Source organism: Onychomys torridus, chromosome 3, assembly GCF_903995425.1.
Source record: "Onychomys torridus chromosome 3, mOncTor1.1, whole genome shotgun sequence".
NCBI lineage: Eukaryota > Metazoa > Chordata > Mammalia > Rodentia > Cricetidae > Onychomys > Onychomys torridus.
In genome coordinates this window covers 116,073,543-116,211,953 of record NC_050445.1, presented here as the reverse complement: position 1 = coordinate 116,211,953, position 138,411 = coordinate 116,073,543, and the positions used below count along the sequence as shown (strand labels likewise).

The 138,411-nt window shown below is 49.3% G+C and overlaps 6 protein-coding genes across 6 annotated transcripts; 3 read left to right on the top strand and 3 right to left on the bottom strand.

Moving 5' to 3' along the window:
- Nucleotides 1-14,326: 14,326 nt before the first annotated feature.
- Cd207 (CD207 molecule) lies at nt 14,327-20,717 on the bottom strand. Its single transcript, XM_036181920.1, has 6 exons — nt 20,642-20,717; nt 20,433-20,549; nt 18,413-18,787; nt 16,849-17,000; nt 15,261-15,373; nt 14,327-14,477 (listed from the first exon to the last, which is right to left on the bottom strand). The coding sequence occupies exons 1-6, from the start codon at nt 20,709-20,711 to the stop codon at nt 14,327-14,329; spliced, it is 978 nt and encodes a 325-aa protein (XP_036037813.1). The 5' UTR covers nt 20,712-20,717.
- Nucleotides 20,718-56,876: 36,159 nt separating this feature from the next.
- Nucleotides 56,877-85,812, top strand: Vax2 (ventral anterior homeobox 2). The gene is made up of 3 exons (XM_036181829.1): nt 56,877-57,162; nt 81,656-81,843; nt 85,196-85,812. The coding sequence occupies exons 1-3, from the start codon at nt 56,928-56,930 to the stop codon at nt 85,625-85,627; spliced, it is 855 nt and encodes a 284-aa protein (XP_036037722.1). The 5' UTR covers nt 56,877-56,927; the 3' UTR covers nt 85,628-85,812.
- LOC118579466 (60S ribosomal protein L37-like) lies at nt 69,309-79,279 on the bottom strand. Its single transcript, XM_036180750.1, is given in 3 exon segments — nt 69,309-69,424; nt 69,427-69,598; nt 79,256-79,279. Coding segments are annotated over 3 exon segments (312 nt in total).
- Nucleotides 85,813-89,698: 3,886 nt separating the features above from the next.
- On the top strand, nt 89,699-106,513 carry Atp6v1b1 (ATPase H+ transporting V1 subunit B1). Its single transcript, XM_036182667.1, has 14 exons — nt 89,699-89,881; nt 96,455-96,510; nt 99,789-99,887; nt 100,070-100,163; nt 100,705-100,782; nt 101,571-101,710; nt 102,386-102,487; nt 103,037-103,134; nt 103,883-104,006; nt 104,245-104,395; nt 104,544-104,626; nt 105,510-105,614; nt 105,767-105,896; nt 105,982-106,513. The coding sequence occupies exons 1-14, from the start codon at nt 89,761-89,763 to the stop codon at nt 106,143-106,145; spliced, it is 1,545 nt and encodes a 514-aa protein (XP_036038560.1). The 5' UTR covers nt 89,699-89,760; the 3' UTR covers nt 106,146-106,513.
- Nucleotides 106,514-109,005: 2,492 nt separating this feature from the next.
- Ankrd53 (ankyrin repeat domain 53) lies at nt 109,006-114,910 on the top strand. The gene is made up of 7 exons (XM_036181919.1): nt 109,006-109,093; nt 109,198-109,477; nt 109,564-109,693; nt 109,979-110,178; nt 112,075-112,239; nt 112,592-112,712; nt 114,212-114,910. The coding sequence occupies exons 1-7, from the start codon at nt 109,006-109,008 to the stop codon at nt 114,908-114,910; spliced, it is 1,683 nt and encodes a 560-aa protein (XP_036037812.1).
- Nucleotides 114,911-115,714: 804 nt separating this feature from the next.
- Nucleotides 115,715-122,788, bottom strand: Tex261 (testis expressed 261). The gene is made up of 6 exons (XM_036182644.1): nt 122,632-122,788; nt 121,896-121,975; nt 120,575-120,728; nt 118,962-119,029; nt 118,326-118,428; nt 115,715-118,215 (listed from the first exon to the last, which is right to left on the bottom strand). The coding sequence occupies exons 1-6, from the start codon at nt 122,699-122,701 to the stop codon at nt 118,100-118,102; spliced, it is 591 nt and encodes a 196-aa protein (XP_036038537.1). The 5' UTR covers nt 122,702-122,788; the 3' UTR covers nt 115,715-118,099.
- Between the last annotated feature and the right edge of the window lie 15,623 nt (nt 122,789-138,411).

Sequence of the window (138,411 nt, the reverse complement as noted above, 5' to 3'; positions counted from 1 at the left end):
GCTGTGACCATCAGGTGTCTTGGGCTTGCTCACCTTCCCTGTTCTCTCCCCTCACTCCAGGGTCCCAGCTCTTGTGTTTCCCTCGGGAGAAACACCATCTGCAGACATGGAGTCCAGAATGCTGTTCTGTCCTTGCTTAGAGGTTTCTCTACTCTCAGACAAAGGAAAGTAAAGGGCCTTCTGCACGCTTGCTTGAGGAGCATCATTCACACGTTTGTTTTCTGCTCCCACTGCACAATCCCAGGGGCTTACTCTTAAAGGTCCTTGAGTGTTTATTCCGTTTATGCATTTGTTTGTTTGTCTGCCTTTCTGTTTGTTAGCAATGCTGGAGATTGAATCCAGGACTTGTGCGTAGTAAGCAAGTATTCTACCACTGAGACACACATCTGGTCTCAGCGATGGGTGAGTTCAGGAACTATAGGTGTGCAGTTCAGCAACTATAGGTGTGCAGCTTCGAACACTGACAATGTCAATAGGCAACACCTCAGAACTGATGAGCTAGCCTACTAGTTGCTTGATCAATGGTTGATGAAGGGGAAAGACCCCATCAAGGTGCTCACAGGTGCCTGTGGGAGCTGACATGGCTCCCAGCTTCAGCTGTCCATACTTAAGGTTTGCCTTGGCAACATCCTTTCCTCACCATGAGCCTAGCCAGCATGGCCAAGGCTGGACCAAGACCCAGCACCAGGAGTGAAAACTGGATTGACCCATTGCTGTGAAATAATCCTTCTGTACACTCTGAATATGTATTGCTCTCATTGGTTAATAAAAAGCTGACAGGCGGGTAGCCAGGCAGGAAGTATAGGCAGGACAGCCGGACACAGAAGACTTTGGGAGGAAAGGTGGAGTCAGAGAAATGCCAGCCAGCTGCCAAGGAAGCAGGATGTATAGAAAATGAGGCAGCAAGCCATGAGTCATGTGGTAAAGCATAGATAAGAAATATGGGTTAATTTAAGTGTAAGAGTTAGCTAGTAACAAGCCTGAGCTATTGGCTGAGCATTTGCAAGCCTCTGTGTCAGTTATTTGGGAGCAGGCAGTTGGGACAGGAAAACTCTGTGGGACAGGAAAACTCTACCTACAACCCATAGGACCCCTTGCCCTGACTTCCTCATGGCTTCAGAGACCAGCATATGACCCAGCCCTGAGTTTTTGTTAGAACTAGTGGAAAAGAGAAGCTATTCCCCCTGATGTTGTGAGGGCTTCAGAACTATGAGAACTCTGAGCTGAGAGGGAACATAAAGGCTCAGGGCTATGAGGGTTCAGGGTTGTGAGGTTCTGTTGCTGGGTCTCCATGGTACCCCTAATGTTCTAATTCAAGGCCCTCCAACATAGCTTCACCCATTGGTTGTCTCATTCATCCTCTTGGTATTTTCTGGTTCAGTTTCTTTACCCAGAAAAATAATCTGATCCCCCCAGCTCATCTCTTCTCACTAAGAACAACTATGGACTCCTGTTGGCCTCCTCTTCATCCCAATAGTCAATGTAGCTGTGTTCACTCAGCAAACCAGACCTGACACAGAACAGATAGACCAGCAGAGGCTTACCAGTCACATATACTCAGTGTCTAGGGGAGAAGGTACCTCTCTGCAGTCTGCAGAGGCCCATGGAGTGGAAGCTAGGAGCAGAGCCATCAGCAAGGCTTGAGGGTGGTGGAGGCAGGCATCACAGGAAGGAGAGAATAATCCCACCCAAGATGAGTTTGGCCTGCTGAAGGATTTCCCAGGCAGCAAGGAAGGGAAGCCCATGAAGTTGATGTTATGGAGTTAAAGACCACCAGATTCAGTTCAGATTATAATTAGCCAAATTTATTAAAACTGCAGCAGGGCTGCAATCTCTAACCCAACTCAGAGACAAGCTACCCAGAGGCAGGTGAAGGAAGGGCTTTTAAAGGTACAAGCCACAAGAAGTCCTTCTATAAACAAGTTACAAAAGACCTGTTCTGCTTGGCCAAGATGGTGGCCAAGATGACCTCAAAACAGTCCTAGAATTCCTGCGTAAGCAGGTTACAGAAGGCAAAATGCAGCAGTTAGTCATAGCGTAACAACAGATGGTCACATCACAGCTGCACTTTTCTGGGTTGGGATCAAGGAGTCAAGGTTGCATGGAACTTAGCTCCTAGGAATTTGAGTCAGAGACAAAATGGCTATTAGGTACCAAGATGGATGCCTGCCATAAAATGGGGTTTCTTTAGCCACCTCATTCCCCACTGGCTCTGGATCATATGGATCAAATCATTTATTCATGCTGAGATACATGTTGGTACTGAGCCTGTAAAGCTAATATTTTAACAGAACTGGTTCTTTTTCAGGTGTATGTTAGTACCCAATTTAAAATTCAATATGCCAAGTAGTAGTGAAAGAATAGGTCTAACTACGGCATTTAAAAAATGATGGTAAGCTATGGGGACCAAGAGAAAAGAGAAAAGGGGGAATTAGAGGCCTCAGCATGCTCCTGTGCTCTTGTGTCTAAGTTTTTCTAAAGCATGTCTAATGTCTCTCATATAACTCCTGAGCTGTTAGCATACAAATGGCATTTTTTTTTACCTAGGACAGCAAAGAGACTTCCTCCCTTTAGAAATAACAATTCTAATCCCCAACAGTTTTGTAAAACCATTTCTGAAAGGGAATCTACTTGTTTTTCAAGCTGTCCTATGGAATCCTTGAGGTATTGTGTATCTTGATCTACTTTATTACTTGGAGTTTTAAATTTTTGATCTTGAATAATTAATGCTGATGTTCCAAAGCAGCCACACCTGCAATCAGTGCTGTCACTAGGAGAACTATAACTATAGTTGAAATTGATTATTTTTTTCTCTAGCTAGGCTCTGGACTTCGTAGTGGAATGTCTACTTGGGGAAGGATATAGACTAAAATGCAGAGATTTCCTTCCTGATTCTAGATGTTCAGCTGTTGCACATCTACCAAGGCAAAATATACAGGCCCACCATGTCCCTAAGAAGCTAGAAAATAGCTGGGCGGTGGTGGCGCATGCCTTTAATCCCAGCACTCGGGAGGTAGAGGCAGGTGGATCTTTGTGAGTTCGAGGCCAGTCTGGTCTACCAAGCAAGATCCAGGGAAGGCGCAAAGCTACACAGAGAAACCCTGTCTTGGAAAATAAAAAACAAAAAACAAAAAACAAAAAAAACAAAAAAAAGAAGCTGGAAAATATAGTCTAATATGTGTAAATGTATTGGTGTAAAACATGAGTTCTACAGGATTGGCCACTAAGTTGAAGAGATTAGTCAAGTGCCTGTTCCTTGGAGGTCTCCCAGGGTGAGCTTAGTTTCTTCTGTTTCACAGTTTGAACTTTTTGATGGGGTTGTAGTTGAGTGATAGAGAGACTGGTATCCTAAGGTCTAGGCAAAGTCAGCAATCATTCCCAAGACTAAGGAAAGCATGGTTTATCCAACTTAAGACTTTAGGGTCTCAAGCTCAGGAACATCATCAAGCGATGAAACTGTTCTATGTCTTTCCAGATTAGGGCTGATGTTGAGTCTATTACCATAGCTTGGTTGAGACTAGGGCATGATTTATTACTGTGGGTAGAGTGGTCCAAGGAGACATACTAGCCTTTGGTTGCAACACCCAGCTTTTACCTGAGCCTGTAGGGCTAGCTTTGGAAGGGTGGCATCTTTCATATAGAAGACTCCATAGCATACTCAAATCTCTCTCTCTTAACAGCAAGCCAGAAAACCCAGGTCAGGCCTTTAAGCCTGGGTTGTATGCTTAACTCATTCCAGGTTATGACTCTTAAAATAAAGTGGTTACATTTCCCATAGCCATACCCCCGGAAGAGTGTCTCCATTCAAAATGGATGTGTGGGTTCAAATGCCCAATATGCCCATTACAGATGAACTTGATCTCATAGTCTGGGGCAGAGCAGTAATACTCGTCCCCCTACTGAGGGCAGTGAGTTGGCCCGTCAGCTGGACAGGCATGGAAAAAGGTTTCGTTTAGAACATTCTCATCATATCCTAGAAATTACCCCCACCTCCTTCATATTAACCTTGTGGGTCAGCCAGATCTGGTTGACTCTCAAAGAAGTCACAGAGATCAACTCTAAACATAGGCTGGGAGATGACACCCTGGAGAATATCTATTATTTTTCTTTTTGCTAACTCTGGATAAAAGGTGCATGGTTACAATCCCGAACTTTAACATTTTCAACCGGCCAAGAATAAGAGATACCTGTCAAGATTCCCAACATTAGTGTTGGTCTGAGTCTGAGGTTCAGATGAGCTGTACCTTTAGAGGACACTGGGGATCTCACATTACCCTCCATTTTCACCTTTTTTTCTGGTCATCATGTCTGCCTTTAGATGGGAGTGGTGGATCCAAGCTATGGCTCCTACTACCTTTCAGTTAGTGTTGTCAGCATCACAGGGTACAGTTCCTTCCAGGAAGGTTTCAGGGATCTGATGGGTGGATGGCAGGTCCACACCAAGTCCCCAAGCTGGGACTTGTGTACTGATTTGGTCAAAAGTCATGCAGGTGGTGGGGGTGATAGATGACTCCAGATGTCCTGGGTGGTCTACTGCCACACCTGTAAAGACTTGAGGAGGGATTAATTAGACATTTCAATAGACTGAGGTCTTGCCTTTGTCTACTCCAGGCCAGTCTCTGCTTAGAACTTAATGTTTCTTTAATGGGCCTGTTAACTCTTTCTACCTATCCTGAGCTCTGGGGCCAATAGGTACAGTATAATTTCCAATGTATTCCTAGAGTTTTAGCCACTTAGTAAGAAATTATGGTTGTGAAGGCAGGACCATTGTCTGACTCCAAAGAATAGGGAAGGCTGAATTGGGGAATGATCTCCATTAGGAGTTTCTTAGTAACTAGATTAGCTGATTCTGGCCTGGTGGGAAGGCTTCCTCCCATCCTGAAAATTATCTACAAAAATATAGTAAACACCATTAGCCAAACCTTGTCAGAGTAACTCCCGGCAAGCCCAGTTCCAGTGTTCGCCAGGACTGTGCCCCTTCCTTGAACACCTGTAGGTGATGGGTTTCCTTCTCTTGGGTCACCTGGGCACAGATGGCACAGTGGCCAGTGATTTATTCAAACCTCTCATCTAGGTGGTGTAGAAAGTACCTGTCTCTGATTAGTTCTTTCCATTTGGCTGACCCCTGGTGTGTACTCTGATAAAGCTTTGAGAGAAAGGATGGCCCCAGGACCTCTGGTATGATGGGGCAACCATCTGGAAGCATCTACCAGTCCTCTGTCTTAATGGACCTGTGCTGTCTGGCCCAGTTTTCTTCCTCACTAGGGAATGTAGAATGCTCTAGTACATCTGGCTCAGGCAGGAGGGTGAGAGTCAAGGGAGTACCTGATGTTTGCAGTGGCCGCACTGGCCTGCAGCTGCTCTTTTTGCCATGGCATCAGCAAATCTATGGCCTCAGGCTTCAGCTGAGTGCCTTAGCCAGTGTGCTACTGCTGTGAAGAGACACCATGACCAAGGCAATTCATATAAGAGAAAGCATTTAATTGTGGTTTGCTTGCATTTCAGAGGTTTAGTCCATTATCCTCATGGTTAGGAGCATGGTGCTAGAGAAGGAACTGAGTTCTTCATCTGGATCTATGGACAGCAAGAAGAGAGACACGCTGGGCCTGGCTTGAGCACTTGAAACCCCAAAGCCAACCTCCAACACTTCCACCAAAAGGCCACAGCTGCCCCAACAAGGCCACAGCTGCCCCAATAAGGCCACATCTACTCGAACAAGGCCACTCTTACTCCAGCAGGCCACAGCTGCCCCAACAAGGCCACATCTACTCCAGCAGGCCACACTTACTCCAGCAGGCCACACTTACTCCAAGGCCACACCTACTCCAAGGCCATACTTACTCCAACAAGGCCACACCTCCTAATGCTACTCCCTAAGCATTGAAATAGATGAGCTTATGGGGCCATCCTTATTCAAGCCACCACAGTCTCCTTCTTTGTGTCCTGAACAATAGATAACACAAGCTTCTCCTGCAGCCAAACAGATGTTAGGTGAGTAGAGATCTCTTTGCTTTTGATTTCCTTTCCAGTGGGTCAACAGACACTGTTCCTGGCACAAAGCACCATGGATGTGTGCAGTGGCCAAGGCATACTGGTTATCAGTATAGATGTTGACCGCATAGCTACTTCCCCACCTTAGTGCCTGGGTCAAGGCTATCAGCTCTGTCTTTTGAGCTGATGTCTCTTGGGGAAGAGATTGGGACCAGATTACTACCATGAGCATCACCACAGCTGTTCCTGCATACCTAACCCCAACTTGGACATAGTTACTTCCACATGTAAATAGAGTCATATCTGCCTTCCCCAGAGGCTGGTCTCAGAGGTCTGGGTGTCCGTATTGCAGGTGGTCAATGACCTGGTCACAGTCACAGGCTAGCTGTTCTTCAGGGTCAGGAAGGAAGGAGGCTGGGTTCAATACTGCAGAAGGTGAGAAACAGATCCTGGGTGCATCTAAAAGGAGAGCTTGATAAGGGTGAGGCATGTGTTCCACATCCAGTGCTCAGAAGCTCTCTGAAGGAGCACTGTAATGGAGTGAGGACTAGTGACAACCAGCTCCTGTCCCATGGTCAGTTTATCAGTTTCCTTTAGCAAGAGTGATGTGGTGGCAATGGTCCAGATGCAGGTGGCCATCCTGCTGCAGCAGGGTCTAGGCATTTAGATAAATAAGCCACAGGCCTTTTCCAGGGTCCCAAAGTTTGAGTTGGTACATCTTTGGCCACCCCATTTTGTTTACCTGCAAACAAGTGGAAAGTTTAGCAAAGTCAGGTAATGCTGAGTGCTGGGCTGACATCAAAGCCTCCTTGAGCTTTTGGATTTCCTGCTTTTCTTTGTTTCTCAGCTCAGGAGGCCATTTCCTCCTAGGATCTGGTATAATGGTTTTGCCATTTCTGCAAAGTTGGGTATCCACTTCTAAAGTATTCAACTGTGCCCAAAGAATTATCTCACCTGCCTTTTATCTTGTGGCTTGGGGATGTTTAAGATAGCTTGGAACCTGCTTGAGGACAGAGTCCTGCTGCCACTCTCTAAGCAATATCCCAGATAAATTATCTTATTGGAACACAACTGGGCCTTTGGAGAAGACATGCAGTATCCCAGCTGCTGGAGCATTTTAAGCAATTTCTCAGGTTTTTGGCACTGAGTTCTTAAACCCCTGTGGTAGTCAGGTCCATGTCAGTTGGTCACTAAACCCTGACTTGGGTCTGTCCATTCAAAAGCAAATATAGGTTGGCTCATAGGACCCTGGGGTACAGAGAAAATGGTATCTTTCAGTTGTATACAGTTTTCCTAGATCTAATAGGCTGACCAAAATGTATTTGTTTGGCACAGATGGGTAGATAATTCCCATTCTCTTATTTACCTCCCTTAAGTCATGAACAGAATGATAGTCTTCAGAGCCAGGCTTAACAACAGGGAGCAGTGGAGTGTTCCAAGGCAAGTACTGGGGACCAAGATTCCCGCATCCCTAGAGCAGCTGCTGTGCTTTCTTATACCCACCTTAGCTGCTCTTGAGATGGGGCACTGTTTAACCCTTAAAGGCAAGGCTGAGCTTGAGAGCTGGACAACAATTGGGTGCCAATATGAGGTCAGTCCAGAGGACTGATCTCTGCCCATACTGCAGGGAATATTAACATTAATTCTGTTTGGAGGGAGTTGGCCACTCCCAGTTTTTTCAGTATTCCTTTTTGTCATTTGATATTGTGATAGTTGGATTGTAATTGTCCCCCATAATTTCATAGGGAATGGCATTACTTGGGGGAGTGGTTGTCCTTGTTGGAGTAGGTGTGGTCTTGTTGGAGGGAGTCACTGTGAAGGCCTGCTTTGAGGTCTCATATATGCTCAAGATACCACCCAATGGCTCAGTACACTTCCTGTTGCCTTCGAGTTAACATATAACAACTCCTTCTCTAATACCATGCCTGCTTGCACATCATCATGTCCTACCATGATAATGGACTGAACCTCTGAACTTTAAGTGAGACATCCCAATTAAATGTTTTCCTTTATAAGTGTTACCACGGTCTGGGGGCTGGAGAGATAGCTCAGCAGTTAAGGGCATTGACTGCTCTTCCAGTGGTCCTAAGTTCAATTCCCAGCAGCCACATGAAGACTCACAGTCATCCATAATGAGATCTGGTGCCCTCTTCTGGCCTGCAGGCATACATGCAGGCAGAACACTGTACACATAATACATATATCTTTAGGGGGGGGAAATTATCATGTCATGGTGTCTCTTCACAGTAACAGAAACACTAAGACAGATAGACATTCTTCTGATAAAGGGAAAGTAACCAGGATGACTGAGTATGGACTCCCTAGGTCCAGAGTGGCTTTATTCTCAGTGAACCTGATGATGGCACCAAGTTTTCTCTACAAGTCTCTACAAATCAGGAGTTGTGGACCATCTGGCATAAGAAGAAAAGAATGAGTCAAGTACCTTGTCCAAGGTCCACTTCTTGGTTGGTGGTCCAAGCCTAGGTTCCAGTCCCTGTGACCCCTTGAATGGTGGTATTTTTCTTAATAAGAGTGCCCAGGGGTTGAGTTAGCACTAAATGGGCTGCATCCATGACCACCAGATACCAGAGAGTCTTGCCCCCTACTTTTCCTGTGATCATGCGCTCTTGAGGCTCATTGGTATGGAGCCCTGTCCCATCAACCTGATCCTGCAGATTGAGGACATGGCCTCTTTTCTCCTGTCTACATTGTGGGTACCCATTCTTCCAATGTCCTTTTTCTTTATATGCACATTGGTCTTTCTCCAAACTAGCTCAAGGCTGATTTGGTTGCCTGGGGGTACTTTTGGACTCTATCAGGCCCTTCTCTGAACATGGCTGCACTGGCTGGTTTTGTGTGTTACCTTGACACAAGCTAGAGTCATCAGAGAGGAGGAAGCCTCACTTGAAGAAATGCCTCTATGAGATCCAGCTGTTAGACATTTTCTCATTTAGTGATTGTTGAGGGAGGGCCAAGCCTATGGTGGATAGTGCCATCCCTGGGCAGGTAGTTCAAAGCTCTATAAGAAGGTGGACTGAGCAGGCCAGGGGAAAGCAAGCCTGTAAGCAGCACTGTAGATGAACAGTCTTATTAAATAAGAAACACAGAGCCAGGGTTGGGGATTTAGCTCAGTGGTAGAGCACTTCCTAGCAAGCACAAGGCCCTGGGTTCAATCCTCAGCTCAAAAAGAAAAGAAAAGAAAAGAAAAGAAAAGAAAAGAAAAGAAAAGAAAAGGAAAGGAAAGAAAAGGAAAGGAAAGGAAAGGAAAGGAAAGAAAAGAAACACAGAGCCAAGTGCGGAGTTAAAAGCCCAAGAGGTCAGAGAAGTAGCCCAGAGCTGAGACTTAAAACTGCCTTTCTTACCCTTCTCTGCCACTGTCGTCCTTCCCCTCAGAAAGAGAGCTACTTCCTGTATATCTGTCTTTTTATTGACTTTCTATTCTGCCTTCTCTTTGATTGTAAACGCAACCACATGACCTCCTCATCACTGCTTGTCTATACAGACCTCCAGGTCTTCTATGGTTGGTATTGAGATTAAAGGCATGTGTCTCCATGCTGGCTGTATCCTTAAACACACAGAGATCTGCCTGTCATGTGAGCTGGATTAAAGGTGTGCACCACCACCACCCGGCTTCTGCTATGGCTTGCTATTAGCTCCGACCCCCAGGCAACTTTATTTATTAACATACAAATAAAAATAAAATATCACCATACAGCACCCTACTTTCTGAAACTTCCTGGGAATATCTGGGGCCAACTGGATGACTAAAGGAGTATAAACAGCCAGCTGGTTTTCTGGGGCACCCGGATCAATGGGGGTAAATGCCCAGTAAGCCTCTCGGAGATGTTCCAGGAATGCAGAAGGAGATCCTGATTTCTCTGAGTTACTACCTCAGATACCTTTGAGAATTAGTTGGTTTCTAGATGCTGCTCGCATTCTGGCAGGAGGTTCCAGTGATAGGTGTCTAGTTCCCCCTTACCTTGATCAGTGTTGGGATTCCAGTTAGGCAATATTCCCTCGGCTCTTCATTTGGCATATTATCCAGGACCCTTTGCAACCTACCAGAATTCCATCATGATTCCATTCCTTTCCTATGCAGTAAAAAGGGTACCTAGAAACTTCTTACAATCAGCCCAGGTGGGTTGATGGGTAAAGGAAAGTTTCCAACAGGCTGATGAGAGCCTGAGGCTTCTCACTGAAGGGAGGGTTCCAGATCTTCAAGTTATACACATCAGTGGTCAAAAAAGGAGCATAAACTAGAAAAGGAACTCTGGGCCTCTGCTCTCCATCAGCCCCTTCCTCTGGCAGGGATAGGCACCCACTAAGGGGTGCTTCTCTAAGAGGGAGAACAGCAGGGGTCTGGCTCAGCTGAGGTGGAGCATAATTCAGCTCTCTCCTGGGGTGTGATAGAAGGACAGGTCAAGAGAGATTCCTGGACTGTAAGCACATCATCCCCTTCAGACAGTCAGATTTAGAACAGGCTGGATGTTTGGATTATAAGGTGAGGGAATCTCTACCACAACTGCCTCCTCCTCTTCTTCCTTCTCCACCTCCTCATCATCATCATCCACTTCCTCCTCCTCCTCCTCCTCTTTCATCTCTTTTTCCTGCTCTACCTCCTCCTCTTCCTCCTCCTCCTCCTTTTCTTCTTCCTCCAGGACTAGAACAGAAAGTCCAGGCATTTTGCTTAGGTTTTTGCTCAGCCTCTGACTCATTGCCTTGATGACTCAGAGGAGCTTTTTTAAGGGCATAACATCTCTGCCAAGGAGGAGATTCAAGAGGAAGAAGAGCCAACGGGGTGTAAGGAAACTGTCAGGGTAGACAAGGTTCCCTGTGACTACTTACTAGACTCTCTGGGCAATTTGAGGGTCAAATGGCCCTGAATCAGGCCATCATCCCACATCAAAAGTGAGACATTCTTGTTCACAGAGTGAGGAGCTATCTAGGTGACATCTTAGCTCTGTAGTCTACCTTGCAGAGCTCCTGGAAGTGTTGCAGCATGCAATTCAAGGGCAACTTGGCTGTGTTCAGTCTGGTTCTTATTTCTACAAGAAAACATATAAGTGCACCAGAAAAATGTCTGTGTGCTTGGAGACTGGGTCTAAGATCACTTCTGATCTCCCCTGTGTCTCTCCAAATGTCCAGCCCCTAGAACAACTCATGATGGGTCCTGTTTTAAGCATATTTCAGCTGGCAATTGTTTGGTTTTGTTTTCATTTTGCAAATTTGCAGTGATCACAGGCTGGGACTCCCCTGGGCCCTCTAGTCCACAAATATGCCTGTCCCTGACTAGGGCTGTTCACACCCGAGTCCTCTGAGTTGTGGGACTTGCCCCCATCTAGGACCCGACCCCAACTAGTGACTCTATACTTTGTGGCAGCTGTGGAATCAGGCTTCTCAGGGCCTCCAAGTCAGCCCCAGACTTGCCCTCACTAGGACCTATCATGGACCCCAGGTTCTGAATCTGTATTCTCCGGGGATCTGGATGGGGCTTCCAAATTTTATGGAGACTATTGGGGTGGGGGGGAAGAAACCAACATCCTCAATTCAGATTATAATTAGCCAAATGTATTAAAATTGCTAGCAGGGCTCTAGTCTCTAACCCAAATCCAAAACATGCCACCCAGAGGCAGGTGAAGGAAGGGCTTTTAAAAGCCAAAACCACAGAAGAGCTTCTTCTTGGCCAAAGTAGGGGGTCAAGGTGACCTTAAAACAATTCTTGAATATCTGCCAAGGCAAGTTACAGAAGCCAAAATTTAGCAGTTGGTCATAGCATAACAACAGATGGTCACATCACGGCTGTGCATTTCTGAGGGGAGGTCAAGGAGTCAAGGTTGCAGGGAACTTGTCTTCCAGGAGTTTGAGTCAGGAATAAAATGGCTATTAGGTACAAAGGTGGATGCCAAGCACAAAATGGAGTTTCTTTAGCCATCACATTGAAAACTAAATGGAAGGCAGCTGGTTCCATTGTGGGGTGCTAGACAGATGGGGAGCCTTTCAGCAGGTGACTGGTAAGAGCAAGGGGCCTCAGGCTGAGGTCTTTGGAGAGCTTGGAGGCTCAAAGATGTCCTGACCCTAAACACAAGCCTACAGCCTGGTGTGGTGGGGCACACTTTTAATGCCAGTGCTCGAGAGGTGAGAGCATAGAACTCTGTGAGTTCCAGGCCAAGCAGGACTACATAGAAAAACCTTGTCTCAAAAAATAAAAAAATAAAAAACAAAAGCTCTGCTCTCCTTCCTTCTCACTAGGCAGCAGCACTCTGCTGACTGCACTCTTAAGATGGGAATGTCTCACCAAGTGGTGGTGGCACACCTCTTCCCAGCACTCAGGAGGAAGAGGCAGGTGGATCTCTGTGAGTTAGAGGCCAGCCTGGTCTACAGAGTGAGTTCCAGGACAGCCAAGACTACACTTAGAAACCCTGTCTCGAAAAATAAAAATAAAGAAATAAAAAATAACAAAATTATTTAAGAAGAAAGGAAGAAGGAAGGAAGGAAGGAAGGAAGGAAGGAAGGAAGGAAGGAAGGAAGGAAGGAAGGAAGGAAGAGAAATGTCTTTCCTGAGCATCCTCAATGGAGTACTGCACATACCACCTGCATTCTCTCTGCTGTCGCCTGTTGGTGGCCCCTGTTTTCAGGTCTTGGTCTCAGGATTCAAGCTCATGTCTTGGAAACCCAGCCTCTGTGAGGAATGAGGACCTCACCAAGGTTCCCCAGGAACAGAGCTAGAGAACAGAAGGCTGACTACCCAGGAACTCCAAGGAGACACTTTTTTCAAACCTTACCATAATTAATTCACATAAAACCTGAAGATAAGCCCTGCCCATGGTTATTGGTATTTCCAGGGCCAGACACCACTTACTCTTTACTTTTTATCCTCTGTCTGAATGTACCCCAAGACTGCATGTTCTTTTAGGTTCACAGTGGCTACTGGGAATGAAAACATGCACTCCAAAGGCTTTGAGCCAAGAGGTGTTTAAAGCAGAGAGGACTTTGTCTGCACAGGGCAAGAGGGGGAACACAACAGAGAGGAAAGGGAGGAGACCCAGACTGCTGTAGTGGAGGGGTACTGAGCATGTCATGGCCTGGTGGCATGAGAAAGGGGAGCTCAACCAGGCAGCTCAAAAGAAGACAGAGGACCTGCCAGTCCCGACCTGCACTAGGTTAGCTCAGTCAAGAGAAACGGGGATTTGAACCTCAGAGAAACTGGATATAGAGGTGGCAGAATATGATGTGAATAGGGTGACTAAGAATAGCTATTTCCACAGAAAACAGCCAGAGGTTCCTGCCCAGTGCTCCTAAATAGACATGGGAATTGTGGTCTCAACTAGAGAGAACCTCATAGCAATATGGGAAGAATCGCTTAGTTACCCTGAAGCAAACTGTCCCCTCTCCCAAAACAGGATCTTGTATAGTAGGCTCACCTCAAACTCACTATGAACCTGATGATGACCTTGAGCTTCTGAGTCTCCTCCTCCACCTTCTCACTGCTAAGTATGCACCACTACACCTGTTGTGTGGTCCTGTAGCTCAGACTCGGGGTCACTGGTGCCAGAAGAGCACTTTACCCTCTGAGCCACACTCCAGCCTTCTGGTGTATTGTGTGTTTTGTCCTTTTATTTTATAATTTAAATTTATAGAACTGAAGAGATGGGTCATCAGTTAAGAACACTTATTACTCTATCAGAAGGCCATGGTTTGGATGTCAGCACCCATATCAAATGGTTCATAAACATCTGTAAATAACTGCTTTAGGGGATTGGACACCCTCTTCTGAACTCTGTGAGCACATACACACACACACACACACACACACACACACACACACACACACTCATATCAAAAAAGTAAGCCTTTAAATTTATTTGCAATGGACACATAAAAACAAAATTTTTACACATTTTGAGAGTAGCATGTGGTGTGCTAATTCATGTATAAAGTCTATAGTGTTTAAATTGGGCTAAACATGTCTGTCTTCTCAAACACTGCTCATGTTTGAATGTAGTTTTTATATATGGTCAGCCAAGGCTTCTAAGAAGGATCAGGAAAACACAAACAAAATGTTCTGCAGATGTCGGGGTACTGACCTGCCTCACCAGGGCAGCAGGTCTACATCTTCTCCATGCCCTAGCTCATTTAACCCAACCCAAGGCCCTCCAGGGACAGAGTTCCCATCCAAGACAAATGGACTCCACGATATGTTTGGAACATTTTCAAGCAAAAAAAAAAAAAAAAAAAAAACTTAAGGCACAGAGCAATCTTGGAGTATCAGGGAGAGAGCATCTCCTCAAGCAGGATCACTGTTGGAACATAAATGCTGAGCTCAGGGCCAGGCCTGTCATGGGACTTCCTGGTTGCCAGGTCGCTTACAGATGAAAAGGAACTTAAAGTCACAGGAAGCATCATTCCAGGCCCGGGGGGAGGACACCCTGATATTGGCACAATGTTCATTGTTCCCGGTATTGTTGGGTTCACCTGGAATCCAGAACCTATCAAGTGAGAAGACAAAGACACTTTATTCACCTGGCAGAAGGGGGCCTCGCACTGCATCTACTGCACCAAGTAGACTGGCATGGTGGCATATGCCTTTATCCCAGCACTCAAGAGGTAGAGGCAGGAGGACCAAAGTCAACCTAGGCGCCAGAGCAAGTTCCAAGCCAGCCTAGGACACATGGGATACTGTCTTTAAAAGTAATTATTTTAGAGGCCTGGAAGATGGCTCAGTGGGCTAGGGTACCTACAACAAAACCTGATGTCCTGCGTCTAATCTCTAGTACTCATAATGCAGGAAAGAACAGACTATGACAAGTTGTCCTCTGACCTCTACACATATGTGGCACAAGTCCTCACACAAACATCATGCACACACACACAATAAAATAAATAAATAATTTTGTTGGGCTGTTTCAATCCCAGTTTTCATCCTTGGAGACAATGCTGCAAGATGTTGCTCCCACACCTAAGAAGATGAGTAGACCTTCCACTCTAAGCCTCTTGCTGCGCCCCACCCCCTCTCTCAAGACTCTCACAATCCCATACCACATAGGCCTGGACTTGGGTCAGTCCCTCACCCCAGCTGGGCAGAACATCTTGCTGCCAAGACCATAGGACAAGCAGGGTCCTAACTGGCCCCCAGGTACCACCCAATGAGCAGCAGCAGTTAGCTGGGTGTCCACTCTGTGCTAGGAAAAGGACAGTGCACAACCCTGTGTTCATGGGAACTCTCCACCCAGCAAGCCCGGCTGAGGGGAGGCCGCAGCAGACTCACTCACCTCTCACTTTGTTTCATGTCGAATGATGTTTCATCCACCCAGTACCATTCATTCCCTGCCTTGGTGAGACCAATCCAGAGTGGAAGCCCATGTGCTGCCTTGTAGAGAAACTCCTGTGAGGAACACAGAGTAAGTGAGGGCATGCCACCACCACACCTTTGAGTACCTGCCTGTTGAGTACTCTTCACTTGTGCACAGCAGCAGCCCCTGAACTTGATGGTCCCCCAGGAGAGTCACAGACTCACTGGTACACCATCTTCTCTCAGCACCTCCTTGCCCATGCCTGGAGTCCAGAGCCCACTTCCAAGTCCTAGATGCTCTTTGCTTATCAGCTAACAACTTGCAACCTGTGCTGTCTAGTGAGGTAATGGAGAGCAAGGGAGACAGCCTGCCAGGCGTGGCAGCAGATGCCTGCAATCCCTGCACTTTGGAGTCTGACACCAGGAGATTGAGAGTTCCAGGCCATCTTGAGTTACATACTGAGATCCTGACTCAAAAGAAAACAACCATAAACAGAAATGGAGGGAAGGAAGGAAGGAAGGAAGGAAGGAAATTCAGCTAAACTGCAAACAAGGGACATCAAGGGAATGGCCTGAATGGAAATACCTAATTTACATGAGACCTTAATTTTGCCAGAGATGAGAAGACCCCTATGCCTCCCTCCCTCCTTTACCCTTGGGGCAGGCACTATTTCATCAATTCACTTCAGGTGAGGCCTGGACAAAGTAAGCCATCTCCCCAAGCTCCAGGACAAATTTGATGGCAGACTGTGACACTGGGCGTCACTTGGCATCACTCCTCCACCTCCCAGATCGATGAGCCCATCAACACTCTGTCACCAGGAAGGAGGCCTCCTGGGTCCTAGAGCATCATTAATGTTGTTCACAAATTATTTCTATTCTCGGGCCCATGGAAAGAGTGCCCCCCTGCTGCCCTCTTTGAAGCTAGCAGGGTTGTGTGACTGGCTCTTGCTAGGGACATGTGAGCAGAAATGACATGTTAGTTGCATGTAGGAGCTTTAACATCAATGAAGCTGGCAGTGTCTCCTTGCTGCTTCAGCAACTGTGATGTGTGATGTGTGAACCCTCCTACAGCTTAGGGCCTTGATACCTACAATTAAGAGAACAACCTCCTGTTCCTCAAAGATGTGCAGTACACATGAGAAATAAACCTTCAAGAGTGGTGAGCCTAGGGAGATGTCCCAATGGGTAGGAGCTCTTGCTACTTAGTCACGAGGCTCTGTGTTCAAATCCCTGTCACCCATATAAACCAAGCCCTGTGGAAGGCAGAGACATAGGATCACTGGGACTTACTTGCTGGCTACCAGTGAGTGCTCAGGAAATGAGACAGAGTGATATAACAGGACAATTGATGTCCTCCACATATGCATGGGTGCAGGAGCATGCACCCATGCACATACACACACACACACACACACACACACACACACACACACACACACACACACACACACGAAATGAGCCTTCATGCCCAGATCATGGACTGTTGAGGAATTTTTGTTACTGCAGCAAACCCTGCCCAGCCTCTCTGATATGCCCTCCACAAAGTCTGTGATGATTCCACTCACTTGCTCTGATTCTGAGGTCACTGAGGTCAGATGAGCTTCCTTAGAAATGCAGAACTGTTCTGCACTGTACCAGGACTTTGGGGTGTGTGAAAAGTAATAGAAGTTCCCCCCGAAGTACTTCCAGCCTCGAGACATCATCTTCAGAATGGCACCTGGAAAACAAAGGCTGAGGTAACAGCAGTGCTCCAGATTCTTCTGCATCCTGACGGGCATGGGGTGTTTGATGGAATCCTGGGGACAGCAGTGAATGGATCCAAGGGTCCTTAGGTTCCCAGTGTCAGGGGCTGGGGATACTCTATTGGAACCCTAAAGGTCTGAGACTTGTGATAGACCTTCTGAGGGTAGAAAAGGTACAGAGGCAGGGAGGGGAGAATATGAGAGGACCACAAGGGCCCTTACCCCTGGGCCCTGGTTCAGTAAGGGACTTCATGGGAAGAGGCAAGATACAGGCCATGTGCATATATTATATTAGTGAAATGTCATTATGCGAGCTCAGTGAGAAGCTGGCTCTGGAGGGGGGCTGCCCACCCCTCCCAATTTCAGACGCAAGCATGTTTGTCTCAAAGGCCCCTCAAAGGAGAGAAAGCTCAACTTGGAATTCCAGCTGTCTGCTTCTACTTCCCCAGGCAGTTTTTGCTGGATGTTTTGAGTTTCCCGCTTGATGATGTCACCTTCCAGCTGTTATTTGTTCTTGTACTTGAAAGCCTTACCCGAGAGGACACTCTGCTCCTCAGGGACTCTCTATTGGGAACTTCAACCAAGGGTCTCAGTCAGACTTCCAGGTTGATTTCTGCTGGATGTTTTGAGTGCCCAACTTGATGTTTTGCTAGATCAATCTATCTATCACCTATGTATCTGTCTGCCTGTCTATCAGTCATCTGTCCATCTGTCATTTGTTATTTATTCTTTTATTTATAGTTCGCTATATACTTAATAAATCACTCTCTCAAAACCTAAACTATGGCTATTTTCCAGGCCACACAAAACACCAGGACAGACTTCTTAATGCTTCTACACTCTGCACCTTAGTGTAGAGACCCAAGCTAGGCCTGGTGTTTTTCTCCTCACTGCCCCAAGTTCTCTTAGACCTTGAGGCCTTCTGTGGTGGTTTGAAAGAAAATGCTCCCCAAACAGAGTGCCACTATTAAGAGGCATGGCCTTGTTTGAGAAAATGTGTCACTGTGGAGGTGGGCTTTGAGGTCTTTTTTTCTCAAGCTTCCCTCAATGAGGAAGTCAATCAACTTTCTATTGCCTGCCTATCAAGGTGTAAGGACTCTCAGCTCCAGCATCATGTCTGCCTGCATGCTGCCATGCTTCTTTTCATGATGATAATGGACTGAACCTCTGAATCTGTAGTCAAGTCACCCTCAATTAAATATTGTCTTTATAATTGTTGTCTCTTCACAGCAATAGTAAACCCTAACTAAGACATTTTCCTTGTTAACTTTCCAGCCCACCCTCTTCCCTGTTCTCTGTCTACCCACAAGCTAGCTGGCCTCTGTCTGAGACAAGTAGGCTTTTATTGCCACTAGCCAGCCTGCAGGGTGATCTTCTCTTTACTTACTCTGTCTTTGAAGCACTTTGTTGACATTCTCCAAGCTGCTCTGTAGTCCCCGGACCTTTGCATTTAAGGTGCTGGCTTTATCCAGATCTCTTTGCAGCTCTGGGAGTTTGGAACTGAGATTATCAACCTCCTCCCATCTTCCTGTTAACTCACTAATCAGAACACTGGCTTGTGCCATGCTGGTCCTCAAAGACAGAATCTGAGAATGCACGCGGGTGAGGCTGGTGTTCAGTGTCTGCATCTGAACTTCAGCCTTCTCCACACGGCCTCTGTCCTTCTCAAGAGCAGAACCCAGGGTGCTGATATTGTCCACACGACCTCTCAACATCTCAGCATCACTCTTGACATCCAATATTTTGTCCATCAACCTGGGATCTGGATTTGAAAACGTCAAGAGGTCAGTTAAGGAGTCCCTAAGCCATGGATATGGGGTGCTGCCCAAAGGAAGGGGGAAATGCAGGATCAAGCTTCCCAAAGGACCAAGACAGTCCAAGGGGCTGCCACCTGCTCTCCACTCATTCACTAATATACACATGTGTGCACCATGTGTCACCATCTGTCAGGAATGCTGGTTGGCACAGGCAGGGAGGAGACCAAGAGGCCTCATGAACAAGCAGAGGGAGAGCCCAGCCCTGAAATTCCTTAGTATGGCCAGGGTGAATTTGGTAAAGGGGTACCCTTAGTCAGCCCCTCATCACTCCATCACTGAGTTCCCTCTGAGCCTATGAGTCAGTCCCCAGCCATCTCCTGTCAAAGACACAGCTCCCAGCTAGGGCAGCACACCCCTCCATTGTCTGCCCACAGGCTGCTCTATGGCCATGGGCAGGGCCATATCTCTGCAGACTGCAGGACACATGGGAGGGATATTAAGCTATTTCTGCCCTTCCCTAGCCCTATATTTCATGCTTTACTAAGATCATAAGCATGGGAACCAAAATTAACCAATAACTGTAAAACGAGTTCTGTGGGGCTGAAATGACTCAGGAGGAAGAATACTATTCTTGCCGAAAACCTGAGTTAATTTCCCAGCACAGTATGGCAGCTCATAACTGTCCATGTCCCCAGTTTTATATCTTTGGGTACTAGGGCATGTGGTGTTCAAACATGCAAGCAAAACATTCTAGAGCATGTAGTATACATATATGCAAGCAAAACATTTGCATACATAAAATAAAATACGAGATTTTCCAAAAAGAGTCCTATGAAAACGGCAGTGCTAGAAGCCAGAACAGTCAGGCATGTTATCACATACCTTTAATCCCAGCAGAGGCAGGTAGATCTCAGTGAGTCTCAGGCAGGCCTGACCTAGCCGAGTTCCAAACCAGCCAGGGAGACATAGTGAGACCTTTTTTTAAACAGGGAAGAGAGAGAGAGAGAGAGAGAGAGAGAGAGAGAGAGATGAGGGAGAAGAGACAAGACCAGGAAACTAGGATAAAATCAAGGTCAGCATTGTGGACTAGAAAGGATGTGACTGAGAATCTGAGACCACAAAGGTAGACCTTGAAAAGAGAAGACATTCCCTCCCTATACTTTCTAGAGACTTGACAGAAGGGAGAAAGGTATGACCACAACAGAGACCAAGAAGCTTCTAGAAGAGGAATAAGAAGGCTCCAAGGATGGACATACAAGAGAGTGAGGAGGCTGTCTGCCGGTTTGGCCAAGTTCTCTATCTGCTCAGTGGAGAATACCGTCCCTAGCAGGGTCAGGAGACATCCCACTCACTGCTGGGAGCTATCCACAAGGCTTTGAATCCAAGGGTCTCAGAGCTGTGAGTGACAGGACGCTAAGGGAGGCAAAGGCAGAGATGTAAAGCTTGATGACTGTTTCCTTAACACTGAAGAGTACCCCTGAGAGCAGATCTTTCCTAATGCCAGTCAGAAAATCCTCCAAGAAACCTGGGATAGAAAGAGCAGCAGGTCAGCTTCCAGAAACATCAACAAACTTCCTGAAACATCATACACTGAAGATACCAAGGACAGTAGCAAAAAGGGTCTGGGTATCTGGGGACCTGGTGACTTACAGAAAATAGCTTGAAGCACAATAGAGGCGACCAGCACCAGTGCCAGACAGACGAAGGCCACACGGAGGCTGAGAGGTTTCCTTAGGACTGGAGACAGATCAGGCTTGGGAGGAGGCTCTGGAAAGAGACACAGAAGTTTGTTAAGGGTCAGTGAAGAGTGGTGATGGGCATAAGCACCAAGTGGGCATGGAGCAATAGCTGGCACTTGCCTGGAGGCCAGAGGGAGACGTTCTGCTTATCCACTGTGAAGTGTGCATCGGGGACCTCCCTCTCCTTCATCTCCACCTCTGGCTCAGGAGCTTCTGGCTGCCTGTCTCCCCAAGGGCCTTTTATCCAGAAAGAAATGGGAAATGAATCTCAAAACAGGTAACTGTGTCATGCCCAAGTTCCCTGTTCTTGGCTTAGACATTTTGACAGGCTGAGGCCACAGCCCAAAAATCCGGACTTTGGTGTTGGGGGGATGGCATCTGGCTTTTTTCCTGGGACACAGACATTTTCATCATCTAATCTGAAGACTCTTCTATTTCTCTCGTAAAGAGTTCCTCATCTATCATCCATCCAGCATCTATCCACCAACCCTACAAACACACACTGACAGCCTTCTAGAAGCCCAACCCTGGACCCCAGAGATGAACTACTGGGTTTTCTAACTCAGGCAGCTTGCAACCTGACAGAAATAAATAACCTGAGCAAGTAAATTACAATACAAGGTGGAGAACATGGCAGTGGATAAATATGCACTGTGGCAAGCCACAAGAATGTATCATAGAGATTCAGCTGTGTATTGAAGCTATACTTTGACTGGCCAAGGGTCTGTCAAAGGGCAAGCCATTTATTATTAATATGTGGTGTTATCCAACCTTTAATATTTCAGCATCTTCTGCTATGAATTCTTGCGTGGCCAAATATTTCCAGACCTGCTGAACTTTTAGGTAACTAACTCCTCTCCCTCCCTTTCCCCAACCTAGGAGACAAGCTGGCTGGAGAAGCATAGCTTTGCTTCTTGTGCAAATGAAGACCATTCCCCCTCCACCTGTCTTGAGGCCTAGTTGCTCTCCTGAGCAATTGAGAACAAAAGAGATTCCTACATATCAAGGTAGAAGGTAGAACAACATTCCTGAGGAGGCAGAGAACCTCTTGGTGAGGAAAAGAAGAGGCAGGCATTTTTCTGTGGAGCAGACAGAATGGCTTGGCCAGAGAGAAGAGAGGAAAACAGAGGTTTTGTAGACAGTAAGACAGAACTCTTATAGGGCCCATCAGTGCCAGGAGTAGAGAGTAGTAGATGGAGAATGAGGAAACAGAGGACAAAGATGAGGCTGGAAGCATAAGAGCTTAGTTGTTAACAGGACTATGAGAGGAAACGGAACAGAACTGAAGCTATATAGAGGGATTTCAGAACAAAGAAATAAAGTAGACAGAAAAAGAGCTCAGTACCTCTAGAGTTATTCCTGCCCTGAATGCCTGATGAAACTATAGCTGTATTGATAGAATTTTGTCTTAGAGGAATAAAGTTAACAGACATAAAAGCATAGTATACATAGATTTTTTTCCCCTCAGATATCCATGCTGGACGTAGTGAGATCCCTGGACCCTCGGTATTCAATAATGCATACCAAGGGAGGTCCAGGGGGCAGTGATGACAGTACTGGTTGAGGGATGGGCACACTCAGTGTCTGGGAAATAAGGCTAATGGTATCTAGGGGAACTGTGGGTAGCTCTGGTCCTATGTACATGTGATGTATGTGGCAGGGGGTGGGCATGGGTGTTGGTTAAAGTGGCGGCACTGGTGGCTGCTGCTGGCGGAGAGTGCTGGACAGAAGAGTCAGTGCAACATAGTTACCTTTTAGAGCTTTATTGGGAGAAAAAGGGAGAGAGAGACAGAGACAGAGACAGAGAGAGACAGAGAGAGACCGCCCAGAAGAAAGAGGGCAGAAAGAGAAAAAGGAGACACACAGAAGGGCCGCTGGCTTTTTAGGCTGGCCCGAGGTCCCAGGCTGATGATGTAATTAAGGACAGAACCCTTACATCCTAGACTTTCACTTATTATAAAAAAAAAAAAAAAGCAGGTAGATGGGAATAGGGGTGTCGTTCCTCTCAAAAACTGCCTCCAGCTGATTTTTTTGGACATCAATTGGCTCTTGGGGGAATGGAGAAGGGAAGTCTTCCAAGGTAGACAGGCATTGTGGGATGCTGTCTGTCATCCGTTTGTTCTGGAGACATGTATCCCTCTTGGCTGTGGCTGGGAACCTTCTGTCTGACAAGATGCTGGTGACATAGAAAAAAGCTTAGAGAGAAAACAATCATTATTATTTTATGTTGGTAGATCTAGCCTGTCCAGATAGATTTTGAAACATGTTAAGCTTTATCAGAGACAGATTATTTTAAAAAGCACCTGTTTCCTTTACTAGTTCAGCATCCAGGAGACAGGTGATCAATTGTTAAAAGCATCTCATAGTAACAGATGTTTACACTAAAGTTTTTCTGTAGTGCCCAGACACTCAGAGAGATCCACCTGCCTCTGCCTCCTGAATGCTGGGATTGCAGGTGTGTGCCACCACCACCTGGTGGGTCCCTGTTTTAAGTGAGAAAAAGGCCATGGGCTAGCAAATGTCCTGCCAGGCCATCAACAGCCTGTCTACCTCAGAAGACTCCCCTTCTCCATTCCCCCAAGAGCCAACCAACATCCAAAAAAACAGCTGGAAGCAGTTTTTGAGAGGAACAATGCCCCTATTCCCATCTACCTGCTTTTTTTATAATAAGTGAAAGTCTGGGATGTAAGGGTTCTGTCCTTAATTACGTCATCAGCCTGGGACCGTGGGCCAGCCTAAAAAGCGGGTGGGCCCTCTGTGTGTCTCCTTTTTCTCTTTCCACTCTTTTCCCTCCGCACGGTCTCTCTCTCTCTCTCTCTCTCTCTCTCTCTCTCTCTCTCTCTCTCTCCCAATAAAGCTCTAAAAGGTAACCATGGCTCGTGATTCTTCTGCCAACCAGCACACTCCTCTGTCAGCATGGCATGTTGGATGCATAAAATGTAGAACGGTGGATGAATAGAAGAATAGAAGATCAGGAGGTGGATAGACATGGATAGGGTAGCAATGGAGGATGGGTGGATTGATGATAAATGAATGGATGACTTGATGGCTGGTCAGAACTCCCCACAGTCTATAGCCAGGAGTCTGTTTTCTAGAATCCCATTCTCATTTGCACAGGAAAGACATAGAGAGGCAGAGCTAATACCTTACACAGAAACTAATGTTTCTGGCCACAGGGCTAGAAAGCCACCTTGGCTTCCCAGAGTGCTGAGGCTCGATAACAGTGCAACATCAAGACCCAGGGTGGCAAACTAATCAGCAGTCAAGGAAATTGCTGCCTACCATTGCAGAGGATTCCCTGATTGGAAGCATCCTACCTCCGTGCTCAGCATAGACCCATCTAGCATCCCATAGCCCTTGCTACCTTTGCTGGCTGACTGAGCTCATATTAGAGCTGAGTCTCGGGGAGGGAAACCCAGATAGGATCCCACCATTCACCTTCCAGTCCTAGAAAGGAAGCTAGGAAGCAAAGATGGAGCTCCACTAGTCCTGTCTCAGGCCCTCCCATCTCCCCTCTGTCTGCAGCTGCCCAGCATCAGGTCTGCTCTAGTCTTCTCCCTAAGCCTTCAGTTGCTAAATTGAAGCCATGCTGCTCTGAACTTTCAAGAATGGACCTGCCTCTTCCCGCTGCTTATCTTGGTTCCAGTTAAGGATGAGAATGTCCCTTCTGGACCTTCTTGCCTGGTACCTGTGATGGTTAATTTTAATTGTTGACTTGGTTGGATTAATAAAAGCTTAAGGTGGTAGTGAGGCACTCCTTTGGGTGTGTCTGTGAGGGAGTTTCCAGAAAAGATTCACTGAGGAGGGGAGACCCTCCCTGAATGTGGATGGTAGCATCCCATGGACTGGGGAACAGGCTTGGAGTAAACAGGAAAAGGAGAAACCTGGAAGAACTGGCACTCCCTTTTCTCTACTTCCTGATCCACCAAGATGTGAGGAAGCAGTTGTTTTGGGGTTCCACCATTCGGTCCAATGGCCAATGAATGGTGCAGTTTTGACCAATGGGCGTGGTCTTTTCTGAAGATACCTGACCCATTAAGAACCAGCATGTGCTTGGGGGGGGATGGGGATCACGTTCTCTCTTGGGTGACTTGGAGCTGGAGCGAGTGGAGGAGAAGCATGGCTTGCAGTTCGGTCTCCATCTCTCCCTTGGGAATTGAGAGGCAGGAGAACAGTTTTGTTCTGTATTTGTGAGTGTATTGTATTGATATCACCTTTTAATAAACCTGACCTGATCCCAAACTTCTGTTGTAGAATGTTATTTGAAGGTGTGTTACTTTTGTTTATGTTGCATTTGTTTAACTCTGTGAAGCTGTGTTACTGTGCTTGTCTAAAACACCTGATGGTCTAATAAGGAACTGAATGGCCAATAGCAAGGCAAGAGAAAGGACAGGCGGTGCTGGCAAGTAGAGAGAATATATAGAAGGAGAAATCTTGGAGGAAAAAAGAGGTAGCCAAAGAATGAGGAGGACATTAGGGGCCAGCCACGAAGCTACACAGCAAGCTACAAAGTAAGAAACAAAGAAAGGTGTACAGGAACAGAGAAAGGTAAAAGCCCAGAGGCAAAAGATAGATGGGATAATTTAAGGAAAGCTGGCAAGAAACAAGTTAAGCTAAGGCCGGGCATTTATAATTAAGAATAAGCATCTGTGTGTGGTTTATTTGGGAGCTGGGTGGTGAGCCTCCAAAAGAGCAAAAACAACCAACAGCAGACTTCCATCTGTAAGCAGGTTTCTGCTGCCAGACAGGAGAAAGTGCCTCCTGATCTGTCGGGTGGGCTGGACCCTCTGAGCTATGAGCTATGATAAGCCCTTCCTCCCTTAAGTTGTTTCTTGTCAGATATTTCATCACAGCGGTGAAGAAAGTAACTAATAACCCAGTGTCCTGTCTAAGCCAAACCACTCCAGCCCTCTGCTCCGAGCCCTACATCAACAGCCAGGGCCCAAGGTCAGAAGGTAAAAGAGAGTATGAGACCCTGGCAGAAGGGCCCAGGTATCCTAGGGCATTTGAGGGAAAAAGCTGCCACCCAACATATGGGACATCTGGTCCCTTCCTCCTATAGCAACTGATTTTTCAACAGAGAACTGGATAAGGAAGGTGTGTGTATACACAATACATTTTTTTCAGCCATTATAAAGCATAAAATTAAGGCTAGAGAGGTGGTTGAGAGTACTTGTGTCTCTTCATGAAGACCAGACTTCAGTTCCAGCACCCATATTAGGTGGCTCCAACCACCTGTAACACAGGATCCAAGGGGTTCAGTACCTTCTTCTGGCCTTGGAGGGTACCTGTGCACACATAGAGAGACAAACACAGAGTGACATATGAATAAAAATAAAATAAATGTTTTTAAAGAATAAAATTATTTCACTTGCAGGAAAAATGGATACAACTAGAAAGCATCATATTAAATGAATTAGGTCAATTGCAGAAAATAAATCTATGTCTTCCTTCATTTGTGGAACCTAGATTTTATATAGCTATATAAAAATCACATACATACACGAATACACACTCACATATGGTTTGAAAGTACAAGCAAATCTGTCTAAAAAGACAAAGAGTGACCCCCACCTACAGAAATAGAGTCCTGAATGATGAGTGTCGAGAGAGGGCCAGGGATAAGGAATAAAGAAGACAAAAACAAGAGCTGGGACCAGGAGCTGGGACCATGAATAAGCTGATGACTTATGCCAAGACAGCTTATTTAAAAACACAGCATCTTACATACTACATGCAGGGGTAAATGCCAGAGTCAGCAGAGAGCTAAGTCAAACAACTGTGGCGAAGATAACACAGGATATCTCAAACACAGCTGCCCTAGGACTCATAACCACAGCCCAGGAGGAAGAGTTAAATCTCCAGAAACTGCAACCTTGACTCTTTTGAGGCTCACTGGACCTTGCCAAGTCCACTCTTGGTCAAGGACACAGAATTGACATTCCCTTTGTCCTTTCATCAAGGTCTCTGAGAAAGTCTTGGGTCAGTCAATCTGGCTCTCAACAAAGGGGACCAGTGGAAACCGGAAGAACAACATAACACACACACACACACACACACACACACACACACACACACACACACACACAAAGCTTAAGTAACTTAAATTTATTTATTTTCGTTTTATGTGCATTGATGTTTTGCCTACATGTATGTCTGTGTGAGAGTGTCAGATCCTTGGAGTCACAGACAGTTGTGAGCTGCCATGTGGGTGCTGGGAATTGAGCCCAGGTCCTCAGGAAGAGCAATCAGTGCTCTTAACTACTGAACCATCTCTCTAGTCATTTAGTTTAATTTCTTTAAGACGACTTTCTGTTGGTTATGGTGACACAGGCCTTTAATATCCAAAGTCAGGAGGCAGAGATAGGAGGATCTTTATGAGCTCTAGGTTAGCCTGGCCTACATATTGAGTACCAGGACAGCCAGGGCTAAACAGCGAAACCCTGTCCAAAAATATAAAAATTAAAAATAAATAGTTGACTTTTCCCAAATGGCGGCAGATATTTATGCTGAGTTAGAGATGGTCCCAGAGCTCCCAGGAGGCATCAGGGAACTCCTCTGGGCTAGGGCCCCCTTTATGGAAAGAGCAGGATAGAAATAGTCCAAATGGAGACACAAGTTCAAAGTGGTGTTCTGATCTCTGAGCCAAAGGCTGACCAGTGTGAAAGGGCAGGAAGCAGGGAGTCTTGGCTTGTGAGCCACCTGAGGATTCAGGAAGAAAAAGTTCCAGGCCACAGAAAGTTTCATTTCCTACTTTGCCCCCAGGAAGGAGTGAGTGCAAGCCTTCTTCCTATGGAATTCACAGAGCATCCCTATGTGCTTCTCCCTACCTGCTGGGCCCTACCTGCTGCTCCTTACCTACTGGCTCCTGGCCTCCTCCCTGAGAGGAGACAGACAAAACAAGGTGTCTGCTGTGGCCTTAGAGTCAAGGAACCAGTTCTCCAGCACTCTCAGGAGCAAACCAGCTCTTCCTAACCAAAGAGGAACTCTGCCTTAACCTCAAGAGACCAAAACTCACTCTGTGACGAGAAAAGAAATGACTGTACCCATATTTCTGTCCCCCGGCTGTGTTCCTGGGGTTCTCAGACTTCTTCTGGACAATGGCAGAGGAGGGGCCAGCTTGGCCGTTTCTTCCGTTCTCAAGATGAGCTAGCCTTGTGCTTGGAGATGGAGTATGGGCAAGATTGACAAAAACAGAAGCAAGACTCAGGGTGTGGAGACAAGACTCAGTTGGTAGAATGCTTGCCTAGCACACACAAAGACCTGGGTTCAAGCCCCAGCACTGCATAAACCTAGCATGTAATCTCAGCACTTGGGAGGTAGAGGCAGGAAGATCACAAGTTCAATGTCTTGGCTGTGCAGCAAGTTCAAGGCCAGCCTGGGCTACATGAGACCTTGTAGGGAGGAGCAAGAGAGGGGGAGAGAGGACAGAGAGGCAGACAGATAAAGACAGAGACACAGAGAGATACAAAGAGAGAAAGACACACAGAGAGACAAACAGAAGGGAGAACAGAGAGAGACTCCAATTATTTGAAGTGCTGGCCCCACAGTACTAAGAGTCGCGTCCAAGGAGTGGTGATCAAGCAAACATGGAGGACACTAGACTGGACAGTGAGGTGAGACTGAGTACAAGTGAGGAGAGAGAGGACAGAGAGGACAGAGAGGAAGAGCCTGTCAATACAATGAGAGGAGATGGTCAGTTAGGAGTCCGACCCGTCCCCAGGCCTGGAGAGACCCTAGATATAACATGACAGGGACTCACCCAGTAGACTCCAGACAGCTGAGGGATCCCAGGCCCCTCTGGGTGTGTCCAGTACAGGTGACAGGACAGAGAAATGAAAGAGAAGCTGATAGGTACAGGAAAGAGAGCAGGAAACAGAGAGCTCCAGACCCTGCCCTCAGAAAGAAGGGGAGACTGAAAGACAGGAGAAGATGGTCTCCACATGGACATCTCCAGGTCTCCGTTGGCCCTAGAAATGAGTCCCTCTTTTTATGGATTTACATAGAACAGTGGCAGTGTACCAGAGCACAGGTTGTTACTATCCTGTGACAAAGGACAGGGAAGAAATGTGAACTGGGTGAAAGTTTGTCACTGACCAGACTTGGCCACTTCCGGAAGGGAGCTATTCTTAGTTCATTTACTGGGCTGTGCGATAAGGACCACCTGGAAGAGTGGGTGGTTGGATCACCAGCCAGTAGGGTTTGGGGAAGGGGTTAGGAGGTGGCCAGAAGAGACATCACTTATGCACAAGAGAACTGTCCATGAGACACCCCCAACAATGCACGGACTCAGAAAAACCAAAACTGTGTCTAAGAAAATGAATAGTGTGTGTGTGTGTGTGTGTGTGTGTGTGTGTGTGTGTGTGTGTGTGTGAGCTGGCTGGCCTGAGCATTCAGGGGATCCTTCTGTGTCTGCCTCTCCTGTGCTGGGACTGCAGCTGTGCCTGATTTTCTATGAGTGCTGGGTATCCACCTCTGTGCTCATGCTTGGGCTGCAGACGTTTTCCTGGTGGACAAAGCCATCTCTCCAGACTCCTGAGTCAGTACTCTTTAAGTGTACGTACTTACAGAAAACCACATGATGTTTCAAAACTTCTAAAAGTCCTGTGGAGTGAAAATATCCCAAGTTCTTTCCCCTGGTTTCTTTCCATTCTTCTCCTTAGACAGGGCCTCACTGTGTAGTCCTGGAACTCACTCTGTAGACCAGGCTAGCCTCAAACTCACAGAGATTCACCTGCCCCTGCTGCTGGCATTAAAGGTGTGCACCTCTACACCCGGCTCCTCTAGCGTCTTGAAGCCTCATCATCATGCACAGTTGCCACACCATGCAGCCACAGACCAGCTCCTCTCCATCTTGGCTCCTGTATTAATGTCACTTTGGCGCCCACTAATCAACCAGAATGTCATTTAGAATTTCCTCTACCTAGAAGTTGCAAAGATCAGATTTCCACGTTTCCAAACGAAACCTCATCTGGCATCTGGAGCGAGGCAGGTGATGGGGCTGGAGGAGGGGAGCACAGTGGGGAAGACAAGGGGGCCTTCATCTCAGACCCCAAACTCAGCCTGCCACAGAAACCCAGAGAGGTGCTAATCTGATGGGAGCCTGAGCTTCTCTGATTTTTTTATCTGATCTTTATGGTTTATTAATATGGTCATGGAGGGTATATCCTGCCTGAGATTCTGTCCACAGACAAGGAGAAACAAGCAAGGAAGCAGCTTCCAAGGAGAAGTGGCAGGAGACGGTGAATTCGCTCTCTAACCAGGCCGGATCCCTCCATATCTGGGACCTAGTGAACTTAGGAGTCCAGAGCACCAGAGACCCCAGGTCCAGCCCTTCACACTGCAGCCCCAGCCTTGCCTTCAGGAGCACACAGAATGAGCTGCCAATTATTGCCAGCAAGAGAGAGGAGAGCAGACAGGGAAACAGAGTGCATCTTCAGCCAGCATGGGGAGATGTCATAGAACACCCAAGGAATCCATAGGAGGGAAACTGTCCACCTGACCACACTGGTCAGGAGTTAGCACGAGCTCTTCAGCAAGGAGGAACCAACGCTGACGACAGCAAGGGCCGTGGCAAGGGTCCGGCCACCCATTCATTCAGATGTCACACGGCTCCTTGGGGGATGGTGGAATGAGAGCTGGGGTCAGTGGATAGTTACATGGTGCATATGAATCACAAATGACGTGCTTTCTCAGGCCTCACGCACAGTTTGGTGAAGTTACTTGGCCCTTGACCACAAAGATCTGGCTTGCTGATCAGACTGAGTTTCCCGGAGCCCAGAATAGACAAAAGTGCCCAGCTCTGTGTCCCACATTCACCACAAATTAAACTAATCCCAAACCCAGAGAAAGAGTAGGGCCACCAGGCTAGAGAGATAGCTCAAAGGTTAAGAACACTAGCTATTCTTCTCGAGGCCCTGAGTTCAATACCTAGCAACCACATGGTGGCTCACAACCATCTGTAATGAGATCTGGTGCTCTTTTGGCATGCAGACACATATACAGAGCACTGTATGTATACATAATAAATAATAAATCTTTAAAAAAAAAAAAGAGTAGGGACACCAAGACCATGAAGTCCTACAATCTTACATCTGTGAGTTATCCACTTGATAGGATTTAGTCTCAGCTATGAGAGCCAGGGAGGTGACTCAGTGGGTGAATGTCCTTGCATAGCAAGCCTGCTGGCATGAGTTCATCTCCAGAACCCACACCAAAAAGCCAGATGTGGTGGCACACGTCTGTAATCCCAGCAAGATGGGAGGCAGAAACAGGAGAATCTCCCAGAAGCTCTTGGGCCAGCTAGCCTGGAATACACAGCACAGCAAAAACAAGCAAACTCTTGCCTCCTTAACAATCTCTCTGTCTCTGTCTGTCTGTCTCTCTGTCTCTCTTTCTCACACATACACACACACAACAACAACAACAACAACAATAATAATAATAATAATAATAATAATAAATATTTTAGTGTAAAGGAGACACACTTCTAGGAGTGTCTGTGAGCTCATTAATCCTCTAGGGATTAATTAGGGCAGTAATTCTCAACCTCCCTAAATGCTGCAACCTTTTAATACAGTTCCTTATGGTGTGGTGACCCCCCCAATCATAAAATTATTTCGTTGCTACTTCATAACCGTAACTTTGTTACTGTTGTGAATCATAATGTAAATATCTGATATGCAGGATATCTGTTATATGACCACCTGAGGGGTCATGACCCCACAGGTTGAGAACCACTGCTCTAGAGGACGAACTGAGAGGGTAAGGCCCACCCTCAGAGTGGAAATTACCTCCTAACAGATGTCCCAGCTATAAAGAAGGTTGAGGAGGGACTGAAGAGATGGCTCAGCGGTTAAGAGCATTGACTGCTCTTCCAGAGGTCATGAGTTCAGTTCCCAGTACCCACATGGCGGTTTCCAACTATCTGTTACTACAAGATCTGACACCCTCACACAGACATGCATACAGGCAGAACACCAATGCTCATAAAATGAAAATCAGTAAGTTATTTTTTTAAAAAAGAAGGTTGGGGAAAACCCCGTGTCACCAGTCTGCCTAGAGCAAGTGAGCCTATCACAATGCCACCATCCTGTGAGCATCGGACCCCTTCAGCCTGCCAATGTACACTTCAGAGTGGCAGCCCTCCAGGGAGCTCCAGGTCTTGTGCATTAGATGGGGACTGCTGAGCCTGGTGAATGGAGCAGCTGCAGGTACTTCAGCCTCTCTATCTTATAGATGGTCACTGTTGAACTACCCAGATCCTGGATGTAAGGCAACCCAATCCTTTCAAAATATGGACACCTTCTTTTGGTTCTGTTCCTCCATAGTTCCCTAATTCAACAGCCCATATCCCAGCAGGACATCTGTCCTCTGCAAACTACAATCCTTAGATCAATAAATTCTATAACCTCAACAAGTGTCGCAACTGGGTAGCAACTTAGGAGTATCTCTGTCACCTCAACAATCAAGGAAAGGGAAATAATATGACATGGAAGGGGCTGGAGAGTTGGCTCAGTGGTTAAGAGCACTAGCTGTTCTTCCAAAGGACCTGTGTTTGATTCCCAGTACCACATGGCAGCTCACAACCATCGGAACTCCAGTTCCAAGAGATCACCTCTCCTCTTCTGGCTACGATAGGCACTGAGCAAGTACATGGTACACAGACATGCATGCAAGCAAAAAATAAGAATTTAAAACTGAAAAATGTGCATTACATGGAAATGCCCAAGTCAGTAGCACTAAGGATGATGTGCCTCATGAGGTACCATGGAGATCACAGGTGTCTGAAAGTATCTTGCTGCTCTAGCTCAGAGTTAAGGTCCTTGAACCAGAAAGGGGGAAATAACACAAGCCATCTTATGGCCACAAAGTTAGATATCCTGGATCAATCCATACCTTAACTGCCCTAGAGCCTCAAGAGTGCATATCAAGTCTTGAAAGAAGCAGTCTACCAGCCACCATTCAGCCACAGACCACAAAATACATTCCCAGGGGATCAAAACACCTCTCAGATCTTCTCGTTTATCACATGACTCCTGTGTACCAGGACCTACATAGGTGTGCAACAAGAAACGGGAGGTAGAGGCAAGGAGTCCACTCTCAAGATCCTGCAAGGCCACTTCCTACCCACACGACAGGACAAGGAATGTGTGCTGTGGGATGTTCTGTATGTCAAATGTGTTGCTCCAATTGGTTAAAATAAATAAAGTGCTGATTGGCCAGTAGCCAGGCAGGAAGGATAGGGTAGGCGGGACAAGGAAGAGAAAGAAGGCTGGGAACAGGAAGGCTGGGAGGAGACACTGCCAGCCGCGGCCATGACAAGATGTAAGGTACTGGTAAGCCATGAGCCACGTGGCAAAGTATAGATTTATAGAAATGGGTTAATTTAAGATAGAGGAAGTAGATAACAAGAAGCCTGCCACGGCCATACAGTTTGTAAACAATATAAGTTTCTGTGTGTTTACTTGGTTGGGTCTGAGCGTCTATGGGCCTGGGGGGTAAGAGAGATTTGTCCTGACTGTGGGCCAGGCAGGAAACCTCTAACTACAAATGTGTTTCTCCTCAGGCCTCAGACTACCCAATAATAAGGCTTTTCTCCAGTGGTAGGCTCCAGGAAGCAGAGAAGAGGCACGGGCTACAGATTTGAGATCAAAAGACTGTGACACTCTTAAACGCTGTCGGGGAGACACGAAGCAAGGGAGTGATGCAGAGACCCCAGGATGAGGTGCAGCCTGAGCCCTGATCTGCTGGGAGTTCTCTAGCCCCAGAACATGTTCTTCCTTTTGCACCAGTACCACCAATAACAGGCCTTTGCTGGGTGGAGATTCTGTCTGTAATCTCCAGAATGAAGAGTTCCTCTATGCTGGCCACAGAGGCCTGGTTCCTCCTCACCACCACCACCACTACCACAATGCCCTGTGTGAGCATGATTCTCCATCCTCAATGTGGCTCATGATCACATTCTCAAAGCAGGTGACTTGCCAGGGAAAACCCTTGGGAACTGGGTACTTCCTTGAAGCAAGATCCATCCATGCCACAAAGCCCCCATGCTCGGCCACCAGTAACATGGTAGGAGAGTGACATGTGTGTCTACAGGAAACAAAGTCCCTTTCCAAAGGACAGACTAAACTCTAGGGATTGGATGACCTTTCTTGGGTGTGTAAAGGCACTGGGGTATGTAGCAAAGGAGCAGCAGGAACCAGTGGAGGTCGAATGGAGGGCAGAACTTGTGGAGGGATATTCTAACAAGGTTGTGGCGTCTGGGGAAGCTTGTAGTTTTGGAAGTGTCTCTGTGACTAGCACGCAATCTTGTGTAAGATTGTGTAAGAACCCTTTCTTCCTCCTGCCCATGCTTTTCTCATTTTATTGTTGTTAGGGTTGACACTAATGACTCCATTTTGATTCTGGCACCTTCATGCATCCTTCCAAGATACTTTCAGGTCTACCTGTCATGATCCATGACTCTGGGGCCATTCTTACTAAAACAACCACAGTCTCCTTCTTCGCATCCTGAACACTTGATAATAGCAAGCTTCTCCTGCAGCAAAATAGATGTTAAGAGAGTAGAGAAAGATCTCTTTGTTTTTTGTCTCCTTTCCAGTGGGTCAACAGACCCTGTTCTTGGCACAAAGCACCAGGGATGTGTGCAGTGGCCAAGGCATACTGGTTATCAGTATAGATGTTGACTGCATAGCTATTTCCCCACCTTAGTGCCTGGGTCAAGGCTATCATCTCTGCCTTTTGAGCTGATGTCTCTTGGGGAAGAGATTGGGACCAGATTACTACCATGAGCATCACCACAGCTATTCCTGCATACCTAACCCCATCTTGGACATAGTTGCTTCCACATGTAAATAGGGTCATATCTGCCTTCCCCAGAGGCTGGTCTCAGAGGTCTGGGCATCCATATTGCAGGTGGTCAATGACCTGGGCACAGCTGTGGGCTGGGTCATCAAGTTTAGAAGAAAGCATTCTTACCCACTGAGCCATCTCTCTGGCTCTGTATCCATATTTTCTAATGAGCTATTTGTGAAGAAAAAAAAAAGGCCTGTAACCCCATCAATTCCATTTTTATGCCACAAAAGGCTGAAAATCCATGACAGAGTTACAACTAGAAAAATGGTTATATCCCCTTTCAGGACTGACATGTCCTCTCCCTGCAGTCTATCTGTCCTCTTCTCCTAATTCTGCCCTGTTTTGTTCTTCCACACATTGTGCTGGACCTGCATGCACATTTGTTTCTAGGACTACATATGAGGGAGAACACACAGCTTTTGTTTCTGAAATCGGTGACCTCGCTTAGTATTCCAAGTCGACCCTCTTTCTTGAAAATTTTGTGATTTCGTTTTTCTCTAGAGCTGAATAGCATTCCCTTTTATATGTATACCAGACTTCCATTATCCAGGGATCTGTTGAAGGACATCTAGGTTGGTTCCATTTCCTTCCTGTAGTGAATAAAGCATCAGTAGGCATGGATAGGCAAGTGTCTCTGGAGTAGGGTGTGGCATTCTTTGGCTGTGTGCCCAGGAGTAAAGTAGCTGGCTCATATTTAAAAATAACTATGTATTTCACTGTATGCATATGGATATTTTGTCTGAATGTAGTATGTCCACCACATGCAGGCCTGGTGCCCGTGGAGGCCAAAAGAAAGTGGGTGTCAGATACCCCAGAAACGGAGTTACAGATCCTTGTGAGCTGCCATGTGGGTGCTGGAAAGTGAACCTGGGTCCGGGTCCTCTGCAAAAGCAGCCAGTGCTCTTAACTGCTGAGCCATTTCTCTGGGCTCTATTTCCATTTGTAAGTATAAACTTTAACTTTCAAAGTCCATAATTCCACACAGTTATTGCTCAATAATTTGATGCCTTGGAACAACATTTACATTGAAATGTGTATTCCACCCCCCCACCCCTACACCCCAGGGTTAAAACTTAAGTTGTTTAATTGTCCCAGAAGAGTATCTTTGGGTCTCCTCTGTGTAGCTGGGTTTCTTATGTAACTGATCAGAGGACCCGGCATTGGTGGGTCCACTGTGAATGACAAGGCCATGGTGACCATGTAGGCTCAGAGGGGACTGGCTCTTCCTTGTCTTTGGTGACCTTCACCTCCATTCTTTTGTTTGTTTGTTTGTGTGCATGGTTGGTTGCATGGTTTTGTTTTTTGAGTCAGGGTTTCTCTGTGGGATTAATGGTGTGCATGATCACCGGGTGGCTTCTCCTCTATCCATAAGTCTTCACTTTTCTTACTGGTCCCTCTCTGAAACCTTGGCAGGTAATCTTTCCTCATACTTTATCAAAACTACCAGGAAGGAGTGAAGGGAAATATCTGCATATAATCCTCCAGGTTTCCAGGAGTGATGTGGGCCAGGAATTGCAGAATCCACTTCCACCCAGTGAAAGGAGAGACAAGAAAGTAGAAGACCATGAGGCTGGGAATATGAACAGGCTGGGACTGGGCTGGGCGAGGCTGGACTGGGGCTGGGCAAGGCTGGGTGGGGCTGGGCAAGGCTGGGTGGGGCTGGGGCTGGGGTTGAGTTGAACTGAGACTGGGACTGGGCCTGCAGCTGAGTTGGTGAAGTGCTTGCCTACCATTCATGAAGCCCTAGATTCATTCCCCACCAGTACAGTGATGGTACATTCCTACAATCCCAGAATTTAGGAAGCAGAGGCAGAAGGATCAGGAGTTCAAGGTCATCCTCAGCCACACAGTGAGGCTAAGAACCAATGTGGGCTACAAGACAACCTCTTAGGGGAATCCAAAGTGGGGGAGACAAGGAAGAGAGAAGGAAAGAATGAGTGATACCAATGATTGTGTGACATCCTTTGTTCCCTAGACTAGGATCCAAGATATTTTAGCAAATACCAAAGCTGATGTGAAATGTAGCCCCAGGATCTGAATGTGAAGAGAAAACCAACCCATACAGGTTGTTCTCTGACATGCCTTACTCCCACCCCACCCCACACACACACACACACACACACACACAAATAAGTAAATAAATATAAGTTAATTTTTAAAAGAAAACCCACCTTGTTGGTGGTCTAGAGGAACCTGTTCTTTAGCAGTCAGTAAAGATGTAAGGCTGGAAGAAACCAACTAGCTGGAGCCCGGATGCCAGAGTCATTCACCCCTAAACTCCCTCCAGCTCTGTCCCTTCCACCCAGCTTGGCTCAGGGGCTGTCTCTGTAACCCTCCTGAGTGTGGCTCGTGCACTGTGCTTAGCTAGCCATGTATCATTCTGTCACCTTGCCCTATCTGTCTCCTCTGCAGACACTTTTAATGGCCTCTGTGAGAATGGGGAAGTCAAGCCAGGTGGCCTGGGACAAGGGTGTGTTTTATCACCCTAGCACCCCTCGCACTACTCAGAAACCATTTCTGAAATGAACCAGAAGTTCTTAGGAGGGTTTGGTCCCACTCTGCACCAACCAACCCCTTGAGATGATCTGGAATTGGAGAGAGGGTACCTGGAACACACAGCAGATGAGGCCACCGATTTCTCAGCACCACCAAGAGGGCCTGTGATGTGCACAAGTGATCAGCAGTGTACTTTCCAGGAGGCCCCCAGGCACGGGAGCTCACAGGCACCAGTCGGGGTGTCAAGGAGAGAGAAACCAACACTGGGGGGGGGGGGGTATGGAGATCCTTGTGCTCACAGATAAACACACAAGGTTGTTGCTTCCAAGGGAGGGATGTATATCCTGCCCTCTGCCCAGAAGACCTGGAGCAGACATGGTTAACAGCCTGGTGATCTTTGCACTATCTGTGTGGCTGAGACCACACTGGATGCTCCTCCAACTCTTACTATGAGCTTGTCAACCTATCTTTATGGGAGGCATCACATGTACTTAATCTATAGAACCCATCTTTATGGAAGACGTCACAGGTACTTCACAAAGAGTTTTGATGTAGTCATGTCTTGAGCTTTTTTGTGCATGCAGGATTGAGTTAATTATCACCTGGAAATTTTCCACCAAATTCCTCTGTGCTCAAATATGCCTAAAATAAACTACTTGGAATAAGACTCCTGGGGTTTGAACCAGCACTGGCTACTTAGCCCATGTTGAACCAAACTGCCTTCTTGTCTCCAGAATTGTTCCTCTGCTGGCCATGGTGGCCACAAAGAGCACCCCTGCAGCTAGTGCCAGGGGAAATTACTCCCAGTGGCCTGAGCCTGGAACACTTGGCGTTTTTTCATTTTTCTTTATTGAGTATGGGTGTTTGGCCTGCATGTATGTCTGTGCCCCACATGCATGCCTGATGCCTCTGGAGGCTAGAAGAGGCATCGGATCCCCTGAAACTGGGGTTGCAAACGGTTGTAAGGTAACTTTGTGGGAGCTGGGACTTGAACCAACTCTATTTCTCCAGCCCCTTAGCACTTCTTTTGACACTCCACACTTGCCTGAATGAACATCTGTTTTATGGCTTTTTCTGGGGAGACATGAAGGGCCATTCACTCCTGAGTGAGCAGCAAGCCCAATCAAGGTGACCAATCCGCCCAAACCTACCTGGGTGAACCAAGGAGTTTATTTGGATTACTTATGGGAGTGCAGGTGCCTTAAAAGCAGTGGGTGACAACTCAGAAAAGCTGTAAGCTTGGCTCTCCCTGCCCAGCTAACCGCCAGTTCCACTGAGGAGTCTCCTCTCCGGATTGATCAATCGATCAATCGTACTATTTTTACAATCCTGGGGAGGAAGCAGCCTTGTGTATTCCAGGAACCTCCTGAGTCCGCTGCACCTCCCTCCCTGCAGGAGAGAATGTTTCCACTAGGGGGAGGTAGAGTCTCTCCTTTCACAGTTGGCTTGGGTGTTTGGGAAAACTTCCTCGGGATCTCTCTGTTCAAGAGAAGATGCTCCTTGGGTAGATGACTCTTGTCAGTCATCTTGGCCCTGCCAGGACCCAGCACTGTCCCAGATGGTGGTGGCTTCTCAGGGAGCTGATATACAACCAAAAAGCTAAGCAAGGCTGTGGTGATTTGAATGAGAAACGGCCCCTACAGTCTCTGGCATTTGAGTACTTGATGTCAGTTGGTGGCATCATGTGGGGAGGTTTAGGTGGTGCAGCCTTGCTGGAGGAAGTATGTCACTGGGGATAGGCTTTAAAAGTAAAAAGGCCTTACCTACTTCCAGTTGACTCTTTCTGCTCTGTGCTTATGATAAAGGATATGCATTTCTCAGTTTCCATGCCCCACTGTTTCATCTGGTACTTCTGCCCCGTGGTGGACTCTTATCCCTCGGGAACAGTAAACCGAAACCAAAACTCATTTGTATGATGTCTGGGTCAGGATGTTTTGTCTCAGCACTAGGAAAGTAGCCAAGACAAGGACACAACTGTCAGGCCCTCGCTGGCCCTCGGCCCCTGGCTCAGACCTCAAGCAGAATTAGCCCCTGAGCTCTGTCCCATCGCCCCTGGTTCCAGCTCCATGGAGCATCCTTGAGTCTGACTGTTGCTCAGAGAAAGGAAGAGCTGCTCTCAAAACCCACAAGTGTCTACTTGGCAGCCCACCTCCTCAGAGTCTCTAGTACCCAAGGGACATCTGCCTGGATCTCCATCCATTTCTGTCACGGCATCTGGGGTTTCGGTCTAGGACAGGGGACTCCATTACAGAAATTCATCATAATGCAAATATTTTCTACACTCTAAAGTACTGGAACTTTTGCTGGACCTGACAGCTCAGTTAACAATACACCTTGAGGTCACTTAAGACTTAAGACTGCTCTCCCACTGTGTGCTCAGCCTGCTTGCTTCACCTGCCTTTCAGAGAGCAGTGTAACACCCAGCCTTACCTGCCTTGGATTTCTCATGTAATCAGCCTTTACAACCTAAGTTAATGCACAGCTGCAATCTTAAGTTATATGCTCTCCCGTGCCACTGACCCATGAGGAATGCACGTGTATATGCATGTTAAGGTAATAAATGCTGGAAGCAGCACACCAGTTGAAAGCAGCCTCATAGAACAAATATCTGCCATACATGTTGGAAACAGCATACAGATATTATTTGATACATGAATATTTGCCTTTCTTGGTGCTTCTGGGTCAGTTAGAGTCAGAAAAGTTCAATTTCCTGTAAAACTCTGTTAGAGATTTCTGTACAGTGTCCCTCATTCCTTCTGCCCTGACCAATAAAAAGAGAGCAAAGTCCTTTGTTAGGGACGGATGAGACAGTTGACATTCTGCAGACTCAGGGACACAGATTCAGACGAATGTAACAGACAGATGAAACACTGATGCCTGTTGGTGACTCGGAGTTTATCACTAACTTAAATGACACGTTATCATCTCTTTCTTTTAGCCCTATCTACTCTACTCTCCCTCCAAGAATGCACCCAGTTACCCCAACTTAAAGCCTGGGAGGATTCAACGTATTGAGGGCTGCTTCACTGGGGACTGCTAGGAAGGGGTATTTCCCCTTCAGGAGATAGTTCAGGGGAGGGAGGTCTTGACAAAATCTTCTGGGTGGCTTCACATGGCTGTTCTGGGGTCAGGGAGCCTTGGGCATTGTCTTCTTACGGTGGCTCAGAGGCAGGGCCACACCTACCCACACAGCATCTCTGGAGAAGCAGTTCAGCCTTTGCTCAGTGTTTGAATGTGGTCATCTTGCCTGGACACAACTTGTAAACTATACATGGTGGAGCCTGCCAATCTCATGGGCCAAGAATCTCCTTCTCATCAGGTGAATGTCCACTAGCACCCTCCACATGCTGGACCACAAGGGCTGACCATGTTCCTGTCAGCAGAGACTCCCTTCGGTGGATCTGAGGGAGCAGTTCCCAGAAGCTGAGGCCTCCTGCGCCCTGCCTTGACTGCACATCGTGGCCAGCACCTCTGGCCAACCCCTGCGCTAAAGTTTCTTCTGGAGATTTCCTCACCACCTACCTGCAGCTTCAAGGACTCCTCCCATCTCTGAAGCAGAGAGTTCTTCTCTGTGTGGCAGCCTTCCTCCCCAGCCTTCCATCCCTGGTGAGATACCTGCCATCCACTACAGATGTGAGTGCAGACACACAACCATGGCCAAATACAGTGGCTTCAATGTGTGTCTCATACTACAGACACCATTTGCGGGGGTCTACTCAAAGGAATTCTGGTGTGGGTACAAATATATAAAGCTAAGGATGGTTATGGGAGCATCACGTGTTTGTATGTGTGTGGCGTATATGCATGGGTGCTAGTGGAAAGCCTTCAAAATGACCATTTACAGAAAACTAGTTTAAGAGTCACACAAGCTATGGATTTCTATACATCTGATAAAAAGCTTTGCAAGCCATCTTAGTGAGGAGAACAAAAGGGGCAATCTGGCCCTACGTAGGCTTTAAGCAACTCTAGGCCTTGCAGCGAGGCCTACTAAGACATGTTGGGAGAACACCCAAGATGACCAGAAATCAGAAGCAGGGAAATCAAAGCAACAGCAAAAGCTCCTTCAATTTTAGTTTGTCCAAGAGGCAAGAACAGTAGGTACAAATAAGACATTTACATCACTCACCACCACCGCCCCCTGCCCCCCGGCCCCCGCCCTCCCCCCTCCGCCTCTGCCCCCCACCCCCACCCCGGCAAGGTTCAGGGACATTTTGGAAAAAGAGGCAGAAAGACAGTACACATCTGGGAAGGACCAGAGTGAAACAGGGTCTTCTGGACATATCAGGACCTCGAACTCACAACAGCTCTGGCTGCCTGGACAAGACCAATTCAATCCACACCCCAGCGCTGAGGGGGAGGGCCACACGAGCCCCCACCTCTAGCTGAGGAGGTGCTCATAGTTGAGGTCTGTCGGGGAGTCGGGTTTCTTTAATAAGAACGTTGCCCCTGGTAAGTCGAGCATCATCCACTAGGTGGCTCCACACTCAGGGGTACGTGGAACGCCGTAATTGTGCCCAGTAGGCTAGGAGCAGAAAGAAGAGTATGAGGGAGGAGGCGGTAGCACCGAGTTGGAAGGGAGACTTGGGGGGGGGGGGGGGGGAGGACGCGGATTCAGGGGTGAACAGAACCAAAATACGTGGTATATCTGTTTGAAATTCTCCAAGAAAAGTATGTATTTGAAAAACTTAAGAGTAGGAAAACATAGGGCTGGTCATGGCAGCACATGCCTTTAATCCCAGCACCTAGGAGGAGGCATCAGCAAGTGGATCTCCGTGAGTTCCGGGCCAGCCTGGTCTACATAGGGATTTCCACAACATCCAGGGCTTCCTCCCCCCTTGAAGGTGAGAAGGACGCAAGTGAGTGTGACAGAGCAGCCCTCACAGAGTGCTGAATCAGACACCGCCTTGGCTTCGAGCCCTGCTCCCGCTCCGATATCTCAGAGCTTCTTTGCTGCGGGTGATTAGGACAGCCTGCACAAGGGGGCTTGTAGTGATGGTTTTTGGGGTGTCGAGGGTGGATGAGTGGGGTCACCTGAGTCTTATTTTCTGGAGAGAACAAGAAGAGGGAGTGGTCACACGCCAGGAGAATTACACCTCAGTCTGAGGGAGAGAGTGTGATCTTTAAAACACACCGCTTCTTCTTCTTCCAGAAAAGTCCCCTCAAAAGCCAGTAGGTGGAGTCAAACCCGGCCAGGTTCCCTGCCAGGCAGGGTGTGTGTGCCCAAGAAACCTATAGCAGAGAGAGCTACCAGCACAGTGTCTGGAGTGGGTGGCTAAGCCCCACCGAGGGTCTAGACTCCTCAAACTGGGCAGTACTGTGAATGTGATAACACAGCAGGGGGCTGATCGAGTCAAGGCCAGAGGAGCCAGCTTTCTCTGGCGCCAGATGAAAGAGTGACGTGAACAGAAAAAGGGAAACAGTAAGAGGGGATGGGCTCAGGGGGTAGAGTGCTTGCCTAGGCTGTAGAGAGTCCTGACTTCAACCCCCAGCACTGTATGAACTGGGTGTGGGGGCTCACGTCTGTAATCCCAGCACTTGGGAGGTGGAAGCAGAAGGGTCAGAATTTCAAGGCCATCCTTGGCTATATAACATGGGGCCAGCCAGGGCTACATAAAAACCTGTTTCAAAAAATAAAGAAAAGAGTGTCAAATGCCTTTAATCTCAGCACTCAGGCAGAGGCAGGTGGATCTACACAGTAAGTTTCAGGGCAGCTACGGCTATGTAGTGAGGTCCTGTCTAAAGGAGGGAGGGTGGGGGAGGGGAGAGTCAGGCAAAGGGGGAGGGAGGGGGAAGAAGAGGAGAGGAGAAGGAAGAGCAGGATACGCTGACGCATCCTTTGGTTAGTCCTAGGTGCGAACTTATGAATCTCAATAAATGAAACTGTGAATGTGTAAGTAGACTCTGCTCTTGGGGAGGCTTGTACCTGAACTCCCCAACAATATAGCCAAAACCAGAACCCAGACCCTGCCTTCTAAATCATGCTGCATTAGAGAACCAAGATTCCTCAGGAGCAAGAATTGGCTGAGTCAAAACTGTAGCACAGAAGGCCACATGAGAATCGTGAATCTTGTGCTAGGAAGTAAGGGTGCTCAGGGAATGCTAAGACTGGACGGAAGGAAACAGGATTTTTCTTTATTTTTCTTTTGGTGCTGGGAGGAAACCTGGAGCCCCACACACTCCAGGCAGCATTTTCCAGTGCCCCACAGCCTGGCCCCAGGGTTCCTTTTCTTGGTGATGATACCAGTCTAAAACTGACCGGAGGATGGTGGCTATGTGATTCTGAGAGTTTGCTTAAATCCACTGAATGGTGTACCTTCCCCAAGCCAGTTCTATGACCAGGAACTCAGACCTCAATAAAGCTGTCACCAAAAGAAGGACAAAGAAACAACCTTAGGATTCCAGCATTGGAAAGAATTAAATAAATAGTGATAAGTAGCAATCAATATAGCACAGCAGGAATCCATCCGCTATGTAGTCTCAAAACTCTTCCCTGTAAAGTGCTAATTAATTACAAAGCAAAACAGTGACTTTCAGGGAGAAAGCCTGTATCCCATTTCTTTCTGATGCTGTGATAAAACACCCTGAAAAAGAAAACAGCTTGAGGGGAAGGGTTTATTCAGCTCACAGTTCCAGGTCACAGTTCATCTGGAGACGTCATGGCAGGCACTGGGAGGAGCCAGCCACATCATAGCCACTGTCAAGAGCAGAGAGAAATACAAGCAGCTTGTGACTGCTCAGCTCCACTTTCTCCTCTCTTATACACCTATATCTAAGCACAGGGAATGGTGCCACTCACATAAGGCTGGGTCCCCCCACATCAGCTGTCATAATCAAGACACCAGCAAGCTGATGGCCAACCTGATCTAGATCTCCCATTGAGTCTAAATTGTGACAATCAAAACTAACCATTTCCCTCAGCAAATGCCATCTCTCTCCAGCCATCAGGTGCCTTCTTCAGTAAGGGATAAATCCCGTGCTACCTGAGAGGATGCAATGAGACCTCAGAGTAACTGCACAGATGTTCTCACCACAGGGGCACAATCTGAGTTTGGTCACAAGGACACATGAGGCAAATCCATACTGAGGGACATTCTACGGGACAACTGGCCATGAAGGTCAGGCAAAGACTGTCTTTAAGTGTCCCCAAACATAAAAAGGACCAGAGAGAAACAACAACCAAATACAAAACCTAAGAACCTGGGTCCATAAATGAGGAACGTTTCCAGGACACTGGTGAGGCTTCACAGGGCTGAGGACTCGGGGACAGTGCAGGTTTCCTGATTTTAGTGACTACGTTGTAATCCCAAGAGAATGTCTTTGTTTGTTAGGATGTAAAATAAAGCATTGTGACAGCAACTTACGTGCAAATAGGTCCAGACAAGGGTGCTCTGCACAGCCCTCTTCTGTGGCAGGTTATTTAAACTGAAAGAGCAGGCAGCTGGGGCAGGAAAATCATGAATTTTCAGGCTAATTTGAGCTATGTAGTGAGACCCTGTCTCAAAAAAAATCAATCAATTAATTAATTGGAAAACTAAAAATTGTGCAAAATCCGGGTGTGCTCTTCCAAAATATGTTGCAACAACAAACAAACAAAAAAATAAACAAACTGTTTCTAGCTAAGAGAAACTAAAAGGATTTTTAAGACAGAATGCAATGGATAATACTGGATTAAAATCTGGGCCAAAAAAAAAAAAGAATAGAAAGGATATTATTGAGATAGTTGACAAAATGTGACTAGGATGTGGAGGCTGTATCAGTGTCAAATTGTCCTGATTTTGTCCCCAGCACTGAGATGGGTGAAGTCATCCTCGTCTAGGGAGACACACTGTAATAGTGAAGAGCAAGAACATGGTGGGTGTCTGTGATTTACTCTCAAACACCCACAACACTAACTATAGAAGAGGTAGAAATGGGTCAAACACCCACAACACTAACTATAGAAGAGGTAGAAATGGGTCAAATACCCACAACACCGACTACAGAAGAGGTAGGAATGGGTAGACCAGCTGCGGTGGTCCTCTGTGCTGTGGCCTGTCACTCTTCTAGTACCTTCCATAAATTTGAAATTCTTATTTTCTTAAAACAAAAACTAAAATTAAATGAGAAAACTCATTGCCACAATCTCAAATTTAGACACAGACACACAAAACAGCATATTTTGTGGGAACAGAGCTAGATACACTAAACATGGTGTTTGGGGAGGAGAGGCAGAGAGGAAGAATACTCCAGATGAGAGACTATCCATTATTATCAGTAGTAGTAGTAGTAGTAGTAGTAGTAGTAGTAGTAGTAGTAGTAGAAGTAGTATTTTTAAGGACTAGAAAGGGCATCTGGGAGAACAACCCTCAAGTCTCTCTGTCTCTCTGTCTCTCTCTCTCTCTCTCTCTCTCTCTCTCTCTCTCTCTCTCTCTCTTTCTCTCTCTGTCATATAACCCAAGGTGGCTTTAAATTCAATCTGTGACTAATGGTGGCTTTGAACTTCTGACCCCCTACCTCAACACACACACCTCTGGTGCCAGATGGCAGATGAGTGCCACCAAGCCACAAAGTAGCTGGGGTAGTAGGAAACCTTGTTGCAAAAACAGAATAGCTTAGCCACACACAGTGTCCCTGCAGCCAGGCTTAGCTTACACACACACACACACACAGTGTCCCTGCAGCCAGGCTTAGCTTACACACACACACACACACACAGTGTCCCTGCAGCCAGGCTTAGCTTACACACACACACACACACACACACACACACACACACACACACAGTGTCCCTGCAGCCAGGCTTAGCTTACACACACACACACACACACACACACACACACACACACACACACACACAGTGTCCCTGCAGCCAGGCTTTGCTTATACAAACACAGTGTTCCTGCAGCCAGGCGGATCCTGGAGGAAGACAAAGAGACTTCTACACACTTCTCATTAGTATGAGTCTATGCTGAGTCCTAAATTTAAAATTAATCTTACAACACATACATATTCTCATTATGACAAAATTCAAATACTGAATTCAAGGCTTAAATTGTTACACTGTGGCTAGGAGATGAGTGGAGGCAAGAGGATCAAGAGTTCCAGGCCAGCCTGAACTCCAGACTGCCTCTCAAGAAAGAAACTAAAATATGTGTCAGGGTGGCTCAGGGAAGAAACTGTTTCTTAGAAGACAATTCTCAAGAAAGAAATGTCTCTTTCAACAAAACCCAAACCACAGTAATTACGTAATCTAATGATACCCTAGCCTTCCCAAATCCTACTAATGTCCAGGGATGCGGAGATCTATTTCCCAGCCCCCTGACCAGGATGGTCATAGGTGGTCTTCCCTGGATTTTCCCACCTGTTCTCTGAGATGTATCCACAGCTATATAGTGTCACTCTGCAAATCTCAGAGCCAAGAGATCTGTGCCCACCAAATCCCCAGGTTTCTCCCCTTCATCCGCTTGTCTGGACTTTCCAGGAGCAGCAGCGTTCCTGTACCTCCCAGAAGGTACTTGCTCCGTGCCTGCCTCTTCTTCCTCTCTAGAAGTAAGTCTCTCCACCTGTGTTCTGTCCAGGGACACCCCTGCATAGGTTCCGAGGACGGACAACGGGGTGTTTTGGCGTGGGGACACTGTGTTGGCATCCAGGATCCCTACTCTTGCCAAACAAATTCCAAAGTAAATGCCTCTGCTGGCCCCTTTAGAAAGCAGAGCAGTCAGTCAGTGGTGGGTCCCCGACGGTTGAGATTTCTCAGTGCTGTTGAGCCTGTAAAATAAGGATCCAAAGGTTCTGGGTGCAGAAGGCTGCAGACAGAATGGCTTTGGTTGTGGGCTATTTCAGCGCTGGCTAAATGCATATCCCAGACGTCTGCCGCTGAACAGTTAAGCAAAGTAAGATATTAACTGGCGTTGAAAGTAAGACTTTTGAGCCCACTTACTGACTTATAAGCTAACCTAGGAAAACCCAAAAACCTGACGAGGTACAGCGGTCTGTTAGCGTAGTAAGGATCTGAAGTTCAAGGTCATAATGAACTTGGAGCCAGCCTAGGCCAACAGATCTTGTCTCAAAAACACTTTTTTTAAAAAATTTCTTTTTTTAAAAAAAGGATGAAGAAATGGCTCAGCGACTAAAGGCTCCAGCCGCCAGCCAAGCTGGATATACCGAGGAACTCATGCCGGAAAGTGGTCCCCGGACTCCAGGCTTATAATAAATAGGTGGAATTTTAAAAATGGTAGTTAAGGGGGTATAGTGATGGCTAAGAGGTTAAGAGCCCTCCCTACTCTTTGGCTCCAGCCAGAAGAGGGATCCGATGCCCTCTTCTGTCATCCACCAGCATCTGCAAGCGAGTGTGCCTGTGTGAAAACACACACACACACACACACACACACACACACACACACACACTCACACACACTCACACAACTAATAAAATGAATCCTTTAAAAATATCTAGTTTGTTTTTAAAAAGAAAGAGCTACATACAAAAAGGCACTTTCACGGTAAATTTATTCACAAACAAGGATGAACAGGGATGGGGCGGGGGGGGGGGGGGGGGGGACGGGGGACACCCGAAGAGCGGAGTAGGGTGAAGCAGTAGTAGACTTTCCTACCTTCAGCCCGCGGAACGCTGTGGGCGAATAGCAAGCAGTGCTGAGACGAAGCCCGGCTCCTTTAAACCGCCCAAGAATGAAGAGACCGTGTCTTCGGCCCCGAGCGCTTTTTCAGTGGAGAGCTGCGGGGCTCCGCGGAACTGGGAACCGTGAAGGGCATTTGCATTGTTTTTCAGAGCCAAGCCACATCCGCTGACTCCACTCGGACCCAAGCCCCGCACCAGCTGCGGGTCCATCAGGATCCGTCTCTCCGCACAGATTTGGAGTCTGCAGCCTGCTCGTCCGCGCCGGCCCCCAGGGCCTGCAGTGAGGAAGTATTTTGGAGAAATCCCGGGAGTCTCCTGGCAAGAGGGCTGCGGGGCTGGGGTCCCGCGCTCCACGTTCAGAACCCCAGATCCCCTCGGCGCCACAGCCCAGGCCTCTCCCAAGCCACCTCGGCTCTCCACCGCTCCTCGCCACCTCGGTCTGGGTCCCCAGGGTGCAGGAAATGTGAAATTTCTTCCCTGCAGGAGTCCACTTGGTCTTTCTCCGAAAAGCTAGCCAGAACCGGATCCAGACCCGCGGGATTTCAACAAGACCAAGACCACCCTTTGTACCCCATTCTCCAGTCGGCCCAGCGCGAGAGGAAAAGCAGGAAAAAAAGGCAGAGGCTAGGTCCCAAGTGCAGGCTGTGGCAACACGGAGACACTGGAGGTGACGACCCAGGCGGGGCCACCTCCACCCCGAGACACTGACGATTCATCCCCTACCCCGGTTGCTTTGTGAATTTTTCTTAGGTGATCAGCAAGGCCAGGATTTCGAATTCCACGGTATCGCGACGAACTTAGGGGGCCTTTAGAGAGAAAAGCGAGGAATGCACATGGCCCTACAAACCTTCGGGGCTCGGAGTCAAGCAAACACTCCTCTCCGTTTCGGAAAGAGAGGACGCCTGAGTCTCAGCGCCTCCCAAGCTCTCGCTCTCTACCGCAAGATGTACGCGAAAGAGGGATGCGATTATTTTACAGTGTGTCTCAGAAGTCCCCACCCCTCCCCATTTGCTCCACAAGGAGGAGGAAGAGATTCTTGAGAAGAAAAGTTTACCTGAAGGCGGGTCGATATATTTATCTGGCCAGAAAGAAAAGGGATACTACTAAAAAGAAGCGGAACGTGGTAAGTCACGCCTGTGATGTCAGCACTCAGCAGGCTGGGGCAAGAGGATGGCCGCGAGCGGGAGGCCAACCTGGGCCACAGAGTGTCTCAGATAGGAAAAAAAGAGAAAAAGTTAAATTGTAAAAGAATAAGGAAATCCGGTCCTTCAGATGAGCACACACTCAACCAGGGAGCTTGAATGGGGTCCTGTAATTGTCGCTGCGCTGGCGAGCTTGGGGTCCCTGGCTAGGCAACGGCCAGGCCTGTGAGGCTCCCTGCAGATCCCCCGAGCCTGCCTCTGCCAAGGACCTTGACCTAGCAGGGACTTGGTCGCCACGCTTAGCTCCCCCTGACCTGCTTTTGAACCCGCTAATCCCACCCCAACTCTTTGCCGGGTGTTCGCTCCACGCGCTAATTCCCGCTGGCCCGCAACCCCCACTCCCTCTCGGCCCGAGACTCTGAAGGGCACCACCAGGGCTCCACACGGTGTCCCGATTCACGCCCGAGGTGTCCCGATTCACGCCCGAGCTCCACACCAAAGCAAGCGGCCTCAGCTACAAACACCTCTCCTCTTGGCTCTCTTTAATTTAATTCGTTTAAAAAATAATAATAACCATACAAATATCACAGTCTTCTGTAACGGCAACGAATCTGGCAAATGGGCGGTGCAGTGGGGCAGTAGTCACTATGGCTGGCCAGCGACAGAGCCTGGGGAGGGAAAGGGTGCCCGCCAAAGCCAGAAGGCTGGAAGAAACGCCGACCCAGTGCAGATCTAGCGACTTCACTCCAGGTTTTGAGGGAGTTTTATGTCTGAGATGGGGCAAGAACGTGAGTCCTAGAGATGGGGCCCGATTCTGCAGGGACTCTTAATTTGTCCTCTTATAATTCTTCCCATCTAGAGTCTTTTCGTAGATGCATGTTTTCCATCTGTAAAAATTAAAACTGGTTATTATTTTAAACGTTGGTGAAATTAGTCCACACTTGCACACCTGCCCAAGCTGTGAGTCTGCAGGTTTGCTGGGAGCTGTTAGTTTTGTTTTGTAGCTGAACGGTGCCGTGCCGAGGCAAGGAGCTTCCTTCCTGGTCCTCCTGGAGAGAGGCTGTGTAATTGTATCTTCCAATGCTGTTAGGCTGAAAACCCACCCGAGCTGAGGCTTGGTTGGTGCATCTGTGAACCACCTGGTGGGGTGACCAAATCAGGACCTCTGACATCCCCAGCCTCGGCTCTGCATCACACACCACATTTGACTGTCCAGGGCAAAGCTGGCGATCTCCAGAGATCCGTGTCGGTATAGGGATTTGGGTCCGTTTGGCTCCCAAAGGTGCACAGCAGATGACGGTTATTCTGGAGCAAGCAGCTGTTCCCAGAGAAATGAGAAAGTCATTAGGGGTGTCTTAGAAAGTCCTTAAGCTGCGATCTGAAGTGGGGGGCTCAGCCAATAGCTGGCATCTTCAAGCGTCCCCAGGAAGGGGTTGTGGATTTAGCTCAGTGGTAGAGCAAGGCCCTGGGTTCGATCCTCAGCTTCAAAAAAAGCGGCCGGGCGGTGGTGGCACCTTTAATCCCAGCACTCGGGAAGCACATGGGCGGATCTCTGTGAATTCGAGGCCAGTCTGGGCTACCAAGTGAATTCCAGGAAAGGAGCAAAGCTACACAGAGAAACCTTATCTCGGGGAAGAAAGAAAGAAAGAGAGAGAGAGAGAGAGAGAGAGAGAGAGAGAGAGAGAGAGAGAAGGAAGGAAGGAAGGAAGGAAGGAAGGAAGGAAGGAAGGAAGGAAAGAAGGAAGGGAGGAAGGAAGGAAGGAAGGGAGGAAGGAAAGAAAGAAGGAAAGAAAGAAAAAGAAAACAAAGCGTCCCCAGGAAGCTCAGCAAGCACAGTGCTGTCGTACAGTTGTTCAACTCCACATCTTGGAAGTCATTACCCAGAGTCAAGACTAGAACTGAGCGTGTAGCAGCTCATGCAAAAGATCCTGTGTTCAATCCCCAATGGTGCCGGCACAGTGGGGTCCCTGTCACCCCAGGCTAGGATTCTCTAGAAATTCCTCAGCCATAGGCCCGGGAGCAGAGAGTCCTCGGGTTCTCCCTGAAGCAACAGGGCTTCTGGATCCTCAGTGATGGAGGCTTGGAAGAGGATGGTTGGTGGACTTACATGGGCAGTGTTCCTGCCAGTGCAGAAGGCACAGCATCCAGAGAGGAAATTCGATCTGTTACTCTAGAAGCAGAATGTCTCTGCAAGCCCACTAGAATCAAGCACTTGGAACATGCTGTTTTACTGGATTCATTCAACCAGTGACAGACCACAAATTTTTTTTGCAAGATTTTTTTGTTGTCGTTTGGTTTTGGGGGTTTTGGGGGGGTTGTTTGTTTGTTTGTTTGTTTTTCCGAGACAGGGTTCACCTGCCTCTGCCTCCTGAGTGCTGGAATTAAAGGCGAACGCCACAAATTTTCCCCATCCTTCTTGGGTACCATAACCTCCTCTGGTGGAGGAGGAGGAGACCATCAGGAGATATGGTGTGTGCTTGGCTCAGACACCTGAAATACACAAACATGTTTTTCTCTGGCACCAATGACTACAGGCCTGGGAACAAGTGGTCTCCTAATTAATTTACTTGTGATAACAATCCCATAGGTGGGACAGATGTTCCCATTAGATAAGTGGGGACATATGGCACTTCTAGAGCTAGGCATCAGTTGGTGACGGCAAGGAGTCAAGACCCACAGCTCTGAGTTATCTCTCCAGACACCATCACCTCTGCAAGCCCAGCAGCCCCACAATCCCTCCTCATTGGACAGAATTGGAAAGGATGCTTCCAGAAGGTGACTGAAGATATAGATACAGTCAGGTGACCAGCTATGCTGCCCTGAATCTCTCCTCTGTCTACTCCCCAGAAATTCCCCTCCTAGCTCAGCTGTGAGCTGGACACCAGAATCAGTAAAGCTCACCTAGGATGAGAAAGAAATTCGAATACAATGTAAACACACAAAAGTGCCACTGTCATGCAGTCGGTGCTAGCTGGTATAGGAAGGATTGGAGTGCTGGTACATGCTACACACGAATGAACCTTGAAACACACTGAGAGAAAGAAGCGAGCCACAGGGGTGCACATTCATATGAAACACCCTAAACAAGTTAATCCACAGTCACAGCTCAGGGCTGAGAGGGAATAGGAGCTTGGGGGTGAGTTTCCCCACAAGGTCTCTTGTTATGAAGCCAAGGTCGACTTGAGTTCCTGATCTTCTCATCTCCATCTCCCAAGAGTTGAGATTACAGACATGGCCACTACACCTGGTTTCAGGTGTCTGGGAGTCGAACCCAAGGCTTTCTGTTTGCTACACTAGCACTCTGTCTGGGCTACCTCTGTAGCCCATGAAAATGCTGTATTTGTGGTGGTATGGCTGCACTTATCTGTGATACCCTCAAATCTACCAAACCATACACTATAAGAGGGTGAGCTATGTGATAGTTGAGTTATATCTCAATCAAAATGCCACCATCGCACACAGCTCTACCACTCTTGTCCCAGCTCTACGGCCCTCAGGTGGGAATCACCCGGAAGTTGTCTATGTATGTCTGTGAGGAACTTCTAGGTAACCATGTAGCTGCAGCTGAGCACCAGAGATTTTATTCTAGGTGCTCTCTGTGGGTTCCTATTGAAGAGCCCCCCTTCCCCTCTTCCTTAAAGTTCTCTGACTCTAATGTCAAAGCTAGGGCCAAAATGAATGCTGTCTGCTCCACACCTGCCTAACACATGGAGGCAATGATCAGACCTCACCTGTCACCATGTGCCCTTACCATATCTTTCTTGCAGACTTGCAGTCTCCCCAAGGTAGTCTCCTGGAAAGGCCCTGAGGACTCAGCAGCTCTGGAAAGTTGCAAGCTCCTTGCTAGAGCCCGGTACATAGACAATGGGTGTTGGCTCACTTTAGAACTCTGGCAGCCTGGCTAGGTTTCCACAAGAGCTGAATGGACAGAGTGAAGTAGGGGAGAACAGTCTGGAAACCCCACAATAGACAGCTTAGACAGGTCAGAGCCAAATCTGCAGGGGGAGACTTCAGCAACAGTGGACTGATAATAACCTGCCCTGTGGCCTAGAGCGCTTCAGCCAACTGGGGACTTCTGTAGACAAAGGCCAGCCAAAGCAGAGCACTCGGGAGCTGAGTAGTGAGTACAAAGGTGACAAGATTGCTGTAATAGTTGGTATCCGCAGCTAGAATCAGTAGCCCTGGTCTACTTCGGTTTCTACCCCAGCCTCAGCAGTGACCTCTTCTGTTCTGTGCCCTTTCCCATTGTCCTGCAGCACAAGGGTCCAGCTCCCTGCAGAACCCAGGCCACAGACACACTTTCATCATCTTGTGTTGCTTAAAAAGTATCAGTAGGGGTTGGAGGGGATGGTTCAGTGGTTAAGAGCACTTTCTGCTGGTGTAGAGGACCTTGGTTCCATCCCCATCACCCACATGGTTGTTTACAACCATCCATAACTCTAGTAACTCCAGCTCTAGGGAATCCAACCCCTTCTTCTGACCTCTGCGGGCACCAGACACACACATGGTGCACAGACATACAAAGCACTCAGACATAAAACTAAATATTTTTTTTAAAGGTGTGTGTCAGTACAAATGACAAACAGTGGCATGTTTAACTTTTTTTAATGTGTCTGTGAGGGTTCAGATTAGGAGGCTAGGCATCAGAATGTGAGGCACCATGTTTGCTGCGCCTCTCTGCCACCACAGGGATCTGCCAAAGGGCTTATTGCCACACCTGCTCCCTTCTCTTTCAACATGGCCACTCTGCTCAGATGTCATCATCTTCCTAGGGGGGAAGGGGATGGGCAGGAGAGTGGGTCCTCCTGTAACATGTCAGTCCAGAGGTCTGGCTCCCAGATGGGAGGCTGGAAAAGGAAGTGAGTGGGGTAGAGCCTTTCTGTGAGCTCTGCTTGCTCTCTGAGCCAGGATTGGTCTATAAGCAGTTTTCCCTGCTTACCCCAAACTTCAAGCTCTCGTGGTGACAAATCTAAGCACTGGGTTCTCTGGGGATAATGCAAAAATGCTACTCAGGACCTCCCCAGGAATCTTTGAGAGGACTCCCAACTCAAGAAGAGGCTGGCAGCAGTGAGTGAGCAGGCGAGCTCAGCACACACTGCTGGAGGATGGCCCACTCCACCCTCAGCGAGAGGGAAGCAGCAAGTGAAAACTGGGCTGAGCTGGGCCCGGGTCTGTCCTGCTGTCAACATGTCCTCCCGGCCTCCTCCAGCATCTTTGTGTTGTAATTTCAGCCCCCTCGCTCACTGCTCACTCAGGCTCTTCAATAGTTCCAGAGGGGAGGCTGATGTAACTCAGTTGGTAGAGTGTTTGCCTAGTATGTAAGAAGCTCTGAGTTTGATCCCCAGCCCTGTGTGATGACACGCACCTATAATTCCAGCGTGTCAGTGGGACAGAAGGATCAGAAGTTGATCACAGCTACATAGCTGTGAGTTTGAGGCCAGATTGTGCTGCTTGAGACCCTGAAGAGGAAGGAAGGAGAAGCAGGGAAGGAGGAGCTGGGGGAGGGGGGCAGTGGGGAGGAGAGGAAGGAAGAGAGATTCTCATTCTCAGGGTTGTGGCCACATTGGGATGTGAGTAAGACAGCAGGCAGGCACTGCTGCTGCCCAGGAGAGAACAGTGGGAATAAAACCCAGGCCTCCTGACTCCCTAACTTGTATGAGAAAAACCTTGAATTCTCATCAGGCAGAACTCAGATACACCGTGCTGCTAGCCCTAGGAGGAGAAGGGATCCTCTGAGCCACGCCTCTCTACAGGTCCTCCCTTTCCAGGACACATCCAAACACTCAGAAGAAGCCAACACCATCCCATCACCCAGCTGGCCAAGTGACTGTGTGCTAGCACACTAGCCCGAGTGCACCCAAACTTCCTTAGCTAGGACAGCACTAAAGAAGGCAGTCTCCCTGAAAGGAAGAACACACTGGCAAGAAACCAGTGGCACCCGAAGGACCAATCACCTGAGTGCAGATCACTAGGGGACCCAGAACAGCCCAAACCTCCAGATCCTGGTTCCAAAGCACTCTGCAAAACTCTCAGCCTCTCCAAGAAGAATGGCCCAGCTCACTTGGGGACTGACCCCAGAAGACGCTCACGGAATAAGACCAACTTCCCGCCCATAGTGAAATGAAGATTTAAAATCATGAAAAGAAGCAGCTCCTCGGAAGGATCCAGAAGGTGCCCCTCCACTTCTATTGGCACAGAAACAGCTTCATAGGAGGCAGGAGGGGACGCGGGGGCTTAGAGTGTGAGGTCTAGCTGCCCTAGCTTGTTCTTTTGCTTCTGTTTTTCTACACTAGCGGTAATACATAACTTTAAAAATCGAGAGAGCCAGAGATGAGATCAATGCAGATAGTGCAGGGAAGGTGGCCAGTGGGGGGGGGGCACACCCCCCATGAGGGCTGCTGGGAAGTCCTACTGCACTCCAGAGGCCAAGCTGGGGAGAACCAGCGCAGGGCTGGCCACACTGCCGTGGCATCAGCTGGGGCACGGAGCCAGCCTTAAGGAAAGCGCTGGTGCTCCTTCTCTTCGCTCTCTTTTCCTCTCCCCCTCCCACAAACACCTGAGAACTCCAGGCACCTGCAGTTAGTCCACACTGCTCCCCCTCTGCAGGCTCTATCGCGCACATACCATGGGGGCCATTCCTAGTCGGTAGTCACTGGCTCAAAGCCTTCCGGCAGTGTCTTCTCCCTTCTCCCCTTCCTTTCTTTCTGAGTATGGGCCAGCAGGCATTCTCTCTTTACCCCCTTCCTTTCCTTTCCTTTCCTTTCCTTTCCTTTCCTTTCCTTTCCTTTCCTTTCCTTTCCTTTCCTTTCCTTTCCCCTTCCCTCCTCTTCCCTTGACTTCCCTCCCCTCCTCTCCCCTCCCTTTCTCTTCCCTTCCCTTCCCTTTCCACACATACAAGGAGAGTCACTCAGTCACTGGTGCATCTCTTGGAATCTCCCCTTTGGCTAAGGACACCCAGGATTGGACAATACACACAGCTATTTTCACACAGGCCAAGGCACTGACTGACTCCCCACACTTACATACCAGGTTCACCCTCAGAGGGGCCCTGCTAGAGAGACAGAAGCCCAACAATCTTACCCCTGGTGGTCACAGACACCCTCAATCCGATCTTGAGGCTTCCTGAAGTACCTTGGCTTGAACTCACACCCAGCATTTGGCTCACTCCTAGTACCTGGTTTATCCCAGCTCTGCAGGTGGAAGAAGGGAAGGGTCTGGGAGGACTCCCTGGCCTTTAGAAAAAGAGCCATGGACCCTTGGGCACACATATACCTTCTCTCTCAATCTTTCCCCTAAATAAACCTGAGCCAAATAAAATGAAACTGGTCCCCACACCTCCTGACGCTGTCTATAGAGAAGCTGGACTCTGCAGAAAGTGTAACCAAGGGGACACCTGAAAGTGCCAGGCTCGCGCCCAGGGCTCTGCTCCCATTTTGGTTCTCATAGCCCGAGGCAGCAGCGAGCAAGGGACTACTCCAAGACAGAAAAAATCCAAATCCGAGATCTGTCTCATTATCTAGGTGTCAGTCCCAGGAGTAACAACCTCAGAACTGTCTGCCTGTCCAGCTCAGCACCTCACCTCCTGAACGTGTCTAGCCAAACTTATGGGAGTTCCGCACGAAGTAGCGTTCTGTGCGCCTGAGTGTGCGTGGGCTTAGGAAGGGGACAGGAGCTCTGAGCCCCAAGCCTGCATCCTAGTCTCCACGCCCCTCCCCAACCCACCAAGTGCTGGAGCCCAGCAAACCTCCTGTTTTCTTCAGGGTTGTGCCGGGTCGCCTCCTCGCGCACTGGATTATCCATCTAGAGGAGCCAACCTGAGCGTTGGGCACATTTCCCTGGAGATACAAGGGACCCAGAGAAGAGGCTGTTAGAAGGACCAGTGGGGAGTAATAAAGTTTAGGAGAAGATGTAGGGCGGTCTTCTTTACGTCTGGGTAGTCTAGTCTCCCACTGCCAGGCTCTAAACAATGCCCCACTCGAAGAGATGAGAGGACACCGCCTCCTCCCCTTTTCTCCTTTCTCTTCCTCCTATCCTTCCTCTTTCTCTTCTTTCCCTCCCCTTTCCCCTCTTCGCCTCCTTCCTCCTCTTCCCCCTCCCCAATCTCCGGCTGCGCTGCGCCTGGGAAATCCACCCAAAGTCCCAGAACCCCCGCACGCGTCCAATCGCCGATGGGGGCGGGGCCTATGGAAGGGGCTGGGCTGAAGAAGGAAGGGGCGGGGAGGGGTGGGGAAGGATTTGCTACCCCGAGCTTGAGCTAGCGAACGCCGAGACCCAGGCAGCAGTGGTGGCGGGCATGGGCGATGGGGGCGCGGAGCGGGACCGCGGCCCCAAGCGCGGTGGCCGGAGCGGGCGCCACGGCGACCACAACGGAGCGGAAGACTTGCGTGCTGACACGGGTAGCAGGAGTCCAAGGGAGGTTGCGGCGACCTCGGTCTCCAGCCCAGCAGGCTCCAGGGAGAGCGGCGCAGACAGCGACGGACAGCCGGCGCTCGGTGAGACGGACCACTGCCGCCGCATCCTGGTACGAGGTAAGGGGACAGCCGCGGCTCTGGTTCCCTGGGCCACCATGCTACCCTTCCTGGGACCTCCGACCTCTCTACAGCGTCCATCTCGCAGTTCATATACTGGTTCATTCATTCCGTAGTACATCCAGCAATTATTCCGACTGCCTATTGTGTGCGGGACACTGAGCTGAACGCAGGGGACAAAAGCAAAGCCTGGAAGGAGTCCTTGTTTCTCCGTCCTGTATTTCATCCTTCTGGGCTGGTTCTCTCTCCCTAGGCCCATTCCGGCTGATTGCTGTAGAAGGATGAGAATCATTTGGGGAAGCAAGACACCGAGAGCCAGGGCCCTCGCGCAACGGCTCTCAGAGCAAGGGAGGAGAAAGTGTCACGCGCGCTCCGCAGGGACAGGATAGGGAGGGACCCGAGTGGGCAGCTGCTGAAGAAGGCCGGCCCCGCAGGCCTGCGGAGTGCTTCCCCGCCTCAGCCCAGCCATCTTTCCTAGAATCAGGCCTTGCAAGGGTTGGTGGTCAAGGGAGGGCTCGTGGGCAGAGGGAGGCTGGTGCGCCATGGCTCCGCTGCCCCAGTTCCCACTAGCTTGGATGCCGACTCCCGGCGCCCCTCAGCCTAGCCTGGCTGATGCTTTCTTCCTCTGCTCCGTTCGCCTTCACGCTGTTTCCCAGTCCTGTCCCTGCTGAGGCGGCGAACTCGACTTCACAGCACTCTCCGGCCATCGCCCACCCAGACCCAGGCCCCCAGGCCTCCGGGGTCTGGGCCTCTCCAAGGTAGAAAGTCTGGATCCTGGGCCTGAGGCCTGTTGTCCTCCGCCATCCTGGGGTTTCAGATTGGCTCACTTTGCTTCCCCTAGCTGCCCTTCTCGAACTTCTTCATCCCATGTACCCATCCTGGAACCTGCAGGCCTCAGGAAGCCACCAATCATACCCAATTTCTTCTCTTCTGCCTAGGAGAACCTAGGTTTCTCTTGCCTTGGAGCGGGTGGAGTACAGCTTCCCTGAATCCCATTCCCCGAATGTGAGTGGCCCTGGGGATCTGAGATTCAGCTAGGGCAGGGCATGGGGACAGCCTACCTGAAGGCATAGGAAGCTGACTTGAATCCAGAAGCGAACTTGCATAAAGAAATACTCCTGGGAATAGGTGTGGTCACTAGAAAATTGGGTGGCCACTGCCTCTCTAGGGACCCGCATGGATTATGGCAGTTACACCACCAAGATATGAGGACTTGTTGGTCACTTGGGGTTAAATTAGAATGCCATTCTGCCATCTGAGGGATTCTGAGTCCAAGAAGTGAAGCACCAGTTGAGTTTCACTAAGAAATCTGCAAGGCTTCCAGAGATGAAGACAGTCTGATGTTTCCAGCTCCTGGGGTCATGTCTTGAGTCCTTGCCAATATTATGCACCACACCAAGCTAAAAGCAGGTCTTCCTCTTGTCAAGATGACTGAGTTCTGAGCCCAAACATGATCGGCCTCCACTCTACCAACCTTTATGTAGATAAACCTCACTCATGGGCATCAATGGGATCCTCTCTGGTGCAGACTCTTAAAGGTGGGAGTAAAAAGTGACCCCCTCTCCTCTGGGATGGAGCCACTTAAGTCATGCACACATATGTGCGGTTGCTCCAGAACATCTTCTGGATACACGTTTGTAATGTATTCACACAGGTAATTCTCTTACATTTGTAAAGCATACTGGAGATATTAAATATGAAGTACAGTTATCCACCTGACTGAAATGGAAAGCAAATGCAGCCCTCACAAATCCCTCTGCCCCTCCCCCATTTAATGACAAGGATGTTATTACAGGCCTGAAATGCCCAGGATGTCTTTTACTGCTAATCCCTCCTAGGCAGGGTCATTGGTGTCAGTCACTGCTCAATTACTTGAAGCCCCACCACAGCTAAGGATGGAGGCTTCCATAAGTGAAGCCAGCCCAACACTCAGGAAGGGAAGCCTTCGTTGTCCAAAATAAACAGCCTCCCATAAGCCCTAAGCACATTTTACCCTTGTCCTCTGGTACTCTGAAGACATACCCCCCCCCCCATGTCTTCCAGGGAAGCCATTAAAAGGTACAAGGGAGGCTGGGCAGTAATGGTGCACACCTTTAATCCCAGCACTCGGGAGGCAAAGCCAGGCGGATCTCTGTGAGTTCGAGGCCAGCCTGGTCTACAGAGCGAGATTCAGGACAGGCACCAAAACTACATAGAGAAACCCTGTCTTGAAAAACCAAAAAGAAAAAAAGGTGCAAGGGAGAACATTATGAGGATCATCTGCCCTGGCTGCTGTGAGGCTAGGGCACTCCAAAATGACCCAACTCTCTCCACATCTTTACACCCTTTCTCCCTGGTTGTGGGGTTGGTTGAGAGAGATCTTTAGCACTGGGAAGTCCAAGGCCAGCTGGGGCCAGAGGTGAGCAGAACTGGTGTCCCATCTCTGGCCTTCTTGCCCCTGCCTGGGTGATTTCACCTCCAGGAAGCTTGGTAAGGGTCCAGGAACACAGAGAGCACTCTGCAGGCTCTCCATAAATATTTGTTGAGAGAAGGAATGAGTAGCTCTGAGTGACCTACAAAAACTGGCTAATGGATGGGGTGGTGTGAGTTGGTAGTCAGAAGCCCCTGTTAACTGCCACCTACACACACACACACACACACACACACACACACACACACACACACAACATGGACCCAAGGGCTGCGTTGCTGTGAAAAGTCAGCAGTTTAGAGGTCAAGACAACTGATAAAGAAAAATCAAACCATCTTGCAAACAAGCAGTGAGGTTCTCCTCTGCCCTCTAGGTAACCCTGCTTGACCGATGTCTCAGATTTCCTCTGAGAAAACAAAGCTGGGAGCCCTGGAGGCCCCCCTGTTCTGCTCACCCTGCCTTCAAAATGGAGGCATTCTCTCCAGAGGCTGGCATACTGTGCCACCAAGATGACAGACATGGGCACACCACAGGCTTCCACACAGTGAGGCTTCTTCCGGAACTCCAGTCTCTAAGGCCCACTAGGCATCCCTTGTGCGGTTGTACCGGGCCCTTGGCCAAGGAGGGGTAGTGTGGAAGGAACCTTTTGTTTTATCTTGAAAGGGGCTGACCAATGGGGGGAGGCAAGAGGCCACCAGAATGAGTGGGGCCTCCAAGCTCTAACCTCACCCTGCAGTTGGCCAACCCTGTGCTGACTCTTTCAGTGGAGAGGGTTTGGGACAGGCAGAAGAGAGAGCGCCTAATTCACAGATCCCTGCAATTGGTAGTCCAAGCCTGCCGCCCAGACCAGTGGTGCTTTCCGTTATCAATCCAGATGAAAATCTAACTGATCTTTTTGGATCTGAGAATGCTCCATAGTTCCATGGTCAATGCCAGGAGGCACCCATAATCTGCTCTGTCAGAGGTGCCCCTTGGAGCCTGCTGCCTGCCCTGCAGGTCTCCAAACACGAGCCAAGACTTGTCGTCTGCACCCCAGCCTTTGCAAGAACAGTTTCTGGACATGGCAAATCCTTCGGAGGAGTGATGCCCTAGTCATCTTCCCGGCTAAAACGCCTTGGAGAGGAAGCTGGACAGATGTACCAGGTGTTTGGAGGACCAGGGGGTCCCTGAGAACACTGGGTCTTTGCCTTTAAATGGCTTGAAACGACGTGAGCACGATCTGGCTCTTCAAAACATGCAGCCAAGTCGGGAGGTAGCACCCAGCACAAAGGTTGCACGGGGCTGGTCTGCCTCCTATAGTTGCACCCGAAAAGCCACCCAACAGACAGTGGCTTCAAACAACTAACTGCAGGGACGGACATCTCCAGCATTGAAGGCTCGGCGGCTGGGTTTACACTAGTCCTTGAGCTTGGGGAGACCTCCAGGCAGCAGGCCGGGCCTTGCTGAGCAGGCGCGGTTCAGCAAAGCCACAGCCGCGTTGAACCGCGGAGAGCTGGGCAAAGCCCCAATCCTGGGCCTCTTTCGGGGGCGGGGATCTCCATATCTCAGTCTGTGGATACGTTCGGAAACCCGGCCCAACACATGCCCGAAGCAGATGTTGAGAGCTCTAGAGGACTCGTTCAGAAAACTTTCGTAACTTTTGGAATTTAATTTTTTTTTAATATTAGTGTTTGCGGAGAGTACTTTAAATTTTTTTCCAGTAGATGTTTCGTTCTGTTTGTGTGTGTGTGTGTGTGTGTGTGTGTGTGTGTGTTTGATTTTTGTTGTTGTTGTTGTTGTTGTTTTTTGGGTTTTGTTGTTGTTGTTGTTGTTTTTCCCGTCGCTTTGTTGTCAGCAGAACCGCATTCTCACCGCTGGTCTGTGCGGCAGTCATTTGGTTCTGTATTTTCCCTTCTATGTTTTAATCATCCTCCCACCCCACAGGAAACGGAAGCGGGCGGCAGAACGAGGCCTTCTTGCTGCTCTTCCGACCAACCTCATTTTCAGAGACCGATGGGGACCATTTACATGGCTCTGTTCTCTCGAGCTTTCTTCCCCTGCATAGTCACGGTGGATTTCCACATCCACAGGACCCAATGAGGGGGCGCTGAGGACAAATCTTTGGAAAGCTGGAGCTGGGGGTGTGGATCGCTGGGGCTGGGGAAAATCGGAAAATCGAGGAGAGGTGACATCCGAGCGAGCGTGTCGCAGGGCGGTCTCCGTTCCAAAGTCACCTTCAGGCTTCCAGCACCGTCCGTCCGTTAGAAATGGCATCTGTGTACCATCATGTAGGCCTCGACGCCATTGCTCAACTGCCTCTGCCTCCTGTTTCTTTTCATTCCATTTTAATCGGGGGCGACAGGGGGAGCCTATGAAGATTTTTGTTTTTGTTCTTATTTTTGTTTTTTTTTGCCTTCTCTTTCTTGTTTGTTTAGTATGAGAGAAATTGACCTAGTTCTCCCGGGATCTGTGTAAGCCTGGAGCTGTACCGCCGCAGGTGGAGCTGATCTTAGGAAAGGCGCGGAGAGCAGCGCGCCCTCCCCCGGAGACCCAGGGTAGCCTAGGAGCTTGTCCAGAAAGGCTGAAGGACTGCAGACACCTAGACACTGCGGAGAAGGGGCAGCGACAGGCAGGGATCTGGCCTCGAAGGCCAAGGGTGGGTGCAATGAAATCCAGGCTTCGTTGTTGTGACCTGAAGCCTGGTGTCTGCCTGCAGAGGCGGTGCCCTCCTTTCTTCTTGACTTAGTCCACAGACACCAATGAGCACTCCTGTGTACCTGAATGATTGAAGCCACCCCCCCCGGGGGGGGGGTGCCTCAACCTGGAGGTTTGCTGTGGAGACTCTAGAACCCACTGGGCTCCTAGATAGCGCAGTGGCGGGAAGGGGAGGTGTCAGGAGAGCAGGGAGCGGGATTCTCCAGTCCCACTGCGACCCTGGAAAGGTGGACACCATGTCTGCCAAGCCCACGCCATTTTTTCTTTCTCGGCAAACAGTAGGCACTCAAATATTTGCCAAATAAATGAAAGAAGACCATTATCACTATTACCTATTTTTCCTAGGCATGAAGTGACTAGTGACCACTCCCCAACGGATATTCGGAAATTCCTATTTTGGCGGTGGACAGGAGGAGCATACAATGTAACTGTTAAAGTACGAGGTCCACAGAACCTTTTCAAATCCCCAATTTTGGGAATCGCTAAAAACTAAAACCAAACAACCTTAATTTCTTTTGTTGCGCATGTGGGCGGCGCGCGCGTGCGTGCGTGCGTGTGTGTGTGTGCGCGCGTGGTTTGTGTGTGTGTGTGTGTGTGTGTGTGTGTGTTTTCTGAACATAGGGCTGGAAAGGCATCGGGGAGTCTCTTGCAAGGTAATAGGAAGTGCAGAGCTGAAGTGGATGCGCTGGTAAGTTTCCACCAGCAAAATTAGCCTAAATTGGTTGTCCAGAGTGGTGGCAAGAGCTGGTAATGCCTGCACACTCCAGAAGGCAGAGACAGGAAGATTGCCTCAGGTTGAAGGTCAGCCCCAGAGTCTATCAAAAATCAAAAGTGAAAAAACAAAAAACAAAACAAAAAAAACCCGAAAACAAACCAAAACAACAACAACAAAAATTCTAACAACGAACTAGCTTAAACCACTAAATAAATCTGCATCCTGCCAATCCACAAGACGACGCGGCGGCTTAGAAAAAATGGAGCTGTTCTCTTCTTCGCCTCGCAGGTTTGACCTCACTAACGCTGACGATTGCGCGACGCCTTCCAGGACTTGCCGATTGGATCCCACACTCTCAGGGTCCAGCTTAGGCTGGTCACACTCAACATCATCGACTAGCCCGTGGAGAGCTTTAATTCCAGAATACAAGCTTCACAGGAAACAGAACCAAAGGCCGCAAAGGCTGCCAGAAGCAGCTTCAGGCGGCGCGCCCTTCCAGGCGATTTCCCTGTGCAACTTTGAAAAATCTTCAAGTGCAGATCCACCAGCCCCGTGTCCTTTGACGGTGCAGTCAGCTAACTGTGTAGACCGGGAAGGACCTGCACTTGGTCTAATTTATTATAAATACAGAGAATTGAACTCCCAGGTCTCCAGGCTTTGTGCATATTGTTTAACGTTTCAGTTAAATAAAATCCTAGCAGCAAAACTGCTGATTTGAAAGGCTTACACGATTTTAAAGACATTTCACTTAATTGTCAAGTAGAGAAATCATCAAAAATTTCCTTCATAAATACCCCCTTTCGATTTTTTTTTAATTATGTGTGTGTGTTCACTCATGTATAGAGGTCAGAGGACAATTTGCAGGAGTTGGTTCTTGCCTACCATCTGGGTCCTGGGGAAGGAACTTAGGCTGTCTCTCCCCAGATCTCTGCCTAGGACCTGCTGAGCCTTTTCAGCAGCCCCAAATCTTCCCTTCGCCTTTTTAAAGTCTAAGCCAACCCCCAACTTCTTAGCTCATGATCAGAACACACACACACACACACACACACACACACACACACACACGCCCACATGCGCAACAAAAGAAATTAAGGTTGTTTGGTCTTAGTTTTTAGCGATTCCCAAAGTTGCAGAGGTTCTGTGGACCTCGTACTTTAACAGTTACATTGTATGCTCCTCCTGTCCACCGCCAAAATAGGAATTTCCGAATATCCTATGGCTCAGCCCTCAAGTGGCTGGAAAGTAGCCATTTTTTATTTAGGCCATCTAATGTTTTTACACATCTATACAGCTATGTATTTATTTTCCTCTCACTGAATTTTAGATACAAAGAATCCTTGCTTGTATTTAACAAATATATGGTGTTTCTTTGTATGGATCTTTGTCTCATAGCTGGTGGACACTGAACTGTTTTCTGTTGCTATTCCATACATGCTGCAGTAAATAAACTTGGGTTTTTGTTTGTTGGTTGGTTGGTTGGTTGGTTGGTTGATTGGTTGCTTGGTTATTTTCATTTGGTGGGTATATCTGTGAGGGAGTTCCTCAAAGTGGGTTACTGGGTCAAAGAGTGTCTTTGTTTAACTGCCTTTGGTGGTGGCAATTTATATTGCTACCAAGAATGCTGGACAGTAACTCTTTCCAAACCCCTTCTGCACCTCAGGTGCTGGGCAAGCCCCCTACCTTTGAACCGTTTCCCCATCGCCTTCTCTAGACCAATTTTGTTTGTTTGGTAGGTTGGTTGGTTGATTTAGGATTGGTTTGTTGTTGTTAAATATTTTTTATTTTCTTTTTTTTGGGGGGGGAGGGGGAGGGCTTTTCGAGACAGGGTTTCTCTGTGTAGTTTTGGTGCCTGTCCTGGATCTCACTCTGTAGACCAGGCTGGCCTTGGAACTCACAGAGATCTGCCTGGCTCTGCCTCCTGAGTGCTGGGATTAAAGGCATGCACCACCACTGCCTGGCTGTTGTTAAATACTTTATAGTTTTGTTCTTAAGTGTGTGTGTGTGTGTGTTGTGCATACATGAGGCCAAAAGAGGTTGTTGGATCCGCTGGAGTAGGAGCTACAGACAGTTGTGAACTGGATCACGCTCTGGTCCTTTGCTCACTAATAACTGTCTCCAGCCATCTCTCCAGCCTCTGGTTTAGTTTTTTTTCTTTTTTTACATATTTATTTATTTATTGTAAGTATGAGTGTGAGTATTTGGAGGTCAGAGGCACTTATAGGAGTCACCTCTCTCTACCATGTGGAACCAGGCGATGGAGCTCAGGTCCTTAAGCTTGGCAGCATAGCACTTTGACCAGCTAAGCCCCTAATTTTGGTGTTTTGAGATATTGTGTACATGTAGCCCAGGCTGGCCTAGAACTTACTATGTAGCCAAACTTGATCTTGAATTCTGGAATCTTTGTCTCCACTTCCTCGTTGTATATGAGAGCCACCACACCTGGCCTGCTTACATAGTGATAGATATTGTCAAATTATTCTGCAAAGAAGTCTAGCAATTCACACTCCTGCCTTTGCCTCATCCCTAAACATTATGGATCATTTAGACACTGTCAGGTGACTGGAGTAGCTGGCATTTAACTTGACTTCTTTCTTAGTGAAGATGGGTGTCTTCCCACACCCGTAAGCCCAGGAGCATCTCCTCTGCTGACAATTGCTGACTCTTGCTTTTGACCATATTTTCAAATGCTCCTTTCCTTAATAGTCCATGGAAATTGTGTATTATACTCACCCGAATACTCTCAATTTTATTGTGATTGTTCGAGTTTTTGTAGCTTACTTTTCAATTTTATGATGGCCTTTGTTTTCTTTGGTATAAGATATCTTTTCAATCATGTAGTCCATCAAGCTGGTTTGCCTTGATAGATATATATATATATATATATATATATATATATATATATATATATATATATATATATGAGAGAGAGAGAGAGAGAGAGAGAGAGAGAGAGAGAGAGAGAGGCTTCTTTGTTTCCCTGCATGATCATGTCTACTCCAAGATGCCCCTAGTAACTGAAAAACAGAAGTGTGCTAAAAGTTATGCATTGCAAAATCAGGCAATGTTTTCACAAACTCCTTTTCTCATTTAGCAAATATTGTGTGGAAATATATCTAGAATTCCTTCACTGTTTTTGAAAAATAAACTACACGGTGTGCATTTGTGTAGCTAGCATGTTATTTATTTAACTAATTTTCTGTATATGGGTATTCAGGTTGGTTCTTTTTCACAATTCCAAACCAAACCCTCTCTCTCTCTCTCTCTCTCTCTCTCTCTCTCTCTCTCTCTCTCTCTCTCTGTGTGTGTGTGTGTGTGTGTGTGTGTGTGTGTTTGTGTGTGTGTGTTATTCCTGGGAATGTGGGTGCACATACTCTAAGCACCTAGTACAAGTGCAGGTGGAGGTCAGAGCAGGACAAGGCACGAGGTCCCCTATCTCTTACTGTCTGTCTCATTGCCTTGAGACAGTCTCTCACTGAACTAGAAGCTCTACATTTTGCCGTTTCTGTCAGGCTGACTGGCTGATGAGTTCAGATCCACTTGTCTCTGCCCTCAAGTGCTGGGGCTTCAGGCACACAGCCTGGCTTTCTTTGTGGATGCTGAGAATTCAAACTTAGGTCCCTGAGCTTACAGAGCAAGATCTCTTACCCAGCGATCCATCTCCCTAGCCCCAAGGCTGCATCTTGATTAAACAAGCAGTTTTTTAAAATCTCCTTCATGGAATATATAACCACAGTGGGATCATGCATTGTATTAATCGTCGCTTTGGTTTTTGTGGTTGTCGGTCTGTTTTGCGTTGTGTTAAAGTGATGTCTGGCCCCAAACCTGCCATCATTCTCCTTCCTCAGCCTCCTGAGTGCTAGAGGTGCAGCTGGCCCCACCATGCCCGGCATGGAATTGTTGTTCATTTTTATTGCATCAATAGTAAGTACTCTGGTTAAGTGTCTTAGAGGGGTCTTTTTTGTGGGTGAAGTAATGGGATGTTTTGACAAGTATGGCCATACCAAAGAAATAGAACTATTTCCAAGATAATAATAGTGAACACTGGGAGACAGTGAACACCTGTTATACTACTCTCTTTAATTTGCATGTGTTTGAAATTTATCATAACAAAATATTCACATATACATGGTATGGTTACAATTACAAGATACATTTTAGAAGCAAATATTTTAAAACATGCCAGGCAGTTGGTGGTGCACACCTTTAATCCCAGCACTCCGAAGCAGAAGCAGGCAGATCTCTGTGAGTTCAAGGCTAGTCTGGTCTACAGAGTAAGTTTCAGGATAGCCAGGGCTACATAGAGAAAATTTTTTAAAAAATTTTTAAATACAACAAAGCCATTATAGGTATTTATATATTTCACGCCAAAATGTGCAAGCCCACATGTCCAGCGAGCAAAAATACGTGTGTCATCTCACTGCTGCCTCCCAAAAGAGTCATGCTTTTAGAGTAAAAAAAACAAAAACAAAAACAAAAACAAACCCTCACGGTTTACAGCTGCTAGTGAGGCAAACCTGTTACTATTTATTCTGCATTTTTATTTCCTCTGCTGTGCACTTAATTACTTCTGTGTTGAATTGGCTTCTGTTACTTCGTTTGAAAGAGCTCTTTTTAAAAATTTAAAAATTTAAATTTACTTATCTTGTGCGTATGAGTGTTTTGCCAGCTTGTATGCATGTGTGCCTTGTGTGTGCCAACAGATGCTTGTGAGCCACCATGGGGGTGCTGGTTGTGGAACCTGGGGCCTTTGCTAGATTAGAATTGCTCCCGATGGCTGATGCTCTCTGAGAGGGCTTTTTATACACCGAGGAGACAAACCCCTCTTTGTGGCTTGTGTTGCAGACATCCCTCGGGTCTTTTTCTTTTCTTTTTTTAAATCGTTCTGAGATTTATTTTGTTTGCAACTCAAAATTGAAACTGTCATCACATCTAATGGCTGTCTCCTTTGGGGATTCTAGATTTTAGTTCCTAATTAGAAATGGAGAAGGGAGGAGGGAATCAGAATGTGGAAATCCCGAATTTGTGGAGGGGTCAATCCGTCCCACACAACCCCATGCAGACGCTGAAGTCACCTATAGAAATGGTGCTGCGTCCTTTCAGCGGCACGTAGTACTGCAGCTGGAAGGACACGGAGAAGTTTAGCAGGGCCCCGTGCGAGGATGACTGTGTGAAGCATTCCCTACTGAAGGAAGGAAGGAAGGAGGGAGGGAGGGACGGGGGAGGGAGGGAGGAAGGAGGGAGGGGGGGAGGAAGGAAAAGAAAAGGCTGCTGGGCACACTTGTCCATGCGCACCCCCCTGGCGCCGTTTTTTCCTCACCAGCAACACTCAATGCCATGCAAATGCTATGTTAATAGTTGTTAAACTGCATTGTTTAAGAAATCCCTAACTAAACATTGATCTGCATTTGCTTGAGTCCTTGAATATGCACAAACACACATCTTCCGGTCGGATAGGTCAGGAGGAAGGCTGGAGGATGATGGGAGAGCACTTGTTCTTTTGCTCAAGGCTCTTGGTGCCAGCCTTAGTACTGGGGGAAAGTTATTTTGCCTTCAAAGCAAACTAAATACTTCAAAAAAATTATACAAAGGATGGTGGGAGAAATTTTCCTTCTCTGATCAACGTCTAGCCCCCAGAGGGAGCAGAAGGGAGGCGGGTGTTTTGCAAGCCAGACTTGCTACTGTGTGGGGATACAGGAACACACGGGAGTTTACTCTGCAAATATATAAATAAATACATACACACATACATACACACACATACATACATACACACACATATACACACGTACACACACATACACACAGATGCATACATACACATAGATACATACATACACACACATACACATAGATACATATACATACACATACACACACACGTACATATATACACTTCACATAGACTTGCTGTTGCAGTTGACAGTGTCTGGTGAATGTCCATCCAGGTTAGTAGGGAAAGACATTCCTTATTCTTACAAACGGCTCCAGAGTAGCCAAAAGTCACTAGGCTCGTTGACCAGTCTCCTATTATCAAGCTTTGACTTTTTGTTTGTTTTGTTTTTTAATGAAACTACATCACGGTGGATTTGACTTCATCAAATTCCAGTATTTCTTTAGGACAGAAAGGGCTTGTATTTACTGTTGTTTGCTTGTTTACTGAGTGTACTGATTTTATGTTCCTGGTTTCACACAGATGACGGCTCTCCAGTACACCCTCAGTTCCCTCTCCTCCTCCCCTGCCATCCATCCTCTTTCCTCTTGTTTCTCTTCTGCCTTTTCTTTTCATTTTTGAAACCAGAAAATTTATTTTATGACCGATTGAAATCCTCAAGATGAACTGGATGCTGGCACAGTTGCCCTCTGGGGTTTAGGTGATGTCCCTAAACGGAATCCATGTCTAAATCTTCCACAGACAACTTTTAGGTGCCTCATCCACCCAGTGCTGAAGTGCTTCATCTCTTAGCCTTGGCACTCTGGTTATACTTTCTCCTGCTCTTGGCAGGATAGCCACATTTGCCACAGGTCGACTTCTGAAGGTGGTAGGCCACAGAGCCACAGCAGCCGCACAACATGAGCATCTTATTGCGACGCTTTCCAAGGAATGATGATCTTTGCTTCTGCCACCATGGCCAAAGAGGCTGGAAGAGCCCTCTTCTGCTTTCACATTGTGGTGTGTGTGTGTGTGTGTGTGTGTGTGTGTGTGTGTGTGTCTGTGTGTGTGTCTGTGTGTGTGTACATATATGGTTTCCAGTGTATCTAAAGGATTCTAGGATCCCAAAGCATGAGAGAACAAGTGTTTCTTGTTGTTCTGATTCCGCCTTATTTTGCTTAACTTCAGTTAGTACACTAACCTCCAGCTGCACCTATTTTCCAGCAAATGACTTCTTTAATTTTAATCATGCTTCTTTAATTAAGAGAACCCATTTTTTTAGAAATCTCTGTGTGCGTGTGTGGCAAGCCACAGTGCTTGTATGGCGGTCTGAGGACAACTTTCTGTGAGTCTGCTCTGTCCTTCCACTGTGTGGATCTGGGAGATGGAAACCAGGTCACCAGACCCAGTGGCAAATGCCTTGACCCACCGAGCTCTCACCAGCCCCCAATTTAATTCTTCTTCATGGCTGAATAAAACTCCATTGTGTTACCTCGTTCTATTTATCTGTTCATCTGTTGACAGACACCTCGGCAGATCCCGTATCTTAGCTATTGTGAATGGGGCTGCAGTCCACCGCCCCCATCCCAAATACTTTTCATGTTGTATCCATTTGTGTTTCTATTAGCAGCTTCAGAGAACCTAATTACTCTGACTCTGGCCGGCAGTTTTCCTCGTCTGAGAAATACAATGTTTCAAAAATCCCAAGGACCCTCAAGCTGCTCCCCTGGTCCCTTCTGTGACTTAGCTGTGAGCCTGAGCACTTTCTCATTTTACTTTATTTTTAAAAATTTGTTTATTTTTACTTTATGTATATGAGTGTTTTGCCTGCATGTGTGTCTGTGCACCGTATGTGTGTGCAGCATCTATGGAGGTCAGAAGAGGGTGCCAGATAACCTGGAACCAGAGTCCTGGACAGCTGTGAGCTGCCATGTAGTGCTGGGACTTGAACCCCTATCCTCTGAAAGAGCAGCCAGTGCTCAACCACTGAGCCATGTCTCCAGCCGACACTTCTCATTTTAGTTAACCACTTAGTTTCTTCTCTGGATAATTTGTTCAGTTTTCCACCGTACTGGCCAGCTTTTGGCAGCCTGGTGTGTCCGGACTCGGAGACTCTTCTCTGGGTCTGTGTTTAACTCTCTCACCCCCTGCAGAAGCACTTGCTCAGAAGTACTCTATGGGTCATTGCTTTCCTCTGAATGCTTTTTGTGTTTTTCCTTGATTTTTGAGGATCCGTTTTTCATGTTTAAGTGTTAATTTGGTACTGTATGCAATGTTAGATGGATCGCCTTATTGCCAACAATGAGCTAACTGTCCAAGGCCTGTGTCTTTAACAGTCCTGTCTTTCCTCCAACTAATTTGAAATGCCATCTTTGTAGAATATTCAGGATCCCTGAGGGCATGTGGATCTGCTTTGAGGGTCTCCTCGGAGTCACACCACTTTAGTGAGTCTGGAGTCAGAACAGATTTTGCTGTGTGGCTGTGTACGCATCATCTCTTCTTTCTGTTTTTGGGGTGTGTGTGTGTGTGTGTGTGTGTGTGTGTGTGTGTGTTTGTGTGTGTGTGCAACATTGTAAATACAAAGCATATATCTGTTTATTTGTTTCACACAGGGCCTCTCTATGTATAGCCTTGGCTGTCCTGGAATTCGTTATGTAGACCAGGCTGGCCTTGAATTCACAGAGGTCTTCCTGAGTCTGACTCTCAAGTGTGCCACCACACCCAGCTCTGTCATATAGTCACTGTGCATGGTGATGGGTTTGAGGCTGGAGAGATGATTCTCAGTAAAGCACCCATGGTGGGGGCGAAGGGGGACTGTGATCCCTGTGCCAGGAAGTGGAGACAGGAGGATTCTTGGAGTTTGCCAACATTCTAACCAATCCATGGGCTCCGGGTTCATTGTGAGATTCTATCTGAAAAACTAAGGTGGAAATAATAGCAGAAGATACCTGTCATGGACCTCTGGCCGTCCGGCACACACTTGGATACCCACACATACGTATACACAAAGGACATTTTCATACACATGTATCATGGACTTTGACCAGTTTCTCCCTCCTTTCCATTACTCTCCCTTCAGTTATTCCCATTTGCCCCAACCCATGCTTCTGCTTCCAATCCTGTTTACACTTGTATGTACATACATACTTTCATATATCTACATAATATATCCAGAGATGAGGGAAACATAGCATTTGTGTTCTGAATTTGGCTTATTTCAGTTAATACTATGGTTTCTGTTTGCATCCATGTTCGTGCAAATTTCCTAAGTTGATTTTTATTTCTGGCCGCACAAAACTCCATTGTGGATATCCACTACATTTTCTCTGTCCATCCATCTGTTGATTGCAATAAAATTGGATGGGCAGGGGTCTCCAACATGTTAAATTTTGCCTCTTTTTTCCCCTGAGACAGGGTTTCTCTGTGTAGCCCAGGCTGGCCTGGAACTCTGAGATCCACCTTTCTGTCTCCCCAGTGTGGGGATCAAAGGTGTGTGGCTCCGCTGCCGCCATCACCACCACCCGGCTGCCTCTTTTTGAAAGGCTTTTCCTTAACTATTTAAATTTCCACAGTAGACACGAGAGTGAATTTTTCACAAGGAATTTTTATAGTGGCAACATTCTATTTCTGGATCAAGGCAGGAAGAATCTTGTCTCAGTTAGAAGTCAACACATTAAAGCAAGGCATGGTGGTATGGGCCTGTAAACCCAGCACTCCAGAGGCTGGAGCAGGAAGATTGCTGAGTTCAAGGCCAGTCTGGGCTACAGAGCACGACCTTGTCTCATAAAAACAAAATGAAAATGAATAACAACAAAGCCTCACACAAACAAGCAGCTTCTTACAGAAAAGGGCCTTCCTGGAGCGAGGTAGGAAGTGAAGCAAGGGAGGTCACTGGTCCCGTGGGAGGGGCCAGAGGGGCCCATTTGGCCAGAGATTGGGTCTGTAACTTCCAGGTTTGTTTTATTATCTTCTCTGCTCCCACTGTTACCTTGTTGTTTTGTTTAAAATTTCTTTTTTATTGAATTAAAATTAATTTAAATTTATTACTTCTCCCCCCCTTGCCCACACAGGACCTCTGGAAACAGAACCTTGTCTACTTTGCTGGTCCCTATGACCTCAGATTCTAGAACAGTGCTTGGCACACTGATAAATATCTATTGATCCATTAAATAGATATGACTTTTCTTATTTGCATAGATGGGATAATACTGTACATGTTATTTATTTTTAACGTGTTTTCCGACAATACTTTATCTTATGTGTATAACAGTTTTGCATGTGTGTATGCATCTGCACCATGCATGTATGTATGTGTACCACATGCATGGAGTACCTGGGGAGGTCAGAAGAGGCTTCGGATTCCCAGGAACTGGAGTTGCAGATGGTTGTGAGCTGCCATGTGAGTGCTGGGAACTGAATCAGGGTCCTCTGCAAGAGCAGCAAGTGCTCTTAACTGCTGACCCATCTCTGCAGCCCCCTAAATGTGTTATTTTATAAGTTACTTTCTCGCACTTAGTGTCAGGACACATGATCATTACCTCACTCTTTTTCACTTCTACCAGATGTTTTATAGTGTGGGTCACAGTGTGTTCAGTCATCTCCCTGTGGGTAACACTGAGGATGCTTTGAAAAAGAATTTTTCATTGTTATTGTTTCTTTGAGACTGGGTCTCACTGTGTAGCTCAGGCTTGCTACTCATAGAAGCATGGAACTCACAGAGATCCACCTGCCTCTGCCTTTTGAGTGCTGAGATTAAAGGTGTGCACTGCCATGCAAGCCTATGTTTTGAGGTTTTAGTTTGTGTATGTGTGGCTATGAGGTATCATACATGCATAGGTAGAGACCAGAAGTCAACATTAGGTATCTTCCACAATCGTTCTCCATGTGTTGTTATTATTTATTTTTTGTTTTGTGTGAGTATCTACCTGCATACATATACATACACCACACAGGTAGAGAACTCACAGAAGCCTGAGAGGACTTTGGATCCCCTAGAACTTGACATTACACATGGTTATGAGCCACCATGTGGGTGCTGGGACCAAAGCTGGATCCTCTGCAAGAGCAGGAAGTGCTCTTAACTGATGAGCCTTCTCTCCAGCCGCTTTACCTTGTTTTAAACCTGGAACTCATCCATTTATTTATCTGGCTGGCCAGTGAGCTCCAGGGACCCACCTGTCTAGGCCCCCACTCCTACCGAGATTGGTGCTTGGAATTCGAACTCAGTTCCCCATGCTCATGCAGCAATCCTCTTGCCCACAGAGCTGTTTCTTCTCAACAGTATTTCCACCCAAGTGTTTTTTGAATATTTTGGTCTTTGGTGTTTTGCTCAGACAAGCTTTCCAGTTTAATGGAGTCAGACACATCCTTTGTTTTTCTTCCAGTCTCCTGTGTTCTGTCTGCTTAGAAAGCTCCTAATAGAATGGGGCATGGTGTCACATGCCTTTAGTCCTGGCACTCTGGAGGTAGAGGCAGGCGGGTCTCTGTGAGTTTGAGACCAGTTTGCTCTGGTCTATAGAGCAAGTTCCAGGACAGCCAGAGATAAGATACCCTGTGTTGAAAAACAGGCAAGCTCCTAACAAGCAAGGTCATAGGAAAGTGTCCTGGATATGGAGAGACAGCTCAGCAGTTAAGAACAGAAACCTGAGTTCAATTCCCAGGACCCACATGGCAGCTCACAACTCTCTATAACTCAAGTTCCAGAAGATCTAATACTCTTCTGTGCTCCTAGGTCACCAGGTCCACACATGGTACACAGACATACATGTAGCCAAACACTTATACACATAGAAATAAAATAAAATAAATCTGAAAGAAAAAAGGAAGTATCTACTATATTTTTGTAATGTCTTTACCATATTAATCTTTTTACCATTTTTTATTCACCATTTTATAATAGATCACTTCCTCTGCAGTTTACTTGAAACTTGATATTTTTGGTGTGAGAAAAAGTTTTCACTTAGTTTTATTCCAAATAGATGATTTGTGGCCACCAGTCTATTTAAGCTCTATTATAAGCTCTATTATAAGTCCTCATTGGACTGTGCCTTACTGGCTGGAGGAATGGCCCAGCAGTTAAAAGCACTCGCCACTCTTGTAGAGGACCAAAAGTCAGTCCCTAGCACTCATTTTGAGTGGCTCCCAACCAACCATGTCTAACTCCAGCTCTAGGGGATCCAACAACCTCTTCTGGCTTCTGTGGGTACTGCACACACATGCGGGGCAGGCTGGCGGTGGATAGTTTTAGAATGGCCCTAACCACTGCTCCACTGCTGTCCACACATGTCTGACAGTGAGTGTACCCTCCATCTGATTGCCTATTCTGGGATTGCCATCTGAACACCAGTCCATTCCTGTCACATTCACACTCCACTTTATTTTTATTAAATTTTTTTTTTCATTTTACATACTAACCCCAGTTCCCCCTCCCTCCCACTCTACCCCCATCCACTCCTCAGAGTGGGTAAGGCCTCCCATGGTAGTCAACAAAGTCTGGCATACCAAGTTGAAGGAGAGCCTAGCCCCTCCCCATTGTATCAAGGCTGAGCAAGGTATCCCACCACAGGGAATGGGCTCCAAAAGGCCAGTTCATGCACCTGGGATAAGTCCTGGTCCTGCTGCCAGGGAACCCACAAACAGATAGCTGTTACCCACATTCAGCAGGCCTAGTTAGGTCCCATGCAGGTTCCCGGGCTGTCAGTCCAGAGTCAGTGAGCTCCAACTAGCATCAGTCAGCTGTCTCTGTGGGTTTCCCCATCATGATCTTGACCACCTCTTCTTCTTCTTCTTCTTCTTCTTCTTCTTCTTCTTCTTCTTCTTCTTCTTCTTCTTCTTCTTCTTCTTCTTCTTCTTCTTCCTCTTCTTCTTCTTCTTCTTGTTGAATGCCAAATGCTGTTTATTGAAGGAGGGAGGAGGTCTTAAATACAGGCTTACAGCACAATGGGAGAACCCTGGTGGACAGAAGTTTGCTTCTGATGTTTTTGTTTGTTTGTTTGTTTTGGGTTTTTTTTTTTTTTTTTTTTTTTGAGCTGAGGAAGGAACCCCGGGCTTTGCGCTCCACTTCTTTACCCAATATTTTAGTGCAGTGCATTCTTGACATTTATTAATTGGGGGAGGCATATGTGAAGGTCGGAGGGTGAATTTCAGGAGCTGATTCTCTTCCACTGTGTGTGTGTGTGTGTGTGTGTGTGTGTGTGTGTGTGTGTGTGTGTGTGTGTGTGCTCCTTCTAGAAATTGAACCCTGGTAATCGGGCTTGGCAGCAAGCAACTTTATGTGCTGAGCCATGGTCTCTACACCTCGAAAATTAAATGTTCACTTTAGCCTCACCCTAGCCATGTAAAATCATGGTCCATTAGTGACTTTTCTGTTGCTGTGATAAGAAACCATGACCAAGGCAGCTTACAAAAGGAAGGGTTTATTTGGGCTTGTGGTTCCAGAGCAATTAGAGTTTGTCACCATCCTGGCAAGGAAGCATAGCCACAGGCAGGCATGACAGCTGGATTAGCAAACTGAGACCTCACATCTTGAGCTGCAATCACTTGGTAGAAAGTGTGTTCGTTCTAGGAATTCTCAGATTCTTTTGAAACCTCAAAGCCCGCCCCCAGTGACATACTTCCTCCAGCAAAGCCACACCTCCTAAACCTACCCAAACAGCACCTCCACCTGGGGGCTAAGTATGCAAACATCCAAGCCCCTGGGAGATAGTCTCATTCAAATTTAACCTCACATGGGTTAAGTTTTTTCTAGTAAACATTAAAATAAGTTTTGAAATGGTGGGCATTTCTCGTGTGCTGTTTTAAATCATCTTACAGCCCACGGGTGCACAGAGACACGGGGAACCATTCCTATGTTCCCTCTCTGTTGGTGACTCTGTGTGTTGGCTGACAACAGCTCACCCTGGCTTTTGTGGTTTGTTTTTGTGGTGGTGAACTTCATATTTTGAAATCAACAACAGGCCCACAATAAGTTGTAAGATTAGTGCAGAAAGATCTCAAGTAGCCACCAGCCAGCCTGGCATCCCTTGTCGGGAGCATCTCACAAATATCCACAGCACATTATCAAATCCAGGAGACAATCAGGAATGGCGCTCCACACACGCAATCCCAGCACGTAGGAGGCAGAATCAAGGAGGGTCAAAAGTTCAAGACCAGCTCGGGCTACATAGAGAGTTCCAGGCTAACCTGGACTTCAGGAGAATTTTGTCTCAAAAACACAAAACAAAATTAAAAAACAAACAAGAAAATCACATAGAAAACTGCCAGGGGGTTAGTCTGAGAAACTGAGCCATAGACCTTCCCTGAGCTCCATCTCTGTGTGTGGTGTCTCATCTCTGTCTCCCATAGTTCTGAGATGCCTTGTCACATGCATGGATCCAGAAGATGGCTGAAACACAGAACCATCACCCCACCACAAATAGCTTCTCTTTTCTTTCCTTTCTTAAAAAAATTCAAGGCATATTTTATTTTTGATTCTGTGTATATCTGTGTGTGTGTATGGGCACAGAAATGTGGATGTCCTCAGAGACTATGGGTGCCAGTTCTCTTACAGCTGGAGTTACAGGCAGCTGTGAGATGTGAACTGGCTGCTGGCAGCTGAACCCAAGTCCTCTGTGAGATCAGCAAGTGTTCTTAACTGCTGAGCCATCTCTTCAGTCTTTCTGTATTTTTTTTTTTTTTTTTTTTTTTTTTGTAAAGCCTGGGCTGTCCTGGAATTGTACTGTGTAATCTAGGCTGTCCTTGACCTCACAGAGATCCACTACTTCTGCCTCCCAAATGCTAGAATTAAAGTCACACACCACTACACCTGGCCCACAAAGGGCTTTGCAGTGCTCCCCTTGTGTGGTCAAATCATTCATCTGTCCCAGTCCCTGGCAGTCACTGCTCTGCCCTCCCCCTCCATCAGTTCATCATTCTGATGTTATATAAACAGAAGCTTGTGTACATGACATCTGGGAACTGGCTTCTATTTTTTTATGTAAATGGGTGTTTTGCCTGCAAGTATGTCTGTGTATCACATGCACATAGTGCCTGGAAGGCCAGAAGAAGACATCAGATCCCCCTGGAACTGGAGTTAGTTACCAAGGATTGTGATCTGCTCTGGGTGTGCTGAGACTTGAACCCCCGGTCTTCTGGAAAAGCAGCCAGTGCTCTTAAGCTCTGAGCCTTCTCTCCAGCCCTGGCTTCTTCACTGTGCTCCCTGAACACAACAACTTTGTCAGCAGTGACCCTTCTTCAGTTCTGAGTAGTTTCTCCAACCAGCCCACTGCTGAAAAAACACTTGCGTATTTCCCTTTGGAGGCCATTAAAAGGAAATTTGGGGCCAGGATGTAACCCAGTTGGTCTATTGCTTGCCTCTCATGCATGAAGCCTTGGGCTCAATTCAGAGAACCAAGCGAACCAGACATGGTGGGTTATGTCTATAATTCCAGCAAAAAGATCAGGAGTTCAAGGTCATCTTCAGCTACATAGTTTGTAGACAGCCTAGAATCATGAGACCCCCATCTCAAAAACAAACAGGGCCTGGAAAGAGGGCTCAGCAGTGAAGAGCACTGGCTACTCTTCTAGAAGACCTGGGTTCGATTCCCAGCACCCATATGGCAGTTTACAACACGAGGTCCAAGAAATCAAATACTTCTTCTGGCCTCTGAGGCACACATGTATGAATACAAGCAAAACACTCACATATATGAAATAAAAATAAATAAATCTTAATTTTAAAAAAGGCAAAAAGAAAAGCTGCTGCGTACAGGTCTTTGTGTGGACGTAAGATTTCACTTCTCCAGGGCAAACACTCAGGAAAACAGTGTTGTCGGTGAGTTGTTTATTCAGTTACTCTCTCAGTTACCACGTTTTACCAGAGATCCAGTGTCTGCATCCTCCGTGGCCTTTGGCATGCTCTGTGGCCTTTTCCTTTCTCTTCCTCTTTGTTCTCCCTGACCCCCAGCATTAGTGATTTCTTCTGTTCTAGCAGGCGTACCTCACTGTGGCTCAAAACCGCTTCCTCAAACACTGGTGATATGGAACACGTTTCTCTGGGTTCTCCTGTGTGACTTGACACCAGGTGGTGGTCAGTGGTTGCTTTTCTTGTGTAGTGGCCCTGAGGGAGAAAGCTGACCTTACTCACCCACAGAGATGGCAGTACGCCTCCTAGCTCCTAGGAAGAGAAGAGGATGTGCCCAGGTGTGGCTTCACCTCCTGGTGTTCAGGCTCAGAAACTTCAAGGTGACTCAGGGAACTGCCCAGAAAAGGTGTGAAGCCTACACTACCAGGTCTAAGCACCCTTACTCCTGTCTGTCCCTGCAGATACCCTGGTCTGACCTGCATCTTTGAAGATGGGCTCTCTGGGAGTTGGAAGGAAGCCTTTGGTCTCATCTCACCACTGTTAATAGTGGAAGCTGAGCAGACAGAACCAGCCCCTTCCTAAGGGTTCCATATTCTATTGGACCTAGGGTGATAAGCAGTCCCAAGAGGCCTATGGTCCCCACAACACACCGATAGCAAGACCTTCATCCATCAGGGATACTGGGTTCCAAGCCTCGTTGGGACCTGGCCTGGCAGGGTTTGGTCCCCTCTGAGCAATGATGCCCTTCTTCCCCGACACCATCCTATCCCCACCCACACTCACCTGCTTCCAAGGCTGATTGCACATGACGGTGTGACCAGAGCCAGAGCACACCCTGAAGGTTGAACTGAGGCAAACAGGAGCCGTAAAGGTCAGGTCATGCCATGGGTGTGGGAAGAAGGAGCTGAGGCTACCTATCTGGAGCAGAAATTCTAAAAGGAGCACTACAGTCCTTTAGGGCTGCAAGGCAGGCAGCAACCCCAAATAGATACCCTGTCTCATGTTCTCCAAGGGAACAATGGGCTTTTCCAGAAGATTCCTTTTTGCCCATTGCTAAAGTCTTGGCTGAAACTGTATTAAGGATGTCCCACAGCATGTTCATGAAGTGAGACAGGAGTGGCTGGGAGCTGTTGTTCGCACATTGGGGATTGAACCCAGGGCCCTGTGCCTGCTAGGCAAGTGCTCTGCTGAACTACATCTCCAGACCCTGCTTGTTGCTATTGCTGTTATTGTTTGTTGAGAAAGGTTCTCACTGTGTAGACTAGGCTAGCCTTGAACTTGCAGTCTTCCTACTAACACTGCCCTAGTGGTGGGATTACAGGAGTGTGCTACCACTCTTGGCATAATCAGGGTGTTTCTAGGGTTTATTCAATACTGACAGTGGGACCTTCAAGAAGTTACTTAAAACTTGCTCCTCGTTATAAAGTAGGGAAATGACAGTTCCATCTCTGTGGAGACACTGGGAAGGTTCAAACTCAAGACCAACCCCTGGCCCGGGGCAGGGGCTGGAGAACCTGACCCCTTTGTTGCTACTGTTACCTGTTTACGTGTTTATAATGTGTTAGGGCTAAACCCACTACCCTGTTAGCCCCACCCTCACACCTCCCTCTTCCCCACAAGTCTCCTGCTTTCATATCTTTAAAATATATTCTAATTATGTGTATGTGTCTGTGGGGGCATAAGTGCACATGTGTATCATACCATGAGGCCAAAAGAGGGTGTAAGATTCCCAAAGGTGAAGTTCCAGGTGTTGTGAGTCTCCCGATGTGGATGCTGGGAACAGAACCCAGGTTCTTCGCAAAAGCAACAATCAATTTTCACTGCTGAGTGGTATCTCCAGCCCCATTTCACCCTTCTTAGAACTACTATGTAAGAAACCAGTTTAGTAACCACTAGCTTCCCAGCACATAGCAAAAGCTGTTTCTGCACCCCCTGGTGGAAATGGGGATCCTTGCAGCTGCAGGAGATGGCATGTTACAGGGGCTTCCTGAGCAGGAGTTGCTCAATTGTCATTGTTGCTGTTGGTTTTGTTTGGAGACAGGGTTTTGTATCCCTGGCTGGCCTTGAACTCTGGTCCTTCTGTTTCCACTTCCCAAGTGCTGGGTTTGCAGGCGTGCAGCACCATGCCCTGCTGAGCTGGTGGTAAGCTTTCCAGGCTGCTGCTCCTCCATTGTACGGGACTGCAGCTGGTCTCCTTGTGAACCTGGTGGATCCCACGGGGCACAGTACTGCCTTATCCCACTGTCTGATTATTACCTGTGCCAACAGATTTCACATCGGTGGTGGGAGCTTAGATTACAGCATTTCCCCCTTCTGGGGTGCTCTGTGGTGATTGTGGGCTGTAAGCTTTTGGCCTTTCTTAAACGGACCCCAAAGCACTAAAGAGGGTTCTGTGTGAAAGTTATTGGCTAAAGCCTGAGATGGCTTGGCTGTACAGGGACACAGTGAGTGGGTTAGTTCCCTGGCTGGAAGATAAGCCAGCAGCCTAGCAGGGTGGTACCAGCCTTTGGGTTCCTCCTAGGGTTTCCTGCTTCTCTTCTGCCCTCTGTATCACATTAGCTAACATCCTTCTGGACCCCAGGAGGGTCTAGGGCTCTGTGTCTCCAGAAAGCCTTCTGTGACGGACCACACTCAGGTCTAATCCATCTTCTCTGGACTTGAGGACTTGGTCTCTTTTGTTCCAGCTAGTTACTCTGCAAAGGGAATAGAATCCTGAGTGAGCCGCAGCGAATCCTTTCTGCCCAGGCCATGACAGCCAACCTCACTCTCCCACCTCTCTCTCCCCCTCCCTCCCTCCCTCCCCCTGGACTTCCCTCTATCTCTACCTACCCACCTATCTACCTACCTATCCATCTGTCCATCTATCTTTATCTCCATACCTATATGTCATACCCATGACATATGACTCCTTGCATGAGGTTGCTGAGAAAGTTCAGCTCAGACAGGCTTAGCAAGTTCTCTGAGATCAAATATTTGGGCAGAGACCTGAGGATTCTTGATAGGATCTTACCAGGCCATGAGTTCAAGGTCAGCCTGGCCTATACAGTGAAATTCTGTAAGAAGATGGAGGAAGAGGAAGAGGAAATAAAAAAAAAACACAGATCTCAAAAAACCAAAAACACAAAAAACACACAGATGATCTAACGCAGTGAATTAACCTGGCTCCCTTCATGGCCCTTGCAGATGCCAAGGGGACCATTAGAGAAATTGTCCTGCCCAAGGGCCTGGACCTTGACCGACCCAAGAGGACCCGCACCTCCTTCACGGCAGAGCAGCTGTATCGCCTGGAGATGGAGTTCCAGCGCTGCCAGTATGTGGTGGGCCGAGAGCGCACGGAGCTGGCCCGCCAGCTGGACCTCTCTGAGACCCAGGTGAGAGTCAGGCCAGGTTTCCACCATTTGGTGCTGGTATCTGGTGACTGCCTTGGTGTATGAGGCCAAGAGCTGACATGGGAGGCATGACTGAGGAGGAACATACACATATGAGGGGAAAACTTAGAGCCACGGGTAAGGCAGGGCCAATAGTGTCAACAAGAGGCTGGGCTGTGAGTGGTGACACATGCCTGCAGTCCTTGCACTCAGGGGGTGGAGGCTGGAGCAGAGGATTGGAAGCCAGCCCAGACTGCACAGCGAGACCCTATCTCAGAGCAAACACAATTCAAAAGATGAAGAAGAAAGGAAGAAGGAAGAGAGGAAGGAAAGAGACAGAGAGGAAGAAAAGAGGAAGAAAGAAAGGAAAGAGAGGAAGGAAGGAAAGAGGAAGAAGAAGGAAAGAGGAAGAGGAAGGAAAGGAAGAGACGAGGGGAAGAGGAAGGAAAGGGGAAGAGAGGAAGGAAGGAGGAAGAGAGGAAGGCAAGAAGCAAGGAGAAAAATGGGAGAAGGTTCAGTGGGTAAAAGCACTTGCTGGGCAAACATAACAACCTGAATTCAAATCCCCAGAAAACACATTGAAAACCCGAATGTGAGCATTTGCAATCCCCATACCCCTATGTGGAATTGGGAGACAGAGGAGAGTTTCTTCACCCTTCTTGAGGTGGAGGCCAAAGGGTCAGAAGTTCAAGGTCATCCTTGGCTACAAAGTGAGCTTGAGGCCAGTCTGGGCTACATGAGACCCTGTCTCAAACCACATAAACAAACCGGAAATGGGAAGAGATGAGATTTAGATGGAAGGAAAGGTGAGAGAGCCTGACTCGGTAGTCCTCTCCCTCAACTGGCCAAGGGACGGCGGGCTAAGGACAAGTGCCAAACCCCAGGACTGACAGAGTCACCAGGTCAAATAAGTGCCACGCTGGCTCTTCAGCAATTGTCTGCAGTCCCAGGACATTGCCCCTGCCCTGGAAGTCCAAAGCAGCGGACTAGAGGGACCTAGCCCAGGAAAAACCAAGCCGCCTTCACACTCAGACATCCAGATTCTGTATGAGCCCATGGTTCCAGGAAGTGGCCTTTGAAGGACGAAGGTCTAGTGCATGCCTGTCATCCCTGCATCCAAGAGGCTGAGGCAGGGGGATGCAGAGTTCAAAGCCAGCCTGGGCTTCACAGGGAGACCTTGTCTGATTCCTAAATTATTAATGGCACTTTCATTTTCAAATGAACAAGCCTTAGAATCGAGCACTAACCTCAGGCCCAAAGAGATATTCTCCCAGAAAAAAAGATAGTCCTGGAAACCATGCTCCTGCTGTGGGCCTTTATGGCCCAGCAAAATATCAGGACATGAAGCCACCAAGCATTCCTTGAGATCCAGGGATCCAAGATGGCAGCCTGCAGAGACCCTCTGCAGAGCACTAAGGAGCCCAGTGAGGCAGTCAGTTCCTGGGAAACACCCCACAGGACAATGCCTGGCCCTTCCAGGAGTCAGCCAGCAATGGCTTCCCAAAGAGAGACAGAGCAGAGTCTGAAAGAATCAGTACAAGCAGCATGAGGAACAAAAGACTTCTTGGTGAGAAGTCACTGAGCCCCATGAACCAGCCTCCAGAAGCCCTGGGATCAATGATGAGAAACACAGAGGCTCGGGTTTTGAAGGTGCTGCAGCACATTGGAATCGCCCACAGGGTTTTCTGGAATTCCCAACGCCAGGGCAGAAGAGACTGGAGAGATGGCTTAGCAACACTGGCTATTCTTTCAGAGGACCTGGGTTCAATTTCCAGCACCCACATGGTAGCTCACAACTGTCTGTAACTCCACTTCTAGGGTGTCTGACACCTTCACTGAACCAATGCACAGAAAATAAATTTAAAAAGAAAAGAAATCCTGATGTCTCCATCCTGACCCAACTCAGACAGAAAAGATTTACAATGTTCACAGGAAATTTGTGCGCAGTCAGGCTTAAGAGTCCATGATGTCAAGTAGAATGCCAGGTCCTAGCCCCAGCCTCCCCTTAGCCTTCTCTCCACGTCTAGGGTCTGCCTGCTGGGAGACCCTTCCCATGTCTCCCTCTCCTTCTGCTCATAGAACTCTGCCACGGCAGGGTGTAGTGGGGAGCACGGTCCCCCAATTTTGTCATTCTGCATTTGCCATACCCCTGGTCATTGTCACCCCCAAATGGGTTGTACCTTTCCCTGTGAGACATTCAGCTTCCCCAGCACAGGAGTCGTATTGGTGAAATTATTAAGGCCACTCCACGTAGTTAAAAGGGAGGTTTATTTTGTGGGGTACTTACAAATGAAGGGGTAGGTTACAGGGTCTGGCAAGGGTATAGCGCAGTCCGGCGGTGTTCTCTGGAGAACTCTGCTCGGTCTACCTCTCGCGTCCGGAGTCCGGGAACCAAAAAAGCGACCTCTTCCCGATCCTTGGTCTTCCGCTTCCTCCTCTGCCCCGCCTTGTGGGCGTGACCATTATCAAAGCCTCAGTGGGGGTTGGAACTTCCAGGCCAATGCTGGGATGCCTATCCACTACAGAGTCGTGACTTCGGGGCCTCTCTCACTTCCTTCTATTGGAGCCACTCAAGTGCCCGAACCTCCGAGGTCCTATGAGAGCCGGAAAGGATGAGAAGATCTCCCCAGCCTTCCCCTTCAGGGCCTCAGGGCCACCGAGCCTCCTCCACATTCTGTCCCTGCTCATGTGTGACAGACACTCTGTTGGCAGAGTATTTGTCCAGCGTGCCCAGAGCCTTGGGTTGCGTCCCTGGCAATGTATATTACTGGATGTGGTGGTGTAGGCCTATAATTTAGCACTGTAATCCCAGCAGAAGGTTCAGAAGTTCAAGGTCACCCTCAACTACATAACAAATTCAAGGCCAGTCTGGGATCATGAGACCCTGTCTAAATAAATACAAATAAATAAGTGACAGTTGGTTGATTGGCTTGGATCTCAGTTTAGAGGTCTGGCGTAAGGCAGTGTTGGGAATTACCTACACATAAGTGATGTCTAAGACCAGATACCTGGCTAAGAGCAAAGTGTGTTGGCCATGAAGTGGCAATCCGATCCTTCAAAGGACCCCCAGACTCTACCTCCCATCTGCCAACATGCACCCATAGGCCAGAGTCAGAGCAGCAGCGAAGGGGTGTCTATACTTTGAGACTTGAGGTCTCCAGTCAGTTCCTCGGTCCGGGTTGTTGTGAGGTGACACTAACAGTCTGCTCTTCTTTCTCCCTCTGCTCTCCCCTACCCCTTGTGCCCTTTCACCCCACTCCACCCCTCCTCTGATCTCCATCTCCTTTTCTCTTGGCTCCTCCTCCTGGCCCTTCCCTTCCTCCTTCCGGAATCCCTGTGTGCCCTCTGCCCCAAGGTGAAAGTCTGGTTCCAGAATCGCCGCACCAAGCAGAAGAAGGACCAGAGCAGAGACCTGGAGAAGCGGGCATCCTCTTCTGCCTCCGAGGCCTTTGCCACCTCCAGCGTTCTGCGACTTCTGGAACAGGGCCGGCTGCTCTCCGTGCCCAGGGCCCCCAGCCTCCTGGCACTGACCCCGGGCCTGCCAGGCCTTCCTGCCTGCCACAGGGGCACCTCCTTGGGTGACCCCAGGAACTCCTCCCCAAGCCTCAATCCAGTGCCCTCGGCCTCAGCATCGTCCCCTCTGCCAGCCATCTGCTTTTCCACAGCTCCGCTCCTGGACTTGCCTGCCAACTACAAACTGGGGTCCTCAGCGTTTGAGCCCTACATCAGGCTAGAACAACAGAAAGTAGGCAGCCCTGGCCAAAGTGGCAAGAAAGCTGACACTTAAGAGTCCCGTCCCCATGTGACACTGAGTCCCCAGCACAGCACTACCCCAACCTCCTGGCCCCTGTGGACTGTACTGAGCAGGCCTGGAAGAGAAGGAGTGGGCACAGCATGCTCCTCTCCACCTGCCCTCAGCTCAGAGACTGTACCAAATGACTTTGGTCCCAACATACTCTCTGACGTGTGTGTCATGTGTGTGTGAGTGTGTGTGTGCATATGTGTGTGCGTGTGTGTCTCACTGAAATAAAGAAGGGAACTGGTCCCAGCAGCACCAACTCACCCCATTCTGTCCTTGTCCTCAATGTGCAGCAAAATGGGAACCTCAAAAGGGAAGGGGTAGGCACTGGGGCTGGTGTCCACAGGCATGGGTCCACCATTAACACAGCTTTCCTCTGGGCTCCACAGCCTACAACATCTGTGCTTTCTCTGGTTAAGCTCTCTCCTATGAGAGCTTTTCTTTCAAATTCAAAATACTTGTTCGGGTGGGCAGTAAGTCCTTCAGGGGGTGGATGGTGCAAGGTAGAAGTAGGTCTGAGAGGGCATCAAAGGTACGCCGGAGCAAGGAGAGGCCTCCGCAGCATGAACCACTCAGAAAAGTCCCATTCTGCTCATAGAGCTTCCATTGAGCCTTTATTTGTAATAATTATAGACTCTCAGAAAGCCGTTTGCCCACTGTGCCACTGACTTTTCCAGGACAAAGCGTGTAGCAGAAGCAAGGTGAGGAGGGAAAGATTTCTTTGAGCTGATTGCAGGAAGGTGCAGGCCAGCTTGGTGGGAAGTCCGTCTGTGGAAGCCCCAGAAGTGAGGTGGCTGGTCACACTGCATCCTCAGTCGGGAAGCTGGGGGAGCACGGAATTTAGTTCTCATTCTCATTTTTCTTCAGTCTGGGCCCCCAGCCCACGGATTGCTGTCACCCTCCCTCCTTATGTAAAACTCGGGAAATGCCCCGAGAGCTCTGCACAGAGTATAAATATAGTAGGGGTGATTCTAAATCAAGGTGACAGTCGGGGTTATCCAGCATCCCCCCCATCAAGGGGACTGTTGATGCTATCCAGCATCCCCCCCATCAAGGGGACTGTTGAGGTTATCCAGCATCCCCCCCTTCAAGGTGACAATCAAGGCTACTCAGCATCACCACTCCCGCTAACTTGACACATAAACATGTCACTTTCAATCAACAGTATTCCACCCCTGGTCTCTAAGTGCTTATGTTCATCTCATAGTGTGCACTGGGTTTAGTCTATCTCCACGAGTTCCTAAAGTCTTCACTTTTCGGCAGTTGGCCAAAGTGTGGAGATCGGACAAACTCTTGACTGAAAGAGCCAACTTTTTTAAATGACACCCTTTCAATACACGATGGCACAGAACAAGTGTTTCTATTCCAAAAGGGATGCAAGGGACACAAGAAGGGAAGAACAAGCCAAGGCAGGACCAGAATCTGCAGGGGAAACACATCCTGGAGCTCTGGCATCTGGGACCAGGTAGCCAGGCAGGGATGCAGAGGTGCCAACGGGCTTGGGTGGCTCTGTCTCTTTGTTCCGCCACTTGCAGCACATGTAAGCACCTGTCTTGAGCTAACTCCACACTGTGCATACAGCTTTCCTCAACAGATATTCATGGTCCTAGCACCTCCATCACAACTTAAGCTTTACCCTCAGAGTTCCATGCAACAGCTTCTCAGGGCCTCCTTGAAGGGGATTCAAACCTGCCACACATGACCTGGCCTCAACAGCTTTCTAGGACCTTGGTGCAAATACCCATGGCCCTGTAGCTCTTGCACTTTGCATGCCCTTAAAACTAGCAACATGTGGATGCTGCTGCCAAGTTCTGCTGTCAGCTTGAGATGTGGTCTGGCTCCTTCTGCTGCAGGCTCTCTTCTTTCAAATGAATTTGCATTTTTACAAGTTGGAGAGTTGGGGGCTGGAGAGATGGCTCAGAGGTTAAGAGCACCAACTGCTCTTCCAGAGGTCCTGAGTTCAACTCCCAGCAACCACATGGTGGCTCACAACCACTTGTAATGAGATCTGGCGCCCTCTTCTGGCCTGCAGGGACACATGCAGGCCGAACACTGTATGTATAATAAATAAATAAATCTTTTAAAAAAAAAAAAAAAAACACCACAAGTTGGAGAGTTGGATGGGTGGGTGGTCTTGCCTTCAGACCCATTTCCTATAGTCCCAGTGCAGAGTGCCATATTTCTTTATGATCACCCTAACCTCTCTAACATCCCCAGCTCTTTCCAACCCTGCTTTGACTGTAACGTTAAACTCCCTCTCTCTGACAAACTATAGATTTTTCGTATCTTTGCTCTGCATGCATGCTGCTCTCTCTCACTGCATAAGATCAGTGAGCAGTAACTATGCTACAGCCTGAATGCTGTTCTGCTGCTTTAATTACTTTTCTATTGCAGTGATAAGACATCACAACTAGAGACAATTTATAGAGGAGTCTATTTGGGGCTCACAGTTGCAAAGTTAGAGCCATGGCAGGTGCATGGCAGCAGGCAGGCAGGCATGGTGCTGGAGTAGCAGCTGAAAGCTCATATACAGATCCACAAACAGGAAGAAGGAGAGAGAGAGAGAGAGAGAGAGAGAGAGAGAGAGAGAGAACTGGGAATGGTGCAAGTCCTTTGAAACCTCAGAGCCCAGCCCCAGTGACACACCTCCGCTAACTAGGCCACACCTCCTAATCCTTCCCAAACAGTTCCACCAGCTAAGCTCCTAGCATCCAAACATATGAGGCTACAGGAGCCATTCTCGCTCAAACCACCACACCTGCCATGAGATTGCCTCTGCCAAACAGATCAGTCCATCACTTCTAAATTCATTCTCACTCAAATGCTCAGGACACAGGCAGAATAAATTCAGATTCTTTTCCAGAATATAATATGAATCACGTCTAGCCCATTTCATCATAAAGTCCTTGTTTCCCTCTGACACGTCATGTGCTGGGGATTCAACTGTCCAGGTATCTCTTCAGCATTCTCGTCTTCCACCAGAAGGGCCAATGCCACTCTCCTTACCCCAATCTAGGGCTCCTCCAGACTGCAGCTGAAAAACTCTTCCTCATTCCTCTCACAAACCAGTTGCAGATGCCTAAGAACCACATGGCCAGGTTTGTAGTCACAACTCCACTCCTGGTGCCCATTTCTGTATTAGTTACTTTTTCGTTGCTATGATGAAGTGCTTGGCAAAGGGAAAGTTTATTTTGGATCGTGATTTGAGATTGCGGTGTGGTAGCAAAGGCATGGGGGTGACAGGAGTTGAGAGGGCTGAGTATATTTCCTAGCTGCTTCTAAGTCCTGTCAAGCTGGCAGTCGAAGTTAACCATCACACCTAATTGCCCACAATGGTAGCATTTTTAATACCTAGTGTTTATCACACAGAAAAGTAACAGTGGGGTCCGGGGCGGAAGCTCGCATCATTTCACCTGCTATGTAGCCTCATGGAAGCATGCAGTCAGAACTCTGATCCCTCAGAGCCACACCCAGCCCTCAACAGAAGAGTTCTTTGACATAATGGGATGCTTGAGAGAGAGAGAACAGAGACCTGAAATGGACCAGTCCTCAAGGGAGTGAGCAGGAAGACAGCTCAGACTGATCCAGGGAACATGGTAGCTTACTGCAGGAGGTGGCCTGTGACTGGCCAGGAGATGAGGCTTTACAGATGACAAGGTGATGGAACTGGAGAGGAAGGAGCACCCAGTATGGCTCAGGACAAAGGGTGAAGGTTGTGAGGACAGTGAGAAGACAATCTCCCAGAAATAGGGCATGAGGAGACCAAAAAGTGAGGGACAAGGACTTGCTGAAAGTAGGTAAAGCAGAAGCCACACTCACTGTGGGAACTGTGGGGGGTGGGGTGGGGGAGCAATAGAAGTTAGAAAAATGCTGTGCACCTCCCTTTGGCACCCGGCGGCCAGCCACTACAGGATCTGCTCAGCCTGTGCTTGAGAAACCTTCGGAGTTGTTGCGTGCCAGCTTCCCTGTTTACAGTCAACCTGGCAGAGGAGGGGGAGCTGGGACAGAAGGAAGGGAGGGGCGGCTGCTGGCACAGGCTGAGCAGCCTGCTCCAGCTGGAACTGAAGTCTTAGAGTTGCCACCAGTGTTCTGGCGCACTGACTCCCAGCTCTCCACACACCATGGCCACCACGAAAGCAGACAACAGGCCTGGGGGGTTCACTGGCAATGGCTGTGATCCAGTCACAGCTCGAGAGCATGTGCAGGTTGTGACCCGAAACTACATCACCCACCCCCGTGTCAGTGAGTATTCATGTCCAGCTGGCGAGGGGAGAGGGCTGCTGGGATCATGCTTTTGCCTCTGAAAAGGAGGATCAAGACCTAAGGAGATCAGGGGGCTCTGGGTCCTGTGGAGCCATGCGGTGGCACAGCCTGTGCAGGGTCACCTCTACAGGTGGAGGGATGGGGCTCCCCATTCAGGCGGAGGAGGGGGCTGAGTAGCAACTGTTGTCATCAGGATCCTGTCTAAGACCCAAGGTCCAGAGAGAGCTTGAGGGAGACAGAGACAGAGAGAGGAGAGAGAGAGGGAGAGACAGAGAGACAGACAGAGGGGAGAGAGGAAGAGGGAGGGAGGGAGGGAGGGAGGGAGGGAGGGAGGGAGGGAGGGAGGGAACAAGAACACATGTGGGCATGTGTGAGTGGGCAAATGAGTCTGCAGGGACACATGTAGCAGTATAGTCAGTGGGCACTTGGCTTGAGGAATTCAGTAACCAGTGTGCTGTACCTGCGTCACTTCCTAGGGGAGAGAATCTGTATACAGAAGTATGTACTAGGGTTGGGATTTAGCTCAGTGGTAGAGCACTTGCCTAGCCAGGCCCGGGGTTCGATCTTCAGCTCCACAAAAAACAACAACAACAACAAAAAAAAAACAAACAAACAAACAGAAGCATGTACTAGAGGGGCATTCTCCACCAGGGGTGTGGGGGTGGGGGCGGGATGTGCAACAGCGTGTGTGTGCATGCTTATACACACAGGGTGGACATGAGGTGTGTGTATATGTGTGTGCACTTGGATATGATGTGCATGTGTGTTCACAGGGAGAGAACACTCGGCTTCATGCTTACAGTTATGTATGAGAACACACATAACTGTGGTAATCTGTGTATATGGCTGGGGTAAGAGCATGGACCTGTTCACACATGGTGTCTCTTTCTCATGTTGTCTGTGTCTGATCTGTAAGGGTGAGCCAAGTCAAGGTCAGGGACAGAAAAACCTGGCGAGGTCCACAGGGCCAAAGCCACCCCCCATGTTCTTGTCCAAGGTCACTTTCCCTGGCCTGGTAAAGTCTCAGGAAGCCCAGCTCACTGGAGTAAACCAGCCTGAGTGGCCCCAGCTGAGCAGAGCCTGAGGCTCCTAACAGGGTGTGTTCGTTGGGTGAGGGGAAGGGGCTAGACACAGCCATCCCTTCTTCACCCTGACTGCAAAGCTACCCAGCCCCACAGGAGAGGTGTGATACATACAGGGTAGCCAACAGCTGAGCTCAGAGCAAGTAAAGTGCCTTTCTGCCTTCAGGGAGCAGAGGCCTGGGTGCCCAGCCCAGCTGAGGCTGAGCAAGACAGGCAGTGTGCACCAGTTAGGGGGAAAAGATGAAAGAGGCAGGCCAGGCTTCTCAAGGAGGCCTGGAGGCCCTGCCTCGTGGACATACAGAGTCTAGAGAGAGCCCTCCAGGCAAAAGCTTGAGTCACCAGGGCCCAGAAATCAGTGGCAAGAGGGACCTCATTATGCTCAGGGTTTGGGCCATGTGATACACTGCCCCCGCAGGCCCAACCACCTGTGAGCAAAGGAGAGCTGCCAGGTTGGGTGGGGCAGGGGCCTGGACCTCCAGGCTCAGCTTTCCTTCTGGAATGCGGCCTTGCAGGGACCTGCAAGGATCTCCTGGTACAACCTTTGTGCAGCCCCACATTTTCTTCCAGGTGGCAGAGCTCAAGCTAGAGCAGCCTCTCCCCGGTTTCCTCCAGCCAGTCACTTATTTATTGTCAACACCCTGCAGGTTCTGACACCCACCCCCCACCCAAGACAACAAGATCACAGCCACAGTGACAGAGCAAAGGCTGTGGATAGCCTAGGGGCTGGGCTAGCCCTCAAGGACACGCTCCTAGCCTGGCTCAGCCTAGTTCCCCATACCCCTCCATCCATCTTGGGTACCTGGGTGGAGTTCTTCCTAGGAGATGAGGGCAAGGATAGGAGTGGGAAGAGTCTGGAGCCCCCTCCCCAGTGCTGTTGCTCCCCCCCAGACAAGGATGCTGTTCCCCCACCCCCTGCCTTCCTCCTCCAGCCAGGCTCTTTACGCTGAAACTCCAGGCCCTAGCTCAGGCTGAAGAAGTGGAGATGGGCCAGTCCAGAGGTCAGGGCCCCAGGGCTCCTGTAGTCCTGCACAGAGGTAGTCTGGCCATCCCAGGGCACAGCTGCAGCTGGATGGGTGACTTAATGCTGAGACAGAGCTGGCTAGAAAGGAGGAGGAGGACAGAGTCGGGATTGGACATGAGTGTTCGCAATAGCCACCTTGGGAAGCAGGGCTCTCCTTCAGCGGAACTGCCCACACTCCCCAAGGGCCTTGGCTTGTTGTAGAGGCAGTGCAGCTTTGTGGCATCACTGGGTAGATGTGGAGCATTGCACGTGGGGGTGAGTACAGCTTGTGCAAAGGTGCAAAAGGACAAGTGTCAGCCTAGCTGGAGGGATGGAGCCAGGTCAGGCCAGTCCTCCGGGGCTTGAGAGCCAAAGGGGAGGCAGTTACTGTAGAGTCTGCACAAGCAGGTTCTGACTCTAAGACCCCCGTCTTCCAGTGGGGACCCCATCCCCTAGCCCCCCCCCCAGCTGGAACGGGGTGGAGGAGCAAGACCTGCTGCCCTAGGCTTGCCCCCACCCTGGCCTCCAGCCTTCTGGGGGAGGGAGACAGGACACTGCAGGTGTAGCTGGTCAGGCGCTAATTAGGACCTTGTAGGAGCCCTGCTGAGCCTTTGACCGGAACTGTGGGAGGTGGGGGTAGGGAGCTCTCCTCCACACTGCAGCCCCCAGTGTCAGAGACAATGGGAGGGGGTGAGCAGGGGGAGGAGAGTGTCTGCTGAGTCTGGGGAAAGCCCATTGAGGGAATGCCCCGAGGTCAGTGGAGCCAGGGCTCTCTTGGCAGCTCATCACCCTGTGTCTTTCTTCAGGGTCAAGTGGAACATCCCTGGGTGGGCAGTGCCTTAATCCCTGAGTGCCCCAGCGCCAGCTGGACCTCCCCACTTCAGCTTGCCTCTCCATGCAAGGGGCACAGCCAGGGTGCCCACCAGTCAAAGGCATCTCCGTTGCTCAGTTCCCCTTTGCCTGAGTCCTAACTGGACAACCCGAAAGTGGGCGTGCTAGCACACCTATGATCCCAACACTCAGGAGGATGAGGCAGGAGGACTGCCATGAGTCTGAGGTCAACCTGGGATAGAAGAGTGACTTTGAAGGAAGCCTGGACTATAGAGTAAGACCTTCTCTCTCTCTCTCTCTCTCTCTCTCTCTCTCTCTCTCTCTCTCTCTCACTCACACACACACACACACACACACACACACACACACACATAAAATAAAAAATCCAATAAAACCAGATGGCTCTGAGAAAAGATCTAGTTTTGTGTTGGGGTCTATAATCCCTCCAGTCTGTGGTCTTGGGGGTCTCCAGTGTGAGAAGCACTGAAGGAGGAAGGTAAGGGCACGGCCTGAAGGACTTGCAGTCCTGTGTTGAATAGAACATGGGGTACTTGAGAAGTTTTCTACAGTGAGGGCCTCAATGCAGAGAGCTGTGCCTTCCTCCAACCGCTCTGCCAAGTCCCTGCCTTGAGTTAGGGGGTGGATCCTGCAGTCTGGAAAGAAGGCTGGGGTGCTGAGTGGAGACTCAGAGACCTCACAGTGGTTGCTGTGTGGTCTGGCCTAAGGAAGCTAGGATCTCCCAACCTGACTCCCAGAGAGCCAGGTAGCCCACCCAGCATTGCTCCTCCCCCTTGACATCAGGCAGGGTGCCCAGCATGGCCCCCACTCCTTCCTCCCTCACCCAGGCAGGGTGCCCAGCCTCCAACCCCTAACCTCCATCTCCAGGTACCCTCTCTCAAGTGGAATTGCTGGACCTCAGGATTAACAGAGACTTCTCAGGATGAGCTGTGAAGTCATGAAGTCCGGAAGCAGGCTGTCAAAGAAGAAAGGGGAAAAGGCCTGTCTCCCAAGGCTGTGAAACCAAAAGTGATCCCTTTGGGCTTTGTGGCTCTCTCTCCAGAGACAAGCCACTTACTCTGACCCACACACCCTGGAGTCTCTTGACCCCAGGCTCACTGCTGTCTTTCCCCAGCTCTGTGGATCTGGCAAAATGCCAGCTCTCCCCAGGCTTGGAAACACTCACCTGCCAGTCTAAAAGTTTCCCCACCCTGGTCAGGTGTTGGTCCTGGCCCTGTCTCTGCTCATCTCACCAACTCCACTCTGTACCATCCTCACAGTGTAAATTCCATCAGAGTATCTGTTGTGACCCCCCAAACCACCACCCCAATACTATACATATTCTCTCTCATCTTCTCCTCAGCAGGCGGGAGCTGGGGGTGTGGCATCAGGACTCCCATTCGGTTTGAGGCTAAGGTGGGGATACCTGTTGGTCTGATGGGGACATACGGGAATAAGGAACTGATAGAACCAGTTAGTGCCTCCCAGAACTCAGTCAGCTCAATGTATGTGCCAGCCTTGTGCTGAGCAAGAATGGCAGAGACTCTGCCTGCCAGCTCTCCCCATACTGGAAGCCAGCCTTGAGGGAGTCCTGAGTAACTTCCCTCCTCTCTGCCCCCTAAGGCACTGAGCAGCTAGCAATCAGGGTTCTTTCAACTCTGCCATGGGTACTTCCAACTCCCTGGGGCTGGCTGGAAGGCTCCCCTTAACTCAGTCCCCTGACTTGAGAATGCTTCTTCCCTGAACATTCACTCTGGTCCCTGGCCCATCCCATCCTTCATCTCTTCTGCCTCCTGGCTTTGCACCTACCTCACCTGCCCATCTTGCCCTCCATGTGGCCCATCCATCCCTCCTTCATCTCACTAGCCCATCCTGATCTTTCCCACCTAAACATCCCTGTAGTTTCTCATATTTTCACAATGTCATGTTCTTTCAGTCCCTGCTTTTGGATTTTAGGCTCTACATTAGAGTTGTCACTTATTTGCCTTGCTAGTGGCAGTTGGATGACATTCAACAGCTAGGATTTAAAGAAAGGAAGGAAGGAGGGAAGATTTTTCCAGGGAACAGGAAGTGAGAGGGGAGGAGCAGAGCCTGGGCTGATCTGTAAGAAGCCCTTCAGTGGGGGACCTTGTCGGTTTCTTCCAAGGACCCTAGATATGAAAGAAGGGGAATGTGCCTGATGATGTAGTCCTCTTGTGAGAGTGAGTGCAGGGGAGGGGGAGAGGCTGAGAGAGAGCCATTGCACGTGGGTGGTGGGGCTAGCCTGAGAGACAAATGCAGGTTGAGGAGCTGGCCCTTCACCAGGAGGGGCTTCTCCTGGATCCTGCCTCAGATACAGGTGGACCTCCTTCAGGGGCTGAGGGAAGACAGCAGGTAGATGATACAGGGGCTCTGGGTAGATAGACACACAGAGTAGGTAGCTCTGGAAGGGAACGGAGCATCCTACTCTGGCAATCCTGGGCTCAGCCTTGAATTTTCTAGGTAGTCCTTACAATAGGAGGGTCCTTGCAAAGACCAGTGGTAGAATGGCCTTGTGCATTTGCCCTTTCTGGTGGATGTGCTGTGAAGCAGCTTCGGTGACTGGGAAGGCATGAACAGGAACACTGGCTTCCTCTGGGGTCAGGCACACTGTGGGCCAGTGTGGGCTGATGGAGGGCCCAGGGCAGCCCCTTCCCAAGATGTGCCACAAGCATGCCAGCCCCAGGCCCATGGTACCCACCTCCCCTGAGCTCTGTGGTCTGTGAATAACCCAATTCCTTCCTAGCATCCCACTCTTCTGGTCTGGGCAAATTACTTGTCTCCACTGAATCACAGAATCACTGGGAGAGACTAGCTTTGGAACTCCATTGCCAGTCAAGGGACCACAGCCTCCTCAGAGCCCCTGAGCTATCCCCAGCAGGACCAAAGGCAGGCTTCCCAGCTGACAGTCGTTGGATCTTACCCTGGGAGCTGAGCTTTCTTGTGTGTGTGTGTGTGTGTGTGTGTGTGTGTGTGTGTGTGTGTGTGTCTTCCTGGTATCACCCTCCTCTACCCAATAGGATGCCCAGTGTACTGGTGGGACCTGGCAGCAGAGAGCTGCAGCACCCCCTCATCCCACAGGGCTCATCAGTGCAGGGTGAAGGGATGGTAATGGGGGCCTGGGGAAGGGCCCAGGAGGCCACAGCTGTGCCCCAGACGCTTTTGGAACGTTCAAGTGGGGTTGGGAAGAGGGAGTAGGTGAGGTGGGGGTTGAGGCCAGAGGGGAAGCACATGGGGTGGAGAGCTCAGCAGGCCTGGGCAGGACTCTGAGGAGGCCTCTGCCCTCATGCCCTCCTCCAGCATCCTGCAGGTGTTGAGACAGTGGGGGGTCTGTGGCAGGGGCTTGACCCTTACAGCAATGGTGGCTGGCGCTGTCACAGCTAATGACCCTGATGGCCAAGGCTGAGGAGGAGGTGGGGGTGCACAGAGGGCAGGAGACAGGATGCTTCTCTCTCTCTCTCTCTCTCTCTCTCTCTCTCTCTCTCTGTTGTGTGTGTATGTGTGCGCGCATGCACACACACGCGCGCGCATGTGCACGTGTGCACACATGCATACATTTTCCTTGGGGGTAGAACATAGTGGGATTTAGAGGTGAGATGCTGACCCACTCCTCCCCTCCCCCAGCCTACAGGACCGTGTGCGGCGTCAATGGGCCTCTAGTGGTGCTCGACCAGGTCAAGGTAAGAGTCTTAGTCTCCTTCCTGGCCTCTAGGCCATACGCAGAGTTTCTTTTAAGCTGTCCATCCAGGGGCTTTGTTTTCTTCTTCTTCTTCTCCTTCTCCTTCTCCTTCTCCTTCTCCTTCTCCTTCTCCTTCTCCTTCTCCTTCTCCTTCTCCTTCTTCTTCTTCTTCTTCTTTTTAACTCTGTCACCCCTCAAGTCTCCTGCCAAGTTTCTTCTTCACAATTTGTCTGTGGGAGGCTATAAAAACCACCAGTACTCAAGGCTGGAGCCTAGTGAGTGCTGGCCGTGGAAATCCTGTTCATCGGCCAGTTTCCCCCTCTCCCTCTCCCTCTCCTTCTCCCTCCCCCGACCCACTCGCAAGAGATCAAACCCAGGGCCTCCTGCATGCCAGGCCAGCACTTCGTCCTGAGATGCATTTCTTTCCCTGCCTTATTTTGTTGAACGGGTTTATTGCCTTGTTTCTTTTAGGCCCAAATTAGCGTTCTCTGGCCTGAAATTTTCCTCCTCAGGCTGACTAACACCGAGGACAGGGGTGGTTTCAGAGACTCGGGTTCACAGGGAGCAGAGCGAGGAGGAACGAGCCGGACTTTTGCTGTAGATCTCATTTCGCGCACGTCTCTTTGCTCTTGAGCGCCATCTTGTGGTTGAGACGCCAAATGGCTGGACTTCCGCACCTCCTACCACCTGGGTGGGATTCGGGTTGGGGAGGACCTCTCCTCCAGCAACCCTACCCCGCAGGGCCTAGAAAGGGGGACGGACACCTTCGCGTCTTTCTTTTCTCCAGTACAAACAAAACCGCCATCGGTGGCCGTCATCACTGCAAATCTGAGCAGGGAAGCCCCTGGGGGAGTGGCCCACCCTAGTCACTAGTCCCTCCGCCACTTTCCCCAGATTCATAAGGTCAGGAAGTAGTGTGTGGCATCAGGGGACAGACTGACAGCCATGACTCTGATAACTTGTGGCATTAGAACGTGTCACCTAATGTTATTACATTTTAATAACAAAAAATAATACATGCTCCTTGTACCCAGAGAAACAAAGGAAAGAAGGTTAACCATCTGTCCCTTTGTCTCCAGCCCGTGGGACAGTTGTGTGAGACCTGCAGGCTATGCTCGCATTCAGGTGAACAGCGCTCGTGCAGAGAGACACATGTACCCCTGCTGGATGGTGGCCTAGCAGGTTGTGTTTCCGAATATACTGATACTTGTGGTGCTCAGTGTTCAGTGTCAACTGCACTGGATTTTAGAATCACTTAGGAGATACTACTGGGTGTGTCTGTGAGGGGCATTTCCAGAGAGGTGCCCCTGAGAATGGAAGACTTGCCCAGAATGTCAACGGCACCACTCCATAAGGGAGTCCCAGGCTGAATAAAAAGGGAAAAGGGAGATGGGAAGCCCAGCACTGGAATCCATCTCTCCGTGACCTCAAACTGTTTCAAGCCTTTCACGCTATGGTGGACGGCATCTTCTCAGACCAGTCGCCAAACAAAGCCTCCCTTAAGTTGCTCTGGTCAGGAATTTTGTCACAGAGAAAAAAAATAATAGATTTATTCCACAATCCCATTCTGTTTACGGGTTCCACTGTAACAAATAGTTCATGAATCCACATCCTTTTATACTGATTCTCTCGTTATTTATGTAAGTTCATCTTTACCTGTAAAAAATGAAATAAACTTGTAATCTGACTGAATTGAGTAAAAGCACATGGAAAAACTGTGACAAAGTTTTTAAAAATTACAGAATCTGCCAAGATGGTACAAGTCTTTAATCCCATCACCCAGGAGACAGGCAGGAGGATCTCTGTGAGTTCAAGCCCAGCCTGGTCTACATATCAAGTTTCAGGCTAGCCAGGGATCTTGTCTCAAAAAAAATTTATAAGATCATTCTTTCTGTTAATTTTTAATTGGTTTTGGTTTGAGTTGTATTCTCTTAAGTCTTCATTAGTTTCTTCTAAATTCTTATATATATTTCTTTATTGTTTTCTGAATATGACTAGTAGAGCTTCTTGTTCTTTTTCTAATAGATATTTGTTCTCTTTTATTTTTCTTTTAAAGATTTATTATTTGTATGTATGTGCGTGTGTGTATGCATATGAGTGCAGTGTCCACAGACATCAGAAAACAGTATCAGATCCTCTGTCTCGGCTGTTTTCTTTCTTCCCTTCCTTCCTTCCTTCCTTCCTTCCTTCCTTCCTTCCTTCCTTCCTTCTTTTCCTCCTTTCTTCTCTTCCTTCCTTCCTTCCTTTCTTCCTTCCTTCCTTCTTTCCTTTCTTCTTTATTGCTATTCTGAATAATGCTTCCATGAGCATTCACATTCAAGACTTGATGTGGATACATGTGTTTATTTCTCAGGAAAATATCTAAGAGTAAAACTGCTTAGGTCAAATGATAACTCTATTCTAACCTTTTGAGGAGCTGCATGTTACTTAGTGTAGACCAAGTGCTTTGGTTTATACTCCACCAGGAGACTAAAGAGGATTCTGATTTCTCCTCAGTAGTGTGTGTTAACATCCACTTTTTCTTTTTCAGCCACCCTAGCAGGTGTGCAGCGGTACTTCATCATGGTTTTGATTTGCATTTTCTTGTTGACCAAGGAGAATGGCCACGAACATGTTGCCACCTGCCTACTGGCCATATCTGCATCTTTAGAGAAATGCCTATTCAAATGCTTTAATCAAATCTTTGTCATCATAGAAGTCCCTTATATATTTTGTTCATTAACTTGATTTTTGTTTAAATTCCTAACCATTACACAGATGCCAATCCCAGCTCCATAGCTAGGAATAGGTTGACACTGGTTCAGAGTCACCTAGAAAACAGGGAATCTTTCTTCTGGTGACAAGTGTGCTCCTCCTTCGTGCTCAGGAGACCTGGATGGCCACAATGGCCACTTTGTGCTACTGAGTCATCCTCCCCCCAACCTGGCGCTATGCTGACAGCTTAGGGTTCCTATCCTGGTCACAGCAGCCTAGTGGGGTGGGGCTTATTCTTAGCACTCTTGTTTTAAAGAGGAGAAAAATAAGGCTCATGTGTTAATGACTTGAGGGCTCAGTAAGCCATGTAAGTAATTAGACAACTGCCATAAACTTGCACTAAGAAAAGAGATTTGGATCTAACATGTGCTTCTGATTCAGGTCCCAGTTATCTCTGGGGTGCCCCCTCCCAAACAAAGCCCCTTCCCCACATCAAGGCACAAGAAGACAGGAGGTAACTTGAGACCAGAAGAAGAGGTGGGAAGTGACAGGAGCTTCACCTTGGGTGGCTCTTCTCCCTAACAGTTTGCCCAGTATGCTGAGATTGTCAACTTTACCCTCCCGGATGGGACCCAGAGGAGTGGCCAAGTGCTCGAAGTGGCTGGGACCAAAGCCATTGTTCAGGTAAGTGTTCAGGTAAGCCAATGAGAAGAGTGAACTCCCAGTTCCCATTCTATTTCACAGGCCTTGGAGGGAGGAACGACCTGTTTCCCAGAGAATACCCTGCTCAGAGCTATGCGCTGAGTGCCTACAGTGGGCGGCCCATTCTTTCCAGCTAGCCCCTCAGAACAATCCCTAACTCACAGGTGTTTGAAGGGACCTCAGGGATTGATTCCCAGAAGACCACCTGTGAATTCACAGGGGACATCCTGCGGACTCCTGTGTCAGAGGACATGCTGGGTGAGAGTGGAGTGGCAGGGTGGGGCTCCTCTGTCCCCCCCTGGCTTCTCTAATCAAGCCCTTCACTGCCTGTACACATGTGTTTCCTATGTGCCTTCTGAAGCCAGAGGTTATTTTCTCTCTCTAGCTCCCATCCCTAGTGCAGGGCCCAACATATAGAACATGCTCAATAATGAAGGAGTGAGGTTAAGTCATTACAGGTGCAGCTGGAAGCCACCTACTCAGGGCCAGGCTGAAAGGGGTGACCAAGCCCTTCCTTCCTTGGCCTGATCCTCTGATTAGTGATCAACCTGGGCCCAGGCCAGTGGTCAGGGTGACTCCAAAATGCCTTGCCTGTGAAAATTCACAGCGAAGGAAGGAAGACACCCTGCCCTTGGCAGGGACAGTCACAGAAGTCGGCCATGTGTGATGGCGGGGGGGGGGGGGGGTGCTGAGGAGGCAGGGAACAAAGGATGATGGGATTCTGGAGGAGTATGTGGAGCTGGTGGCCGTGCACAGACTGGGAGCCCTGACACCTTCCTGAACGCCTTGTCTCTCCCAGGTCGGATTTTCAATGGCTCTGGTAAACCCATTGACAAAGGGCCTGTTGTCATGGCAGAGGACTTTCTGGACATCAATGGTGAGAGAGTGGAAGCTCACCCTGCATGGCTTTGAGGACACAGCCCTAGCACCTGCCCAGCCAAGCCATCATTTCTGCCACCTACCCTTGGAAATCCTGTCCAGACCTAGGCCAAACAGTGCTGACCCACAGCTGGCCAGATGAACCGGCAGATCAGCAAAGGCCTTCCTCCCCAGATCCACCATAGAACCCTAAGTTACCCCAGCACTCCATTCTATCATTGCACAGCACCTCCAGCCATCCCCTGTGGCCTTCAGTTCCCTATGCTCTATCCTGGGAGCTGCGGACGAGAGGCTCACAGCAGAGAAGGTCCCTTCCTAGGACCCCAGCTATTCTTTTCAGAGGTCTTTCTGACTGCCCCACCCACCAGTTTTCTGAGGCAGTAATGGAGGCCCGTGGAGCCTCCCCCACCCATTGATCAAGGCCACACAGCAAGTTAGTGGCAAAGCACATGTCTGTTCACACATAGTCTCTGAGCCACCCTCTGGTCCCCTGAACATCACTCAGGTGCCTAGGTGGTGAGGGGGGCTGTCTAGCTAAGGTGCTAAGGCAATGCCAAGATAGCATGGAGAAAACAGCTTTTTAAACTTGAACCAATTCAAATGAAAGGAACTTTTCATTTTTCAATTGCATCTCACATGCACAAGAGCCACAGGTGCCCGGGTGATGCTGCGCACATAGTTCCATTGTTGCAGAAGGGGCTGTTGAACAGCTGGTTGGCAGAGAGAGACAGTGGTGGTTGGTGGCAGAAGGGCTGGAGCCTGAACCTGGATGATCACCCCTCCCAGGCCAGCCCATCAATCCCCATGACCGAATCTACCCTGAGGAGATGATCCAGACAGGAATCTCCCCCATTGATGTCATGAACAGCATCGCCCGTGGCCAGAAGATCCCCATCTTCTCTGCAGCTGGGCTCCCCCACAATGAGGTGAGGGATGCATAACCAAGGATCGGGGACGAGCAGAGGCCTGGGCTTCCAGGCTAGCACCAAGCACTTCTGTGCCAAGCAAAGAGTGGGAATGACAAGCACCCACTCTGGCTGGTGTTTCCTGACCGCTCAGGGTCAGGGTGGCATAAGAGACACCCCCAATACATACAGTCACACATGGTCTCCGAAAGGGCCGCATGCTGTCCCTAGTGAATAGAGTGCTCACTGACTTCAGAGAGCCCGAGTAGACTCCAGTGTAGAAGCCCTGCTCAGCTGAGCCGCAGCCTGTGTTAGGCAGTCCTTGCACTGGTGTTTGTCTAACTGCCACCACCAGACAAGAACCATTCTAGCCTCCTAGGGCTCCAGCAGGCTGTGGAAGGTGCAGGCTCTGAAAGGCTCAGCTATCCTAAGCTAAACTGCCCAAATTCACACAAGACTTTTGCTCATAGGGGATGCTGCCCTGCTCCTTGTGACAGGTGCCTTCAACTCCTTAGTAGCCAAAGAACAGACTATCCCCAATCCTGAGAAAGACTGCAGGATCCGGGGCAGTCCCTCACTCTCCGGGGCTTGGACTCTCCCCACCCAAAGTTTCTAACATCCATCCTCCATAGTGATGCTCAGCAGGTCAGATGTCACTGGCGCTGACAGCCTCCCTTCTGGCCCATTCTGTCTCAGATTGCTGCCCAGATCTGTCGCCAAGCGGGGCTGGTGAAGAAGTCCAAGGCTGTGCTGGATTACCATGAGGACAACTTCGCGATTGTCTTTGCAGCCATGGGGGTAAGGGGAGCTGGAGGCAAGTCTGGAAATGGTGAGAAATAGCCTTGCCTGCCTCGGCTCTAGCACAGCCTATTCTGATGGGGGACACTGAGTCCTGCACCCTGAGAAGCCCCTAAAGTTCAGGCCAGTCTGGCGGCAGAGACCCCAGCATGGCTAAAGGGAGCATGGACTCAGGGACCAGGTCAGATTGACCCTTGAGGCATCCTAGGGCCATACTTGGCCTGGAGGAGGAGCCCAGGAACCTACAGAGACAAGATATCTTCTGAAAGGGGATGCCAAGGGTCTGATGGGAGGCTGAGGGGCTGGCTGGGTCGGGAAGTAGCTGGCCGAGGGAGGGGCAAGAGGAAGCTGGAGGTTAAAAAGGCTGAGTTTTGTAGGGGACCTGATGAGTCCTTCTTGGGCCCTGTGGCCACCTCAGTGACTATTCACCTGTACAGCCAATGACTGTTAAGCTGTCAGTCCCCAAGTTTTGCTGAGAAAAGCTGGTCATGACTAAGCCCAGCCCTCAGCCACATGGCCTGCCCATATCTCCCCTGGCTATGTGTCTAGGTGAACATGGAGACAGCCAGGTTCTTCAAGTCAGATTTCGAGCAGAATGGAACCATGGGAAACGTCTGCCTCTTTCTGAACTTGGCCAATGATCCTACGTGAGTCCTTCCTAGGCTCAGACTGCCCTTGGGACCTTCCCCTTTCCTAGACCTGGGATACTGGAGTTCAGGACATCCCAGAACTACAGCCATGGGCTAGAGCTGTGAGAATTACTCTTGGTTGTACAGATAGGGGAACTGAAGCCTGGGGCATGCTAGGGAGCGAGACCAGGACCCCACCTGCCCTCTGATTTCCTCATACCTGTGCCAAAGCAGCTGTCCTAGTCAGGGGACCTCTCATTCCTGTGTCACCTGAACAAGGTCATCACTGCAGAGACCACCTTTTGTGGCATTTATTCAGAAAATGCTCTATTTTGAAAGTTTTGAAGATGGGGCTTTCAATCTGGTGTTCACATGGATGACATTAAAAATCTAATAATCTATCCTGGGTATTAAGGGTACCCTCAAACTAAATCACAGAATTCTGGAGGCCGAGATGGCATTGCTAGGGGAAGAGCCACAGGCCCAGAGCCCAAACTGAAAAGGCCAGCTAAAGGAAGCATGCTCAGGACAGCTTCAAGCAGGAAAGGCACATTTTTGGCTCACCTTGGACAGTGGCCAAGGGAGCATCAGTATTGCCAGAAATGCCCACTGTTAAGAACCATTGTCTTCACCAGGAGCCCTGGGCGGGGCTCATCTTATCTGTTCCCCTGCCATCTCCCAGGCGACCTTACACTCCATTCTGGGGCTTCGTGGGGCCAGGCTTGAGCCCCCAGGCTCCCTGAGTCCTGTCATGCTTGGCTTCCAGGATTGAACGGATCATCACGCCTCGTCTGGCCCTGACCACAGCTGAGTTCCTTGCCTACCAGTGTGAGAAGCATGTGCTGGTCATATTAACTGACATGAGTTCCTATGCAGAGGCTTTGCGGGAGGTGTGCTGGCTGATATGGGTGTCCGGTTCAAACCACCCCTCCCTGGTCCTCCCTTGGTCTCACAGCCACCCTGATAAACAAAATAATTCACTCATTTAGGCCTGCTCCTCTCAGCAAGTCTCAGGGCTCAATCACAGGCTGGGTACTCCTCTTCTGTGCTGTCAGTCCAACCTCCTAATCTCCCTTCCTGAGTCTAGCCTTTCATCTTCTGACGTACCTGCTATTGTGGGTATTGCAGGTCTCAGCTGCCAGAGAGGAAGTGCCAGGGCGCCGTGGCTTTCCTGGATATATGTACACAGACTTGGCCACCATCTATGAGCGAGCTGGCCGCGTGGAGGGCCGGGGTGGCTCCATCACACAGATCCCCATTCTCACCATGCCCAATGACGGTAGTCTCCAGCACCCCCTGCCCTCCAGAACCCACCCTCCATTTCCACCAGCCACCCCATCATCCCCATGCTGAAAGGAAGATTCATGTGTCCCCAAGTAGATGAGAACCTTGCCCCCATACACTGAGGACAGGGTATTTGCTTGCAGATATCACCCACCCCATCCCAGACTTGACTGGCTTCATCACAGAGGGACAAATTTATGTGGACAGACAGCTACACAACCGGCAGGTACTGTTCCTTCCCAATAGCTGCCTCCTTTCTCCCCACATCTGCTCCCCTGCTGCCAAGACATCAAAAAAGAGTTATGTATCATTCCTGTGCAAGAAGGAGGAGAGGCCTGCCCAAAGCCACACCGTCAGGAGCTAGGCACTGGGGGAACCTGTGCTTCACAGCTAGCCTATGGCTATAGGACCTTAAGAAAACGATGCTAATCTCTGGGTCCATGTTTATGTTTCACACCAATGTACTGGGGGCGTGCATTTGTATATATGAAGCATATGGAAAGCAGTAAATATAAAACATTTCTCTTCCACTCAGTTATTAGCTTTGGTGACACTAAATAGGGCAACAGGGCTGGGGCTGTAGCTCATTTGGTTAAGAGCCTGCCCAGCATGTAGGAAGCCCTGGGTTCCATCCCCAGCACTACATAATACAGCCTGCAAACCTAGCACAAGCCAGTAATCCCAGAGGCAGGAAGATCAAAAGTTCAAGGCCACCCTTAGTTACAAGCAAGTTTGAATCCAGATAGCCTGGGCTACAAGACACTGTGTCAAAACACACACACACACACACACACACACACACACACACACACACACACACACACACAATTAAGCTTCAACTTGCTTGTACAAATATCACGTTTTGAAATTGTGTTTCATTAACTAATTTCACCTCATTGCCCCTAGCTCCAGCTTCCTTCCTGTATAGACTCGCCGATGTAACAACCCTGACTGTCTTCCACCCAGTAATCAAGGCCTAGAGTCCATGGGGAATAGAGCGGGCAGAGCGTAGCCTGAAGAATAGGAGTCTTCTGAGAAGGGTGTGGAGGAGCAGGTGAATGAAAAGAGAGCCTGGGTCCTGCCACATGCTCCTCTCTTCTGCTGCCCAGGTCTATCCCCCCATCAACGTGCTCCCTTCCCTGTCACGGCTGATGAAGTCGGCCATAGGCGAGGGCATGACCAGAAAGGACCACGGAGATGTCTCCAACCAGCTGGTAAGGAGAGGGGCAGTGGATGCGGTAACCCCGATTTAAAAGGTGGAGTTCTGAGCCCCAGCTGGGCAAGAAGTTCCTGTCTGCACTAAGCTGGTCCCCAGAAAGTGGAGCTCAGCCTACAGGGGTGGTGAGCCCACACTGCCCTTCCATAGTATGCCTGCTATGCCATCGGGAAGGATGTGCAAGCCATGAAAGCGGTGGTGGGGGAGGAGGCACTCACTTCGGAGGACCTGCTCTACCTGGAGTTTCTGCAGAAGTTCGAGAAGAACTTCATCACCCAAGGTGGGGCGCGGCGGGGGGCGGGGCTGGGACCACCTGGCCCTTCTCTCCTGGACAGGAAGCCTTTACGCTCCTGCGTGGTCCCCAGGTCCCTACGAGAACCGCACCGTGTTCGAGTCGCTGGACCTGGGCTGGAAACTGCTGCGCATCTTCCCCAAAGAGATGCTGAAGCGCATCCCGCAGAGCATGACGGACGAGTTCTACTCCCGCCAGGGGGCGCAGCAGGACCCCGCGTCCGACACGGCGCTCTAGAGCAGCCCCAGGCTGCAGCCTTCTAGTTTGTGGTCAAACCCGTGTCTTATGCACATTGACAGGCGTGTCTTTTGGTGAGGGTGGGGCTCTTTTTAGGGGCATGCTGAGAATAAAAGCGGCTCGGGGTGGGGGCTGGGAATGCTCCAGACTATGAAGCAGGTACTCTATTACTGAACTCCACCTCTGTCCTGTACTTGTATTTTAGTAGCCCTGCCTCCATAGATATAACTGAAATGGAAAACAAAAATAGTAGCTGAGATGAATCTGTCTCCAGTGAAAACAAGATTGAGAAAAATTTGCTCATTCTTGAAGGTGTAGATGATACCATGCAGTTTGTAAAAGTATTAAAAAAGAAAAGTCTAGTTGGGCATAGCGGAGTATGCTTTTAATCCTAGTACTCATAGGTCCTGGGGATCTGAACTCAGGTCCTCACACTTGTGTGGTAAACACCGTATCAATTGTGCCATCTCCCCAGACCCCAAAGCCTTTCACTCTGGATGCCTCTTGGGATCATTTTGGACTGTCATGGTACTTCCATGGTAGGTGATTAAATAAACTCTTTGATCTGCCAGCCACAAGGAAAATGGCCATCTGGAAGGGACTAGATATCTGCCCAGCAGGCCTCTTTGATCCTCAGGAACTGTTCTGAGGCTCGTGTGAAGGACCTGTTCAGAATGGTCGTGGCAATGGAGTGCTAAGGAAAGCAGATGGGGAGAGGCCACAGAGCTTTCTGGAACATGTCCTCTCTCTAGTGTTCAGCCCTGCTCAGACCTCTCCTCAGTGCTGCTAACACCCCAGACACCTGTCTTCCTCCAATCTGATCCTGCAAGCAAATGTTCTCTGCCCTACCTGCTAGAATGTATCATCCCAGTTCTCTCCCAAACACAGATGCCCACTCCACAAAGACCACATTAGCTCTCCTGGCACCCAGGACACTGACCCGGAAGCTCTATTTCCTGCCCATTGCCAGCACAGCCAGGCCCGAGACCTCCAGAGAGCACACTGGCTGCTGGGAGCCAACTCAGTTCCTGCCTCTGCCCTGGTATCAGAAACATATGCCCCATACAGAAGCACATGCTAAGCCATAGCAGAAAAGTGATGGTGAGCACCCAGTCCTAGCCCCATGCAGGTATGCCCCTACTCAGACAAGCCAGGCCTGGCAGTCCAAGCATAATTCCTCACTCTCATTTATTTGCTGTTGCTCAACAGTGCAGAGATGGCTCTCAACACCCTTCAGGTCACAGAGCCCTAACCCACACAGCTCATTCCAGGGGCCATCACACTTACTCATTGCACCCCATGGAGGATTTAACCAAAGAACTTTTTACTAGTTAGGCTTTCCTGAAAGGGACAGAAACCCAATTCAAAGTAGCTTAGGCTTTGGAAGGACCGTGACGAGATTATAGGGGTTTTTTATATCATGGGATAAATAATTGCAACATCTGTTGGAAACACCTAGCTAAGATACAACATTTTACTCCTGGGCCACTTTGCTGCCTCTCCCAAACCCTGGCCCAGAGTTAGGGGCCCACACTGCTCCAGGAAAAGCTGTTTTGGAGATACTTTTTATTATTTATTTTTAATTTTTATATGGATGGATGTTTTGCCTACATGTGTGTATGTGCACCACATATGTGCCTGGTGTTAGGGAAGGCCAGAAGGGGGCATCAGATCCTCTGGAACTGGAGTTACAGACCGTTGAAAGCTCCCATATGGGTGCTGGGAGCCAAACCTCGGTCCTCTAAAAAGTCAGCAACTGTTCTTAACTGCAGAGACATCTCTCTAGTCCCAAACATTTAAAATATATATCGTGAAGTCTGGGACAGGAGGGCTCCCTCCCAGAGTCCACTTTTGACAAGCTTAAACATCACATGGCTTAGTAATACAATGTACAATGCAGGAGTCTAGAGAAGGGTGCTTCTGGGTGGAGAATCAGTTTTTTTTTAATTTAGATTTACTTTATGAGTGTTTTGACTGCATTTATATATGTGCACCACTTACATACCTGATGCCCTTAGAGATCAGAAGACGGCATTGGAAATCCTGGAACTGGAGTTCCAGGTGGTTGTGAGCCATCATGGTGGGCGCTGGTGAATGAGCCTAACCCCTCTGAGAGATCAGCATGTGCTCTTAACTCCTGAGCCATACCCCCAGCCCTGAGAATCTCTATTTTCTACCTCTGCACATCTTAGGGTACCCTTCCCCTTTCAGTTTTCCTGGGGCACACATATACACCAAAGGCACATCACAGGCACCCACTTCCCCCAAATGGGCCTTGATGTAATGGGTAGCCGTTCCAGCTTTGACCTGGAAGTACCATCCCCTTTGAGGCTTCGGTAACTGTCAGGTCTACAAGTCGGAGCTGAGAGAGGACCCTTGAAGACCTGAGAAATCTGGATGGGCGAGCTCTCTTGGTTCCTGGATCCTGAACGCTGGAGGTAGACCGAGCAGAGTTCTCCAGATAACACCTCTGGATTGCACTACACCTTTCCCAGACCCTGTAACCTATCCCTTCACTTGTAAATTACCCCACAAAATAAACCTCCCATTTAACTACGTGGAGTTGCCTTAATATTTAAACCAAGACCTTGTCCCTTAGTGTCTACTGTGTTCTAATAATGGTAACTCTGGAGTGCAGAGTTGCATGCAGGCTTACACCACCATGCCTGGCACTTTGTGAGATAAGACGGCGTAGCCCAGGCTACCCTGGAACTCTGTATCCTTCCATTTCCCAAGAAAAGTACCCGAGTGGAGCGGTTCTGCTTTGGAAGGCCCGTGTGACGTAGTGGTCGTCCATTATGCTGCTGCAGTGAGGACATAATAATTTAGCAGGTGGAACTTCAAGGGCAGCTAGTTCATAATGCAACTTCAAATACAAACGCACTTCGTGTGCGTGTGGCACCGGGCCCTGCTTTCTCTGGGCAGCGATGGCCAGCTTTCATTTCCCAGTAGCACTTTCCCCTTTATTCCTCTGTGATTCTCTATAGGCTAAGTGTGTAGTGAGCGCGGAGTGCAGAGTTTCCAGGATTGCGGGCTCCACCCCTCCTGCAAGTCCTGGCTGGGGCCAAAAGCCGTGGAGGCGCCACCCGGGGGACGGGGGTGGGCCGCGTGCCCGGCCCCTCGCAACCTTGTGCGCACAGCCTCGGTAGTTCCAATGCCCGCGCGACCTCTGTGAGCGTTGCTTCTCGGAGGCGCAGGACAGGGTCCTGGCATTCCGGAAAGGGCTCGGGCAGAAAAGAGCAATCCTGTTCCGCTGCACCGGGCAGCACACAGCAGACAGAACACACCTTGCAGAAGGGTGCGAGCAGCGATGCCGAGTCCTGGCAGCCCAGGTGGGCAGGTGTGCCGACTTGTGGGGGGCGGGGAAACCCAGGGAGGTTCCCAGCCCCCCCACTCACCCCCGCCCGGCCAATTCTAGCCCTTCAGAGTTGTCGAACTACAAAGCGATTCCAAGCTACTCCGAGTTGTTCGCAGCCTCGGTGGGCAATGTAGACTGGCTTCGGTTCTGTCTGAATCGGGAGCGCAAGGAGATCACAGTCGACGACAAGGTAAAGCCTGCAGCGTGGAGGCAGGGACTGAAATTCCCCAACACCTGAGAGAGGCTACCAGATGAACTGCCGCTGAGGAGCTCCGAGGTGGCTTTTTCTATGCCTTGGTCCTAATTACCCATCCGTAGAAGGCCCATTTGGAAGCAGAGAAGTAGGGGATAAAGGACTCTGAGCCCCTCCAGCGACACAGGGAACAAAGAAGGCAACCCCAAGACAGAGGCAGGGTTGTAGGACCCGCCCCAATCCTGCTGAGCCTTCTCCTGTGCTCTTCATTCCACTTCTCAGGGCTTCACAGCCATCCACTTCGCAGCGCAGAGAAGCAAGCTTTCCTGCCTTCAGGTCTTGATAGAAGAGTACAAGTTCCCTGTGGATTTGCCTACCAACAACGGCCAGACGCCCCTGCACCTGCTCATCCATAAAGGCAACAAGTCGGACATTCTCCCCTGCATTGACTACCTGCTTAAGAAAGGGGCAGCCATCAACTCGTAAGTCCAGCCTGGTGTTAGCGAGACACTTGGGACTCTGGGTCGCCAGGCAAGTGGAGTCTTGCAGGACCAGATGAGGGGTTCTGCCTGAAGAAAGCAGTCAAGGAGCCCACTGAGTGTCCTGGTTCTTAAGAGACTGAGCATCCAGAGAGGGCAGATCCAATTCTCAAAATCTTGGCTCAGGCCAACTGTCTGCAGGAGCCCCAGTGCCCTAGTCCCCACACTCAGTGTACACAGATAGTACTGTGGGCTTTGGAAGCCTTGACAATCCCCAGGTATTTCTAGTTTGTAGCTTAGTTTGGGAACTGGCTCTTTGGTTGAGATTGGGAGAGTGAATGTCTGTGCCATAGAGCTGTTGTGATAAAGGAGTTGAGTTATAGGCGGTTGTGTGCGAAGAACCAATCTCGGGTCCTGAAAGATCAGTACGTTCTCTTAAGCACTGAGCCATCTCTCCAGCCATGACAAGGAAAATGCATGACATACCAAGATACTGCCTTGTTCACCCAGAGTCCTAACCAAGCTTTCACGGTGTGCACCACACCCAAGCTGGGAGCATCGCAACAGACCCAGGAGCCCATCTCTGCCCTCACAGAGCTGACTTTCTGGTGACTGGACAGTATGCTAATTGCAAATAAATGAATGAATGGTCAGAATTCCGAGAGCTTGGTTATGAAGAGAACAATGGGGTGATGGGGTGGGAGCCCAGGGGAAGGGTCTATCTAAAAGAAGCAATAACTTCTAAGAAAGTGGCAATTCCTTTCTTCATTATTTTTTGGAGTGTCTCATGTGGTCCAGGCTACCCTCAAACTGGCTATGATAGCCAAGGAGGATCTTGAACTTCTGATTCTCATGCCTCCACTTCCCAGGTATGCATCACTACACCTGGTTTGATACAGTGCTGGGACTGAACCCAGGGCTTTATGTATGCTAGGCAAGCATTCTGTCAAAGGAAGTGCATCCCCAGCCCCAGGAGGTGACATTTAATTGCAACCTATAGAGACTGAAGAGATAGTTCAATGGGTAAAGCACCCATTGTACAAATGTGAGGACCTGAGTTCAAATCCTCAGCATACATGTAAATGCCAGTTGGACATGGTGACCTTCCTGTAATTCCAGCCCATGAGAGACAGAGACAGGAAATCCCAAGCAAGATGGCTAGCTAGACTAGCTGATTCAGTGTGCCCTGAGTTAGACCATGCCTGTACATATAAGGTGGAGGATAACAGAGGAAAAGGAAGACACCCAGTGTCAACCTCTCTCTCTCTCTCTCTCTCTCTCTCTCTCTCTCTCTCTCTCTCTCTCTCTCTCTCTCTCTCTCTCTCTCTCTCACACACACACACACACACACACACACACATACACACACACACATGATGATGCATACACACATATGCACACCATACACATTAAAATTAACTTCAATCTGAGGACCAAATGAGCCAACCTTGCCAAAAGGCAGGGAGGAGCCAGACTTGGTGGTACATATCTATCTGTGCACTCAGCACTCAGGAGGTGCAGACAGGAGGATGGGGGTTCAAGACCATCCTTGGCTACATAACAAATTCGAGATCAGCCTGTACTACAAGAGACCTTGTCTCAAAAATCAGACAAAAGCGGATGAGATTGATGGCCCTGAAGCGGCCCAGAGAGCCTCCAGGCATATTCATATTACAGCCTCCTAGCTGTCATATTCAAACACATCCTCTACTTAGATTTGCACTGCTCAGCTTAGAGAAGAGAAACTTGAGGCCTGGCGAGGAGCAGGGTTATGGGCAGGATCCCTCACAGTGGTGGCAGAGTGGGCACTGGAAGCCTGCCCACTCCAGCTTACCTGCCTATCTGATGCCCTTCCCCTTCCCTCTGCCCTTAACCCTTTGCCTTGTGGTACCCTCACAGTAAGACATGCCATGGCTCTACCCCCTTGCACCTGGCTGCCCGCAATGGCCTGCTGGGATGTATGAAGGTCCTGGTGCAGAGTGGAGCCAATGTGCATGCCCAAGATGCCATGGGCTGCAAGCCCATCGACTACTGCAAACTCTGGAACCACCGGAGCTGTGCCCGGTGAGCCTATGACAACCATACCAGCTGCTGTTCCTTCTGGCAAGGTCCTTCCCCAGAACTTAGCCTCTGGGGGGAGGGTTGAGGAAGCATGTGGCAGGATATTGTCCACATGGGTTTGGCCTGACCTCACCCCTTTAGACTGAACACTGCCCTCCTTCTTTGCTTTTCCCCTCCCCCAACTCTCCATCAGAAACTTTCCTCTTCTCCCTCAGAGGGTCCCTGGGCATAGGACGAGGGTGCCTTGCTCTTCTCTGCTCTGGCAATTCTACTCACCCCACCCTGGCCCTCAGTGCCCCACCCCCTGAGGGCAACCCAGTTCCTGTAATATGCCACACCCTCACCTTGGTGCCAGGTTCTTGAAGGATGCCATGTGGAAACAGAACAAGAAGGACTTTGCCCGAGAAATGGGGAAACTGAAGACCCTGAAGAGGAAGCTGGCCATTTTGGAGCGCTGCTACCTGACTGAGTATCAAGTAAGGGGGCGTCCCCCCCCAGGGCTGGGCCCTGCAGCCAGGTGAGAGGAGCAGTCGGAAGACTCCCTCACAGAAGGAACTCCCCCCCCCCCAAATCCTCCCTTATAAACCACTCCTTCAGACCAAAGGTCTTGTCCTGTGCCAGAAAGCGAATGCAGCCTGAATTATGGGGCATTCAGATACCCTGTCCTCACTATACACTAGGCTCCTGCCAGGCCCTGGAAGTCCAGCAAGTTGTGGTCCCTACTCAAGGAGCTTAGTGCTAGGGAGGGATAGGTTATGCTCCTGGAGAGAGTCAAGGAGGGTGCCTGAGGGGATGCCAAGGAGGTGTCTCCATGGGGCACACGGGAGCATCACAGAGGGAGAAAACAGCAAATGTGGGGGTCAGACTGACGGACTAGAGGTTTGGCAAGGGTTCAGAGCAGTGAAGCACTTTGGCTGGTGAAAGCGGCAGGGGACAGGGGACGGGCTCACGCAGATGTCATCAGGGAGCATAAAACACTCCAACACAACAGGAAACTCAGAGGGAGCTCGGACTCTTCCTTCCTGCCCTGCCCCCTCCTGCTCTGTAGACCAGACTGGCCTCCACCTCAAGAGCATGGATTCCTAAGTGAATCCTACAGTGACTTCAAGGCCCTGCCACTCTCACGCTCTTCCGGTGTCCCAGCTGAGCCTCTCTTCAGGATGTCCTCGTTGTCTATGTCACCAGCCCTTACAGCTATCAGGTTTTCTGTTGACCCTACCCCTACTCAGCAGCCCCTGCAGACCTCTCCTCAGGATCTTCTTGTTGGCCTCAGTGGATCACATGACCACTATTCTTCCAATGACTAGAACAAAAAGCCAGCCAGATGCTGCCTGATTTAGGACTGGGCAAGGCTGATGGAATTAGGACTCCTGGCTTAGCCTAATCAGTCTGCCTCTGGAGCTGGGTCAATCCCCAAAGCACCCGATTACTTCGCAACTGTGTGGGAGTGAGGCACTGAGATAACAGGGCAGGGACACATCCACACGTGAAAGTTTCAGTGCCAGGGGTAGTAAAGACAGCTCTGGCTGAGTCCCCGCCACCCAGTCTGGCCACGAGCTGCTCCGTTGTCCTCAATGTCACTCCCCAGAAGCCTGTGCACCTTCATTACTTCCAGCCAATGCCAGGCCTCCTAGCTCTTCCTCTTTTCTCCTTCTAAGGACAAACCAGAGCCATCAGAGGGTAGGGCTGACTGTCTCCTTGAGGCTGGGATTACCTCTAGGGGAAGTGAGGCCTGCAAACTTGAGGTTGTCCGTAGGGAGGGATGACGTCTTTGTCCTCAAGCTGGAGGTCTCCCATGAAAGTTTTTGTCTCCTCCACAGCCTGGGAACCCAATCAGAACAAGAGATGCCTACTCTATCAGAACAAGGCTCACATAAAGCAGCAACTTGCCCACTAGGCCTGGGGTTTCCCAGGGTGCTAGCCTCAGGGTCTCCTGTCCGTAAGTGCCACTGCCCTGTGTCCTTCGTTGTTGCAGAAAGAACAACAAATTCTGAGAGAGGCCCATTTCAGAACATGGCTCCAAGGCAAGCTGCTGAGCCGGCCCCAGAGCTCCGCTGACCCCAAGCAAGAGGCTGGTGTCCAACCTTGGTCATTGGCCCTCTCCACGACTCTAAGATCCCAGTTTATCAAAAGCTTCCCGACTTATCCTTCCGTGGAGGCTCAACTGCAAAGCTTGCCCTCACCTGTGGTGACACCCAAGCCCATCTACAAGCACCAGAGCACCATCAGTCGGCCCAAGTTGTGGAATCTTAGCAATAACCCCGTCAGCTCCCCGGTCACAAAGATTGACTGTCCTCAGGGTATACGCCTGGGCGTGCACCCAGACCCCAGTAAGGAGCATGACTTCTGCAGATTTGTGGAGGTGACTCGGAATTCCCTGGGAGGTGCATGCCTGTACACAGTGGACAACCACTCAGTGACACCTGTACCCCGGCTGCCTTTTGAGGTGATGGTCCGGGCGCTGTACCCACGGGCTCAACCCTACAGAATGAAAGTGCCCCAGGGCTTATATCCACTCGACATCCTCAAAGTACCCCAGAAACGGCATTTGGGAAATACCTGTAGCAATGCATTGGCTATGAGCCTGCGTGAGACATTTGATGAACCCTTCCTGGCTACCCTGAAAGCTTGCCCAACTGGAGTGGCCCCACCCTCCAAGGGAGTTCTCACATAAAGTTGTTTTGGAAGCCTCCTGGTGAAGGCAGAAGTGTTGATTCATATTGTGGCGGGAAGGACTGGAAGGATACCTATGGCGTTCTCATTCCCAAGCCCAAGGGCAGGAGCTGCTCCTAACTCCCTCCTACCAAGAGCACATATCTTAGGTTTACCTTTCCTTTTTCTTTTCTTTTCTTTTCTTTTCTTTTCTTTTTTTTTTTTAAAGATTTCTTTATTATATATACAGAAGAGGGCGCCAGATCTCATTGCAGATGGTTGTGAGCCACCATGTGGGTGCTGGGAATTGAACTCAGGACCTCTGGAAGAGCATTTGGTGCTCTTAACCTCTGAGCCATCTCTCCAGCCCCCGGCTTACCTTTTCTCTACAAAGGAATAGCCTGGCTCCCTGGGATGTATACATCTGGACAGAGCAATAAGATTCAGTAGAGGGTCAATAATGTCCTGGGACAGAGCCATGTAAAAGTGACCCTCTGGTCCTCACTGCTCTACCTTAACCTACCTCTAGCACACAAGGGACAAGGCTTCCAGGACAGGGCCCCCTGGAATTCTGCCACCTTCCCTTCCTGTCTGCTGCAGACCCTGACTGGGGATGAGGAACAACTAATGTGATCTCCAGCACCAGGCTTCTCTGGCCCATGGGCCACTGCCCGTTGCTCCTGGTCCCACGGAGGTGTGTGAAGCCACAGTTCCAGGAGGCACAGCAACATTTCTGCCAGGACAGAAAGACCTGTGGCTTTGATGTGAGACTTGTCCAGGAAGCCACCCTGCACGCCAAGGTCCCTTGTTACACACTTACAACTCATTCTTTAAACAAAACATTTATTGAGTGCTTTCCATGGGCCAGGCGCCAAAATCAGGTAGTTGATAATACAAAAATCCAAGGGCTTTCCCTGCCCTCAAGGAGCTTCCAGTCTTGTGGGGAGACAGACCATACCACAGGCCAGTGAGCCTAGAGGGATCTGTGTGGCGGCTGGGGCTAGGGGAGGACGGGACATTCAAGGCCTCTTGGAGGAAATCAAATCTAAGAGGAAAAGCGGCAAACTACCAAAGTGAGCAGAGGGAAGGACGTTAAAGTGGCAAGAGAGCCATGGTCTCTGCGTACAGGAGGCTGGGGCCCAGAGGTACTAGTCAAGTGATGAGGCCCGCAGGGACCAGGACACCAGGAGCCTCACACACATGCTCAGGAGTCTGGACTTTATCCTGAGGGCAGTGGAGAGCTGGGGAAAAGTTGGAGGCCAGGAAAGACTTGGCCAACTGTGCATTTTAGAAAAACGACTCCAGCTGGCCACAGGAGAGAGAAACACAGGAGACTGTCAGAACAGACTAGGTGAAAGACAACAGTAGGAGCGGGCCTCGTCAGGAGACACTAAGAATAGACTGGATGTAGGGCAGAGAGAGAAAGCACGATCCTGCCTGGCTCATGAGCCATCATGGGACCAGGGCAGGTACTAGAAAAAGCAGGTGAACAGAGCAGATTTTGAGGTCAAATTATCTCTGTCCCCAGAAGGCAGCAGAACTGTGGCTGAGAAGTTACAGAGGACTTGGGGCTGAAGGTTGGCCCTGGCTTCCTCCACAGTGTCCCTAAAGCCACCAGCATGGCTGGGCTTCCTCGGGCGATTCCTAACACAGCCAAAGAGCAACTGTGTGCACAGGGCAAGAGAAAAGTCTCTACAGAGACTGCAAGGGCAGAGAGGTAAAGGGACAGCCAGCCACAGAAGTGCCAGGGAAGTGAGGCAAGAAAGCAGACCACCAGCTGTACCAGACACCCCAAGCCCCAGGAGGTAACGTGAGGACTCCACCAGGGTTAGCCTGGGAAAGCCCCTGTCCAAGCACTGAGCAGCAGGCAGGGTGAACAAAGATAAAAAAAGTGGACAGCACAGCCCAACAGGGCCAGTCTCGGGACGCTGAAGAGCAGCAGCTTCGGGTCCTCTACCTTCACCCACCCAAGAGGCAGAAATAGGTCTGGCAAGCTCACCTGTAGCTGCAAAGCAAAATTCAGGGAACGGCAGGCTGAGACCCAACAGAAACGTAAGAGCCAATGGGATGAAGGATGCAGGAGATAGATGTTCACCAACAGGGGTCTTCCCCATACCTGCCCATCTGGGCACCTGCCAGACTCACTGTGAGGTACGGGATTCGGCCAGTGGAAGCTCTCGTGGGGCCTTCATTCCATGTACTGCTTAGCCCTTGCAAGGCACTGTAGTTGGAGTGCAAGGTCAGCAGGTGCTGCTCTGTACCCAGGATGGGGCCCACCTTCTTAGAAGGCAGAGCTCGCATCCCTCCAGGAGTCAGAAGCACACACGAGTGTGAGGCCTGTGTGCTCTGAGCGGCAGCCTCTCCCAATCCCATTTCTCAAGAAACAGGCCACAGCCTAGGCTGCCCAGAAGCCAATTTTTATTATTTTTTTTTTCATTGAGCCTGAGATAGAATTCACCAAGAAACCTCTCCTTTTCCTCAAAGGAAGACATAAATAGGATATTGTAGATGGTCTTCTGCATCCCTAACCCAGTCCCAACTGTTTCTGCTCCCTCCCATCTGGACTATCACAGTCTGGGGGGAGGAAGACATGGAAAACGAGGGCAAAGCCTCAGAAAAACTGCCGTTATCCACTCATCCTCATCTCTGTTCCCTTCCCACTTAGGGCCACAAGGATTTCTTCAGAAGGGCAAGAACCAGAAGATGAGCCCCTGGAGTAGAAGGCTAGCCCAGTCTAGGCAGAAGGTTAGTGGGCAGAGAGAAAGATGAACTCCTGGGGTGTTAAGGCAAACAGGGCCACCTAGAATCTTTATTCAAAGGGGAATCCGCACTGGACAAGACCCACGGTTCAACAGCAAAACGCACTTTTCCTGGAAGTGCCAACCCTCAGCTCTTCCCTATGGTCACCTGCCTGAGAACTTGTGGTCTGGTTCTCCAGCGTCACAGACCCTTCCCCATCTGTGCCAGACCCGACTCTGCAAAGGGGAGGGCTGGGGACACAGCCTCTTGGCAAAGCAGGCTCTGCTAACCCTCTCTGGTGCCCTTGGCAGCATTCAAGCCCCCCGAGGAGGGTGGGGATGGGGCTTCACAACAGAGGGAAGGGAAACCTGGGCTGGCAGAAGACACCCTCCAGGCTCCCAGGCACCATGAGCCCAGAAGCCCAGGGGCCTGGCTCTACTGGTCTTGCCCCCCACATGCCCTCCCCAAAGGGTCAGTATATCTTCTGCCGACTGGGTAGGATGGCCTCTTTGATGAAGGAGAAGACAACCAGGATTCCTAAGCGCTTGCCTCGCTTGCCTTTGGTGAAGTAATTGGAGACCACGTCATCTGTGGAAACACAGGCAGGTGTGTTCATCACCCCAAGCCCCGGTGTCCTCTCACAGGGCTGGTGCCAGTTCCCCCCGCCCCCCCAGATGACCTAACAAACCCTTCCTCACCTCCTGGCTGCATGGTGGAGGGCAGGACATTCTCCCCAGCCGAAAGCGACACAAAGAAGGCGAACGGGATTATCCACAGGCAGAAGGTGAAGTAGGCCAGGACCTGGTGACAGAAGAGACTGAGGAGAGCCCCGGGGGTGCCCCCAAGGCCCACCCCATCCCTGCAGGGGCTAGTACTCAGGGAGAGGGCAAGTACAGCAGTGACTGAATGCAGTCCTTCCCCAAAGTGACACTGTTCTTCTCAGGGGTTTCAAGCAGGAGGAATTCTGGGCAGGAACCGATGGAGCTGGGGGCTAGAGGGTTGCCACCCAGTCCTGCCTTGTGAGGTCTGGGTCACACCGGCCAGCCTGGCGCCCCTCCTGGACTTGAGGATGAGCTTACTGAGGCACCCAAAGGGCTCGTGGTGGGGAAAGGGACAGTGTCTGTCCACCTCAGCCAAAGGGATCCCTTCTGTTCCTCAGACAGCCTGCCTTCCAAAATCATCATGTTTTTTTTTGTTTGTTTCGAAAAAACATGGTTCCTGAATGGGGCCAGTTTTGGATCACAGCTACACTCACAAAGCAGATCAGGTAAGTCTCTTCACTTCTCCATCTCTGCCACTATGCGTATATGTGCCAGACGCTGGGGACGTCTTACCTCAGAGAAAGGATAATATTCTTCCGCAAAAAACTGAAATGCCAGGTAATGGTTCACCACCACTAGCCCTGTGGGGATGAAGAGTCTGATCACTGTGTGTTCACCAAATCTAGAAGGCCCCCAAACTGGAGCTCCAAGTCTTGACTCTGCACCAACTCACAGCATGGCTCTGTCTAGAACTCAGTCCCCATCTGTTAAGAACGAGTGCTTAGCCTCAACTTTCTCAGTGCAGAGGGTATCAGGATAGAATCAGAAGGTAGACTGGGACATTCTGGCATGTTAAAAACACCTTTTTGTGTGTGTTACATAATCCATGATCGTGCCATTGCTCTCCCAAGAGCAGTAGGTGATGGGAGGACATGGGTAGGCAGAGCACACACCACGGCAGACTCCACTCCACTGCACAGCTGGGAGGAGGCCTCCTCAGAGACAGTACAGTCAGGGTTCCTTGGAAAGCTGCAACGGGAAGAGGCACACCGATCTCTACTGGTGTGCTCTGGCCCATATACTCCTCCCTAGTGTGCACAACTTCGCGAAAAAGAGCAAGTAAGGAGACAGCTGCTCAGAGGCACAAAGCCCTAGCTGCTTCCATGGCAGGCACCAGAAAGACCACCCCTGTACCCACCTCACAACTTCATGTCTCAGTTTCCCCCTTTCCCCTGAAGACAGTACTCCGCTATGTCACGCACAAGGCTAAGGGACACCAGACAGCACCCAGTGCCCATGACGTCCCTCAGAAAAACTCATTCAGGCATCCAAACGGCAGCCAAGGGAGTGCCGTAAGGAAGCCAGAGGAGCCTTCTGGTCACCAGAGCTCCTCTGTGGGAGACACACAAGGCACCTGGTGCTGAACAAATTCTGAGGTAAAACCACACCAGACGTGGAGAGAGAGAGATGCCCGGCTGTAACAATCTACCTGGATAACATCCAGAATCTCCCCCTAGATACAGAAATGCAGCTAAAAGCTCACCCCACGCCACTTGCCATCTCGACCCAGGCTACGGTGAGGAGAGACTACCGTGCCCGTGACCACTTCTAAAACCGTTCTCATGAACATCCGTGTACAACTGTGACCACCGAATGAACCAACCGGGTCTGACAAATCAGTGAAGGCCCAGGGATGGGACATGACTTTCTGGGAACAGGAAAAATGATGGGTCCAAGAATGAAGGCAGGACCCAAGCCGGAGGCAGTGGAAACCTCTGGCCATGTGGTGAGGAAAGGCAGCTAGCTCCAAGATGTCGTCTCTGTGAGCAGGAGCTGTCTATCTGCCAAGCCAGCTCTATGCTTTCCAAAGGGCCCAAGTGGCTTCTTAGAGGTGGGAATCACTCGGCCTAGAATGTGCCTTCTCTGCTTTCCCAAGTCCTCCTTCCACCCTGCCTTTTGATAAGGTCCTCCTCCCTGGAGCCCCTCCCTGATGAGGGCTAGGCCCTGGGCAGAGACAGGCTCTAGGGTCCTGAGGAATAAGAAGCCATTTTCCCCCAAGCAGCCTAGCCGCCTGGAGGACCTCAGTGGCTTCTTAGCTGCTCCCCCTCCTCAGTAACCCCCTCAGTGTTTGGGACAGAGGGCCCACATCCAGTCACATCAAGTCCTCTCTGCTTGTCCCCTCTCACCGCATGACAGGATGAAGTTAGGTGATGTCAGCATGATGAAGGGGAAGGTCTGGAGAAGGCCGAAGTAGACGAGGTTGGTGAAAAGACCCACGCCAATCATGCTGGTGGGGAAGTGCTCAAAGACGTAGAGGCCAATCAGGATGGCTGTGGAGAACTGAAACAGGCAGAGGCACTTGCTGCAGGGGGCCTTCAGACCACCTGTACCCCCAGCCCAGCCCGCTCCGGGCAGCGCTACAAATAGACTTTGGTTTTCTTGGTTCCCAGACACGTCCACAGCCACACTCAGCCGTCAAAGGTGGCATCTTTGAAGGTCACTTCTAAAAGATTTTTTGACAGTGATCCAAAGTAAGAAAAAACCATTTTACACAGCACTCCACCACACACCCATCCATATGCATGTAGAGCTCACACTCATTTGTTACCCTAGTCTTTACAGTTATCATATTTCTGGAGCTGGGGATCTAACCACAGGCCACATGCACACCCACCACCCTCCACCTCCTACTTCGTATTTTTCTTGACTGCTGAGCATGATCTACCGAATCAATTACATTAACCCAGTAATGAATCCAGCCAGCAGCCCCAGAGAGGCTTCAGCTGTCAGTGGTGAAAGGTCTAATTTGCCATACCAACCACACCCACAGACTGAGCCAATGAACTGGCTGCAGCCCCGTCTTTACACATACTACAGCCCTAGGCTATGTACAGAATGAAAGTAGTTGCAGAGAGTGGAGTGAAAGGTGAAGAACTTCTCTGTCCACACACATTCCCACAGCAACCTCAGCCTTCCTCACAACTGCTGGAGAAAAGCCTTCCTACAGCCTTGCAGTGGCAGAGACCACGTTTTCAGGAAATGAAGCCTCCCATGAGGCAAGAGAAAGGCCAGGCATGCTGCTCCCTTAGGACAATCACTCTGATTAGAAAAAGAGCAATAAATAAGCATGACAAACTGTCCTTAAGGTCGCTGTAAGTTCTAAGCCTGAACTGGGGGTGGGGATCTGGGGCTGGAGACAGCGGACAAAGTGGGAAATAGCCATGTAACGACAAAACCACGACACCTGTCATTGCAATAGCTCCACCGTCACCTTAAAGGATTCAGTAGGCTGGGAAACAATGCCACATGAGGATGGAGGGCGGGAGTGATCTGGACCCAGGAGTGCAGACCCACTCGGCAGAGTGCAGGGCAAGGGAGGCAGTTGGAATACCCTCAGAGCCTGGGTTCTCAGCACCACAGCAGTTCCAAACCAAACAGCCCCCACTTCCTGCTTCTGAGGCAGGGCAAGCAAGTCCTGGGTGACTCCAGGGAAAAGCTGCCACTTACCCAGATCATGTATTTGATGATTCTGCTGGTGGCCACTGTATACTCTTCTATCAGCTCTGCCAGGTAGTACAGTCCAGCCGCTGGGTTGGCGGGGGTGGGGGGTGGGGGTGTCACAAGAGGGGACAAACAGGAAGAGTTCAGCCAGGGCCACTCCCACCAGCCTGGTCATCCCGTAAGTCCCCCACCAACCCTCCCCAGACTTCAGGAAGTCAGGAAGAAGCTAGAGCACCCCTGTGGTGCTCTTCCCATCTGCACAAGTAGAACTTTGTCCCCCGTAAGTCCCCCACCAACCCTCCCCAGACTTCAGGAAGTCAGGAAGAAGCTAGAGCACCCCTGTGGTGCTCTTCCCATCTGCACAAGTAGAACTTTGCCAGGACAACAGGCAGACTGGATTTGACTGCACAACATGGGGTTAACCTCCGCCCCAGGAACCTTAAACTTCAGTCAATCAATACCTGCAGAACATTTAGCTTACAGGCCGGGCGCTGTGCGTTAGCACACAGCCGGGTGAGACAGACAGGGGCCTTTCCCTGCCCCGGCTAGAGGGGACAGGTAGAGGGGGCAGCCCATGGCTCAGAGAGCAAGGATGCGTCTCGGAGACCATGCATCCCCTCCGGAAGGTTCAGCCGAGGTCCAGCAGGACCAGCTCGGGGTCGCCCGCACCCAGCTGCAAAGCACAGCAGCGGTTGGCGGCTCGGGGCACCAGGGTGCGCGCGGCCCGGGTCAGCGCTCTCACCGACGGCCAGAGTGATGAATGCCACCTGGATGAACAGCGACAGCCAGCTCAGCACGTACATGAACCACATGGCGCCCCCCCGGGCGCCGGGACGGGCCTGCGCGGTCCGGCTCCCGCGACACCGAGCGGCGGCCGCCGTATTGTCCCCGCCCCACGGACGCCGAGAGGAGCAGGGCGGAGTACCGCCGCTTGTGCGCTCTGGCCAAGCCCGCGAGCGCCGCCAACCGGCGCGGAGGATCGAGCTCGCGCTGCACCCTGCACCGAGAGCCCACACAGAGCCCAGGTTACTGGGACCAAACCTAGCCAGGTCCTCTAATCCTGCTACGCACGGACATGACTTTTCTGGGAAAGGGAAGTTACCGTATCTCAGGTCACACACTAGGAAGCCGAATAGTCCGGAATCCCGGGTGCCTTTAAATGGTCACCTTCAATCCTAACTCTCCCTCTAGGCTTAGTTCTCTCGCACACAGTACAGGTCTGCACCTTTGCATCTGGACTAAGTAACGCTACCGCTAAGCACTGACCGCACTTGCCACACCGCAGTTATCTGAGAGAGCACCACCTAGTGGCTGACACAGGCAAGCTCCGAGTGCCGGTATGCCTCTTCACTAAGACTTCCTTATTTTCAGGCAAGGTCTCAGAGCTCAGATGGGCCTTGAACTGTCTGTCAGTCCTCCCATCCCCGCCTCTGGAAGGATTTCAAATGTGTGCCACCATGCGAGGGCAACATAAAACGTTTGTTTGTTTTGTTTTTAAAGACAGGGTCTCTATGTAGTCCTGGAATCTGCTATGTAAATCGGGCTAACCTCGAACTCACAGAGATCCTGCCTCTGCCTCCCAAATCCTGGGATTAGAGGTGTGGACTACCACACTCAGCTCTTTTCTTTTTTGAAACAGCCTTACATGCCCAGATTGGCCTTGAACTTATGTAACCTATGATGACCTGCTCCTGATCCTCCTGACTCCACCCACTGAGTGCTGGAATTGTAGGGTGTGCCACCATATCACACACAGAATCATATTTCTTGATTCATAAAGCAAGGGCACATTCCTAAACAAAACAAAAGACCAAGGAATTGGGCTGGAGAGATGGTTCTGTGGTTAAGAGCCCATGTTGCTCTCGCACAGGACCCACGTTCAGTTCCCAGTACACGTCAGGTGGCTCCCAACCACGTGTAAATTCAGGTCAAGGTAGACCTGATGCTTCTGGCTTCATTGGGCACATATACTCAAGTGCACATACCTTTACAGAGACAGACACACAAATACATACTTCAAAATTAATAGGCCACACATGGTGCTGTATACTGTTAGTCTCAGTGCTTGAGAGAAAGAGGCAAGTGGATCTCTGTGAGTCCGAGGCCAGACTGGTTCACACAGAGAGTTCCAGGTTAGCCAAGGCTACATAGTTAGACCCTGTCTTAAAACAAACAATAGGGGTTGGGGATTTAGCTCAGTGGTAGAGCTCTTGCCTAGCAAGCACAAAGCTCTGGGTTCGGTCCTCAGCTCTGAAAAACAAACAATAAAAATAAAATAACAAATTTTTTAAATGAATAAAAATGCTTCATGGAGGGAGGAAATGTAAACGTGCCACCCGATACCTCTCCAGAATTGGAGACAAAGGAACTCCAGGCCCCTGAAAGCTGAGTGCACCTGTGTTTCACTGTGCCAACTAGAACTGGGACACCAGCCGGGTGCTGCCACTTCCCCTGTTTTAGAGCCCAAACTGGCCCAGGCAGCCAGGACTGAAGATCTCAAATCCCTTTGATAGTAAGAAAGGAGGAAAACCACTGCTTCCTGGGAGCCGAGAGGCAAGCAGGAAGAAACAAAAAGCAGTTTCTTCTGCTCCCTCCACATCACAGGGCTCTGGAACCCCGGGGACCAAGCTGAGCAGGGTCAGGGAGAGAAGGGCCAAACCCAAGTCTCAATTTGAGGGGGTAAGGAAGAGGGGCATTAAATTCCAAGGACTCACTTCAAGAGTAAAGTCTGAGAGATTCAAGGCATCTGAACAGATGGCTGACTTAGTCATGAGCAGAGCCTATTTGGCACATGTTCTCATTCGGAGGTTGCAGAGAACCCATTCACTTTTCCTCATCACACACTTGTGCCTGGATGTGTGGAGAGAGGAAGGTAGCTAGCTCACTCCATATAGATCTCTTCCTTGGAAATCAATGACCAAATCACTTCTTAGCCTTTTGCTAAAATCAAGGTTAGAAGATGCTAAGTGCTGGCAATTCCCACTCTATAACTCTGTACCAGATATGGTCCTAAATGATTCAGATGAACTGACCCAGTTAGCATCACATTTAGGGCATGAGATGCTACAATTACTGTCTCTGTCTCACAGACAAGAAACCAAGACACAGAGAACTCCAATTCCCATCCAAATCCACATAGCTAGTACCAGGAGGAGCCAGGGTTTGAATCTGGACAGTCTGGCTCCAGAAACTCTTGTATCATATTAAAAGGACCAGCCTTAATATTATACTTCCTGGGGGCTCAGAAGAGAAAAATACAAATGGCGAGAATTATTTTTGGAAAATGAATCTAAGTACATCAAGCTCTTTGTCTGTCTACTTTATTCCTCCTGGATAAAATCCTATCTACACAGCTTCAGTTCTGTTCTCATGCCTAGCTCCTTTCTTGCCTGATTTTGCTCTATATTTATCTACTGTTCCCTCTAAGTTCTATCTTAATTCTCTCCTCTTAATTCTGCCTCATCTAGGTCCTTTTCATCTCGTTCTTACCCAGCTAGTACTTCCCCATCTGGCTCTTCTCCCCATCTTCCATCTAGTTCACATGTTCTCTCTGGTCAAAATCCTCCTTCTCCCTCTCGGTTCTCCATCTTCAAGTTCTCCACTCCTCTCTTCCTCTCCGTCTCCTCCTACCTCTCAGTTTTATCTCTCCTTCTCCGAAAATAAAACTGCCTCTTTATCCCGGTGACTCTTATCTGTCCAAGCTATCTGCAGTTTTTCTGCAGGGTGGGGGAAAGGGTGCTCAGTCACTAGGCAACCTGTGTACAGCTAGATGCCTCTTGTGATAGTTAAAGGGAGATCTGGAACTAGAGGTAAGATCTGGGAAAGGAGGAAGTTAAGCTTAATTGGCACATCTGCCAGACCTTCTCAAACAAGTAGTCTGGTTGCTTAAGTCTGTTCTTAGAGAGTACAGAGGTATCTCTGATAAGATACTTTCCTCCGTCTGGGGATAGACCTGGCCAGATGCTGCCAATGATGATAATTACAGGGAGGCTTGAACTGGGGTTCTGGCTGAGCATAGCTGTCAGTGCAGAAGGTTATCTAAATATTCTTAGAAGAGGTTACGTAAGAAGTTAGAGGTCTTTAAAGTTAGTAAGGCTGTAAGAAAAGGAGGGTCTGAGCTAAATTGTGCAAAACTATTACTTAAGGTCCACCTGACCTAGGCGGTGTCTCCTTGTGGAATTTACCTTAATTCAGGAGACTCATTATGTGGTGGTTTGGAATGCTATTCATGTTAGTCCTTGAATGTGGCTAAGGGAGAAGAAATGGATGGGCCTTAGGGAAGGAAGTCTTTCCTGAGGTTCTCCAAATTCCTCAAATGTATATGTACAAATAGTGATCAGCCCACACTATTAGCAATTCTTGGGGAAAAAAAATCAATTGGGAAAGCTATGAAGGCACACATGATTTTCATAACAGAAGACAGCTGATATATAACAAGCCAAATAATACCAAAAGCTCCTTGGAATTTGGCTTCCTCTGGAGGAAATCCTTGATCCCTCCAGGTAGTGGCTTTGCCATAGCCAGCTGAGTTCTTGTAATATATTCCTGCAGCCTGTAGCAAGAAATCATGTGGTTTTCTTTGGCCAGCTGGTTCTGCCTGTCCATTTATAGCCTTTCAGCCCAAGGGCTTGGTCCTGCCTCAGCTCCAGGCCTCCGCTTTCCCCTCTAGCTTTATCCTTGCAAGGACGTGTGAACACATCTCACAGTTCTTTCTTTGGCCACCTCTGTTCCCCCAAAGTGTGCCTTTAATAACTCACCTTGTAACATGATCAGACTCACACATTTACTCCATCTAAGACGAGGGACATTGATGTTGAGCTGTGGCCCCAACTTGGAACCAGATCAGCCTTGATAAGAAAGCTGGGGTTGTGTGAGGCATGTTGATGGCAAAAATCCCTTGGTTGGAGTTGTTGACGTCTGCCCTCTAGTGGCGATCAGAGGAGTATCCGAGACCCACAGCCAGGAGTGGTTTCATGGCCTCTTGAATGAAGTTTTGAGATTTTCCTGTCTTGCAGTGAGGGCCAGCCAGGGAGCCTGATAGCACCCACCACACACACATTGCATGCACTTATGGACAGGGTCCACTTCAGCAGTGGGCCTCTGCTGCCCTGTCTTCCAAGGCTGCAGCAATGAATGGTAATGAGAAGAGAGAGAGAGAGAGAGAGAGAGAGAGAGAGAGAGGGAGAGAGAGAGAGGGAGAGGGAGAGGGAGAGGGAGAGGGAGAGGGAGAGGGAGAGGGAGAGGGAGAGAGAGAGAGAGAGAGAGAGAGAGACTGAGACTCAGAGATCAGACACCAGTAGACCTGGAGAATCAGGCTCTTCTTTCCTCACATGCCTGACCTCTTTTCCCTGTCAGCTCTCAGGGCCTCCCAGAAACAGCCTAGGGTGGTGGGAGCCATTGCAGAAGTGTCCCCATCCACTCTTCTCCATTACAACCACATACCATGCCTCTAGTAGATGTCTTCTTGTGTAGTGCCCCCTGCTAGGGGGCCAGTTCTCCCTGTGGTGGTCCATGAAGTGAGTGAGTTTATTATTTGGTATCCTGTGGCAAGTTAAACAGAGCACAATCCCAGAAGGGGGTGAACAGCAAACTATGAAAGCTCTGACTGCTGCATAGCACACACAAATGAAATGCGATCCATTCGTCCAAGTTACCCGGCGTGCCAATCCCCACCCCCATCCTTATCACACTAGTGAACCGTCCTCAAAGGTTCTGACCATTGTTCAAGCGCTGTCTTCTAATGTGCGAGGCCCAACAAAACCATGTGCAGGGGTGCTGTGATGGATTGAAAAAGAATGGCTTCATAGGCTTATATATTTGAATGTGGTCCCCAGCTGGTGGAATTATTTGGGAAGGATTAGGCGGTGTGGCCTTGTTGGAGGAAGTGTGTCACTGGGGTTAGGCTCTGAGTTTTCAAAAGCCCATGTCATTCCCAGTTAGCTTCCTGTCTCTGTCTCAAGATGTAAGCTCTCAGCTACTATTCCAGATCCATGCTTTGACTGCCTCTTGCCATGCTTCCTGCCATGATGGTCATGGACTCACCCTCTGAAACTGGAAGCTCCCAATAAACTCTTCCCTCTATAAGTTGTCTCATGGTGTCTTATCACAGCAGAAGAAACGTGACTAAGACAGATGCACAGGGCTTGAGGGGGAGTGACAAGAAGCCAGGGTTGGGGGTGGGGATCGGACTCTAACGTAGTGTTAAAGCAAAGGTCTAGAGACTGAGAGATCTCTGGAATGGAAGGGTTTATTACAGCCATTACAAAGCCCCAAGACAGGAAGACAGGACCAATCTTGGAACATGTTCCCTCCAACACCAGGGGCAGAACTAGGTGGCAGTTGGAAACATGTCTGCCTTTTCAGTGTGTTCACAGTCATAGCCTGGACTCTGGCTTCCCTGACGAGCCAGAATTGACCACTGTCCTCAAGATGGCAACTACAGGGACAAGTGGAAGTGGAAAGCAGAGAAAGGAGACTTAATCAGTGAGGAAGAGGAAGAAAACAGTGAGGTCTAACAACTCCCAAGTCTATGGGAGTTTACGGACATGAAGTTTACATTTCAGTAGAGGACAATAGCTAAGCAGCCCTGGCAAGGGTGTGGTCTGCTCATTATTGACCCTTCAATGTCTCATTCCAGGCTCTCCGGAAAGGTGGTCTGACAGGTGTGTGAAATCTCTTTCTGGGCGACAAGCTCCTGCTCTGGCTGGCATCCATCCATTTCAGCCCTTGTCCTCCCAGTTCTGAGATTCCCGCAGGAAAGCCAGTTTCTTGGTGTCTGTTGTCTCAGTACGCTAATGGCCAAGATGAGGGCAGAAGTATGTCTTTAGATCGGTCTTGCTGGAATGACTACCCCGAATATTTGATCATGAAAATCTGGGGCTGGTAAGATGGCTCAGTGGGTAAAGGTACTTGCCACCAAGACCAGTGAGTGACCTGAGTTTGATCCTTGGGACTCACATGGTGGATGGAAGGAACAAATTCACACAAGCTGTCCTCTGACCTCTACATGTACACTTTGGCAGGTACACACATGTATACACACACATAAAAAAAACCAAACCTAAAACAAATGTAATAAAAACATTTAAAGGGGATAGGACGAGGGACCAGAAAAGGTGTCACATAAGGAGATGGTACCCCTGTGGCCATTCTCTTGGGATTTTTTTCCTGCTGTCTAAAACTGTTATCTGGTTTCTCTTGCTTCACTCCCTGGCCTATGACTAACTTTAGGACATTACATACTTTTCTATTAGCAACACAAACATTCAGCCAGGTGCACTTGTGTGTGACAGGAGGCATTGGAGTCAGGTACTCATCCTAAAAAGAGCAGGCATGTTACCCAGGGTGTTAGGCTTGGGTACCCCCCTTCCCTTCTTCCTAAGAAAACATCTCTTGTTGGCAGCTGGCGGTGTGTCCTGCTTCAAAACAAAATGTAGCACACACTTGTAACCCCAGCATTTGGAAAGTAGAGCCAAGAGCACTGTATGCAGTCAGCTCAGCTACAGAGTTTCAAGTGAGTCAGGGACACACAGAGAGACTTTGTTTCCACTGTGTGTGCTGGCATGTGTGCTTGTATCCAGGTGTGTGCTGTCATGTGTGCATGTATCCAGATGTGTGCACACATGTATGCACAGGGATGTGGAGGCCAAAGGTAAAAATGGTATTGTTCCTTGCTTTTTTTTTTTTTTTTTTTGATACAAGGTCTCTTCCTGATGTGAGGCTCTGGCCAGTGAGTCCCAGGGACTCGGCTGTCTCAGCCTCTGAAGCACTAATATTACAAGCACAGACTGCCATATGTGGCTTTTTTGCACCTTTCCTGGAACTCGCTTTGTAGACCAGGCTGGCCTCAAACTCACAGAGATCTGCCTGCCTCTGCCTCCGGAGTGCTGGGATTAAAGGCCCAGCATGTGTGGCTTTTTTATGTGGGTTCTGGGGGGTTGAATTCAGGTTCTCATGCTTGCAAAGCCAGTGTTTTACTGACTGAGACACCTCCCCAGACTCATTTTGGGGGGGGGGGGTTGATTTTTCGAGACAGGATTTCTCTGTGTAGCTTTGGCTGTCCTGGATCTCACTTTGTAGGCCAGGCTCGGCCTTGAACTCACAGAGATCCACCCATCTCTGCAACCTGATGCTGGGATTAAAGACATGCACCACCACCACCCAGCCCCAGCCTCCATTTTTTGAAAGATGTATTTTTTTTTTTTATTATATATACCGTGTTCTGCTTGCACATACGCTTTGCAAGCCAGAAGAGGGCACCAGATCTCATTACAGATGGTTGTGAGCCACCATGTAGTTACTTGGAATTGAACTCAGGAGCTCTGGAAGAGCAGCAGGTGCTCTTAACCTCTGAGCCATCTCTCCAGCTCACCCCCAACCCAGCCTCCATTTTTTTTTTTTTTTTTTAATTTTGGTCTTTTGAGACAGGGTTTCTCTATATAGCTTTGGAACCTGTCCTGGAACTCTCTCTGCAGACCAGGCTGGATTCAAACTCACAGAGATCCGACTGCCTCTGCCTCCTGAGTGCTGGGATTAAAGGCGTGTGCAACCACCATCCTGTCCAGCCTCCATTTTTATTTTTATTTTATTTACTTATTTTTAAAGATTTTATTTGTTTTTATTTATGTGTATGAGTAGTCGCCTGAATGTATGTGGATACACCATAGGCATGCAGTACCCTAAAAGGCTAGAAAAGGCCACTAGATATCCTGGAACTGGAGTTACAGACCATTGTGAGCCACCATGTGGATGCTAGGAACCAAACCAAAGTCCCCTGGAATAACAGCCAGTGTTCTTAACCACTGTGCCATCTCTCCCGTCCCACCTCCATTTAAAAAAAATTAAAAACAAAACAAAATACAATGCACACAAATGGCTTTTCCATTGCTGGCGTCAGCCTAGTCACTGGCATATGGAAACTTGATTGTAAGGTAGCTGGGTTGGCAGGAGGAAGCAAGATGGTCATCGAATCCAAAGCACACAGTCAGGATATCCCCACATGGGACTTCCTTTGTCTTAGGGTTTCTGTTGCTTAGAAGAAACACCATGACCAAAAGCAAGTTGGAGAGCAAAGGGTTTATTTGACTTCTGTGGTAGTTCATCACTGAAGGAAGTCAGGACAGGAACTCAAACAAGACAGGAACCTGGAGGCAGGAGCTGATGCAGAGGCCATAGAGGGGCGCTGCTTACTGGATTGCTCCCTCTCCATGGCTTGCTCAGCCTACTTCCTTATGGAATCTAGGACCACCAGCCTAGACACAGCACCACTCACAATGGACCTTCCCCTATCAATCACTAATTAAGAAAATGCCAGGGTTGGGGATTTAGCTCAGTGGTAGAGCACTTAACTAGAAAGCACAAGGCCCTGAGTTTGGTCCTCAGCTCTGGGGGTGGGGGGGGAGAAGAAGAAGAAAATGCCTTACAGCTGAATCTTAAGGAAGCATTTTCTCAGTTGAAGTCTCCTCCTTTCAGATAATTCTAGCTTGTGTCAAGTTGACATCAAACTAGCCAGCACACGCATCTTGTCTTGGTACTTCCTTTCCATCCAGACAGGGAGGAGACAGTTGGGAGGTATTCTCTTGTGTTCTCTTTGTATTCTCTTACTTTTTTTTTTTTTTTTTAATTTACTTCACTTTATTTAGTGTGCATTGGTGTGAAGGTGTCAGATCCTCTGGAACTAGAGTTACAGACAATTGTGAGCTGCCATGTGGGTGCTGGGAATTGAACCCAAGACCTCTGGAAGAGCAGTTAGTGCTCTTAACTTCTGAGCCCTCTCTCCAGCCCCTTCTCTTGTATTCTCTTTCTATAGGGTGTTTTCCCAGCTGCAGACTCCTCAGCCTTTCTCAGTACCATTTGCCTGCCTCTACATCTGGAAATTTTCTGTTTGCTCTTCAATACCCAGCTCAAATATTTCCTGAGACAGTTATGAGAGTAAGTTCATGGCTGTGACCTGAACGCCCATACAGGGTCTGGCACAAGGTACCTGAGCGGGGCAGGGTATGAGCCATTCTGCCTTTGGGGCTCCCTCTGGAAGTCATATTTCTGCCAGATCATGCCATCCTTTTGGAGGGGTGGAACCTTGACTCAAGCTTAGCAGATGAACATATTCTCTTTACCACAGTAGGACAATGTTTCTGAGAGAAGCCAGACTGGCTTGTATATACTGAACTACTATGATAGCAACCTGCCTGGTCTGTGGTAACCACCTGATCCAGTATAGACTGTCTGTGTTGAGAAAACATTAATGGAAAGACTGGTCATGAGAAAGGCCTTCTTGGGTGTAGTCTAGGCCCCAGGTTACAGACAGTTCTCCGGCCTTCCTGTTCCAGCAGCCTCCCATTCTTGACTCTTCCAAGAAGGGCTAAATTTTTTTTTGTCTATCCTACAACCACCTCAGGACTAGATGCTCCAGGGCTCAGCTGATGCTGCTGGGGAACTCGGGCTGACTCCTGGAACTCCCAGATGTATCCATCAGGAGCAGATTTTCAGGTCCTCATCCTCCCATGAGCACCCGGGAGGGAGCCATTGCCTTAGGCACAAGGACACTGAGAGCTCTGGTGGCTGGAGCCCTGAGCCCTCCCCCAGCACTGCAGAGGCATTAGCCTTGGAGGGGCCTGCATACAGGCAGCCCTGCTCTGTCAGCCTCTTCTTATCATTCCATCCTCTCTCAGCAAAGGCAGCCAGCCCCCAGAGGCTTCCTCAGCCCCATCCACATAAACCCAGAACCTGCCTGTCCTGTCTATACCTCCAGCCCAGGTTGCACACAGCCCACTGTCCTCACTGGACCCTCCTGGCTCCTTGCTCTGAAGCAACTTTACAGGAGTTTCTACCCCAAGTGGGAAGCCCCATGTCTGCTCACCCACAGCTTGGCCAGACCACAGACTAGGCTTGAGGGAGGCACTCGGAAGTCTATACTGTTGTTGATGCAAAAACACAGCTTTCACCTCAAAGGGAGGACAGACTTTATTTTGAGCCAAATATGAGTAACCACAGCTCAGGAACACAGGTTCAGTTTCCCCTAAAACGCCATATTCCAACGTGGAGACAGTTTCATGAAGTTTTTACAGTAACAAAACAAAGAAACTTATAAACTTGAGAAACTATAAAAACGCAGTGGTGGAAACATTAGGGTGGTGGGTCACAGAGAAACAGCAAAGTCTGTTATGGACAGATGCTGTCTTGTGGCATTCTTAGACTTTGGGTTTGTGGAAGCAGAGGGTCTGTTTTGCATTCTAGAACAGACTTCACCTGATAGTAACAGGATGTTAGTTCCCACACAGAGGTAGCCAATATATGGCTACTAAGGAGGCTAAACATAGCCCAGGATAATTTGGCTCCAGATGTGCAACATTCTGACTCTCCACAATTGTGGACTTCTACTCAGTCAACCAGCCTTGTAGAATCTTTGACACAGTGCTCCTTTGTTTCGTTTCTATTTTCTCCCCCTCAGGAAATTCAGTTTCCACTGCACTGGAAGGTGTTACTCTCCTCTTCTCACCCCTCTCCCCCTCCCCCCACCCACTCCTCTGCCCCATCACCACCCTCCTTGCACCCTCAGGGTGGGAGACCAAAGGGATACGAGTCTGTAGCCAAAGCCAGAGGTCAGTAAGAGGCCAGACCCCCAACACTGGCTGCTTAGACAGCTGCATGTGCATGAGAGAGACAGACAGACAAAGGTGGGGGAGGAGAGAGAGGTGCAAACCTGCTGACCTGCAGCACAGAGTAGCATCTTGGGAGAGCTCCTTGTGCCTTCTGTCTACTTGCTGTGGCCATATGCTGCCCAGATGAGGGTGGAGCCTGAAGCTTATTCCTTGAGAGCCTCTGGGTCAGCTAGAGAAGAAGGTATTACAGATTGCAGAGGCTGACAGCTGAACGACAGGCCTAGAGACATTCAGACACTGGTTCAGTCTCCCAGAAAAGCTCAGACACAGGCCCCCATGGTGAGCAGCGCAGGGGTCCAGGTGTGTGCCTGGGTAGGCATACAGTGCAGAGGTACATGGGGCATGTTCACAGAGACTAGCAGGGTGGTTCCAGTTTGGTCTGAATCAAACATAATGTATGGGCCCATCCACAGACATAGGCCCCAGGCAGTCACAAAGCTGTGGGCCTCCCATCTAACATCCTCGGGACATCCAAGCATCCTTCTTGTTGCAGTAATAGCCTCTGAGCTGAAACATACCCTGGAGGGAAGCTCTGAGACTTAAGAGCCTCTAACAGGAAGCTCTTAAAACTCAGAAACTAAGCAAACCGTGAGTCTCAGGAAGTTCCTGAAATTGACCAGATGCACGGGTCTCTTCCTCTGCAAGGTTGTATAAAGCAGTAAAGCTCCTGAGGAGACTCCTGGACCTGAAGAGCTGCCTGCAAGGCACACAGAGGTCGAAGGTTCCAGTTCTGTGAGTTGTCCCCCATACTAGGGTAGCTCTTAGTCACTCATCTGCCTCGAGTGAACCATATCCCTGAATTAACCTCTCACCCATACACTCATAACTCCACAAAGCCCATTGGTTCAAAGTTGGGCTTTAGTGGTATTATCATAACTGGTCAGTTGTTGGTTCTTGTCTGAGGTGAGTGGATGTTTGATCACATCTCCCCAGAAATAGTGTCACACACTTTTTCAGTTGAAGGGAGGAGAGCTCAGCTGGTTTGGCATGGTGACAAGTTTTCCACAATGCCACTTTCTTTGTAGACATCCAACTTTCCTTGAGGCCATCTGGGATCGGCCAGCCTAGCTCGCTCTACCTATCTACCTATCTATCTATCTATCTATCTATCTATCTATCTATTTATCTATCTGTCTCTGGGATATGGGTCTTGGGAGATGGAGTCCAAGTTTCCATGACTCTGATGGAGCTCAGAGCCCTTGAGCACAGGGGAGGTGGGTAATGAAAGCCTGGGCTGAGAGCGCCTGCCCTGTTCCCTACCTTCCAATGGGTACTGTTGCATCTCAGTCTCCACATGCATCCTTGCCTCTGGCCACAAGGGGGCAGTTTCAGGGCCAGCCTCAGGCGGGGTGCAGCTCTAGGACCACACCAGGTTTTGAGAGAGCTCTGATTCCTTTCCCTGGGCACCCGTGGGTTCCCAGGGCACCCAGCCAGGTCTGTATAGCTGAGCATAACCACCACAGTCCCAGGTGCTGTCTGTGTAAGCAGAGAGGGCCCTGTGTGCCCAGCTGTGCGGCTGGGCTGAGGGAAAGGGCCAGAATGGTCCTCCAGATCAGGGCCGGGAAAGTAGGTTCTAACTGAATGCTGTTCCCGCTCCAGGGATGGTTCCCAGCCTCCCCTCCCATCCGGCTTCTCTCACTCTCTGACCTGTTCCTCCACCTGCCGCTTCCCTCTTCCAAATCAGCTGGCTGCTACCTCACTCCCATGCATCTCTTCCTCAGAAAGGTCCACCCAGAGGACACCAGCTAAAGAGCAAACTGCACCCTGCCTCTAGATCTACCTTCTGTCATAGGGCCTACTGCTACACAACACAATAGACGTTCACTCATTCCCCACCCGTCCCGCTGGACTTCCAGCTCCACAAGGACAGGGACTATGGACTGATTAATCCTAGGCCTCCAGGCGTGCAGAGCAGGCACACATTGAATGTGCTAACTGGACACACAAAGGCATGCCCAGGCAGCAGTCCAGGCCACACAAATCCTCAGTGACAAGCATGTGCACAAACACACACCCAGCAACATGCCTGCACATGCATTTGTGAGTGGAGGCATGCCTGCTCGCAGGTCTCCCTGACTTGGCCCCCCCAGAGCCCAGTGGGGGGAGTGTTGTCACCCATGGCCCTCCATCCAGGCAGCTGGGCTCCACTCAGCCTCCTGGTGCTAACTCGGCCTGACACTCTAGCTGCACATGAGGGCCTCCTGTGGAAACTGTGGCAAGCCCGCCACCATGGTGGTGACTGCTAATTGGCTCTGTGTTGGGCCCTGGGTCACAGCTCGGTCAGCCGTGACTGATACTTTCTCCCCACTTGTCTCAGGAAAGGCACTGCTGTCCCTTCCGCTTAGGCCTCAGCTGGCCATTGAACCGCACATGCCTGGCCATGTGGGACAGACTGGGCAATCCAGCTCCTTTGATGGTAGCTCCCCCACACAATGCTCCCCCCCACAATGCTCCCCCCCACACACACACACCACTGTCGCTGCCACACACACTTCATCTTGAGAAGCAGAAGAGAAAACTCAGCAAACAGTACTGGCTCTGGATGGCCAGTGCCTCAGGGGTATGATGAGATCACCTTAGGAAGGGCCCAGGCCCAGGCACCTGTGCATAAGCTGGCCGAGGGCCTGAGAAACCACTATTAGATGGATGTTTTTAGTGAATTCTTGCTTCCTGGCTTCCTTTCAGTGTTTCTCTAAAGAGCACACCCCTGCCCAGGGAGAGGCAAGAGAGAGCAGGGGCCGGGAGTACCAGAAAAATAAACTCAAGTCTATCCCTGCTTAGATTCAGTAGCCGGGTCTCAAAGCCTGATGGGATGTCTGGTAGCCACTGTGTCCAAGGACTCTCAGTGGACTGACTTCAGAGCGGAAATGGCTGCGTCCCTTCCTGTCTCTGAGACTGAGGAGCTCCTGGGAAAGGGAAGAGGCTTTTCCTCAGCCAGCGTCAGGTGCTGACTAAATAGCTTTCTTCCCAGAAGGCTTTTCAGTCCCACATTGCCTGGGCCACATGAGATATCAAGGCCTCAAGAGCCCAGTGTAGAAAAACCCTTGCAGAGTTTTCCAGAGCCCAACCATTTTTCCCTTCTAAACCGTTTTGTTTTGTGGGGTGTCTTTATGTTGTTATTTGTTTGCATTGAGGCAGGATTTCTTTATGTAGTCCTGGCTGGCCTGGAACTCACAGAGATCTGCATGACTCTGCCTCTTTAGTGTTGAGACTAAAGGCATGCACCACCATGCCTGGTTTCCTTACAAGTTTTTGAAACCAGGCCTCACTATGTAGCCCAGGCTAGCCTTAAACTCTCCATACTTCTTTTGCAGTCCCCGGAATGCTGGGATAACAGACATATACAACCATGGCTAGCAGAGCCCAAACCTTTAGGGCTTTTAGGGTATCTCTTTCTAGTTTGGGATTAGAATAAACACCACTCAGTCTCCAAGACAGCCTCAAATACCGCCTCCTCCAGGAAGTCTTCTGTGCTACCCTGGCCTGTGCTATTGTCCTTGAAGCCCATTGTGTTCCTGCCACTTCTGCTCTCAGGAGGAGCCTAGAGTCAGGGCAGAGGTGGACTGCAGCGTGCCTCTGTCTTCTTCCCTAGTGTCCTGGCTAGGAATATGGGTGAGTGGGTGTTAAGAACACACACACACACACGGTCAACAACAGCCCCAGTGACTTCCCTTTACATTTTCTGGGAAAGTACACATGAGGCAGTCCAACCCTGGGGCATAACTCAGCTGGTAGAGTGCTTGCCTTGAATGCATGGATCCCTGGATTTCTAGCACCACATGTACAAGGTACAGTGGCAGACCTTTTTATAATTCCAGCACTTGGGGAGACAGGAGGATCAGGAGGGGAAGGTCATCCTCAGCTACCCAGCAAGTTGGAGGCCAGTGTGGGACATAGAAGACCCTGTCTCAGAAATAAAAATGAAAGAGTAGCAGACAACACCTCTGACCCTGGATCTGGAGAGCTGAAAGCCACTGCGGGGGGGGGGGGGGCAGAACAGGCAGGGGCAGGCCAAAGTCTTGCCTAAACACAGTGGTTTTCAACCTGTGGGTCACAACCCCTTTGGGGAGCTCGATCAACCCTTTCACAGGGGTCACCTTAGATCATTGGAAAACACAGATATTGACATTATGATTCATAACAGTAGCAAAATTACAGTTATGAAGTAGCAACGAAAATATTTTATGGTTGGGAGTCACCACAACATGAGGAGCTGTATTAAAGGGTCCCAGCAATAGGAAGGTTGGGAACCACTGCCTAGACAGAGTCTAGAGGATGGAGTAGAAGGGTGCTCTCCTCATATCGCCTGTGTAGGCCCACCTTTGTCCATTTCCCTCAGGCCGTGGGTCTCCAGCAACAATCATCTGCTTGTCCTGAATGGCTCCCTGGCAGCTGTTGGTTCAGCCAAACCAAACAGAAAGAAACAAATGAAAAGGTGCTGACCTGGGGCCTCAGTGTGAGCTATCTGGGTAGTTGAAAAGTTCACTGCTTTTGTTTGTTTGTTTCTTTCTTTCTTTATAGTAGTGATGCTTATCTAAGTGTCTCCCTGCTCCAAGCTCCTCCCTCATTATCCTATTCTATGGAACCTGCTGGACTTTTCTAAAGTACAGAATTGAGATCACACTTACACTGGAAACCTTCATAGTGAGACCCTAGCGAGACCTCCTGGGCCCCACGTCCAGCTCTGCTTCCTCAGTTCAGTTTTGCCTTTTCCTCACCTCTTTCATTAGTCTGTGCTGAAGGCCATCTTTACTGTGGAACTTGCTTGCTCCCTATTTTAGCACTTGCCATAGCCCTTGTCATGGCAAGATCTGACGGTCTCTTGGCACTGTCAAAGCTATTGCAGGCTCCAGTCTGAGGTC

Coding starts and splice junctions, on each gene's coding strand:
- Atp6v1b1 (XM_036182667.1), top strand. CDS start 89,761: ATGGCCACCACGAAAGCAGACAACAGGCCTGGGGGGTTCACTGGCAAT. Junction 89,882..96,454: donor CATCACCCACCCCCGTGTCA/GTGAGTATTCAT, acceptor CCCCTCCCCCAG/CCTACAGGACCGTGTGCGGC. Junction 104,627..105,509: donor GACAGCTACACAACCGGCAG/GTACTGTTCCTT, acceptor TCTGCTGCCCAG/GTCTATCCCCCCATCAACGT.
- Vax2 (XM_036181829.1), top strand. CDS start 56,928: ATGGGCGATGGGGGCGCGGAGCGGGACCGCGGCCCCAAGCGCGGTGGC. Junction 57,163..81,655: donor CCGCCGCATCCTGGTACGAG/GTAAGGGGACAG, acceptor TGGCCCTTGCAG/ATGCCAAGGGGACCATTAGA. Junction 81,844..85,195: donor TGGACCTCTCTGAGACCCAG/GTGAGAGTCAGG, acceptor CTCTGCCCCAAG/GTGAAAGTCTGGTTCCAGAA.
- Ankrd53 (XM_036181919.1), top strand. CDS start 109,006: ATGCAACTTCAAATACAAACGCACTTCGTGTGCGTGTGGCACCGGGCC. Junction 109,094..109,197: donor TGGCCAGCTTTCATTTCCCA/GTAGCACTTTCC, acceptor CCCTCCTGCAAG/TCCTGGCTGGGGCCAAAAGC. Junction 109,478..109,563: donor GCCGAGTCCTGGCAGCCCAG/GTGGGCAGGTGT, acceptor GGCCAATTCTAG/CCCTTCAGAGTTGTCGAACT.
- Cd207 (XM_036181920.1), bottom strand. CDS start 20,711: ATGAAGGAGAGGGAGGTCCCCGATGCACACTTCACAGTGGATAAGCAG. Junction 20,550..20,641: donor CGTCTCCCTCTGGCCTCCAG/GCAAGTGCCAGC, acceptor GTCTCTTTCCAG/AGCCTCCTCCCAAGCCTGAT. Junction 15,374..16,848: donor TGACCTCAGAATCAGAGCAA/GTGAGTGGAATC, acceptor TGTTCCTCACAG/GAGTTTCTCTACAAGGCAGC.
- Tex261 (XM_036182644.1), bottom strand. CDS start 122,701: ATGTGGTTCATGTACGTGCTGAGCTGGCTGTCGCTGTTCATCCAGGTG. Junction 121,976..122,631: donor ATTCATCACTCTGGCCGTCG/GTGAGAGCGCTG, acceptor CCGCCAACCCAG/CGGCTGGACTGTACTACCTG. Junction 119,030..120,574: donor TAACTTCATCCTGTCATGCG/GTGAGAGGGGAC, acceptor TCATCCCCACAG/GGCTAGTGGTGGTGAACCAT.